The sequence below is a fragment of the Hypomesus transpacificus genome, chromosome 20 (genome assembly GCF_021917145.1).
Source record: "Hypomesus transpacificus isolate Combined female chromosome 20, fHypTra1, whole genome shotgun sequence".
Classification (NCBI taxonomy): domain Eukaryota; kingdom Metazoa; phylum Chordata; class Actinopteri; order Osmeriformes; family Osmeridae; genus Hypomesus; species Hypomesus transpacificus.
The window spans coordinates 3344820-3450184 of NC_061079.1; the positions used below are offsets into that span (position 1 = coordinate 3344820).

General features: G+C 49.6%; 7 protein-coding genes and 283 non-coding genes across 300 annotated transcripts in view; 190 read left to right on the forward strand and 100 right to left on the reverse strand.

Annotated features, from left to right (window-relative positions):
* LOC124482625 (bifunctional heparan sulfate N-deacetylase/N-sulfotransferase 1-like) overlaps positions 1 to 4977 on the forward strand; it is a 33917-nt gene extending 28940 nt beyond the window's left edge. For 3 of the 4 annotated variants that reach the window (XM_047043051.1, XM_047043053.1, XM_047043054.1), the window contains 8 exons: positions 831 to 1013; positions 1297 to 1393; positions 1575 to 1698; positions 1810 to 1984; positions 2253 to 2423; positions 2594 to 2703; positions 3700 to 3802; positions 3930 to 4977. In XM_047043051.1, coding sequence (XP_046899007.1) covers positions 831 to 1013; positions 1297 to 1393; positions 1575 to 1698; positions 1810 to 1984; positions 2253 to 2423; positions 2594 to 2703; positions 3700 to 3802; positions 3930 to 4049 — 1083 coding nt within the window. In that variant the 3' untranslated portion in view covers positions 4050 to 4977. The remainder of the gene's footprint in view (positions 1 to 830; positions 1014 to 1296; positions 1394 to 1574; positions 1699 to 1809; positions 1985 to 2252; positions 2424 to 2593; positions 2704 to 3699; positions 3803 to 3929) is intronic. The other variant, XM_047043055.1, reaches the window with a different exon arrangement.
* Positions 4978 to 8552: 3575 nt separating this feature from the next.
* On the forward strand, positions 8553 to 11457 carry rps14 (ribosomal protein S14). The gene is made up of 5 exons (XM_047043112.1): positions 8553 to 8628; positions 9853 to 10003; positions 10324 to 10485; positions 10888 to 10964; positions 11345 to 11457. Exons 2-5 carry the CDS (start codon positions 9855 to 9857, stop codon positions 11410 to 11412), a joined length of 456 nt encoding a protein of 151 aa, XP_046899068.1. The 5' UTR covers positions 8553 to 8628; positions 9853 to 9854; the 3' UTR covers positions 11413 to 11457.
* Positions 11458 to 12564: 1107 nt separating this feature from the next.
* Positions 12565 to 16976, forward strand: cd74b (CD74 molecule, major histocompatibility complex, class II invariant chain b). Of its 8 annotated transcripts, none has more exons than XM_047043101.1 (7): positions 12565 to 12675; positions 12787 to 12914; positions 14663 to 14850; positions 14971 to 15038; positions 15202 to 15433; positions 15853 to 15879; positions 16645 to 16976. In XM_047043101.1, exons 2-7 carry the CDS (start codon positions 12832 to 12834, stop codon positions 16650 to 16652), a joined length of 606 nt encoding a protein of 201 aa, XP_046899057.1. In that variant the 5' UTR covers positions 12565 to 12675; positions 12787 to 12831; the 3' UTR covers positions 16653 to 16976. The 8 variants fall into 8 exon arrangements, with proteins under 8 accessions (XP_046899057.1, XP_046899062.1, XP_046899060.1 ...); XM_047043106.1 differs by having other exon boundaries at positions 12566 to 12675; positions 14663 to 14841; XM_047043104.1 differs by having other exon boundaries at positions 12568 to 12671.
* A 603-nt stretch (positions 16977 to 17579) lies between these two features.
* On the reverse strand, positions 17580 to 22795 carry LOC124482662 (SLC35A4 upstream open reading frame protein-like). The gene is made up of 3 exons (XM_047043114.1): positions 22140 to 22795; positions 21253 to 21351; positions 17580 to 18977 (listed from the first exon to the last, which is right to left on the reverse strand). Exons 1-3 carry the CDS (start codon positions 22152 to 22154, stop codon positions 18783 to 18785), a joined length of 309 nt encoding a protein of 102 aa, XP_046899070.1. The 5' UTR covers positions 22155 to 22795; the 3' UTR covers positions 17580 to 18782.
* Positions 22796 to 23412: 617 nt separating this feature from the next.
* On the forward strand, positions 23413 to 33890 carry apbb3 (amyloid beta (A4) precursor protein-binding, family B, member 3). The gene is made up of 12 exons (XM_047043067.1): positions 23413 to 23759; positions 28657 to 28838; positions 29257 to 29330; positions 29938 to 29989; positions 30977 to 31123; positions 31305 to 31432; positions 32189 to 32303; positions 32397 to 32484; positions 32708 to 32791; positions 32923 to 33038; positions 33212 to 33391; positions 33663 to 33890. Exons 1-12 carry the CDS (start codon positions 23711 to 23713, stop codon positions 33888 to 33890), a joined length of 1443 nt encoding a protein of 480 aa, XP_046899023.1. The 5' UTR covers positions 23413 to 23710.
* Positions 33891 to 37735: 3845 nt separating this feature from the next.
* On the forward strand, positions 37736 to 41505 carry sra1 (steroid receptor RNA activator 1). Its single transcript, XM_047043095.1, has 5 exons — positions 37736 to 38006; positions 38404 to 38535; positions 38766 to 39037; positions 39154 to 39262; positions 40533 to 41505. The coding sequence occupies exons 1-5, from the start codon at positions 37982 to 37984 to the stop codon at positions 40682 to 40684; spliced, it is 690 nt and encodes a 229-aa protein (XP_046899051.1). The 5' UTR covers positions 37736 to 37981; the 3' UTR covers positions 40685 to 41505.
* A 1545-nt stretch (positions 41506 to 43050) lies between these two features.
* On the reverse strand, positions 43051 to 43140 carry trnay-gua. Its single transcript is given in 2 exon segments — positions 43051 to 43086; positions 43104 to 43140. It is a non-coding gene; the product is annotated as a tRNA-Tyr (tRNA).
* A 488-nt stretch (positions 43141 to 43628) lies between these two features.
* trnak-uuu lies at positions 43629 to 43701 on the reverse strand. The gene has a single exon. It is a non-coding gene; the product is annotated as a tRNA-Lys (tRNA).
* Positions 43702 to 44244: 543 nt separating this feature from the next.
* Positions 44245 to 44316, forward strand: trnaw-cca. The gene has a single exon. It is a non-coding gene; the product is annotated as a tRNA-Trp (tRNA).
* A 332-nt stretch (positions 44317 to 44648) lies between these two features.
* trnan-guu lies at positions 44649 to 44722 on the forward strand. Its single transcript has one exon. It is a non-coding gene; the product is annotated as a tRNA-Asn (tRNA).
* Positions 44723 to 44918: 196 nt separating this feature from the next.
* trnat-agu lies at positions 44919 to 44992 on the forward strand. The gene has a single exon. It is a non-coding gene; the product is annotated as a tRNA-Thr (tRNA).
* Positions 44993 to 45110: 118 nt separating this feature from the next.
* trnae-uuc lies at positions 45111 to 45182 on the forward strand. The gene has a single exon. It is a non-coding gene; the product is annotated as a tRNA-Glu (tRNA).
* An 84-nt stretch (positions 45183 to 45266) lies between these two features.
* trnae-cuc lies at positions 45267 to 45338 on the forward strand. Its single transcript has one exon. It is a non-coding gene; the product is annotated as a tRNA-Glu (tRNA).
* Positions 45339 to 45437: 99 nt separating this feature from the next.
* trnay-gua lies at positions 45438 to 45527 on the reverse strand. The gene is given in 2 exon segments: positions 45438 to 45473; positions 45491 to 45527. It is a non-coding gene; the product is annotated as a tRNA-Tyr (tRNA).
* Positions 45528 to 45636: 109 nt separating this feature from the next.
* Positions 45637 to 45708, forward strand: trnae-uuc. The gene has a single exon. It is a non-coding gene; the product is annotated as a tRNA-Glu (tRNA).
* A 91-nt stretch (positions 45709 to 45799) lies between these two features.
* trnae-cuc lies at positions 45800 to 45871 on the forward strand. The gene has a single exon. It is a non-coding gene; the product is annotated as a tRNA-Glu (tRNA).
* A 99-nt stretch (positions 45872 to 45970) lies between these two features.
* Positions 45971 to 46060, reverse strand: trnay-gua. The gene is given in 2 exon segments: positions 45971 to 46006; positions 46024 to 46060. It is a non-coding gene; the product is annotated as a tRNA-Tyr (tRNA).
* A 109-nt stretch (positions 46061 to 46169) lies between these two features.
* Positions 46170 to 46241, forward strand: trnae-uuc. Its single transcript has one exon. It is a non-coding gene; the product is annotated as a tRNA-Glu (tRNA).
* A 91-nt stretch (positions 46242 to 46332) lies between these two features.
* trnae-cuc lies at positions 46333 to 46404 on the forward strand. The gene has a single exon. It is a non-coding gene; the product is annotated as a tRNA-Glu (tRNA).
* Positions 46405 to 46503: 99 nt separating this feature from the next.
* Positions 46504 to 46593, reverse strand: trnay-gua. Its single transcript is given in 2 exon segments — positions 46504 to 46539; positions 46557 to 46593. It is a non-coding gene; the product is annotated as a tRNA-Tyr (tRNA).
* Positions 46594 to 46702: 109 nt separating this feature from the next.
* Positions 46703 to 46774, forward strand: trnae-uuc. Its single transcript has one exon. It is a non-coding gene; the product is annotated as a tRNA-Glu (tRNA).
* A 91-nt stretch (positions 46775 to 46865) lies between these two features.
* trnae-cuc lies at positions 46866 to 46937 on the forward strand. The gene has a single exon. It is a non-coding gene; the product is annotated as a tRNA-Glu (tRNA).
* Positions 46938 to 47036: 99 nt separating this feature from the next.
* trnay-gua lies at positions 47037 to 47126 on the reverse strand. The gene is given in 2 exon segments: positions 47037 to 47072; positions 47090 to 47126. It is a non-coding gene; the product is annotated as a tRNA-Tyr (tRNA).
* Positions 47127 to 47235: 109 nt separating this feature from the next.
* trnae-uuc lies at positions 47236 to 47307 on the forward strand. Its single transcript has one exon. It is a non-coding gene; the product is annotated as a tRNA-Glu (tRNA).
* A 287-nt stretch (positions 47308 to 47594) lies between these two features.
* trnae-uuc lies at positions 47595 to 47666 on the forward strand. Its single transcript has one exon. It is a non-coding gene; the product is annotated as a tRNA-Glu (tRNA).
* A 90-nt stretch (positions 47667 to 47756) lies between these two features.
* On the forward strand, positions 47757 to 47828 carry trnae-cuc. The gene has a single exon. It is a non-coding gene; the product is annotated as a tRNA-Glu (tRNA).
* Positions 47829 to 47927: 99 nt separating this feature from the next.
* On the reverse strand, positions 47928 to 48017 carry trnay-gua. Its single transcript is given in 2 exon segments — positions 47928 to 47963; positions 47981 to 48017. It is a non-coding gene; the product is annotated as a tRNA-Tyr (tRNA).
* Positions 48018 to 48126: 109 nt separating this feature from the next.
* On the forward strand, positions 48127 to 48198 carry trnae-uuc. The gene has a single exon. It is a non-coding gene; the product is annotated as a tRNA-Glu (tRNA).
* Positions 48199 to 48289: 91 nt separating this feature from the next.
* Positions 48290 to 48361, forward strand: trnae-cuc. The gene has a single exon. It is a non-coding gene; the product is annotated as a tRNA-Glu (tRNA).
* Positions 48362 to 48460: 99 nt separating this feature from the next.
* trnay-gua lies at positions 48461 to 48550 on the reverse strand. Its single transcript is given in 2 exon segments — positions 48461 to 48496; positions 48514 to 48550. It is a non-coding gene; the product is annotated as a tRNA-Tyr (tRNA).
* Positions 48551 to 48659: 109 nt separating this feature from the next.
* On the forward strand, positions 48660 to 48731 carry trnae-uuc. Its single transcript has one exon. It is a non-coding gene; the product is annotated as a tRNA-Glu (tRNA).
* A 91-nt stretch (positions 48732 to 48822) lies between these two features.
* On the forward strand, positions 48823 to 48894 carry trnae-uuc. The gene has a single exon. It is a non-coding gene; the product is annotated as a tRNA-Glu (tRNA).
* Positions 48895 to 48985: 91 nt separating this feature from the next.
* trnae-cuc lies at positions 48986 to 49057 on the forward strand. The gene has a single exon. It is a non-coding gene; the product is annotated as a tRNA-Glu (tRNA).
* A 99-nt stretch (positions 49058 to 49156) lies between these two features.
* trnay-gua lies at positions 49157 to 49246 on the reverse strand. Its single transcript is given in 2 exon segments — positions 49157 to 49192; positions 49210 to 49246. It is a non-coding gene; the product is annotated as a tRNA-Tyr (tRNA).
* A 109-nt stretch (positions 49247 to 49355) lies between these two features.
* Positions 49356 to 49427, forward strand: trnae-cuc. The gene has a single exon. It is a non-coding gene; the product is annotated as a tRNA-Glu (tRNA).
* Positions 49428 to 49526: 99 nt separating this feature from the next.
* On the reverse strand, positions 49527 to 49616 carry trnay-gua. Its single transcript is given in 2 exon segments — positions 49527 to 49562; positions 49580 to 49616. It is a non-coding gene; the product is annotated as a tRNA-Tyr (tRNA).
* Positions 49617 to 49725: 109 nt separating this feature from the next.
* trnae-uuc lies at positions 49726 to 49797 on the forward strand. The gene has a single exon. It is a non-coding gene; the product is annotated as a tRNA-Glu (tRNA).
* Positions 49798 to 49881: 84 nt separating this feature from the next.
* On the forward strand, positions 49882 to 49953 carry trnae-cuc. Its single transcript has one exon. It is a non-coding gene; the product is annotated as a tRNA-Glu (tRNA).
* Positions 49954 to 50052: 99 nt separating this feature from the next.
* On the reverse strand, positions 50053 to 50142 carry trnay-gua. The gene is given in 2 exon segments: positions 50053 to 50088; positions 50106 to 50142. It is a non-coding gene; the product is annotated as a tRNA-Tyr (tRNA).
* Positions 50143 to 50251: 109 nt separating this feature from the next.
* On the forward strand, positions 50252 to 50323 carry trnae-cuc. The gene has a single exon. It is a non-coding gene; the product is annotated as a tRNA-Glu (tRNA).
* A 91-nt stretch (positions 50324 to 50414) lies between these two features.
* Positions 50415 to 50486, forward strand: trnae-cuc. The gene has a single exon. It is a non-coding gene; the product is annotated as a tRNA-Glu (tRNA).
* Positions 50487 to 50585: 99 nt separating this feature from the next.
* Positions 50586 to 50675, reverse strand: trnay-gua. The gene is given in 2 exon segments: positions 50586 to 50621; positions 50639 to 50675. It is a non-coding gene; the product is annotated as a tRNA-Tyr (tRNA).
* A 109-nt stretch (positions 50676 to 50784) lies between these two features.
* Positions 50785 to 50858, forward strand: trnae-uuc. The gene has a single exon. It is a non-coding gene; the product is annotated as a tRNA-Glu (tRNA).
* An 86-nt stretch (positions 50859 to 50944) lies between these two features.
* Positions 50945 to 51016, forward strand: trnae-cuc. The gene has a single exon. It is a non-coding gene; the product is annotated as a tRNA-Glu (tRNA).
* Positions 51017 to 51115: 99 nt separating this feature from the next.
* On the reverse strand, positions 51116 to 51205 carry trnay-gua. The gene is given in 2 exon segments: positions 51116 to 51151; positions 51169 to 51205. It is a non-coding gene; the product is annotated as a tRNA-Tyr (tRNA).
* Positions 51206 to 51314: 109 nt separating this feature from the next.
* On the forward strand, positions 51315 to 51388 carry trnae-uuc. The gene has a single exon. It is a non-coding gene; the product is annotated as a tRNA-Glu (tRNA).
* An 86-nt stretch (positions 51389 to 51474) lies between these two features.
* On the forward strand, positions 51475 to 51546 carry trnae-cuc. Its single transcript has one exon. It is a non-coding gene; the product is annotated as a tRNA-Glu (tRNA).
* A 99-nt stretch (positions 51547 to 51645) lies between these two features.
* On the reverse strand, positions 51646 to 51735 carry trnay-gua. The gene is given in 2 exon segments: positions 51646 to 51681; positions 51699 to 51735. It is a non-coding gene; the product is annotated as a tRNA-Tyr (tRNA).
* A 109-nt stretch (positions 51736 to 51844) lies between these two features.
* On the forward strand, positions 51845 to 51916 carry trnae-uuc. Its single transcript has one exon. It is a non-coding gene; the product is annotated as a tRNA-Glu (tRNA).
* A 91-nt stretch (positions 51917 to 52007) lies between these two features.
* trnae-cuc lies at positions 52008 to 52079 on the forward strand. Its single transcript has one exon. It is a non-coding gene; the product is annotated as a tRNA-Glu (tRNA).
* Positions 52080 to 52333: 254 nt separating this feature from the next.
* On the forward strand, positions 52334 to 52405 carry trnae-cuc. The gene has a single exon. It is a non-coding gene; the product is annotated as a tRNA-Glu (tRNA).
* A 99-nt stretch (positions 52406 to 52504) lies between these two features.
* Positions 52505 to 52594, reverse strand: trnay-gua. Its single transcript is given in 2 exon segments — positions 52505 to 52540; positions 52558 to 52594. It is a non-coding gene; the product is annotated as a tRNA-Tyr (tRNA).
* Positions 52595 to 52865: 271 nt separating this feature from the next.
* Positions 52866 to 52937, forward strand: trnae-cuc. The gene has a single exon. It is a non-coding gene; the product is annotated as a tRNA-Glu (tRNA).
* Positions 52938 to 53036: 99 nt separating this feature from the next.
* trnay-gua lies at positions 53037 to 53126 on the reverse strand. Its single transcript is given in 2 exon segments — positions 53037 to 53072; positions 53090 to 53126. It is a non-coding gene; the product is annotated as a tRNA-Tyr (tRNA).
* A 109-nt stretch (positions 53127 to 53235) lies between these two features.
* Positions 53236 to 53307, forward strand: trnae-uuc. Its single transcript has one exon. It is a non-coding gene; the product is annotated as a tRNA-Glu (tRNA).
* A 91-nt stretch (positions 53308 to 53398) lies between these two features.
* On the forward strand, positions 53399 to 53470 carry trnae-cuc. The gene has a single exon. It is a non-coding gene; the product is annotated as a tRNA-Glu (tRNA).
* A 99-nt stretch (positions 53471 to 53569) lies between these two features.
* trnay-gua lies at positions 53570 to 53659 on the reverse strand. Its single transcript is given in 2 exon segments — positions 53570 to 53605; positions 53623 to 53659. It is a non-coding gene; the product is annotated as a tRNA-Tyr (tRNA).
* A 109-nt stretch (positions 53660 to 53768) lies between these two features.
* trnae-cuc lies at positions 53769 to 53840 on the forward strand. The gene has a single exon. It is a non-coding gene; the product is annotated as a tRNA-Glu (tRNA).
* A 99-nt stretch (positions 53841 to 53939) lies between these two features.
* trnay-gua lies at positions 53940 to 54029 on the reverse strand. Its single transcript is given in 2 exon segments — positions 53940 to 53975; positions 53993 to 54029. It is a non-coding gene; the product is annotated as a tRNA-Tyr (tRNA).
* A 109-nt stretch (positions 54030 to 54138) lies between these two features.
* Positions 54139 to 54210, forward strand: trnae-cuc. Its single transcript has one exon. It is a non-coding gene; the product is annotated as a tRNA-Glu (tRNA).
* A 91-nt stretch (positions 54211 to 54301) lies between these two features.
* Positions 54302 to 54373, forward strand: trnae-cuc. Its single transcript has one exon. It is a non-coding gene; the product is annotated as a tRNA-Glu (tRNA).
* A 99-nt stretch (positions 54374 to 54472) lies between these two features.
* trnay-gua lies at positions 54473 to 54562 on the reverse strand. Its single transcript is given in 2 exon segments — positions 54473 to 54508; positions 54526 to 54562. It is a non-coding gene; the product is annotated as a tRNA-Tyr (tRNA).
* Positions 54563 to 54671: 109 nt separating this feature from the next.
* On the forward strand, positions 54672 to 54743 carry trnae-uuc. The gene has a single exon. It is a non-coding gene; the product is annotated as a tRNA-Glu (tRNA).
* Positions 54744 to 54834: 91 nt separating this feature from the next.
* Positions 54835 to 54906, forward strand: trnae-cuc. The gene has a single exon. It is a non-coding gene; the product is annotated as a tRNA-Glu (tRNA).
* Positions 54907 to 55005: 99 nt separating this feature from the next.
* trnay-gua lies at positions 55006 to 55095 on the reverse strand. The gene is given in 2 exon segments: positions 55006 to 55041; positions 55059 to 55095. It is a non-coding gene; the product is annotated as a tRNA-Tyr (tRNA).
* Positions 55096 to 55204: 109 nt separating this feature from the next.
* On the forward strand, positions 55205 to 55276 carry trnae-cuc. Its single transcript has one exon. It is a non-coding gene; the product is annotated as a tRNA-Glu (tRNA).
* A 99-nt stretch (positions 55277 to 55375) lies between these two features.
* trnay-gua lies at positions 55376 to 55465 on the reverse strand. The gene is given in 2 exon segments: positions 55376 to 55411; positions 55429 to 55465. It is a non-coding gene; the product is annotated as a tRNA-Tyr (tRNA).
* A 109-nt stretch (positions 55466 to 55574) lies between these two features.
* Positions 55575 to 55646, forward strand: trnae-uuc. The gene has a single exon. It is a non-coding gene; the product is annotated as a tRNA-Glu (tRNA).
* A 91-nt stretch (positions 55647 to 55737) lies between these two features.
* trnae-cuc lies at positions 55738 to 55809 on the forward strand. The gene has a single exon. It is a non-coding gene; the product is annotated as a tRNA-Glu (tRNA).
* A 99-nt stretch (positions 55810 to 55908) lies between these two features.
* On the reverse strand, positions 55909 to 55998 carry trnay-gua. The gene is given in 2 exon segments: positions 55909 to 55944; positions 55962 to 55998. It is a non-coding gene; the product is annotated as a tRNA-Tyr (tRNA).
* Positions 55999 to 56107: 109 nt separating this feature from the next.
* On the forward strand, positions 56108 to 56179 carry trnae-uuc. Its single transcript has one exon. It is a non-coding gene; the product is annotated as a tRNA-Glu (tRNA).
* A 91-nt stretch (positions 56180 to 56270) lies between these two features.
* trnae-cuc lies at positions 56271 to 56342 on the forward strand. The gene has a single exon. It is a non-coding gene; the product is annotated as a tRNA-Glu (tRNA).
* Positions 56343 to 56441: 99 nt separating this feature from the next.
* trnay-gua lies at positions 56442 to 56531 on the reverse strand. Its single transcript is given in 2 exon segments — positions 56442 to 56477; positions 56495 to 56531. It is a non-coding gene; the product is annotated as a tRNA-Tyr (tRNA).
* Positions 56532 to 56640: 109 nt separating this feature from the next.
* trnae-uuc lies at positions 56641 to 56712 on the forward strand. Its single transcript has one exon. It is a non-coding gene; the product is annotated as a tRNA-Glu (tRNA).
* A 91-nt stretch (positions 56713 to 56803) lies between these two features.
* trnae-cuc lies at positions 56804 to 56875 on the forward strand. Its single transcript has one exon. It is a non-coding gene; the product is annotated as a tRNA-Glu (tRNA).
* A 99-nt stretch (positions 56876 to 56974) lies between these two features.
* On the reverse strand, positions 56975 to 57064 carry trnay-gua. Its single transcript is given in 2 exon segments — positions 56975 to 57010; positions 57028 to 57064. It is a non-coding gene; the product is annotated as a tRNA-Tyr (tRNA).
* A 109-nt stretch (positions 57065 to 57173) lies between these two features.
* On the forward strand, positions 57174 to 57245 carry trnae-cuc. The gene has a single exon. It is a non-coding gene; the product is annotated as a tRNA-Glu (tRNA).
* A 99-nt stretch (positions 57246 to 57344) lies between these two features.
* Positions 57345 to 57434, reverse strand: trnay-gua. Its single transcript is given in 2 exon segments — positions 57345 to 57380; positions 57398 to 57434. It is a non-coding gene; the product is annotated as a tRNA-Tyr (tRNA).
* A 109-nt stretch (positions 57435 to 57543) lies between these two features.
* On the forward strand, positions 57544 to 57615 carry trnae-uuc. The gene has a single exon. It is a non-coding gene; the product is annotated as a tRNA-Glu (tRNA).
* Positions 57616 to 57706: 91 nt separating this feature from the next.
* On the forward strand, positions 57707 to 57778 carry trnae-cuc. The gene has a single exon. It is a non-coding gene; the product is annotated as a tRNA-Glu (tRNA).
* A 99-nt stretch (positions 57779 to 57877) lies between these two features.
* On the reverse strand, positions 57878 to 57967 carry trnay-gua. Its single transcript is given in 2 exon segments — positions 57878 to 57913; positions 57931 to 57967. It is a non-coding gene; the product is annotated as a tRNA-Tyr (tRNA).
* A 109-nt stretch (positions 57968 to 58076) lies between these two features.
* Positions 58077 to 58148, forward strand: trnae-uuc. Its single transcript has one exon. It is a non-coding gene; the product is annotated as a tRNA-Glu (tRNA).
* Positions 58149 to 58239: 91 nt separating this feature from the next.
* On the forward strand, positions 58240 to 58311 carry trnae-cuc. Its single transcript has one exon. It is a non-coding gene; the product is annotated as a tRNA-Glu (tRNA).
* Positions 58312 to 58410: 99 nt separating this feature from the next.
* Positions 58411 to 58500, reverse strand: trnay-gua. The gene is given in 2 exon segments: positions 58411 to 58446; positions 58464 to 58500. It is a non-coding gene; the product is annotated as a tRNA-Tyr (tRNA).
* A 109-nt stretch (positions 58501 to 58609) lies between these two features.
* Positions 58610 to 58681, forward strand: trnae-uuc. The gene has a single exon. It is a non-coding gene; the product is annotated as a tRNA-Glu (tRNA).
* A 91-nt stretch (positions 58682 to 58772) lies between these two features.
* On the forward strand, positions 58773 to 58844 carry trnae-cuc. Its single transcript has one exon. It is a non-coding gene; the product is annotated as a tRNA-Glu (tRNA).
* A 99-nt stretch (positions 58845 to 58943) lies between these two features.
* Positions 58944 to 59033, reverse strand: trnay-gua. The gene is given in 2 exon segments: positions 58944 to 58979; positions 58997 to 59033. It is a non-coding gene; the product is annotated as a tRNA-Tyr (tRNA).
* Positions 59034 to 59142: 109 nt separating this feature from the next.
* On the forward strand, positions 59143 to 59214 carry trnae-uuc. The gene has a single exon. It is a non-coding gene; the product is annotated as a tRNA-Glu (tRNA).
* Positions 59215 to 59305: 91 nt separating this feature from the next.
* On the forward strand, positions 59306 to 59377 carry trnae-cuc. Its single transcript has one exon. It is a non-coding gene; the product is annotated as a tRNA-Glu (tRNA).
* A 99-nt stretch (positions 59378 to 59476) lies between these two features.
* On the reverse strand, positions 59477 to 59566 carry trnay-gua. Its single transcript is given in 2 exon segments — positions 59477 to 59512; positions 59530 to 59566. It is a non-coding gene; the product is annotated as a tRNA-Tyr (tRNA).
* A 109-nt stretch (positions 59567 to 59675) lies between these two features.
* Positions 59676 to 59747, forward strand: trnae-uuc. Its single transcript has one exon. It is a non-coding gene; the product is annotated as a tRNA-Glu (tRNA).
* Positions 59748 to 59838: 91 nt separating this feature from the next.
* Positions 59839 to 59910, forward strand: trnae-cuc. The gene has a single exon. It is a non-coding gene; the product is annotated as a tRNA-Glu (tRNA).
* Positions 59911 to 60009: 99 nt separating this feature from the next.
* trnay-gua lies at positions 60010 to 60099 on the reverse strand. The gene is given in 2 exon segments: positions 60010 to 60045; positions 60063 to 60099. It is a non-coding gene; the product is annotated as a tRNA-Tyr (tRNA).
* Positions 60100 to 60208: 109 nt separating this feature from the next.
* trnae-uuc lies at positions 60209 to 60280 on the forward strand. The gene has a single exon. It is a non-coding gene; the product is annotated as a tRNA-Glu (tRNA).
* Positions 60281 to 60371: 91 nt separating this feature from the next.
* On the forward strand, positions 60372 to 60443 carry trnae-cuc. Its single transcript has one exon. It is a non-coding gene; the product is annotated as a tRNA-Glu (tRNA).
* Positions 60444 to 60542: 99 nt separating this feature from the next.
* trnay-gua lies at positions 60543 to 60632 on the reverse strand. Its single transcript is given in 2 exon segments — positions 60543 to 60578; positions 60596 to 60632. It is a non-coding gene; the product is annotated as a tRNA-Tyr (tRNA).
* A 109-nt stretch (positions 60633 to 60741) lies between these two features.
* Positions 60742 to 60813, forward strand: trnae-uuc. The gene has a single exon. It is a non-coding gene; the product is annotated as a tRNA-Glu (tRNA).
* Positions 60814 to 60904: 91 nt separating this feature from the next.
* trnae-cuc lies at positions 60905 to 60976 on the forward strand. The gene has a single exon. It is a non-coding gene; the product is annotated as a tRNA-Glu (tRNA).
* A 99-nt stretch (positions 60977 to 61075) lies between these two features.
* Positions 61076 to 61165, reverse strand: trnay-gua. The gene is given in 2 exon segments: positions 61076 to 61111; positions 61129 to 61165. It is a non-coding gene; the product is annotated as a tRNA-Tyr (tRNA).
* Positions 61166 to 61274: 109 nt separating this feature from the next.
* Positions 61275 to 61346, forward strand: trnae-uuc. The gene has a single exon. It is a non-coding gene; the product is annotated as a tRNA-Glu (tRNA).
* A 91-nt stretch (positions 61347 to 61437) lies between these two features.
* On the forward strand, positions 61438 to 61509 carry trnae-cuc. Its single transcript has one exon. It is a non-coding gene; the product is annotated as a tRNA-Glu (tRNA).
* Positions 61510 to 61608: 99 nt separating this feature from the next.
* On the reverse strand, positions 61609 to 61698 carry trnay-gua. Its single transcript is given in 2 exon segments — positions 61609 to 61644; positions 61662 to 61698. It is a non-coding gene; the product is annotated as a tRNA-Tyr (tRNA).
* A 109-nt stretch (positions 61699 to 61807) lies between these two features.
* On the forward strand, positions 61808 to 61879 carry trnae-uuc. Its single transcript has one exon. It is a non-coding gene; the product is annotated as a tRNA-Glu (tRNA).
* A 91-nt stretch (positions 61880 to 61970) lies between these two features.
* trnae-cuc lies at positions 61971 to 62042 on the forward strand. The gene has a single exon. It is a non-coding gene; the product is annotated as a tRNA-Glu (tRNA).
* Positions 62043 to 62141: 99 nt separating this feature from the next.
* On the reverse strand, positions 62142 to 62231 carry trnay-gua. Its single transcript is given in 2 exon segments — positions 62142 to 62177; positions 62195 to 62231. It is a non-coding gene; the product is annotated as a tRNA-Tyr (tRNA).
* A 109-nt stretch (positions 62232 to 62340) lies between these two features.
* trnae-uuc lies at positions 62341 to 62412 on the forward strand. The gene has a single exon. It is a non-coding gene; the product is annotated as a tRNA-Glu (tRNA).
* Positions 62413 to 62503: 91 nt separating this feature from the next.
* On the forward strand, positions 62504 to 62575 carry trnae-cuc. Its single transcript has one exon. It is a non-coding gene; the product is annotated as a tRNA-Glu (tRNA).
* A 99-nt stretch (positions 62576 to 62674) lies between these two features.
* trnay-gua lies at positions 62675 to 62764 on the reverse strand. The gene is given in 2 exon segments: positions 62675 to 62710; positions 62728 to 62764. It is a non-coding gene; the product is annotated as a tRNA-Tyr (tRNA).
* Positions 62765 to 62873: 109 nt separating this feature from the next.
* Positions 62874 to 62945, forward strand: trnae-uuc. The gene has a single exon. It is a non-coding gene; the product is annotated as a tRNA-Glu (tRNA).
* Positions 62946 to 63036: 91 nt separating this feature from the next.
* On the forward strand, positions 63037 to 63108 carry trnae-cuc. The gene has a single exon. It is a non-coding gene; the product is annotated as a tRNA-Glu (tRNA).
* Positions 63109 to 63207: 99 nt separating this feature from the next.
* Positions 63208 to 63297, reverse strand: trnay-gua. Its single transcript is given in 2 exon segments — positions 63208 to 63243; positions 63261 to 63297. It is a non-coding gene; the product is annotated as a tRNA-Tyr (tRNA).
* Positions 63298 to 63406: 109 nt separating this feature from the next.
* On the forward strand, positions 63407 to 63478 carry trnae-uuc. The gene has a single exon. It is a non-coding gene; the product is annotated as a tRNA-Glu (tRNA).
* Positions 63479 to 63569: 91 nt separating this feature from the next.
* On the forward strand, positions 63570 to 63641 carry trnae-cuc. Its single transcript has one exon. It is a non-coding gene; the product is annotated as a tRNA-Glu (tRNA).
* A 99-nt stretch (positions 63642 to 63740) lies between these two features.
* On the reverse strand, positions 63741 to 63830 carry trnay-gua. The gene is given in 2 exon segments: positions 63741 to 63776; positions 63794 to 63830. It is a non-coding gene; the product is annotated as a tRNA-Tyr (tRNA).
* A 109-nt stretch (positions 63831 to 63939) lies between these two features.
* On the forward strand, positions 63940 to 64011 carry trnae-uuc. The gene has a single exon. It is a non-coding gene; the product is annotated as a tRNA-Glu (tRNA).
* A 91-nt stretch (positions 64012 to 64102) lies between these two features.
* Positions 64103 to 64174, forward strand: trnae-cuc. Its single transcript has one exon. It is a non-coding gene; the product is annotated as a tRNA-Glu (tRNA).
* A 99-nt stretch (positions 64175 to 64273) lies between these two features.
* Positions 64274 to 64363, reverse strand: trnay-gua. The gene is given in 2 exon segments: positions 64274 to 64309; positions 64327 to 64363. It is a non-coding gene; the product is annotated as a tRNA-Tyr (tRNA).
* Positions 64364 to 64472: 109 nt separating this feature from the next.
* On the forward strand, positions 64473 to 64544 carry trnae-uuc. Its single transcript has one exon. It is a non-coding gene; the product is annotated as a tRNA-Glu (tRNA).
* Positions 64545 to 64635: 91 nt separating this feature from the next.
* Positions 64636 to 64707, forward strand: trnae-cuc. The gene has a single exon. It is a non-coding gene; the product is annotated as a tRNA-Glu (tRNA).
* A 99-nt stretch (positions 64708 to 64806) lies between these two features.
* trnay-gua lies at positions 64807 to 64896 on the reverse strand. Its single transcript is given in 2 exon segments — positions 64807 to 64842; positions 64860 to 64896. It is a non-coding gene; the product is annotated as a tRNA-Tyr (tRNA).
* Positions 64897 to 65005: 109 nt separating this feature from the next.
* trnae-uuc lies at positions 65006 to 65077 on the forward strand. The gene has a single exon. It is a non-coding gene; the product is annotated as a tRNA-Glu (tRNA).
* A 91-nt stretch (positions 65078 to 65168) lies between these two features.
* Positions 65169 to 65240, forward strand: trnae-cuc. The gene has a single exon. It is a non-coding gene; the product is annotated as a tRNA-Glu (tRNA).
* Positions 65241 to 65339: 99 nt separating this feature from the next.
* Positions 65340 to 65429, reverse strand: trnay-gua. Its single transcript is given in 2 exon segments — positions 65340 to 65375; positions 65393 to 65429. It is a non-coding gene; the product is annotated as a tRNA-Tyr (tRNA).
* Positions 65430 to 65538: 109 nt separating this feature from the next.
* On the forward strand, positions 65539 to 65610 carry trnae-uuc. The gene has a single exon. It is a non-coding gene; the product is annotated as a tRNA-Glu (tRNA).
* A 91-nt stretch (positions 65611 to 65701) lies between these two features.
* Positions 65702 to 65773, forward strand: trnae-cuc. The gene has a single exon. It is a non-coding gene; the product is annotated as a tRNA-Glu (tRNA).
* A 99-nt stretch (positions 65774 to 65872) lies between these two features.
* Positions 65873 to 65962, reverse strand: trnay-gua. The gene is given in 2 exon segments: positions 65873 to 65908; positions 65926 to 65962. It is a non-coding gene; the product is annotated as a tRNA-Tyr (tRNA).
* A 109-nt stretch (positions 65963 to 66071) lies between these two features.
* trnae-uuc lies at positions 66072 to 66143 on the forward strand. The gene has a single exon. It is a non-coding gene; the product is annotated as a tRNA-Glu (tRNA).
* Positions 66144 to 66275: 132 nt separating this feature from the next.
* Positions 66276 to 66347, forward strand: trnae-cuc. The gene has a single exon. It is a non-coding gene; the product is annotated as a tRNA-Glu (tRNA).
* Positions 66348 to 66446: 99 nt separating this feature from the next.
* trnay-gua lies at positions 66447 to 66536 on the reverse strand. The gene is given in 2 exon segments: positions 66447 to 66482; positions 66500 to 66536. It is a non-coding gene; the product is annotated as a tRNA-Tyr (tRNA).
* Positions 66537 to 66645: 109 nt separating this feature from the next.
* Positions 66646 to 66717, forward strand: trnae-uuc. Its single transcript has one exon. It is a non-coding gene; the product is annotated as a tRNA-Glu (tRNA).
* A 91-nt stretch (positions 66718 to 66808) lies between these two features.
* Positions 66809 to 66880, forward strand: trnae-cuc. Its single transcript has one exon. It is a non-coding gene; the product is annotated as a tRNA-Glu (tRNA).
* A 99-nt stretch (positions 66881 to 66979) lies between these two features.
* On the reverse strand, positions 66980 to 67069 carry trnay-gua. Its single transcript is given in 2 exon segments — positions 66980 to 67015; positions 67033 to 67069. It is a non-coding gene; the product is annotated as a tRNA-Tyr (tRNA).
* A 109-nt stretch (positions 67070 to 67178) lies between these two features.
* Positions 67179 to 67250, forward strand: trnae-uuc. The gene has a single exon. It is a non-coding gene; the product is annotated as a tRNA-Glu (tRNA).
* A 91-nt stretch (positions 67251 to 67341) lies between these two features.
* Positions 67342 to 67413, forward strand: trnae-cuc. The gene has a single exon. It is a non-coding gene; the product is annotated as a tRNA-Glu (tRNA).
* Positions 67414 to 67512: 99 nt separating this feature from the next.
* On the reverse strand, positions 67513 to 67602 carry trnay-gua. Its single transcript is given in 2 exon segments — positions 67513 to 67548; positions 67566 to 67602. It is a non-coding gene; the product is annotated as a tRNA-Tyr (tRNA).
* Positions 67603 to 67711: 109 nt separating this feature from the next.
* On the forward strand, positions 67712 to 67783 carry trnae-uuc. Its single transcript has one exon. It is a non-coding gene; the product is annotated as a tRNA-Glu (tRNA).
* A 99-nt stretch (positions 67784 to 67882) lies between these two features.
* trnay-gua lies at positions 67883 to 67972 on the reverse strand. Its single transcript is given in 2 exon segments — positions 67883 to 67918; positions 67936 to 67972. It is a non-coding gene; the product is annotated as a tRNA-Tyr (tRNA).
* A 109-nt stretch (positions 67973 to 68081) lies between these two features.
* trnae-uuc lies at positions 68082 to 68153 on the forward strand. Its single transcript has one exon. It is a non-coding gene; the product is annotated as a tRNA-Glu (tRNA).
* A 91-nt stretch (positions 68154 to 68244) lies between these two features.
* On the forward strand, positions 68245 to 68316 carry trnae-cuc. Its single transcript has one exon. It is a non-coding gene; the product is annotated as a tRNA-Glu (tRNA).
* Positions 68317 to 68415: 99 nt separating this feature from the next.
* Positions 68416 to 68505, reverse strand: trnay-gua. The gene is given in 2 exon segments: positions 68416 to 68451; positions 68469 to 68505. It is a non-coding gene; the product is annotated as a tRNA-Tyr (tRNA).
* Positions 68506 to 68614: 109 nt separating this feature from the next.
* On the forward strand, positions 68615 to 68686 carry trnae-uuc. Its single transcript has one exon. It is a non-coding gene; the product is annotated as a tRNA-Glu (tRNA).
* Positions 68687 to 68783: 97 nt separating this feature from the next.
* On the forward strand, positions 68784 to 68855 carry trnae-uuc. The gene has a single exon. It is a non-coding gene; the product is annotated as a tRNA-Glu (tRNA).
* Positions 68856 to 68954: 99 nt separating this feature from the next.
* Positions 68955 to 69044, reverse strand: trnay-gua. The gene is given in 2 exon segments: positions 68955 to 68990; positions 69008 to 69044. It is a non-coding gene; the product is annotated as a tRNA-Tyr (tRNA).
* A 109-nt stretch (positions 69045 to 69153) lies between these two features.
* On the forward strand, positions 69154 to 69225 carry trnae-uuc. The gene has a single exon. It is a non-coding gene; the product is annotated as a tRNA-Glu (tRNA).
* Positions 69226 to 69316: 91 nt separating this feature from the next.
* trnae-cuc lies at positions 69317 to 69388 on the forward strand. Its single transcript has one exon. It is a non-coding gene; the product is annotated as a tRNA-Glu (tRNA).
* A 99-nt stretch (positions 69389 to 69487) lies between these two features.
* trnay-gua lies at positions 69488 to 69577 on the reverse strand. The gene is given in 2 exon segments: positions 69488 to 69523; positions 69541 to 69577. It is a non-coding gene; the product is annotated as a tRNA-Tyr (tRNA).
* A 109-nt stretch (positions 69578 to 69686) lies between these two features.
* On the forward strand, positions 69687 to 69758 carry trnae-uuc. The gene has a single exon. It is a non-coding gene; the product is annotated as a tRNA-Glu (tRNA).
* A 91-nt stretch (positions 69759 to 69849) lies between these two features.
* Positions 69850 to 69921, forward strand: trnae-cuc. Its single transcript has one exon. It is a non-coding gene; the product is annotated as a tRNA-Glu (tRNA).
* Positions 69922 to 70020: 99 nt separating this feature from the next.
* On the reverse strand, positions 70021 to 70110 carry trnay-gua. The gene is given in 2 exon segments: positions 70021 to 70056; positions 70074 to 70110. It is a non-coding gene; the product is annotated as a tRNA-Tyr (tRNA).
* Positions 70111 to 70219: 109 nt separating this feature from the next.
* trnae-uuc lies at positions 70220 to 70291 on the forward strand. The gene has a single exon. It is a non-coding gene; the product is annotated as a tRNA-Glu (tRNA).
* Positions 70292 to 70390: 99 nt separating this feature from the next.
* trnay-gua lies at positions 70391 to 70480 on the reverse strand. Its single transcript is given in 2 exon segments — positions 70391 to 70426; positions 70444 to 70480. It is a non-coding gene; the product is annotated as a tRNA-Tyr (tRNA).
* A 109-nt stretch (positions 70481 to 70589) lies between these two features.
* Positions 70590 to 70661, forward strand: trnae-uuc. Its single transcript has one exon. It is a non-coding gene; the product is annotated as a tRNA-Glu (tRNA).
* Positions 70662 to 70760: 99 nt separating this feature from the next.
* Positions 70761 to 70850, reverse strand: trnay-gua. Its single transcript is given in 2 exon segments — positions 70761 to 70796; positions 70814 to 70850. It is a non-coding gene; the product is annotated as a tRNA-Tyr (tRNA).
* Positions 70851 to 70959: 109 nt separating this feature from the next.
* On the forward strand, positions 70960 to 71031 carry trnae-uuc. Its single transcript has one exon. It is a non-coding gene; the product is annotated as a tRNA-Glu (tRNA).
* An 84-nt stretch (positions 71032 to 71115) lies between these two features.
* On the forward strand, positions 71116 to 71187 carry trnae-cuc. The gene has a single exon. It is a non-coding gene; the product is annotated as a tRNA-Glu (tRNA).
* Positions 71188 to 71286: 99 nt separating this feature from the next.
* On the reverse strand, positions 71287 to 71376 carry trnay-gua. The gene is given in 2 exon segments: positions 71287 to 71322; positions 71340 to 71376. It is a non-coding gene; the product is annotated as a tRNA-Tyr (tRNA).
* Positions 71377 to 71485: 109 nt separating this feature from the next.
* trnae-uuc lies at positions 71486 to 71557 on the forward strand. The gene has a single exon. It is a non-coding gene; the product is annotated as a tRNA-Glu (tRNA).
* An 84-nt stretch (positions 71558 to 71641) lies between these two features.
* Positions 71642 to 71713, forward strand: trnae-cuc. The gene has a single exon. It is a non-coding gene; the product is annotated as a tRNA-Glu (tRNA).
* A 99-nt stretch (positions 71714 to 71812) lies between these two features.
* Positions 71813 to 71902, reverse strand: trnay-gua. The gene is given in 2 exon segments: positions 71813 to 71848; positions 71866 to 71902. It is a non-coding gene; the product is annotated as a tRNA-Tyr (tRNA).
* Positions 71903 to 72159: 257 nt separating this feature from the next.
* trnae-uuc lies at positions 72160 to 72231 on the forward strand. The gene has a single exon. It is a non-coding gene; the product is annotated as a tRNA-Glu (tRNA).
* Positions 72232 to 72330: 99 nt separating this feature from the next.
* On the reverse strand, positions 72331 to 72420 carry trnay-gua. The gene is given in 2 exon segments: positions 72331 to 72366; positions 72384 to 72420. It is a non-coding gene; the product is annotated as a tRNA-Tyr (tRNA).
* Positions 72421 to 72529: 109 nt separating this feature from the next.
* Positions 72530 to 72601, forward strand: trnae-uuc. The gene has a single exon. It is a non-coding gene; the product is annotated as a tRNA-Glu (tRNA).
* Positions 72602 to 72700: 99 nt separating this feature from the next.
* trnay-gua lies at positions 72701 to 72790 on the reverse strand. Its single transcript is given in 2 exon segments — positions 72701 to 72736; positions 72754 to 72790. It is a non-coding gene; the product is annotated as a tRNA-Tyr (tRNA).
* A 109-nt stretch (positions 72791 to 72899) lies between these two features.
* trnae-uuc lies at positions 72900 to 72971 on the forward strand. The gene has a single exon. It is a non-coding gene; the product is annotated as a tRNA-Glu (tRNA).
* A 91-nt stretch (positions 72972 to 73062) lies between these two features.
* On the forward strand, positions 73063 to 73134 carry trnae-uuc. The gene has a single exon. It is a non-coding gene; the product is annotated as a tRNA-Glu (tRNA).
* Positions 73135 to 73233: 99 nt separating this feature from the next.
* Positions 73234 to 73323, reverse strand: trnay-gua. Its single transcript is given in 2 exon segments — positions 73234 to 73269; positions 73287 to 73323. It is a non-coding gene; the product is annotated as a tRNA-Tyr (tRNA).
* Positions 73324 to 73432: 109 nt separating this feature from the next.
* Positions 73433 to 73504, forward strand: trnae-uuc. Its single transcript has one exon. It is a non-coding gene; the product is annotated as a tRNA-Glu (tRNA).
* Positions 73505 to 73603: 99 nt separating this feature from the next.
* On the reverse strand, positions 73604 to 73693 carry trnay-gua. The gene is given in 2 exon segments: positions 73604 to 73639; positions 73657 to 73693. It is a non-coding gene; the product is annotated as a tRNA-Tyr (tRNA).
* Positions 73694 to 73802: 109 nt separating this feature from the next.
* Positions 73803 to 73874, forward strand: trnae-uuc. Its single transcript has one exon. It is a non-coding gene; the product is annotated as a tRNA-Glu (tRNA).
* Positions 73875 to 73973: 99 nt separating this feature from the next.
* On the reverse strand, positions 73974 to 74063 carry trnay-gua. Its single transcript is given in 2 exon segments — positions 73974 to 74009; positions 74027 to 74063. It is a non-coding gene; the product is annotated as a tRNA-Tyr (tRNA).
* A 109-nt stretch (positions 74064 to 74172) lies between these two features.
* On the forward strand, positions 74173 to 74244 carry trnae-uuc. Its single transcript has one exon. It is a non-coding gene; the product is annotated as a tRNA-Glu (tRNA).
* Positions 74245 to 74335: 91 nt separating this feature from the next.
* trnae-uuc lies at positions 74336 to 74407 on the forward strand. The gene has a single exon. It is a non-coding gene; the product is annotated as a tRNA-Glu (tRNA).
* A 99-nt stretch (positions 74408 to 74506) lies between these two features.
* trnay-gua lies at positions 74507 to 74596 on the reverse strand. The gene is given in 2 exon segments: positions 74507 to 74542; positions 74560 to 74596. It is a non-coding gene; the product is annotated as a tRNA-Tyr (tRNA).
* Positions 74597 to 74705: 109 nt separating this feature from the next.
* Positions 74706 to 74777, forward strand: trnae-uuc. The gene has a single exon. It is a non-coding gene; the product is annotated as a tRNA-Glu (tRNA).
* A 91-nt stretch (positions 74778 to 74868) lies between these two features.
* Positions 74869 to 74940, forward strand: trnae-uuc. Its single transcript has one exon. It is a non-coding gene; the product is annotated as a tRNA-Glu (tRNA).
* Positions 74941 to 75039: 99 nt separating this feature from the next.
* Positions 75040 to 75129, reverse strand: trnay-gua. The gene is given in 2 exon segments: positions 75040 to 75075; positions 75093 to 75129. It is a non-coding gene; the product is annotated as a tRNA-Tyr (tRNA).
* A 109-nt stretch (positions 75130 to 75238) lies between these two features.
* trnae-uuc lies at positions 75239 to 75310 on the forward strand. Its single transcript has one exon. It is a non-coding gene; the product is annotated as a tRNA-Glu (tRNA).
* A 99-nt stretch (positions 75311 to 75409) lies between these two features.
* On the reverse strand, positions 75410 to 75499 carry trnay-gua. Its single transcript is given in 2 exon segments — positions 75410 to 75445; positions 75463 to 75499. It is a non-coding gene; the product is annotated as a tRNA-Tyr (tRNA).
* Positions 75500 to 75608: 109 nt separating this feature from the next.
* trnae-uuc lies at positions 75609 to 75680 on the forward strand. The gene has a single exon. It is a non-coding gene; the product is annotated as a tRNA-Glu (tRNA).
* Positions 75681 to 75779: 99 nt separating this feature from the next.
* Positions 75780 to 75869, reverse strand: trnay-gua. The gene is given in 2 exon segments: positions 75780 to 75815; positions 75833 to 75869. It is a non-coding gene; the product is annotated as a tRNA-Tyr (tRNA).
* Positions 75870 to 75978: 109 nt separating this feature from the next.
* trnae-uuc lies at positions 75979 to 76050 on the forward strand. Its single transcript has one exon. It is a non-coding gene; the product is annotated as a tRNA-Glu (tRNA).
* Positions 76051 to 76141: 91 nt separating this feature from the next.
* Positions 76142 to 76213, forward strand: trnae-uuc. The gene has a single exon. It is a non-coding gene; the product is annotated as a tRNA-Glu (tRNA).
* Positions 76214 to 76312: 99 nt separating this feature from the next.
* Positions 76313 to 76402, reverse strand: trnay-gua. Its single transcript is given in 2 exon segments — positions 76313 to 76348; positions 76366 to 76402. It is a non-coding gene; the product is annotated as a tRNA-Tyr (tRNA).
* A 109-nt stretch (positions 76403 to 76511) lies between these two features.
* On the forward strand, positions 76512 to 76583 carry trnae-uuc. Its single transcript has one exon. It is a non-coding gene; the product is annotated as a tRNA-Glu (tRNA).
* Positions 76584 to 76674: 91 nt separating this feature from the next.
* On the forward strand, positions 76675 to 76746 carry trnae-cuc. The gene has a single exon. It is a non-coding gene; the product is annotated as a tRNA-Glu (tRNA).
* A 99-nt stretch (positions 76747 to 76845) lies between these two features.
* Positions 76846 to 76935, reverse strand: trnay-gua. Its single transcript is given in 2 exon segments — positions 76846 to 76881; positions 76899 to 76935. It is a non-coding gene; the product is annotated as a tRNA-Tyr (tRNA).
* A 109-nt stretch (positions 76936 to 77044) lies between these two features.
* trnae-uuc lies at positions 77045 to 77116 on the forward strand. Its single transcript has one exon. It is a non-coding gene; the product is annotated as a tRNA-Glu (tRNA).
* Positions 77117 to 77200: 84 nt separating this feature from the next.
* Positions 77201 to 77272, forward strand: trnae-cuc. The gene has a single exon. It is a non-coding gene; the product is annotated as a tRNA-Glu (tRNA).
* Positions 77273 to 77371: 99 nt separating this feature from the next.
* trnay-gua lies at positions 77372 to 77461 on the reverse strand. The gene is given in 2 exon segments: positions 77372 to 77407; positions 77425 to 77461. It is a non-coding gene; the product is annotated as a tRNA-Tyr (tRNA).
* Positions 77462 to 77570: 109 nt separating this feature from the next.
* On the forward strand, positions 77571 to 77642 carry trnae-uuc. The gene has a single exon. It is a non-coding gene; the product is annotated as a tRNA-Glu (tRNA).
* Positions 77643 to 77733: 91 nt separating this feature from the next.
* Positions 77734 to 77805, forward strand: trnae-cuc. Its single transcript has one exon. It is a non-coding gene; the product is annotated as a tRNA-Glu (tRNA).
* Positions 77806 to 77904: 99 nt separating this feature from the next.
* trnay-gua lies at positions 77905 to 77994 on the reverse strand. Its single transcript is given in 2 exon segments — positions 77905 to 77940; positions 77958 to 77994. It is a non-coding gene; the product is annotated as a tRNA-Tyr (tRNA).
* A 109-nt stretch (positions 77995 to 78103) lies between these two features.
* On the forward strand, positions 78104 to 78175 carry trnae-uuc. The gene has a single exon. It is a non-coding gene; the product is annotated as a tRNA-Glu (tRNA).
* An 86-nt stretch (positions 78176 to 78261) lies between these two features.
* Positions 78262 to 78333, forward strand: trnae-cuc. Its single transcript has one exon. It is a non-coding gene; the product is annotated as a tRNA-Glu (tRNA).
* Positions 78334 to 78432: 99 nt separating this feature from the next.
* trnay-gua lies at positions 78433 to 78522 on the reverse strand. Its single transcript is given in 2 exon segments — positions 78433 to 78468; positions 78486 to 78522. It is a non-coding gene; the product is annotated as a tRNA-Tyr (tRNA).
* Positions 78523 to 78631: 109 nt separating this feature from the next.
* trnae-uuc lies at positions 78632 to 78703 on the forward strand. The gene has a single exon. It is a non-coding gene; the product is annotated as a tRNA-Glu (tRNA).
* Positions 78704 to 78794: 91 nt separating this feature from the next.
* Positions 78795 to 78866, forward strand: trnae-cuc. Its single transcript has one exon. It is a non-coding gene; the product is annotated as a tRNA-Glu (tRNA).
* Positions 78867 to 78965: 99 nt separating this feature from the next.
* On the reverse strand, positions 78966 to 79055 carry trnay-gua. Its single transcript is given in 2 exon segments — positions 78966 to 79001; positions 79019 to 79055. It is a non-coding gene; the product is annotated as a tRNA-Tyr (tRNA).
* A 109-nt stretch (positions 79056 to 79164) lies between these two features.
* On the forward strand, positions 79165 to 79236 carry trnae-uuc. Its single transcript has one exon. It is a non-coding gene; the product is annotated as a tRNA-Glu (tRNA).
* Positions 79237 to 79327: 91 nt separating this feature from the next.
* On the forward strand, positions 79328 to 79399 carry trnae-cuc. The gene has a single exon. It is a non-coding gene; the product is annotated as a tRNA-Glu (tRNA).
* Positions 79400 to 79498: 99 nt separating this feature from the next.
* On the reverse strand, positions 79499 to 79588 carry trnay-gua. Its single transcript is given in 2 exon segments — positions 79499 to 79534; positions 79552 to 79588. It is a non-coding gene; the product is annotated as a tRNA-Tyr (tRNA).
* Positions 79589 to 79697: 109 nt separating this feature from the next.
* On the forward strand, positions 79698 to 79769 carry trnae-uuc. The gene has a single exon. It is a non-coding gene; the product is annotated as a tRNA-Glu (tRNA).
* An 84-nt stretch (positions 79770 to 79853) lies between these two features.
* On the forward strand, positions 79854 to 79925 carry trnae-cuc. The gene has a single exon. It is a non-coding gene; the product is annotated as a tRNA-Glu (tRNA).
* A 99-nt stretch (positions 79926 to 80024) lies between these two features.
* On the reverse strand, positions 80025 to 80114 carry trnay-gua. Its single transcript is given in 2 exon segments — positions 80025 to 80060; positions 80078 to 80114. It is a non-coding gene; the product is annotated as a tRNA-Tyr (tRNA).
* Positions 80115 to 80223: 109 nt separating this feature from the next.
* trnae-uuc lies at positions 80224 to 80295 on the forward strand. Its single transcript has one exon. It is a non-coding gene; the product is annotated as a tRNA-Glu (tRNA).
* A 91-nt stretch (positions 80296 to 80386) lies between these two features.
* trnae-cuc lies at positions 80387 to 80458 on the forward strand. Its single transcript has one exon. It is a non-coding gene; the product is annotated as a tRNA-Glu (tRNA).
* A 99-nt stretch (positions 80459 to 80557) lies between these two features.
* trnay-gua lies at positions 80558 to 80647 on the reverse strand. Its single transcript is given in 2 exon segments — positions 80558 to 80593; positions 80611 to 80647. It is a non-coding gene; the product is annotated as a tRNA-Tyr (tRNA).
* Positions 80648 to 80756: 109 nt separating this feature from the next.
* On the forward strand, positions 80757 to 80828 carry trnae-uuc. Its single transcript has one exon. It is a non-coding gene; the product is annotated as a tRNA-Glu (tRNA).
* An 83-nt stretch (positions 80829 to 80911) lies between these two features.
* On the forward strand, positions 80912 to 80983 carry trnae-cuc. Its single transcript has one exon. It is a non-coding gene; the product is annotated as a tRNA-Glu (tRNA).
* Positions 80984 to 81084: 101 nt separating this feature from the next.
* Positions 81085 to 81174, reverse strand: trnay-gua. The gene is given in 2 exon segments: positions 81085 to 81120; positions 81138 to 81174. It is a non-coding gene; the product is annotated as a tRNA-Tyr (tRNA).
* Positions 81175 to 81283: 109 nt separating this feature from the next.
* trnae-uuc lies at positions 81284 to 81355 on the forward strand. The gene has a single exon. It is a non-coding gene; the product is annotated as a tRNA-Glu (tRNA).
* Positions 81356 to 81439: 84 nt separating this feature from the next.
* On the forward strand, positions 81440 to 81511 carry trnae-cuc. Its single transcript has one exon. It is a non-coding gene; the product is annotated as a tRNA-Glu (tRNA).
* A 99-nt stretch (positions 81512 to 81610) lies between these two features.
* trnay-gua lies at positions 81611 to 81700 on the reverse strand. Its single transcript is given in 2 exon segments — positions 81611 to 81646; positions 81664 to 81700. It is a non-coding gene; the product is annotated as a tRNA-Tyr (tRNA).
* A 109-nt stretch (positions 81701 to 81809) lies between these two features.
* On the forward strand, positions 81810 to 81881 carry trnae-uuc. Its single transcript has one exon. It is a non-coding gene; the product is annotated as a tRNA-Glu (tRNA).
* Positions 81882 to 81972: 91 nt separating this feature from the next.
* trnae-cuc lies at positions 81973 to 82044 on the forward strand. The gene has a single exon. It is a non-coding gene; the product is annotated as a tRNA-Glu (tRNA).
* Positions 82045 to 82143: 99 nt separating this feature from the next.
* trnay-gua lies at positions 82144 to 82233 on the reverse strand. The gene is given in 2 exon segments: positions 82144 to 82179; positions 82197 to 82233. It is a non-coding gene; the product is annotated as a tRNA-Tyr (tRNA).
* Positions 82234 to 82342: 109 nt separating this feature from the next.
* On the forward strand, positions 82343 to 82414 carry trnae-uuc. Its single transcript has one exon. It is a non-coding gene; the product is annotated as a tRNA-Glu (tRNA).
* A 99-nt stretch (positions 82415 to 82513) lies between these two features.
* On the reverse strand, positions 82514 to 82603 carry trnay-gua. The gene is given in 2 exon segments: positions 82514 to 82549; positions 82567 to 82603. It is a non-coding gene; the product is annotated as a tRNA-Tyr (tRNA).
* A 109-nt stretch (positions 82604 to 82712) lies between these two features.
* Positions 82713 to 82784, forward strand: trnae-uuc. The gene has a single exon. It is a non-coding gene; the product is annotated as a tRNA-Glu (tRNA).
* Positions 82785 to 82875: 91 nt separating this feature from the next.
* On the forward strand, positions 82876 to 82947 carry trnae-cuc. The gene has a single exon. It is a non-coding gene; the product is annotated as a tRNA-Glu (tRNA).
* A 99-nt stretch (positions 82948 to 83046) lies between these two features.
* On the reverse strand, positions 83047 to 83136 carry trnay-gua. The gene is given in 2 exon segments: positions 83047 to 83082; positions 83100 to 83136. It is a non-coding gene; the product is annotated as a tRNA-Tyr (tRNA).
* Positions 83137 to 83245: 109 nt separating this feature from the next.
* On the forward strand, positions 83246 to 83317 carry trnae-uuc. Its single transcript has one exon. It is a non-coding gene; the product is annotated as a tRNA-Glu (tRNA).
* A 99-nt stretch (positions 83318 to 83416) lies between these two features.
* trnay-gua lies at positions 83417 to 83506 on the reverse strand. The gene is given in 2 exon segments: positions 83417 to 83452; positions 83470 to 83506. It is a non-coding gene; the product is annotated as a tRNA-Tyr (tRNA).
* Positions 83507 to 83615: 109 nt separating this feature from the next.
* On the forward strand, positions 83616 to 83687 carry trnae-uuc. The gene has a single exon. It is a non-coding gene; the product is annotated as a tRNA-Glu (tRNA).
* Positions 83688 to 83778: 91 nt separating this feature from the next.
* On the forward strand, positions 83779 to 83850 carry trnae-cuc. Its single transcript has one exon. It is a non-coding gene; the product is annotated as a tRNA-Glu (tRNA).
* Positions 83851 to 83949: 99 nt separating this feature from the next.
* Positions 83950 to 84039, reverse strand: trnay-gua. Its single transcript is given in 2 exon segments — positions 83950 to 83985; positions 84003 to 84039. It is a non-coding gene; the product is annotated as a tRNA-Tyr (tRNA).
* A 109-nt stretch (positions 84040 to 84148) lies between these two features.
* On the forward strand, positions 84149 to 84220 carry trnae-uuc. Its single transcript has one exon. It is a non-coding gene; the product is annotated as a tRNA-Glu (tRNA).
* An 84-nt stretch (positions 84221 to 84304) lies between these two features.
* trnae-cuc lies at positions 84305 to 84376 on the forward strand. Its single transcript has one exon. It is a non-coding gene; the product is annotated as a tRNA-Glu (tRNA).
* A 99-nt stretch (positions 84377 to 84475) lies between these two features.
* On the reverse strand, positions 84476 to 84565 carry trnay-gua. The gene is given in 2 exon segments: positions 84476 to 84511; positions 84529 to 84565. It is a non-coding gene; the product is annotated as a tRNA-Tyr (tRNA).
* A 109-nt stretch (positions 84566 to 84674) lies between these two features.
* On the forward strand, positions 84675 to 84746 carry trnae-cuc. Its single transcript has one exon. It is a non-coding gene; the product is annotated as a tRNA-Glu (tRNA).
* A 99-nt stretch (positions 84747 to 84845) lies between these two features.
* trnay-gua lies at positions 84846 to 84935 on the reverse strand. The gene is given in 2 exon segments: positions 84846 to 84881; positions 84899 to 84935. It is a non-coding gene; the product is annotated as a tRNA-Tyr (tRNA).
* Positions 84936 to 85044: 109 nt separating this feature from the next.
* Positions 85045 to 85116, forward strand: trnae-uuc. Its single transcript has one exon. It is a non-coding gene; the product is annotated as a tRNA-Glu (tRNA).
* A 91-nt stretch (positions 85117 to 85207) lies between these two features.
* On the forward strand, positions 85208 to 85279 carry trnae-cuc. The gene has a single exon. It is a non-coding gene; the product is annotated as a tRNA-Glu (tRNA).
* A 99-nt stretch (positions 85280 to 85378) lies between these two features.
* trnay-gua lies at positions 85379 to 85468 on the reverse strand. Its single transcript is given in 2 exon segments — positions 85379 to 85414; positions 85432 to 85468. It is a non-coding gene; the product is annotated as a tRNA-Tyr (tRNA).
* A 109-nt stretch (positions 85469 to 85577) lies between these two features.
* trnae-uuc lies at positions 85578 to 85649 on the forward strand. The gene has a single exon. It is a non-coding gene; the product is annotated as a tRNA-Glu (tRNA).
* A 91-nt stretch (positions 85650 to 85740) lies between these two features.
* On the forward strand, positions 85741 to 85812 carry trnae-cuc. The gene has a single exon. It is a non-coding gene; the product is annotated as a tRNA-Glu (tRNA).
* Positions 85813 to 85913: 101 nt separating this feature from the next.
* trnay-gua lies at positions 85914 to 86003 on the reverse strand. Its single transcript is given in 2 exon segments — positions 85914 to 85949; positions 85967 to 86003. It is a non-coding gene; the product is annotated as a tRNA-Tyr (tRNA).
* Positions 86004 to 86112: 109 nt separating this feature from the next.
* On the forward strand, positions 86113 to 86184 carry trnae-uuc. The gene has a single exon. It is a non-coding gene; the product is annotated as a tRNA-Glu (tRNA).
* Positions 86185 to 86268: 84 nt separating this feature from the next.
* trnae-cuc lies at positions 86269 to 86340 on the forward strand. Its single transcript has one exon. It is a non-coding gene; the product is annotated as a tRNA-Glu (tRNA).
* A 99-nt stretch (positions 86341 to 86439) lies between these two features.
* trnay-gua lies at positions 86440 to 86529 on the reverse strand. The gene is given in 2 exon segments: positions 86440 to 86475; positions 86493 to 86529. It is a non-coding gene; the product is annotated as a tRNA-Tyr (tRNA).
* A 109-nt stretch (positions 86530 to 86638) lies between these two features.
* trnae-uuc lies at positions 86639 to 86710 on the forward strand. The gene has a single exon. It is a non-coding gene; the product is annotated as a tRNA-Glu (tRNA).
* A 91-nt stretch (positions 86711 to 86801) lies between these two features.
* Positions 86802 to 86873, forward strand: trnae-cuc. The gene has a single exon. It is a non-coding gene; the product is annotated as a tRNA-Glu (tRNA).
* A 99-nt stretch (positions 86874 to 86972) lies between these two features.
* trnay-gua lies at positions 86973 to 87062 on the reverse strand. The gene is given in 2 exon segments: positions 86973 to 87008; positions 87026 to 87062. It is a non-coding gene; the product is annotated as a tRNA-Tyr (tRNA).
* Positions 87063 to 87171: 109 nt separating this feature from the next.
* trnae-uuc lies at positions 87172 to 87243 on the forward strand. Its single transcript has one exon. It is a non-coding gene; the product is annotated as a tRNA-Glu (tRNA).
* Positions 87244 to 87334: 91 nt separating this feature from the next.
* trnae-cuc lies at positions 87335 to 87406 on the forward strand. Its single transcript has one exon. It is a non-coding gene; the product is annotated as a tRNA-Glu (tRNA).
* Positions 87407 to 87505: 99 nt separating this feature from the next.
* Positions 87506 to 87595, reverse strand: trnay-gua. Its single transcript is given in 2 exon segments — positions 87506 to 87541; positions 87559 to 87595. It is a non-coding gene; the product is annotated as a tRNA-Tyr (tRNA).
* Positions 87596 to 87704: 109 nt separating this feature from the next.
* On the forward strand, positions 87705 to 87776 carry trnae-uuc. The gene has a single exon. It is a non-coding gene; the product is annotated as a tRNA-Glu (tRNA).
* Positions 87777 to 87861: 85 nt separating this feature from the next.
* Positions 87862 to 87933, forward strand: trnae-cuc. The gene has a single exon. It is a non-coding gene; the product is annotated as a tRNA-Glu (tRNA).
* Positions 87934 to 88024: 91 nt separating this feature from the next.
* On the forward strand, positions 88025 to 88096 carry trnae-cuc. Its single transcript has one exon. It is a non-coding gene; the product is annotated as a tRNA-Glu (tRNA).
* Positions 88097 to 88195: 99 nt separating this feature from the next.
* On the reverse strand, positions 88196 to 88285 carry trnay-gua. The gene is given in 2 exon segments: positions 88196 to 88231; positions 88249 to 88285. It is a non-coding gene; the product is annotated as a tRNA-Tyr (tRNA).
* A 109-nt stretch (positions 88286 to 88394) lies between these two features.
* trnae-uuc lies at positions 88395 to 88466 on the forward strand. The gene has a single exon. It is a non-coding gene; the product is annotated as a tRNA-Glu (tRNA).
* Positions 88467 to 88557: 91 nt separating this feature from the next.
* Positions 88558 to 88629, forward strand: trnae-cuc. Its single transcript has one exon. It is a non-coding gene; the product is annotated as a tRNA-Glu (tRNA).
* A 99-nt stretch (positions 88630 to 88728) lies between these two features.
* trnay-gua lies at positions 88729 to 88818 on the reverse strand. The gene is given in 2 exon segments: positions 88729 to 88764; positions 88782 to 88818. It is a non-coding gene; the product is annotated as a tRNA-Tyr (tRNA).
* Positions 88819 to 88927: 109 nt separating this feature from the next.
* On the forward strand, positions 88928 to 88999 carry trnae-uuc. Its single transcript has one exon. It is a non-coding gene; the product is annotated as a tRNA-Glu (tRNA).
* A 91-nt stretch (positions 89000 to 89090) lies between these two features.
* On the forward strand, positions 89091 to 89162 carry trnae-cuc. The gene has a single exon. It is a non-coding gene; the product is annotated as a tRNA-Glu (tRNA).
* Positions 89163 to 89261: 99 nt separating this feature from the next.
* trnay-gua lies at positions 89262 to 89351 on the reverse strand. The gene is given in 2 exon segments: positions 89262 to 89297; positions 89315 to 89351. It is a non-coding gene; the product is annotated as a tRNA-Tyr (tRNA).
* Positions 89352 to 89460: 109 nt separating this feature from the next.
* trnae-uuc lies at positions 89461 to 89532 on the forward strand. The gene has a single exon. It is a non-coding gene; the product is annotated as a tRNA-Glu (tRNA).
* A 91-nt stretch (positions 89533 to 89623) lies between these two features.
* trnae-cuc lies at positions 89624 to 89695 on the forward strand. Its single transcript has one exon. It is a non-coding gene; the product is annotated as a tRNA-Glu (tRNA).
* Positions 89696 to 89794: 99 nt separating this feature from the next.
* Positions 89795 to 89884, reverse strand: trnay-gua. Its single transcript is given in 2 exon segments — positions 89795 to 89830; positions 89848 to 89884. It is a non-coding gene; the product is annotated as a tRNA-Tyr (tRNA).
* Positions 89885 to 89993: 109 nt separating this feature from the next.
* On the forward strand, positions 89994 to 90065 carry trnae-uuc. The gene has a single exon. It is a non-coding gene; the product is annotated as a tRNA-Glu (tRNA).
* Positions 90066 to 90156: 91 nt separating this feature from the next.
* On the forward strand, positions 90157 to 90228 carry trnae-cuc. The gene has a single exon. It is a non-coding gene; the product is annotated as a tRNA-Glu (tRNA).
* Positions 90229 to 90327: 99 nt separating this feature from the next.
* trnay-gua lies at positions 90328 to 90417 on the reverse strand. The gene is given in 2 exon segments: positions 90328 to 90363; positions 90381 to 90417. It is a non-coding gene; the product is annotated as a tRNA-Tyr (tRNA).
* Positions 90418 to 90526: 109 nt separating this feature from the next.
* trnae-uuc lies at positions 90527 to 90598 on the forward strand. The gene has a single exon. It is a non-coding gene; the product is annotated as a tRNA-Glu (tRNA).
* A 91-nt stretch (positions 90599 to 90689) lies between these two features.
* Positions 90690 to 90761, forward strand: trnae-cuc. The gene has a single exon. It is a non-coding gene; the product is annotated as a tRNA-Glu (tRNA).
* A 99-nt stretch (positions 90762 to 90860) lies between these two features.
* Positions 90861 to 90950, reverse strand: trnay-gua. The gene is given in 2 exon segments: positions 90861 to 90896; positions 90914 to 90950. It is a non-coding gene; the product is annotated as a tRNA-Tyr (tRNA).
* A 109-nt stretch (positions 90951 to 91059) lies between these two features.
* trnae-uuc lies at positions 91060 to 91131 on the forward strand. The gene has a single exon. It is a non-coding gene; the product is annotated as a tRNA-Glu (tRNA).
* Positions 91132 to 91222: 91 nt separating this feature from the next.
* trnae-cuc lies at positions 91223 to 91294 on the forward strand. The gene has a single exon. It is a non-coding gene; the product is annotated as a tRNA-Glu (tRNA).
* Positions 91295 to 91393: 99 nt separating this feature from the next.
* On the reverse strand, positions 91394 to 91483 carry trnay-gua. Its single transcript is given in 2 exon segments — positions 91394 to 91429; positions 91447 to 91483. It is a non-coding gene; the product is annotated as a tRNA-Tyr (tRNA).
* Positions 91484 to 91592: 109 nt separating this feature from the next.
* trnae-uuc lies at positions 91593 to 91664 on the forward strand. Its single transcript has one exon. It is a non-coding gene; the product is annotated as a tRNA-Glu (tRNA).
* Positions 91665 to 91748: 84 nt separating this feature from the next.
* trnae-cuc lies at positions 91749 to 91820 on the forward strand. Its single transcript has one exon. It is a non-coding gene; the product is annotated as a tRNA-Glu (tRNA).
* Positions 91821 to 91919: 99 nt separating this feature from the next.
* On the reverse strand, positions 91920 to 92009 carry trnay-gua. The gene is given in 2 exon segments: positions 91920 to 91955; positions 91973 to 92009. It is a non-coding gene; the product is annotated as a tRNA-Tyr (tRNA).
* Positions 92010 to 92118: 109 nt separating this feature from the next.
* On the forward strand, positions 92119 to 92190 carry trnae-uuc. Its single transcript has one exon. It is a non-coding gene; the product is annotated as a tRNA-Glu (tRNA).
* Positions 92191 to 92281: 91 nt separating this feature from the next.
* trnae-cuc lies at positions 92282 to 92353 on the forward strand. The gene has a single exon. It is a non-coding gene; the product is annotated as a tRNA-Glu (tRNA).
* Positions 92354 to 92452: 99 nt separating this feature from the next.
* trnay-gua lies at positions 92453 to 92542 on the reverse strand. The gene is given in 2 exon segments: positions 92453 to 92488; positions 92506 to 92542. It is a non-coding gene; the product is annotated as a tRNA-Tyr (tRNA).
* A 109-nt stretch (positions 92543 to 92651) lies between these two features.
* trnae-uuc lies at positions 92652 to 92723 on the forward strand. The gene has a single exon. It is a non-coding gene; the product is annotated as a tRNA-Glu (tRNA).
* A 91-nt stretch (positions 92724 to 92814) lies between these two features.
* Positions 92815 to 92886, forward strand: trnae-cuc. Its single transcript has one exon. It is a non-coding gene; the product is annotated as a tRNA-Glu (tRNA).
* Positions 92887 to 92985: 99 nt separating this feature from the next.
* trnay-gua lies at positions 92986 to 93075 on the reverse strand. The gene is given in 2 exon segments: positions 92986 to 93021; positions 93039 to 93075. It is a non-coding gene; the product is annotated as a tRNA-Tyr (tRNA).
* Positions 93076 to 93184: 109 nt separating this feature from the next.
* Positions 93185 to 93256, forward strand: trnae-uuc. Its single transcript has one exon. It is a non-coding gene; the product is annotated as a tRNA-Glu (tRNA).
* A 91-nt stretch (positions 93257 to 93347) lies between these two features.
* Positions 93348 to 93419, forward strand: trnae-cuc. The gene has a single exon. It is a non-coding gene; the product is annotated as a tRNA-Glu (tRNA).
* A 99-nt stretch (positions 93420 to 93518) lies between these two features.
* trnay-gua lies at positions 93519 to 93608 on the reverse strand. The gene is given in 2 exon segments: positions 93519 to 93554; positions 93572 to 93608. It is a non-coding gene; the product is annotated as a tRNA-Tyr (tRNA).
* Positions 93609 to 93717: 109 nt separating this feature from the next.
* trnae-uuc lies at positions 93718 to 93789 on the forward strand. The gene has a single exon. It is a non-coding gene; the product is annotated as a tRNA-Glu (tRNA).
* Positions 93790 to 93880: 91 nt separating this feature from the next.
* Positions 93881 to 93952, forward strand: trnae-cuc. Its single transcript has one exon. It is a non-coding gene; the product is annotated as a tRNA-Glu (tRNA).
* A 99-nt stretch (positions 93953 to 94051) lies between these two features.
* trnay-gua lies at positions 94052 to 94141 on the reverse strand. The gene is given in 2 exon segments: positions 94052 to 94087; positions 94105 to 94141. It is a non-coding gene; the product is annotated as a tRNA-Tyr (tRNA).
* A 109-nt stretch (positions 94142 to 94250) lies between these two features.
* trnae-uuc lies at positions 94251 to 94322 on the forward strand. Its single transcript has one exon. It is a non-coding gene; the product is annotated as a tRNA-Glu (tRNA).
* Positions 94323 to 94413: 91 nt separating this feature from the next.
* On the forward strand, positions 94414 to 94485 carry trnae-cuc. The gene has a single exon. It is a non-coding gene; the product is annotated as a tRNA-Glu (tRNA).
* Positions 94486 to 94584: 99 nt separating this feature from the next.
* Positions 94585 to 94674, reverse strand: trnay-gua. Its single transcript is given in 2 exon segments — positions 94585 to 94620; positions 94638 to 94674. It is a non-coding gene; the product is annotated as a tRNA-Tyr (tRNA).
* Positions 94675 to 94945: 271 nt separating this feature from the next.
* Positions 94946 to 95017, forward strand: trnae-cuc. The gene has a single exon. It is a non-coding gene; the product is annotated as a tRNA-Glu (tRNA).
* Positions 95018 to 95215: 198 nt separating this feature from the next.
* trnak-uuu lies at positions 95216 to 95288 on the reverse strand. Its single transcript has one exon. It is a non-coding gene; the product is annotated as a tRNA-Lys (tRNA).
* A 332-nt stretch (positions 95289 to 95620) lies between these two features.
* Positions 95621 to 102949, forward strand: LOC124482530 (ladderlectin-like). The gene is made up of 6 exons (XM_047042885.1): positions 95621 to 95659; positions 96222 to 96360; positions 99668 to 100020; positions 101473 to 101607; positions 102399 to 102510; positions 102879 to 102949. Exons 1-6 carry the CDS (start codon positions 95621 to 95623, stop codon positions 102947 to 102949), a joined length of 849 nt encoding a protein of 282 aa, XP_046898841.1.
* trnaw-cca lies at positions 95833 to 95904 on the forward strand. Its single transcript has one exon. It is a non-coding gene; the product is annotated as a tRNA-Trp (tRNA).
* Positions 102950 to 105365: the final 2416 nt, after the last annotated feature.

The window sequence follows — 105365 nt, forward strand, 5'->3', positions numbered from 1 at the left end:
ATCACATTGCCTCCACCATGCTTTACCGACTGCATCAAGCAATCTTCCTGAATCTTAGAAGGCCAGCATCCCCGGAGTCTCCTCTTCACTGTAGACGTTGAGACGTTTTGCGGATACTATTTACCGACACTGCCAGTTGTGAGGCGTCTGTTTTTTAAACTAGACACTCTAATGTACTTCTCCTCTTGCTCAGTTGTGCACCGGGGCCTCCTACTCCTCTTTCTAATCTGGTTAGAGCCAGTTTGCGCTGATCTGTGAAGGCAGTAGTACACAGCTTGTACGAGATCTTCAGTTTCTTGGCAGTAGAATAGCCTACATTTCTCAGAACAAGAATAGACTGACGAGTTTCAGAAGAAAGTTTTTTTGTTTCTGGCAATTTTTTGCCTGTAATCAAACCCCCAAATGCTGATGATCCATATACTCAACTAGTCTGAAGAAGGCCCGTTTCTATTTTTTCTTTAATCAGCACAGCAGTTTCCAGCTCTACTAACATAATTCCAAGGCTTTTCTAATGATTAATTATCCTTTTAAATTGGATTAGATAACACAAAGTGTAATTGGAACACAGGAGTGATGGTTGCTGATAATGGTCCTACACACAATAAAGCTCACCATACACACTCATACACTTAAGCACACATATGCACAGACACAACCACATACATACATAGATACACACATGCTCAAACCATCACTCACACAAACGTCTGTTCCTCCTTGTGTTTCTTAACCCTGTAAACACACACACACACTCTCACAGATGCACAAGCGCACCTACAAAACACACCTGGCCCCAGTGACGGAGGTGTGATCCTCTCTCTGTACTCCAGATCAGCATCTTCATGACACACCTGAGTAACTATGGGAACGACCGTCTGGGGCTGTACACCTTTAAGAAGCTGGTGGCATTCACCCAGACCTGGACACACTTGCGACTACAGACCCTGGCTCCTGTCCAGCTGGCACACAAATATTTCAGCATCTTCCCCCAGGACAAGGATCCCATCTGGCAGGTGTGTGCGGAGGGGTGTTAGGGTGGGAGATGAAGGTGTTAATGTGAGTGAAGGTGTGTGTGTGGGGGGGGGTGTGTGAGGTTCTGTTTGGTAAGGGTGTGTGTGGGGAGGGCGGGGGGGGATGTGAGTGTGTGTGTGTATATTAAACGTTTGTGTGTGGGAGGAGAGGAGGAGGTTATGATGGAAGAAGTAGAGGGATCCGAGTGAAAGAAGTTGAGGGATAGAGAGATAGAAGAACCGGCTACTCCTGTCTGGTAGGTCACCACTTCCTGTTTTGCTACAGGACCCCTGTGAGGACAAAAGGCACAAGGACATCTGGTCCAAGGAAAAGACCTGTGACCGCTTTCCCAAGCTACTTATTATTGGTCCACAGAAGACGGGTGAGAGACAACTGGCCTATCAGCTCTCACTAGCTACAGGAAATGGCCTGGGAGTTTGCTTGACTAACCTGTTGTGTGTGTTTCCGTGCGTGTACAAATGTGTCTGTGTGTGTGTACCTGTGTGTGTGTGTGTGTGTGTGTGTGTGTGTGTGTGTGTGTGTGTACCTGTTTGTGTGTGCAGGCACCACAGCCCTGTACCTGTTCCTAGGCATGCACCCGGACCTCACCAGTAACTACCCCAGCAAAGAGACCTTTGAAGAGATCCAGTTCTTCAGCGGACACAACTACCAGCGAGGCATCGACTGGTGGGTGCACCTCCCCTGACCCACTTGTCCTAACTCTGACCCCTGACCCCACCTCTCTCCCAACCCTGACGCCACTACCCTCTCCTGACCCTGTGTGTGGTGTCTGTCCAGGTACATGGAGTACTTCCCGCTGCCCTCCAACACCAGCTCAGACTACTACTATGAGAAGAGCGCCAACTACTTTGACTCTGAGGTGGCAGCGAGCCGGGCTGCAGCCCTCCTGCCCAAGGCCAAGATCATCACCATCCTCATCAACCCTGCCGACCGTGCTTACTCTTGGTACCAGGTACACATGACCAAGCGCATTTACAGTACATGACGACATTATTTTATTTGTTATTGTTATTATTGTTTTAGCATATATGTGCACAGGAGAACAAGATAACCTCGACTCTGTGAATGTGTTCTCTAATCTCCCATGACGCTGTGTTGTATAGTATGCTAGGTTGTGTAGGATGCTGTGTTGTTTTGTGTGTTGGGTTGTAGTATGCTACATTGTTGTATTAGTATCCTATCTACATAGTATAATAATATGAGCCCCCCTCCCCCTCCAGCACCAACGAGCCCATGATGACCCTGTTGCCCTGAAACACACCTTCGATGATGTCATCACCGCGGGACGCGATGCCCCCATCAAGCTGCGTGTGCTGCAGAGTCGCTGTCTGGTGCCGGGCTGGTATGCCACACACCTGGGCCGCTGGCTCAGCCACTACCACTCCAGCCAGGTAACTACTTCATTACCACACCACTACCACTCCACTACCCCAAGGTTCCCCTTAGCCACCATGCTAACATGCTAGCCTGTGTGTGTTCCTGCTAGTGACCATGTAATATGCTAGCCTGTATGTGTTCCTGCTAGTAGACCATGCTAACATGCTAGCCTGTGTTTTCCCAGATCCTGGTTTTGGATGGGCAGGTTCTAAGGTCGGAGCCAGCTGCTGTGATGGACAAGATCCAGAAGTTTCTGGGTCTGACCAACACACTCAACTACCACAAGATCCTGGCGTGAGTCTCCACAGATTTTTTTACATCACTATTTAACTTCATGACGATGTCACTGTACATGACAACATAACTTTACATCAAAAATGTAACTTTACAGGACAATGCAACTGTACACGACAACACAACTTTACAGTACAATTAGAACTGGGTTTCTGCACCGATTTCCCCATTCGATTCCAATTCACTTTTCTGTTCACGTAATTTGATATTATTGATTAATACAGATATGACAATTTCAGTTTTTAGAAAATTGGATACCATTTGTGGCTAGATTACTTTCTATGTGGCTAGTGTGCATCCCCTTGGTCTGTGAAACGTGAGACACGAGCGTCCAAGCATCACTAATGTGGTGTTTAGTGATGGTTAACATATGAATCCATTTCCCTAAAGGGTCACACCAGCTGTCACGCGTTAAGGCAAGTCTCTCTCCAGACTTGAGAGAAGGTGTGATGCTGTCTTTAACATCAGCATTTAACTTTGGGAATGCCACTTTCCTCAAATGTTTAAGTGTACAACATAACTTGGTTCCAATGCATTTATAAGGATTCAGAAGCCAACATTTTTTTAATGCTCTGAAAATTTTAAAGGAAAGCAACCAAGTAGGAAATCAGACATGGTTTTGGATTTTTTTTGTTACCGCAATATTTCACTTCCAGGTTACACAGCTTACACATGGCTTGTTTTTGTCAAGGTTGTCTTTATCTGCGGGATTCGAGGCACATTACAAATAATGTTAAGCTAATCATTTTCACGCATCCCTGAAAGGAAAAGCCTTGGTTAAAAGATCAATCTTGGGATTGCTCTAACTTATGTTAGATCGTTCGAATGAAGATTGCGATTAATTGTAAGATCTATATTTGTACCTAGTCCTAATTACATCACAACTGCGCATCACAATGTAATTTAAGATTAAATAAAGATATTAAGATAGGATCATATTTGAATTTGGCTTAAACTAAACCAGGTTTTTATCTTGTTTGTGTGGTGTGTGTCCAGTTTCGACCCTAAGAAGGGGTTTTGGTGTCAGCTGATGGATGGGGGGAAGACTAAGTGTCTGGGGAAGAGTAAGGGTCGCAGGTACCCCGACATGGACGCAGATGTAAGTTACACTCTCATGCACACACACACACACATGCTTACACACTCATGGGCAGACACACACACACCTGCGCGCAGACACACGCATACTCACGCATACTCACACCCCCTCCCTCCTCCCCCTGCAGTCGCGCTCCTTCCTGAGGGATCACTACAGAGACCACAACATAGAGCTGTCCAAGCTGCTCTACAAGATGGGACAGCCACTTCCTGTTTGGCTGAGGGAGGAACTGCTGCACAGCAGGTAGCCCAGGCAGGGTGGAGGGCGGCGGGGGGGCCCCAAGACACCCTGAACCAGGGCGGGGGGACACTAGGAAACCCCCAGCCTCGCCCCTCCTCTCCAGGGACCAGACAGAGGTGAGGGCAGATTTGTGGACTGAGGGATCACTGCTGCCAGAGAGCCTCTGCTGCTGCCCGCAACATGGTCTGTGGGAGGGGGGGGGGGGGGTCTCTCTCTGCATCGTGTGAAGGAGAGAGGAATTCATATCTCTGTGCCAGTTATGAGGACACATTAGCCAAACGTGGAGGTACCAGAGGGTAATGTCTCATCTGAAACATCTTAGCTGTTGGATGACCTTGATTGACTCTCGCTCTGCTGGATGTAACTCATCAACTTTGAAAGCCCACGTGGCCTGGGTTCTGGTTCTGGGATGACCATGCATTGTTTACTGATCTTTGAGGCTCACAATGGCCCTGTGCTCCTGTTCCTCCTCTTCCTTTACCTGGAGACACCGGGGAAGCTCTCCCACTCTTTAGTTACCATGGCTAATGCGGGCCACAACTCAGAGGCCTAGATCAGTGTTCATGTTACATCAGAGTTAGCGTTTGCATTAGAGATAACGTTAGCATCAAAGTTAGCGTTAGCATCACAGTTAGCACTAGCTTCAGCATTGGCACCAGAGTTAGCATCAGAGTTACCGTTAGCGGCTGATATGCTCTGTGGAGAACAGGAGTGGTTATAATGTACTGGCTAGAGGGGCAAGCGGGCTTTATCTGAGCCAGTGGAATGTTCTAGGTGCTTGGTGATGCTTGCTACTGCCTTAATGATGTATCCATACCAGTCCCTCCTCCTATGAGCCTCTGTGACAGCTGCCTGCTATGGAGACAAACTGGACAAACACACACACAATAGACACACATTATGTATATTTTTGGGATGCAACATGCATGATTACACAGCCTTAAAGGTGATGACAGCAACTTGGAGGACGCACCTTCATTACCATCACCATCATCATCATCATCCCTGAATCAGTCATGCTGGTTCTGATTCTGTCCTGTTGTCAAAGGGGAGACGTCATAGTAACATCACGACTGTTGCTCCCCTTACCAGGGAGGGATGGAGTGTGAGAGAAAGAAGGATTGGGTGACAGAGAAAGAGGAGAGAGAGAGAGAGAAAGCTATCCGAATGACACTGCAGACTCAAAAACAAGGATTGTGAACATACTTCAACTGGAATGTCAATATGAACTCTGGAATAAGGAGATGACCCTTCATATCCACCTCAGTTCTGGAATATTCTCTGAGAGAGAGAGCACTTTACATTTCTCATCTTTTATTTGTCGAGGCCGGACGATGCTTTTGTATTGACACTGTTTTCCATATCTCTTGTTTTTGTTGCTATGGATACAGGACCCCCACGTCCACATGTAAAGGATGTGGTAATAGCTCATGTTCAATCAATAGGGGCCCTACTCTGCCGGTGTACCGTAAAACCCAGAATACTGCACCATTCTGCTGGTGTACCTACTGGGGAAAAACAACAGATATAAATAAGTATATTGCCATATGATTACTTTCACAGAAACAATGCGAGACATTTTACAACTAATGTTTCTGGCTATTTTTAGGGTGTTATTACATGTACAATACGTCAAATTGTGTGTGTAATACCTCACATATCGTCACACTGGTTCTTGAGCGACACCCTCTGCTCCAGCAACATAGGGCCCCTTGTTCAACCAGAAGCACAATATTTATTTCACCACTAGGGGCACTGTCCCCCTAGACTGCTCAGACCAGTCTTACCAGAAATGGGCTTGGTAAAGGCCAGGGGTGCCGGGGGCAATGTGGGGGGTGGGGGGGGGGGGGGGGGGGGGGGGGGGGGGGTACAGTCTCCAAATAAGCTGTATGGTAAAAGGTACAAGGTCACACACACAGAGGCATGCAAGCATGAACATATTCTTAACATGCTGGCTAGTCTGTCCTGGGAGTCTTAACAGACCAGGTCTTCAGCATTACCAGCTCCCGTTGAGCAATGCAATATTCTTCCCATAAACACCCACACACGTAATAGCAACCAAGCCCCATGTTCCTTCCTCATCACCACACACACACGCACACATACTAACACCCTAGCCTCTTCCACCTTCCTTGTCAACTCCCCCAAACACACACACCCACTGCCAATGCCGTGCTGTTGGATGCAGTCTGATATGATTAGTAGTGACTCTCATCGATTCATGTTATATATTAATCACCATCATCCAAACTGTACAATCAATCTATTGTTGTTAATGCCTTTTTTATTGTTGGTAGCTAATATTTTTGTGATTTTAATTTACAAATAAAGAAACCACTGTCTTTTTAATCACTCTCTGTGTAATGTCTCTCTTGCATATATTATGAATCCTTTTTTTTTATCCCCCAGTATACATTGCATGTAGAAAAATACACAGACCCAAATAGCTGGATTTAGCTTGACACTGTGAGAAATGTTAACCATAGCCACACCTGGGGTGGTGGTGGGGGGGGGGGGGGGGGGGGGTTGTTAGTGTTGTCTGGTGTCCCTGAAGACGTATTAGATAGTACCCAATTGCTCTGAAAGTACCAAGTCAATGAAAGGAATAGTTAAGATGAGTTCAAGACAAGTTCAAGACAAAATCGATGTATTTATTAAACATATTTAAGGTGCAGGTGTCTTTAACACTCAAGTTGAGTATCACAGAAGACTGGACAATGAATACAGGAAATCAAGAGAGTATATGGTATCACAATATGGGAGGATACAAAACGATTAACATAGCCTTTTGCAGGAACTCAAAAAGGACACTGTATGCTAGTTATTTTTTGTTTAGGTCTTTAGATAGAGCTCCTAGAAATGCCCTTGTCGCTCCTATTTTCCTCATTCAAAGTTGCATGACATTATACACTTTGGTGAAATTGTGACATCTGACTTACACCAGCGACACAGGCCTTTCCTAGTCACACCTTACAAAGATCCAACTTATGGCTATGCTGGCATATTAAAACAGTAAAATGACAGTTTATCAACGAAACAAGAAACAAAATTGATAGATATATTTATCTCCTGGACATAAAGGGGTTATGTGCTCATGAGCTTAATATTGCAAGGGATAGATCAAACATTGTTTATTATATTGAGAACATTTCAATTAGTATAGAAATAATAAAGTAATAATTATCTTTAATTGTTGTTAACGGATCAATGGTTGAAGGACAGACCTCTTCATCCCCCAGATCAGCATCATGGCTGGTTGTGTGTTCCTCCATCATCACTGGTGTTCTCCTCTGCCGTGTCTGCTGGAAGGGGAATGAGAGACTACACCCTGGAGCACATTTGTATTGTTTTAGATTTTGACCTCCAGTGTTGATAGTTTCTCTAATGTTACATTTTACCATCAAAGTGATTTCTGCTGGCTTTTTTAGGCTACGTCTTATTTTAATTTGAAAGGGTTTCGCTTCTCTGCAATCAAATAACACCACTGTGTAATATGCATTGAATTAAAGAAATACTAAATACGATTATCATGTGGATAGTTCATTTCACTTGCTTGTACCGGGAAGGCTATATATGTTCTTGCTGATCCTGTGGAAACATTTTGCTGAAAGCCTGATTTATCGCTGGCCCTGTGGCATTACATTTAGTCATTTAGCAGACGCTTTTATCTAGAGTGGCTTACAGTAAGTACAAGGACATTCCCCCTGAGGCAAGTAGGGTGAAGTGTCTTGCCCAAGGACACAACATCATTTTGCACGGCCGGGAATCAATCCAGCAACCTTCTGATTAATAGCCCAATTCCCTAACCGCTCAGCCATCTGACTCCCTGTACGACAGGTCATGTGACAAGTCAGCTGTCAAAATACTGAGTGACTTTTAATCATTCTGTCTCATGTAAAACATTCTATAATCCAAACCCACCATTTACTCAATAAACTCCAGGATTAATCTGTGATTACTGCAGGAGATGACTCATTGCAGCATTGCAGAGTTTCACAGTAACAGCAGTGAGGTTAGACAATGTGATGACAACTGACAAAGAGTTTGACAGCCAATGAGCGAATATACATCCTCCCTAATCTGTGCTACAAGTCTGGAGAGAGAAAATAAAGATGTAGGCCTGTTCTCTCTGTCGATTCAAATAGGGGACAGCAGAGGTGGATAAAGGCTATTAGATATACTGGAATATAAGTATTTTACTTGAGTAAAAGACTTGAAAGTATTTGACATAAATTGTGCAGAAGTAAATAAATAAAAAATAACGTACATGTCGTATTATTAGGCATACATCAAGCTCGCATCTGCACAATAGAATCATATTTGCAGTGGCTAAACTAAACCGAACAGAGAACTGAATGGGAAAACCGGTCCATTTCAGTTTGGAAGTCAAGATATTTTCTGAATAGTTTCATAGTTCATACTCAGATATTATGCTTCGAGAACATTAATACCGGTACACACTCATACAGCTAGGTGGCAGTACAGGCGAAGGCATTGGTCATTTCCGGAGGAAAAACTTGAACTGTGAACCCGGTTGCATTAGTCCTTTCCTTTCCTGTTTCGGCTTTCTAAAGAGACACACATAGGTAAATTATCCCCAATTTTTTATCCGAGTCAATCCAAATTATCTATTACATTTAACTGTCCATGTTTGGTTGTAATGCATATCTGAATGCGTATCTTACAGAGGAAGGCGATATTTGTTGGAATTTGGCTTTTTACATTTGTCTATTTGGCTTCGTTACAGTAGGCAAGCATCCGTAGATGTGACGAACGCAGGCCCCTCTAAATGTCGCTAGCTGAAAGCATGTACTTGAGAACAAGACCGAGTCCGCTTCTATGACTAGCTTTATTTAATGTGTCGTATTAATTGTATGTATTTTACAGTGTGGATGTAAGTTCGGCTAAAGGACCCGGGGGTTTAGGAATATGCTTAGATGGAAATGAAGTTGACTAATGCCACTGTAGCGCAGAGTAATGTTGGCTAGCTAGCCTACCTACTGACCGTAACTGAAGTAGTAACCTAGCTACTAGTGGTCATGATCTTATTGACAAGTAGTTAGACACTTGGGTGTGTAAAGCATTCCTGCACATGTAGCTGGTCAGCCCAACTGCTTACAGTAGGGTTTAGAAACGTAGTGTGGCTATCTAGATTCTTGGTTAGTTAGTTCTAGTTAACCATCGCGTCCGCTAACGGTGCCATGCTTGAATCGAACTACCAAAAAGAGGTGTGAACTGAGGGACCTAACTTGCGGTTTAAGTAGACATTTTTTACGTATTTCATCTGTGTGATTATTTATCTGTTGGCGTAAACGCTGGGATTTTACTGTCCCAGCACGCGTAACTGTACTGTACAGGCGATTTGAGCCTACCTGGACGCACGGTGGTGGTCAAGAACGATGCTCGGATAATGAATTGGCTGTAATCGAAGTACTATTAAATGGATTTTGGTTAACAAAACGGATACTTTCAGTACTGAAACATGACACTTGACACGGTACTGCACCAGTAAGGGTGTTCCAGTTGTAAATTGATGCTCCTGTGGGATTCTGAAATGTTCTGATGGTCTCGCACAGTTCTAGATCCTGATGCTCCATTAACTTCGGATGGGTGCAGACTAGTGATTAGATTTTGAAGGCTCAGTAGGTTTTGCTAGGTTTTGAGGTTCCAGAAGATTCTGTCAGGTGCTGTCTGGTTGATAAGTAGTACTAATAATACCAAATGTTCCGCTAGATACAGTGGTTCCAGCGTGTACTGCTCTGTACTGATGTTCCAGTAGGTTCTGATTGGCTCTGACATTTGTCCTGCAGCAATGGCACCTCGTAAGGGTAAAGAAAAGAAGGAGGAGCAGGTGATCAGCCTGGGACCCCAGGTGGCCGAGGGGGAGAACGTGTTCGGCGTGTGTCACATCTTCGCCTCCTTCAACGACACCTTTGTCCACGTCACCGACCTTTCTGGCAAGTAAGTACCCCTCCGTCCCTCCCCACCTGGAGAATGGTTGGTTGGTTGAGTGTGTTGGTTGAGTGTTATCAGCTACATTAGGACATGTCTAGAAACAGCTAGGCATGTTTCTTCTGCTGTCCTAATACATCTGTTTTGTCTCCGTCTCTCCTCCGTCCCGTCCCCCCCATCTCTTCCCTCACCTCTCCCTCGCTTTTCTTTTCCCTCCGTCTCTTCCACTTCCTGTTGCCCTCCTCTCCCCGTCCCCCCTCCCTCAATCTGTCTTCTCCCCCTCACTCTCTTGTGTCCTTCCTCCCATCTCCCCTTCCGTCCTCCCTCAGGGAAACCATCTGCCGTGTGACCGGGGGGATGAAGGTGAAGGCCGACAGAGACGAGTCGTCCCCCTATGCCGCCATGCTGGCTGCCCAGGACGTGGCCCAGCGCTGCAAGGAGCTGGGAATTACCGCGCTGCACATTAAGCTCCGCGCCACCGGGGGCAACAGGTGAGATGGGGCACAAATGGGGGGGGACTTAATAACAAAGTAGAGTAGAGTTATGAAGACAAGTCCTGCAGATTCCCTTACTGTATGTAATGGTGCAGGCAGTATGCATTTAATCGGGCCATACTACAGTGTCAGAACTGGCGATGGCCTGTTTGTTAGTTGACCCAGTTTCAATGCAATTGACGCTTCTTCAGCTGCTTAAAGTATTGTGGGTCGGAATAGCCAAAAAAGCATGCTGGGATGCATATTGCATAACGTAGCGTTGTGCAGTGCTGGATGTGGTGGGGAAATCCTGGCATTTGGGGGGGGGGGGGGGGGGGGGGGGGGTCACTGAGTAATATCTCCCACTGGCTGCTGGTGTGGTCCACCCTGTCCTGACCCGGCCCCCCTCTCTCCCTCCAGAACCAAGACCCCAGGACCAGGAGCCCAGTCTGCCCTCAGGGCCCTGGCCCGCTCCGGCATGAAGATCGGACGCATCGGTGAGACTGGGAACGCATGCATGCACACAAGCACACTTGTGCATTCATTCAAGCGCATACATGCAACACACACACAGTTTTTAGGAAGTTCTGAGGCCACTTACATCTTGGCCTGTTTCCATGGACACCAGACTGGCAAACTGTAGCTAGTATTATCAAATATCACACACTCCCAAGCCTTCAGGATTGAGATCAGGCGGGTAGTGTTCGTGCCGGGTCGGCCTTCTCTCTGATCACATGGTCTGCAAAGAGCAACAGTTCCTCATTCTTTGCTGGTGTCTGTCACCCAACTAGTTTTCGTGTTCTGTGTGTGTGCGTGTATCCGTTTCCCATGTATGTTCAGCGTGTCTGAATCTCTACATTGTCTCCCCCCCCCTCAGAGGACGTCACACCTATTCCATCAGACAGCACCCGCAGAAAGGGAGGACGCCGCGGCCGACGTCTGTAAATGTGCTTCTGTTGAGCTTTTCACTCAATAAAAGGTTAATCCCAACTGCTGCCTCTGTCTGTTCTGTCCACTCCGATGAGTCGAGTCAGTTGTTGAACAGGTATAACGAGTGAATCCTTGTTAACTTGGATCTTAATTCAAGCGAAACTTTTGGTAAGGTTTGTGATGAAAAGCCCACAGAGATTTGAATGAAGACCACAACCCAAGCTCTACCAATGCACTAACGGGGTGTTTTGTGATTTCTAGTACAGTAGACCAACTTGGCTACAGTGCTGTAACAGGTAATAACTGTGTACTATAATCAACCTTGTTTGTGTTTCTGGAATCATTATCTGGAGATATAACTGGAAGACCACCTTCATCCAATGCATTGTTGAACATCCTAAAGAGCTCTGTTCATAGACATGGGGTGCGTTTCCTGCATCGTAAGCCTAAGTTAATCGTAGAATCCATCGTATGATGAATCTTGTTTCCCGAAGTCGTCGTAGCTGAAGAGGCTGTTGAAAATGCTCGTTGATTATGTCTTACGAGCATGTTTAGTAAACGCATGTAAGAAATAACTACAGTTATTTTGCTTGTCGAAAGCAAAGATCCATTGTTATCGGGGAAACGCAGCCCAGTGTGTCTGCTGGTTCTGTGAAATTAAAATACCTTGAAGAATTCCAGGGAATGGGGGGGTTTCCCTGTAAAGGGGAACAGTCCCTACAAATGGAACCTCTGATGAGGGCTCATCATTCACTGGTCTGCTTTCTCTTTGGCTGAGTGGGTGTTAATCAGGCTCAGATAAGGTCTCAATGAAGTAAACATTTTAATTATGAATGCTACTCCACATTTACATTTATGCATTTAGACGTCTTTATCCAAAGCGACTTCCAAGAGAGTTCTACAAAAGTTCATAGGTCACTGATTATAACGACAAAATAGCCCCAAACATTTTGGGTAGCCAAACATGAGGCATACATTGTGAAACAAGTCTCACCTAATACATATTTGTGAGACGTCCTGGTCAAGTTCAGAATGACATTCAGGCGTCAGTTCCTGAGTGAGCAGTCTGCCCCTGACAACTAGTGATGCTAGTAAGGGACAGCCAATCAGAAAATTCTCTGACAGCCCCAGACCTGATTTACAAGATTCTGGTAAAGGGGAGATTCCGAATTCCCTCCCAGCCTCAGTTCCTCATTTTCACCTACATTACCAATTCTCTCTCTCTGTCCTGTCAGTATCAGCCTAAACCTGACGTGATAACAGACTAGTCCTGCGTTAGTACGTTACATTATATTTTACAATTGTATTAATTGGATTAATTTAGCAGGTGTTTTCATCAATCAAGGACAGGAAGTCCATTGTAACATTATTGTGGTGTTATTTGGACAGCAGGGTGTATTTCTCCATAGCGAGCGTGCAGCAGAGTGAGCGAACATGACTGAGTCGGAGCCTACCAGACCTCTGATTGGAGCGTCCAGCCAGCAGACCATGGTCGACGTGGGAACACCAACTGTAGTGTAAGATATGATGTAGGGAGTTACTGTGGGATATGAGTAAGTGTACTGTGACGGAGTTTGAAATGTTGTGTAACATATGACTGGTGTTTAGAGTAGAGCTGTCAAACGATTAAAATATTTAATCGCGATTAATCGCATTAATGTCATAGTTAACTCGCGATTAATCTCAATTAATCGCACATTTGTATCTATTTTAAATGTCCCTTGATTTCTTTTTCATCCATTCTTTTTTCAAATTGTAATGCTCTTATCGACATGGAAAAGTGGTTCGGATTGCTTCGTGCAAATGTTTTTTTTTTTAATTGAAAACAACATTGCAATCGCCTGGCTTTGACGAGCAGGCGGAGAATTCGCATCAGCTGTGTGCTTGGCTGTGTGCCATCAAAATTATATTTTCGACTCCACGACGTGCTGTGATGATAGCTCATTCCCTCCGGCTCAGTTCACAACGACAGAACACACTGATCACTTTGGTCTTGTCAATGGAACCATTTGGCAACCTTTTAAAAGTAACTTTCCATTCAGAATCTTATTGGCATCCATTTCGGCGTCTGGCGCTGGCAATCAACTCAAAACATAACGTTAGCCTACTACCAGAGAATGTCTAATATCCGTAAACGGGCTCTGCTACGACTATTTAGCCGGCTCGCAAGCCCAAACAAGTGGGTGTGGCGTGCCTGTTGTTTTGTTTCCGGTCTAGCTAGATCCGGTGTGGTATCGTAGTTTTTCTTACGTCAGTGGTTGTTGCAACAGAATGTGAAAAAAACTACAAAGTTTGCTAGGTCAAAAAGAGCGTTAATCGCGCGATAAAAAAAATTGACGCCGTTAATTTGGGTTTGCGTTAACGCCGTTAATAACGCGTTAAACTGACAGCACTAGTTTAGAGTAGTGTAATTACTGAGGTTAAGTGTAGTGTAATACATGACTGGGTAGTGTAACATGCTGGGGTTAATTGTAGTGTAATATATGACTGGTTAAGGTGTAGTACAACATATGACTGGTTTAGGTATAATATATGACGGGTTAAGTGTAGCGTAATGCATGACTTGGAAGTGTAGTGTAATAAAATACTGGGGTTTAATGTCGGATTTATCCCCAGGAGTCACTTAAAGAATGTATAAATGTAAAACAAGTATAACGTAAACAAAGTTGTAGTTCAAAACAACATCAGAAGGATGCTGAGATAACTTTGTGGAAATGGTTGCTGCCTAGCAACCGTTACATCACCACGTTTCCTTCCTCCATATTGGTTGTTTAATTACTGATGCTGTCTGTTGAGATTCATAACACTATCCTCGGTCTACAAGATATGTGGGGAGCATTTTTAAATACTGTTTTAAAAGCTTTCAGATATGTACTTGCTTAAACTCCATACCTCAGAATTCAAACATATCTACTCATTTTTAAATACTGTTTCTCTGGCAATTTTACTATTTGAAGTGATGATTCTAAATAGCCTACTATTTGACAGTTATTTTAAATACTATTTTAAGTGACAATTGTAAAAAAATAAAATAATGACTGACGATTACAAGTAATATTTGAAGTGACAGTTATGTAAACCATTTGAAGTGACAATTCCACAATTTGATATGACGATTATAAATACTTGTGAGGTGACTTATTGTTTCGATAATGTAATATGACAGACATTTTGAATACTATTCGTAGTGTTTCAAAATACTTGTTGATGGCATAATTATCTAGAGTCTAGACTTCTGATCTGCTATGACATCTGTGCCCTCCAGTGGACCCTCCCCCTCCTCCACACGGGCCTATAAGGTGGTAGGATTCACCCTGCTTGCATGTCTGCTGATTGCTGGCCAGGCAGTCACTGCCTACTTCCTCCTCAGACAAGGAAATGACATCTCGGGTCTGGAGAAGCAGACCGACAGCCTGAAGGGTCAGATGACCAACTCCCGCTCCGGTGAGAAGTGTATGCACACGCAAACATGCACTGACACACACAGACATGCACATCCACAACAATGCACAGGCACACACATGTAAAGCACCTGTCTGTTGGTTGCTGTAAGAGCCTTTCTCCCTGCCCCAGCCTCTGTGCCCATGAAGATGCACGTGCCCATGAACCCCATGCCCAAACTAGTCGATCTGGAGGATGAGGTAAGATGGATGGAGCTCTGTTTGACAGCGTGTCTGTCTGATACACTTCCTGTCTGTCTGTCTGCCTGTCTGTGTGACTGACATAATGCCTGCCTGTGTGTCTGACATACTGCCTGTGTATGGCTTTCTGTGTGACTGACATACTGTCTGTCTGCTATCTTAGGACTCCTCCACCGAGCTGCCTGGTCCTAGTCCTGTGGATGGGACCCAGTGCCAGCTGGAGGCCCTGGGTCTGGTCCCTGTGATGCCCGCCTCGTTCAGGCCTGCCTGTGATGAGGAGGGCAACTACGTGCCTCAGCAGTGCTGGAAGGACATGTGCTGGTGCGTGGATGCTTCCGGAAAACAGGTCGAAGGCTCCATTAAGCACGGCAAGGCCTTCTGCGCCGTCTCCTCCGGTACGGTTACACAAACAGTCCCACACACACAGTGTCACACTTGTGCATACTCACTCACACACTAATGCACAGACACACAAGCACGTAGACTCCGACACGGTTACACAGAAGCGCATGCATGTACGCCTTCGCACACACCGATACACACGCTCACACATGCGCACACTCGGACACCTGTATATCATGTCGATATTTCTGCAGGAATAAATCACCAGATTGTGTTGTTTGTCACAGACAACTCATGTATATATCCTGACCTGTAAACAGCATCTGAGTTATAGTGAGGTCCAACCACAGATGTAAATCACAGTTCTATGACCATTTAAATATTTACATAATTAACTTTGTAGCTATCATATGTGGTTACAGTCCTGTATATGTCATCAGCAACTCTAATCATCTCTCTCTCTGCTTCCCAGGAATGAGCCATGGCCTGGTGTTCTCAGGTGAGCATTCGTGACATACGATGTAGTTGTAGACCACCATAACTACAATGCTGGAACAGGTGTAATAGTTACTGGAATAAATCTTATTTGTGCATCAATAGAGTTTGGGTTTTGATTGTTGTTAGAATGTTGTCCCTGCGTCAAATATCAAGTCAGAATTGCGTCATCTATCACAGGTTCCCTTCCAACTTCATGTATTTCTTTTAGGAGTCCTTTTTCATCCTGTTTCACTGATTTAAGCCTGTTATGACGTATAAAACAAGCACTGGCGATTCCTTTGGTGAATCATTTGTTTAAATGTAGCATTGTATAAGCTATTTTAGTTAAGGGTTAGCTACCCTAGCTAATGTCCCTGTACTCTCGATAAGAGCGTCTGTTAAATGACAAAATGTACGTATCTTAACAAGTTGGTTTAGTAGTTTCAACTGATCCTTTTTAATTTAATGGAATAGGGAATGTGTATTTGAACACAGCTTCAGTCATAAAATCACAGACTTTTTCACTTCCTCTTTCCAGCATACTGTTGTATTGTTTTTTTGGGAACTTTCCATGGTTTAAATATCAAATTTTACATACAGTGGGTACGTTGTAGAAGCTTGGGGATGTCCGGACTGAGTCTCTGAGTTTATGTCATCCTATGATGTCACACCTGTCCTTCCTGCTTCCGGTCTCAGAGTATCACTAATCCTGAAAGGGTCCTCTTTCCCCCTCTCTCTATGTCTCTCCCACCTCTCTCTCCCCCATCTCTCCATGTCTCTGTTTCAGACGAGTGATCCTCCAGGCCGATCCAGGATATGAGGCTGTGCTGAGGACTACAGCCAGCTCACCCCACCTCTTTAATTCATAGAGACCTATAATTAGCATGCTCTGCCACCTAGCATAGTTAGCATGCTAGCTCTTTAAGTTTTCGCAGACAGGTGTTTTATCTCATACTATCTCATCAGATGTGTTTCTATACGTGTTCTCTCAACTAACCTGTGCTTGTTCTGAACCAGACACAAACATTTATTCATGTAATTTTGATTTATACCTGGGGATTAATAAAGTTATTCAAATTGTCATCTGTAAGTAACCAATAAAAACATGAGTTGATGTGACTGAGTGTTAAAAGAATCATGTGACAACACATTCAAGTTCTGATCAGTGTTACTGTGTTACCTAGTGTTTCGTTCAGTGTTTCGTTCAGGCCATGCCCACACTCCAAGATCCATATATGAGACACATCCATTAATAACCCATGACCATAATTTAGGGTTCTTTTGCTAAAGGTAACAAGTCAATGCTGATCCAATGAAATCCAAACGTTCATATGTTTTTTGTCTCAGCCTTGATGTATTCAACCTAGCCACCGTTCTAGTCCTGCCTGACTAGACACATATAGTGTCTGTGTGTGAGTGAGAGCAAGAGAGAGAAGGCAGTCTCCTGTGTAGTCAGTCCTGTAAAGAGAACATGGGAACCCCCCTCCTTGCATCTTACTGGGGGACCAGGGGAGGAGTCCTCACGATTCTGAAGTTATCCATCACACCCAAAACCTAAACCATGTCTGCAACACTTACCACCAGGTTGGGGGTGGCAGGTATAGCTCAGTGGTGGAGCATTAGCATCTGAGGTTGCAGATTTGATTCCACATCTGTATGTCACTTTGGATTAAGTTAATCCATTATTATTCAAGTCACATAGATCATTAAATGCCACTTAGCTGTGTTCAAAACACTTTATTCAAGAACCTTGATAGAATTCAAGTTTAATACAGTCTGAGTACCAAAACAAACAAAAACACCTCTTCCAATATAATATAAAGAAACTGAGAAAGAGACTGAGTCTGACAACAAATCAGACAAAGTTTCAGTCGTACAGTAATTGATAGAGCATGCAAATATGCAGGACCAGACACTTCCTCTAATGGAACAGCTACTTCCTGACAGAAGAAGAAGATTCAAGATCATGACAATGATTTTATTCTGTAGGTCTCAATTGAAAACTGACTCATCTGTATTCAAGTTTGCACTCTCACCTAGGCCACATGGCCAGGAACTGTAGACTAACTGTTGTTTTTCTTTGTTCCTTGACTCTGATAACCAAAATACTATTAGAACTATGCACTTCTGACCCTTGATTTTCTAGGTGCACTATTTGTGCATCGCTTTTTGGATCAAAGCATCTGCTAAATGGATTAAATATTATGTATAAAATATAGCTGCAGTAGCGTGCTTTGGCCACCAGATGCCACTGTAATAACGTATACCCCCACTGGCTTAGACTTGTGTGTGACATCATAGACGAAGAGGGCCTCTCAGCATCGCTCCCCCACCCCCTCTGACATCACACACAGCCTCTACCACTGCTAGCGGGGAGGGGGAGGAGGGAAATATCATTGCTGGGTAGGGTATATGGAAATAGTGATGCAGCTTTAATGTTATAATGTATAGTTATTATTGCTAGCTAGCCAGGTGATGTGGAGATGAGACACTGTTTGGATGCATAAAATGTTTAAAATAAAAATGCTTCCTTCCCAAACATCCCGCTTTCCCAAAACAACAATGACAACAACATAATGTCCAGTTGATATACAAAACAAGCGACAGACAAGCCCAGAGGCTATTGCACAGAGAGAGAGAAATGATTGCACAGATGAATGAAGCGATACATTAACCAGCCAGGCACACTCACCTCACAGCTCTCTTTAAAGAGACATTCCACCCAACAATACAAATCACCTTCTCTTACAGTTCAAACCCAACAAGTGCAAGCTTAGAGTCGGAGGGATTGGGGGGTTGGGCAGGGAGTGGAGGCGGGAGTTCCTGGTTCAGAGATTCCAGAGAAGGTCAAGATGGTTCAATGACACACAGTTCCTCCTCCTAGGAGGAGAAGATGCAGCATCTCCTGTCTCCGCCTGCTTGGTCTCACTTCGGTCCTCTCAGCATGCTGGCGTATTCCTTCAGAGTCTGCTCTATGTTCGGCACCTCAAAGTTCTGGGCGGCGAAGATGCCGGTGCAAGTTCCTATGGCGACGCCCAGCACGGCAGAGGAACGTAGCCTGGCTACAATGTAGCCGGCCAGGAAGCCCTTCAGGAAGGGGGACGCCAGCACACTGCCGCCCTGTGGACGGGAGGAGGAACTACAGTGCCCTCCAAAAGTATTGGAACAGTGAGGCCAATTCCTTTATTTTTGCTGTAGACTGAAAACATTTGGGCTTGACATCAAACGATGAATGTGAAACCAGAGATCAACGTTTCAGCTTTTATTTCCAGGTATTTACATCAGGATCTGATGCACAAATTAGAAAATATCACCTTTTTGTTCAAACCCACCCATTTGTCACGTGAGCAAAAGTATTGGAACATATGACTGACAGGTGTGTTTTGTTGCCCAGGTGTGTCCTATTACATACATTATTCAATCAATAAATACCACTGAATGTCTACACTCAGGTTCAGATTGGGTAAGATAGGTTTTGTCTATGCAGACTGTATTCAGAGGTGAAAACAACATGAAAACCGGAGCGCTGTCTTTGGGTGAAAAACAAGCAATTGTGAGTCTTAGAGAAGATGGAAAATCAATCAGAGCCATTGCAGAAACATTGGCCATAGCCAGTACAACCATTTGGAATGTCCTGAAGAAGAAGAAAACTACTGGTGTACTAAGTAACAGACGTCGAACAGGTAGACCAAGGAAAACATCAGCAGTTGATGACAGAAACATTGTGAGAGCTGTAAAGAAAGACCCTAAAACAACTGTTAGTGAGATCAGCAACAACCTCCAGATGGCAGGAGTGAAGGTATCACTATCTACTGTTCGCAGAAGACTTCATGAACAAAAGTACAAGGGCTACACCAGAAGATGCAAACCACTCATTAGCAAGAAGAATAGGAAGGCCAGGCTGGAATTTGCCAAAAAGTACAGAGATGAACCTCAAAAATTCTGGGACAAAGTTTTATGGACTGATGAGACAAAGATTAACTTTTACCAAAGTGATGGAAAGGCTAAAGTTTGGAGAAAGAAAGGAACTGCTCATGATCCCAAACACACAAGCTCATCTGTGAAACACGGTGGAGGTAATGTCATGGCTTGGGCTTGCATGGCTTCTTCTAGGACGGGCTCATTAATCTTCATTGAGGACGTAACACATGATGGCAGCAGCAAAATGAACTCGGAAGTCTACAGAAACATTTTGTCTGCCAATTTAAGGAAAGATGCAACCAAACTGATTGGCAGAGCCTTCATCATGCAGCAAGATAACGACCCAAAACACACTGCCAAAACAACAAAGGAGTTCATCAGGGGCAAGAAATGGAAGGTATTAGACTGGCCAAGTCAATCTCCAGACTTAAACCCTATAGAGCATGCATTTTACCTGCTTAAGAGGAGACTGAAGGGAGGAACCCCACAAAACAAACAACAACTGAAAGAGGCTACAGTGAAAGCCTGGGAAAGCATCAAAAAGGAAGAATGCAAAAGTTTGGTGACGTCAATGGGTCACAGACTTGCTGCAGTTATTGAAAGCAAAGGATTTGCAACTAAATATTAAGTCTTATTCACTTAAATATATTTTAAGTATATCTGTTCCAATACTTTTGCTCACATGACAAATGGGTGGATTCAAACAAAATGTGATATTTTCTTAGTTGTGCATCAGATCCTGATGTAAATACCTGGAAATAAAAGCTGAAACGTTGATCTCTGGTCTCACGTTCATTATTTGATGTCAAGCCCAAATGTTTTCAGTCTACAGCAAAAATAAAGGAATTCGCCTCACTGTTCCAATACTTTTGGAGGGCACTGTATATTGTAATGGGGAGGCCAGACTACAGAGGCTACATTTTAGTCCCTATGTGAAAACTGCAAAGGTTATTGTGAAGGTTATGGGAGCTCTTCTTACTCTTCTTATGTGAGCTCTTTAGAACACAGGGTTTCCCGCAGCACTTCTCAGTTAAGGCGGCCGCCTAAGTAACACACGCCTGCCGCCTTAACTACGTTGTCAAAATAAATAAATATTATTTACTTGAAATATTATAGCAATATCCGCTTGTTTTCTCGCTTGTTTCTATCGCACAAACTAGACACACCCCTCCCCCCACATTAGTCTATCGCACAAACTCGCCGCCCCCCCCCCCAACCATGCTGCTCATGGTTACGTTGACTATCAGATTGTGTGTATGGAACGTGTGTGTGTGTGTAGTAATATCTGCTCTGTCTGTACCCTGGAGTCAGAGTGTGTGCATGTGTGTGGTTTCTATGTGTGTGTATGCTTTGTGTGTTTGAACATGCCTAGAACATGACTGTGCTCTGCCAATACCCCAAGGCCAGGGTGTGTGTGTGGCTCTAAAGATGGGTGTATGCATGTGTGAGTGTGTATAGAGCATTCCAGCAGTACCTGTGGTACCCCAGCCTGCACCTCATCCTCCACCCGTCTCTGGATGTCCTCCAGCTGGTCCTTAAGATCCGCTAGATCCCTCAACTTGTTCAGGGGGTTCTGGCCAATCACAAGCAACCACATTCAGTACACAGGATACACTTCTAGCCAATAAGAAGCAACCATACCAGTACAATCAAAGAGTATAGAAGCTTTTATATTCTTTGCTTCCATACCCTTTGGTACAAAAAACACACTTTTCAAATCCTAACATCACATCCTCAGTCAGTCCACAAGACACATTAAACATGTGCCTGTCAAGTTCCTTGACTATATGTATACACATATGCTCTGAGTATATCAGTAGGCCTTTAAATTCTTAAAAAATATATCAGTAGACGTATACTGATATACGGAGGAGTATGTGCGAACGTAGGAGCATGAAAAAGTCCATGTCTATCCCACAACAATCTGGGATCGATTACTTCAGACATGGCTGGCTAGCTAACGGCTATGAGTCAGTGACTGTACAACCAAGCTCACGGGGAAAAAGTCGCCACACTAATAAATTACCAAACATTACTGCCAGTTGTCTCAAAGGCAGAATACACTAGAATTTCTAAACGACAAAGATAACGCGCCTATCGTTACAGTTATGATCGTTTCGTTGCTGCTGGTTCTAGTTATCGGGCAATGCAAACTTCCCAGGATACCTTACAAGCTAACGCGTTAAATTATGCTAGCAAGAGTTCAGCTAGGTAGGTTAAAGTAAAACTACCGTAAAATAACAGTCACACCCGACAGACAGTTGACCATACCGGATATATAGAGGACAAATACACAGGCGTTCATAGAGTGACTTTAAAGAGTTCATTTGAACTCTTCTCCATCGCCTCTATACCACTAACCTTGTCGTTCGACATGTCTGCGAATCACTGCACATCTGGTCTTGATTAACTTTCCTGCCCGCGGTATGGCTGAAAGGACCGCTTCTCTCCTAGATCTCTCTCGTTTCCTGTTTTATTTAAGCCGTTCTGACTCATGCTCTTCACGTTATAATTTAGGGAAGGTTTCCGAAGAAGGGCTATTTTATGTTGTTGACATGTTTTAACAGTAACTGAAAGCACACATTACTGTACGTACTGCTGCACCTGCACTGTTCAGTTTGTCGTTACCTCGCTTCCAAGCTCATCCTCCTTCTCTGACGCGCGAGCGGGTAGCGGTTGTCAAGGTAACGGAGGGGAAGTGAGGAGGGAGGATGATGCAAGCGGGGAGCAGGCCGGTGGTGGTGGCAATACCGGTGACGGAGCTGGGATTTTGATTAAGGTGGACCTCACAGCTTTACAGACAGCTTTACATACAGGATACCTTCCTATCAAATGTTGGGTCACAGATACATCCACAGCCCTGCATCCACCCCCTGTTCACCCATCCATCCATCTCTCCTGTCTGTTTGCTGTTTGGGATTTTTTTGGGGGATCTCTAAATGTCTAAATCCAGATGTTATATACCTGTGATTTATCATGTTTATGGTCTGTATTAAGTTAAAATATTATGTATCTCTGTCTCTCACGCTCTCTCGCTTCCTCCCAGGACACTGGATGTGTTTGCACACAGAGGTAATAACAAAAAAGGTTCGGCCACACACACACAGACGCACACATACATGCATGGGTGCAAGGCAAATTGAATTAAATCCTATTATCCTTCATTTGCTTACAAACACATACATACACCCACACACACATATACGCACTACAGGTCATTAGTCATGTCTGGGGGGATGGTCTACTTTAGTTCCAGTCTGCATTGGAGGAGACCGCTGTTCTTTGGAGCTTCTCTCCTGTCCTGTTTTCTCCTTGCAAGGGGTGGGTATATGTGTAGGGAGAGAGGGTGGAGCGAGCAGGAGAAGGAGGAGAGAGAGAGGGGTGGAGGCAGAGAGGAGGGGAGAGAGAGCTGCGGGCGTCGTGGAACACAATACGGGCAAAGAGCGGAAAGAGAGACAGCAGCCATAAAACCAGCAGCATCCCTCCAGCTCCGATGGAGAGATAGATCAGAAAAAATAGATAGAAAGAGAAGGGATAGAGTAGAGGGAGGGAGAGAGAGAAAGGCAGAAGGGCTAGAGTGAAGAGAAAGAAAGAACAACAGTGCTGGGACTGCTCAGGGAGAAAGAGAGGAAGGAGGAGAGCGAGATAGAGCGGGAGAGAGGTATTGAGAAAGAGAGTGGAGTAGATTTTAATCCTTTTGGCATGTGAGTGTATGCCTGGCTCTGAGTGCAGTCATTGCGAGCAGCACTACTGTGTGCGTAAGACTGTTTGTGTGTGTGTGTGTGTGTGAGAGAGAGAGAGAGAGAGAGAGAGAGAGAGAGAGAGAGAGAGAGAGAGAAAGAGAGAGAGAGAGGACAGTTGTCTTGGTGACGTGGGAGCTTTGAAGAGTGGAATGTGTCACAGTTAAGCAGGTGGACAGGAGTACCTCTACCATGCTGGGAAAGGATTACATGCTGGCTATCATCATAGTCAACTATGAGGGTGAGTACACATACACACACACACACACATATACACACACAGACAGCACTCAACACACCCTAACCTGGACTCACCTAACCTAGTCCTCCACTCTTCTGCTCCTGGTCACTTGTTTGTTGAGGAGAGGGAGGAGAGAGGGCGGAGAGAGGAGAAAGGGAAGAGAGAGGGAGGCGTTAGTATCTGTCTGCAGGTGTGAGCGCACTGTCTGGTCTGGTCTGTCCACCCCAAATCCCTCCTCCTCCTTCCTTGCCCGTCTCTCTCCCTTCTATCTCACTTCCTTTCGCTTATCTTCTTCATTCTCTACCTTGCTTGCTCTTCATTCCTTCCTCTCTCTCTCTTTCCTGCCATCCTTCTAATGTTAATGCAGTGTTATACTACAGGTGCTGATTCATGGAAGGCCCCCCCCACCACCACCACATTGCTCCTCACATGCCTCAGACACTAGCTAGACTGCATGCTAACAAGCTGGAGGTAGCTTGTTACAAGCCTGCGTGCTAACACAGATAAGTTAGCTTGTAACCTTGTTACACTCCTGCATGCTAACACAGAGAAGTTAGCTTGTTACCTTGTTACACTCCTGCATGCTAACACAAGGGGGTAAGCTTGTTACAAGCCTACATGCTAACATAGAAAAGTTGGTTTGTTACAAGCCTGCATGCTAATATAGGAAAGTTAGCATGTTACACCCCTGCATAATAACTGTGTGGAGTTATTGTGTTACACGGATGCATTTGAACATAGTGAGGTTAGCTTCTTACAAGCATGCGTGCTACTAAAGAAGAGTTAGCTGGTTACATGTCTGCATGCTAATAGTGGAGTAAGATTGTTACAAGCTTGCATGCTAACTTAGGGGAGTTACTTTATTACATGCCTACATGCTAACATAGAAGAGTAAGAAAGCTTGTTACATGCAATGCCAACAGTCTGGAGTTAGCTTGTTACACACATGCATTTGAGCACATTGAGATTAGCTTGTTACAAGCCTGCATGCTAATATAGTAGAGTTACCTTGTTACCTGTGTTTAGAATCAGAATCGGAATTAACTTTATTTTCCATGTAAGTTCACACAAACAAGGAATTTACTGTAGCAGGAAGGTGCATAAGATAAACATATAAGAATCTTAAATATAAAAAGTAGAAAAAGTACAACAATCTAAATAATTCAAAGGTATTGATGGTATTGAGTTTAAAGGTCTTTGTCTGCAGTTATCTCTCTCTCTCTCTTTCTCTGTCTCTTTCTTTTTCAACCCCCCTAGCTGTACTATCCTAGAGACTGGTCCAGCTGTTCTACACTGCATTATCGTTGCCTTCATCTCTGAATGGCCTATGTGAAGGTTACTATCCTAGCCCAGTCTTTGAGTGTGGGCTTGCTGTACTATCCTCGCCCCTCCTCTGAAGGCCACCAGAGTGGTCCTTTGCAGACATGCCAATTATGGGATATGTTTAGCTGGTTGTTGCCACAGGACTGTGTTGTCGTGGTAACTGTTGCCACGTGCAGAGAGAGGGATGCAGACAGTTAACTGGGTTGAGGAAGTCAGGTGGCAAAGCGGTTAGGGAATCGGGCTAGTAATCGGGCTAGTAATCTGAAGGTCGCTAGTTCGATTCCCGGCCGAGCCAAATGACGTTGTGTCCTTGGGCAAAGCATTTCACCCTACTTGCCTCGGGGGAATGTCCCTGTACTTACTGTAAGTCGCTCTGGATGTGAGCGTCTGCCAAATGACTAAATGTAAATGAACACTATGTAGGACACTTGTTTATATCATTTTTTACTGACACAGGTTGAGACTTTAAGACTTAGAATACATCTTTTACAAAAATATTTTAATTTGTTTAATAACCCTTTATTCAGGACACAACATCACTTCACTGGTATCTCTCTCTCTTTAATACACCAGCACATGCACCCCCCCCCCCCCCCAACTCACACACTCACACACACTGGCCTCTGTCTTAACACCCTACGTCACTGCTCCAAAAATAGCTCCCCTCACATAGAGAGAGAAAGAGACGAAGAGAGAAAGAGATGAAGAGAGGGAAAGAGAAAGGGAGAGAGATAGGCAAAGGAAGAGGGGAGCTAACCAATAGAGAGAGAGGGGGGGGGGGCTGAGAAGGATGGGGAGAGAAAGAAAGCAAAAGGGAGAAGGAGAAAAGGTCAGAGAGACAGAGAGAATGATAGAAAGAGAAAGAGAGATGATTACATTACAGGGAATGACCAGGGTCATAAAGACCAGGGTCAAGAAAGTTGTTGTTGTGTAAGGTTGGGGGTTTATCAGTTGATTGTATACTCATGGTGTGTGTCAGTGTGTGTGTGTATATATGTGTGTGTTGTGTTGTGTGTGTGTATGTGGGGTATGTGTGGTGTGTGAGTATGAATGCGTGTGCGGTGTGTAGGTGTGCGTGTATGTATGCGTGTTTGTGTTGTGCACGTGTATGTGGGGTATGTGTGTGTATGTGTGTACATCGGGTATATGTGTGTGTGTTGTGCATGTGTGGGGTATGTGTGTGTGTGGAGTGTGTGTGTGTGTGCTGATCCCTGATTGATGCTGTGATCCTCTCTGGTCAGTAATCCCTCTGGCAGTCTCTGACCTCACTCACCAGATGCAGCATCCTCTCTCTTTCTCTCTTTTCATCACTCCTCTCTATCCCTCGCTCCCTCTATCCCCCAGATCCTCACTGGTATAGCAGAGAGCGATGGAGGGAGATGAGACAGAGAGAAGGAAAGACATACAGAAATAGAAGACAGAACGAGAAATAGAAGGAGAGAGGGAGGGAAAGAGAGACAGAAGAAGAGAGATCTAGAGACACATGTGACAGTAGTTACAGCTGTTAGAAGCCCCCCTCAGCGGCTCATTCTCAGCATCAGCTCTGATTGGTCACCTGGGATTACCTAGGTAACGGTCAGAGTCCCGAGGGGCCAGTCTGCCGCTGATCTGTGTCTAGCATCTGATTGGCTGGAAGGCCTGGCGCTGTGGCGACTGGCGCCATCAGTGCCAGTGAGAGGAGGAGCTGTACGTATACAAACAACACACATACACATACACAGAACAACAGCTTGCACACACGAACAACAACTCGCACGCACGCACACACACACAAATACACACACACATGCACACACACACAAATCACACATTTATACCACATACACAAAAACACTGTGTATGTTCATATGTACTGGAGTTACAGTGGACTGATAAGATTCTTCGTTGAGGCTCATCAATAATTCACTACTTCTCTCCATCCTTCTCCCTCTCCTTCTCTATCTCCCCCTTCTAGCACTCTCTCCCTTGAAAATTGGGAAAACATTGAAATCTGAGCCGTTCTATTGAATATCAGCAGAGTGAGCACTGTGAAGAGAGGAGGTGACGAGAGGATGTGAGGAGAGTAGTGGAGGATTAGAGTTAAGAGGAGGAGGTGAGGAGACAAGGTGAGAAGAGGAGCGGAGCTGAGGAGGTAAGGAGAGGAGGAGAGAAGGTGAGGAGACACGGAGGTGAGGTGAAGAGAGAAGTTGAGGAGAGGAGGTGAGGGGAGATGCAGGAATTCTGTCCGTCTGGCTGGAATATGATACCCTGTATCATCTAACCATTCAATACTGGAAAAGGACAGAGCAGGACAGGACAGGAGAGTAGGGGAGAGGAGAAGTGGGGAGGAGAAGTGAGAACGGTAGAAAAGATGGTAGAACAGGCAGGTATGTGTATGTTTGGAAGAAGACTTTTAAGTCCCGACCCACCCACACACACACCTCCACTCAGAACAACAGAGAAAGAGCTACAGCAAATCTGGCACAAACACATAATGCACACTGGCACTAGTCAGCTGTAAATGACAGCTGACAGTCTGTTCAGCTGTCATTTAAGCAGAAAGTCAGTAAAACAGTCAGCTCAACAGTAGGTAAAACAGTGAGTCAGTCAATAAGACAGTGAGTTAGTAAGAGAGTTAGTCATTCAGACTTTACATTTTTTCAGCCTCCCTCCTCCTTCCCACCATGCAGCCACAATCTTTCATGTGATGCGGGATCTTAACTTTCAGAAAGACACAAACACCCCCTCTCTCACCCTCCTTTCTTTCCGTTCCAACCTACTCCCCCCCTTACTCCCCCTTTCCCGCACTCAATCTCTGACCTCATATTGAGAATGGCACACAAAGTAGGCCTTTCAGGTACACACACTCATGCATTTATTTACACACACTCACACACGCATACACAGACATGCGCTCTTACAGTCCACCCGTGCCCAGACTAGCTGTTGTCACTACTGACCCACTTTTACCACCTTACCTTTATCGCTCTCCTGAAACTCTTTCTCTCTGTTTCTCTGTCTCTAATTTTCTCTCTCCAACTCACTCTAATTCTACCTTTCCTAACTGTGTCTTTCTCCCTCTCTCTTTCCTTCTGCCCTCTCTCTCTCTCTCTTTCTCACCACTCCCTCCAGTTAAGAACATTGTGTTGATGTCACAGAACAGGTTTGCGTGCCCAGCACTCACGAAACGCAACCCTCTCTCCCTCCCCCGCCTCCGGCATCCCCCTCCCTCTGCCCCTCTCACCTCCTCTGCCAAGGAGCTCTTCATAAACTCTTACTCTGCACTTTCAGTTCGGATCATGGTGGACTGTCGTTCTATCCTCCTGAGATCCATCTTATCACTCACAGTATATCCATTGTACTGTACAGGGGTTAATAGGAGATCTGAGAGGTGACAGCTGGCCTATTGAAATGATCTCATCCTCTCCTCTGACTCCAATTTGTGTTACTGTGTGTGTGTGTGTGTGTGTATATGAGTGTGTGTACGTATGTGTGTGTGTGTATATGTGTGTTTGTACTGTTTGTACATATGTGTGTACGTGTGTGTGTGTGTATGTTGGTGTGTACGTGTGTGTCCGTGTGTATGTCTCCACAGACAGCCTGTGGAGTGACCAGAGTGTGGATCTGGACGGTGACTTGCCGTCTGGCTGGCGCACCATCAGAGACAGCCTGGGCACCTACTACTGGCACGTCCCCACTGGCGCCACCCAGTGGCAGCATCCCTCCTACAGTGCTGAGGAGGACAGCACCCTCACCGCCTCACACAGCAAGACCCAGGTCAGCACAGACACCGCATTCACACACACTCACACACTCACACGCACGTTTTTTAATCCTAGTGGGGCCCCACCTGTCACTTCTATTCAATATTGTGTTACCTCTAACCACTAACCTCTAACCCTGACGGTAATTCTAACCCTAAAACCTATAAATCCTCTTTAAAAAATCATTGAAGTTCAAGTTTTTCATGTTTCACCTAACTTGTGAGGATATTTGGTCGCCACTAGGGTGGATGAACAAGACCACACACACAAACACACACACACACACACACACACACACACACACACACACATACACACACACACACACACCCCTACAGCCCCCTCATAGCCTCACACAGCAAGAGCAAGGTCAGCACACACACACACACACCAGCGCACGCATGTACACACACGTGTCCTCTTCTCTCCAGATTGTAGATGTTGATGGAAGACGAGGGTCCAGACCTAGGATAACGGAGAGTCCCTCCACCTCTATCAACAACAGGTACACACACACCCAACACACAAACACACACACACTCGCGTATCAGCACACAAAAACACACACACAGATTTCTAGTCAGGTCCATTTACCATCTGTGGATGACAGTAATCTGAGTCATATCAAGTCAGGTTGAAATGCATTTCAGTTCTGCTGCCCTTGAAGGTCATTTCATTTTGATGAAATCATTTCAGTAATATCAATATGAATCCTAATATATATATATTAGGATATACACATATTGAATGTGTGTGAGTGTATGTGCATTAGTGTGTGTGTACCTGTTTGTGCGCTTGCAAGTGTAGTTGTGTGTGTGTAAGTGTGCTTGTGTGTGTGCGTGGGTGTATGTGCTTGGGTGGGTGTGTGATTCAGCTGAGCTGATCTGGAGGGCGGGAGTTCTGGCTGTTCCTCAAGGGTTGCTGCGTCCTATGGAGCGCCCAGATGTCCCCTACCCGACCTATCAGCTCTCCTCATGTGCGTGTAAAGTATGCGAGTATGTGTGCATGTGCGGGTATGTACACGGGTATGCGTTGGCATGGATTTGTGTGTGTTGAGTGTGTGCGTGTCAGCAGTCCTCTCCTCTAATGACAGTGTTGTCCCTGTGTCCTAGGCTCTCTTGGCAGGATGATTATTTCTCTGCCAACATGGATCCAGATTCCAAGGTACTTACAGATGCACACACACACACACACATACGCACGCACACACGCATACACACACACACACACACACACACTCCAATGTACTGCAGAAACGTCTTGGATGATACAGGATTGACCTCCTGAACTAAACACTGCAGGATATGGGGGGGGAGAGGGGGGATAGAGGGATACAGGATGGAATCAATTGATGAAATCGAATGATATAGAACAGAAATGAATGGCACAACCATGATTTAGATGGATCAGAGCCCAGACCTGCCTATCTCTTCAGAGTTCTCTTTGGGAACAGGAGGTAACCATAGGTAACAGGAGGGCTGTTTCAGCATCCTTGTCTGTCCACCCCCCCCCCCCACCCCCTGCTGGGATGTGCATTAATCTTCCCAGGGGTTAAACCAGAGGGGGTGGGAGTGTAATGGAGACCGCCCTGGTCAACAGGGCTTGTAGTTGTAATGCTCTTTTCAGGGCCAAGACACGCACACATGCCCATGCACACACAGACACACACACAAAGTAGCCTTTACAGGACTCATGCACTCAGGTAAATTTGCTGTCTCCATTCAAGCTGATAGAGCTGTGCACTTAAGTGGGATATGAGGGGGGAGGTACAGGGAGGAGGGGGCGTGGGGTGTGGAGAAGGGGGGGGCAGAGGTAAGGAGCCGGGCAGGCGGTATTGATCTGGCAGGTTAATAGATTGCCGCATGCAGTACTAAGATGCTCCATATATACACTTAATCTCTTGTCTCCCCTCCCCTCCTCTCACCTCCTTCCCCCTTCTCTCCTCTTTTCCTCTCCTCTCCTCTCCTCACCTCACCTCTGCTCTTCTTTTCTCCTTCCCTCTCCTCTCCTTCCCCTACCTCTCTTTTACTTTCCTCTCCTCCTCTCCCCTCCTCTCCTCACCTCATCTTTTCTCCTTCCCTCTCCTCTCCTCTTCCCTCCTCTCCTTCCCCCCACTCCTCTACCCCTGTCTTCATCTCCTCCTCTCCTCAGTGCTTCGCTGTGCGCTCTTTGGGCTGGGTAGAGATTCCAGAGGAAGAACTGACTCCTGGGAAAAGTAGTCTTGCTGTCAACAACTGCATCCAGCAGCTTTCCCACAACAAGGCTGAGGACCACGACGTGCTGGGGGCCTGGGGGGAGGTGAGGAAGGGGGAGGGGAGATGATGAAAGGGGGAGGGGGGAGGTGGGGTGAGAATGGGGAGGGGAGCAGAAGAGATGATATGGAGTAAATCATCCCCATCTGTAAGTCACTATGGCTAAAAATGTCTACTAAACTCATTATTATTATAAACCCTAACAAGAGTTGACCTTTGACCCTCAGGGTCAGGACATGATGATGGTTCTGAAGAAGGACACCTTGAGCCTGATGGACCCCATAGACCACACCCTCATCCACTGCCAGCCAATCATGAGCATCCGTGTTTGGGGCGTGGGCTGCAACAATGGCAGGTCAGCCAATGACATTGCTGCTCATTCATGGTACTCAGCCAGTCAGATTGCGGTTGTCTGTTTGTCTGTGAGAATGCAGTTCATTGCCGGCGTTGCTTTTCTACATCCTGTTTACTTCCTGTTGGTTGTCCGCCCTGTGGAGTAGCTTCCTGTAGATTCTAACTTTTTAACTCTGCTTCTTTTCTCTCCGCCCCTGGTTGCCATAGAGACAGGTAATCTGAATTTTATTGGTGGACTTTCTGTTGCAGTGACGTTTGTGCTTCGTCATCAGCTTGCATCATCATGTAGAATTTCCAGAAGTTTAGTCTGCAATGGGCTGTGTAGCAATATTCTGGACAACTGGCCAGATGGATGGATGAATGGATGGGTGAATGGCTTGATGGATAGATAGATGGATGGAGAGATGGATGGATGGGCTGTTTGGCTTTCTGTATTTCAAAATGACTTGAGTTAGAATGACCAGAACAATCATTATCTGTGACGTGCTTACAGTGTTGTCTGGGATCCTTTAGTCTTGCCTGACTTAATGTCTCCTATTCAAATCATACTGAGATGTGGACTACCTCCTCTCTTCTCCCCACCTCCTCCCCTCCCCTCCCCTCTCCTCTCCTCTCCTCTCCTCTCCTCTCCTCTCCTCTCCTCTCCTCTCCTCTCCTCTCCTCTCCTCTCCCCACCCCTCCCCTCCCCTCCCCTCCCCTTTCCTTTCCTCTCCTCTCCCCACCTCTCCTCTCCCCACTTCTCCTCTCATACTCTCAGGGACTTTGCGTTCGTGGCTAGTGATAAAGACACCTGCATGCTCAAGTGTCATGTGTTCCGTTGCAACGCTCCAGCCAAGGCCATCGCCACCGCACTGCACCAGATGTGCTCAAAGGTGATGCTGACACCCACACCCACGCACAAGCACACACACAATGAGTTTGCTCTATTCATCAATGTGTGTCTGTGTGTGTGTGTGTGTGTGTAGATTATGTCTGAGAAGGCATCACTCCACCCATCCATGGCCCGCTCTGTCACCATGGAGAGCATCTCCCCCGAGGACCTCCCACGCCAAGGTGAGGCTGCCTAACCTCTGAAACAATCCCGTGAGCCCAGTAACACTGAGCCTGGGCCCAGACTTACCTGGGTTACATTGTGGAGGTGGTTTGAGATCCTCCCGGTCTAATGACCAGGGCTGATGGTGTGATTGGTTGTAAGAGTGAAGGTATGATTGTGTGATTGGCTGTGACGGCAATGGCATGGCTGTGTGATTGGCTGACGTGGTGTGCTGTGTTGCAGTGGACTTCCTGGATGCCGTCAGACAGAGGGTGCAGAAGTTTGATGTCCAGTACGTCGGTAACCTGCCTGTCAGCAGGGCCATGGGTGAGTCCTCTCCTCCTCTCTGCTCCTCTCCTCCTCTCTGCTCCTCCCCTTCTCCTGCTCCTCTCCTCCTCCTTTCCAATCCTTTTCTTCTGCCCTTCTACTCCCCTCATCTCCTCCTCCTCTCGGTGTAGGTATGGAGGTTCTGAACAGGGCCATAGAGAGCATCATGAATACCACAGACGGGGATGAGTGGGAGCCCATCGTCCTCCATGTGACTGACAAGGTGCTGTCCCTGTGGAAAGGAGAGGTGAGGAGCACTGCACTGCATACTACACCCTCTCTCCTCCTGCCTCTCTCTCTCTACCTCTCGCTCTGTACCTCTCTTTCTCTACCCCCTCCCTATTTCTTTCTCTCTCTCTGCATCTGTTTGTCTGTCTCTCAGGATAAGGAACCTGTCTGTCTGGCTTGTCTGTTTCTCAGGATAAGGATGAGTCCTTCTGGGAGTCTGAGGTGCGATACCTCACCTTCCTGGGCGTTGGCCATGACACCCACACCTTTGCCGTCATCGTGGACGCTGGCACACAGGGCTTCGAATGCCACGTGTTCTGGTGTGAACCGGACGCCGGCATCATCTCTGAGGCTGTGCAGGCCGCATGCATGGTGGGTCAGGGGTCAGATGGGATGGGTCAAGGGTCATAAGTGAGGGATCATGCTCACTGTGAGTAGCTGTGTGACCTTATTAGTGACAGGAAGGAAGGTGTTAAGGACAGAAGGTGGGATTAAAAGAGGGAGGAGGATGAAGGGAAGGAAGAAAGGAAGAAGGGAAGGCAGGAAAGGAGGAAGTAAGGAAGGAAAGAAGGAAGGAATGGAGGGATGAGGAGAGGCTAGCTAAGGCAGATCTCAGATCTCTAAAACAGATCTCTCCCTATAGGTCCAGTACCAAAAGTGCTTGGTGGCCCAGACTCCACCCCCCAGGTCAAAGATGTGGCGAGCGGGTTCAAAGGTCAAGCGGGCCAACTCCATGGATGGCTCCACCTTCCCGCCACGCCAGCTGGGACAAGGCCCCTCCAAGGCAGGCTCTGCCCCCAGTGTCAAGAAGGGCATGCTGGCGTTCTTCGAAACCTTCCGGAACAAACAGTCAACTGTGTCCGCCCCATAACCGGGGGGGGGGGGGGGGGAGGGAGGGAGGGGTTAAGAGAGGGAGGTGAATGGGGAGAAGGTGGTAGGCAGGAAGGTGAGGCGGGGAGATGGGTAGAGAGAAGGAGTGAGGGAGGGGGGTGATCTAAGCTATGAGAGCAGTTTGACAGGGGAGTCGAAGAGATTCTCCCTAGTTGATGGAAGAGGGTGTGACTGCATCCTCGAGCCTGCATCAAGGATGGCTGTGTGCTGCCATCTAGTTGTGAGGACATGAAACTACAGTTCAGTACAAGCAACTCCACAGAGTTACTGGGCATTCACTCTGGACTCCCAGTTTGATTGAAGTTTAATATCCGGAACATTGTGGAAAAAAATGTTAAACTCTGTGGAAGCTTTGTGTGATAATGAATGTTGACATTTAAGGTCATTCTACTTTTACTTTGAAAGGTAAAAAAAACCCACATCAATTCTTAGAAGGTCACTTCTGAAACTCCAGACCCGAGGGAGAGGAGTGACGTCCTGACTCCATAACCCAGATTACCTTTCACCATACCATGTCCCCTACCAGCCCCCGCTTGTGGCTAAACTGCCCAGCAACAACGACAGCAATAACTGAACCATTTTATCAATGAATTTGATCATCAGCAGAAGACCAGGTCCTTCATGGACCAGGTCCACCAGGACACAGTAGTCTGTATCATGGGCTGCTTCATTTCAAATATACCCATATATTATAATAATGGAGTTTTAGATGTATATCAAGGAGTATGTAATTGAGGTATATTCCTCACAATGTGTCAACCTTATATTCCCATTGAATGACACCAAAAACAATTTTTTTTTGTTGGGTCTGACAACCAGTGTACTAATAGTTAAGTGGAGTTTTTATTGTGTAAAGGCTAGTTGACTCATCAAGCTCTGTGATTGTCTGGAGCCCGAGACTGTCAGCAGGAAACTAGATCAGCGAGCTCTCTGATTGATAGGATCCATAGACTGTCAGCAGGTCAGCTTTGATAGGGTGAGACTACTCAGTATAATAAATACTAAAGGTGAGCTGGCTGATTTCCGACCAGTTTATTTAAAATAAACATAGAGGAAAGCATTACAACATGTTCTAGATTTAACAGAAGTTTGGTGATGCGTTTGTCGGCTCCATCGTCCCAGTCCCGTCCCCCTCTCCAGTCCCCCCCGCTCCCCAGTCGCCCTTCCAGTCCCCACCCCCACTTACCCCCCACCCCTAATCACAGCAGTAAGGCATGCTTGCTAACACGCTTGGCAACTGAATGATGCCACAGGTACCCCACCATCACCGCGATTGGCTCACACACCACCCAGCACCTGTACTTTAGGCCCTAACCCCTAACACAAAGTGACACACTTAACAGGAATGCCCCCGATACACACACACATGGCACGTGCACACACACACACACACATAGCACATGCACACACATTTGCATTGCATTAGCTCTGAATGACCTATATGGTGTGCTTTGATGGGGTACCTGTGCAGGTGACTGGGGTACTGATCTGCTCCAGGACACTAAGCATGAATATTCTCAGAGAGGGATTGCAACCTTCACACAACTCCACGACAGGCCCCACAGCTCCACGATAGGCCTCACAGCTCCTCGATAGGCCTCACAGCTCCATGATATGCCTCACAGCCCCACAATAGGTCTCACAGAGAGGCTATGTACGTATGTATCCATCTATGATCTCTAATACTAATATGCAACAGCCCCTTCCCCTGTATTCTGCATCGTGTACTATGTGAGAACACAACTCAGGTCCCCTTTTAAGTGGTGAGACAAGTGAAGCAGGCTGGGAGGAGATTGAGGCAGGTGAGGCAGGCTGGGAGGAGATTGAGGCAGATGAGGCAGGCTGTGAGGAGGGTGAGGCAGGCTAGGAGGAAGGTGAGGCAGGCTGGGAGGATGGTGAGACAGGTGAGGCTAGCTGGGAAGAGGGTGAGACAGGTGAGGCTAGCTGGGAGGAAGGTGAGGAAGGCTAGGAGGATGGTGAAGGAGGGGAGGAAGGTTGGGAAGAGGGTGAGGCAGGGAGACCAAAATCAGCATTGGGCCAAATACATGATGTGCACTTGATTTAATTTATCCTGTAAAATGAGCCCAGACATTCCTTTAAAGATCTCACTCTGCTGCAAATCAAATGCACCCAAAATGCTGTCTACTGTATCTGATTCAGATCTGAGGGATGTTACAGAGGGAAAGATCATGTAGCACCTTGACAACTGTTTGTTTTGTTTTTGCTATTTATAATTGTAGAATATAAATATGTTTCTCTATCTATATATTTGCAGTAATTAGCACAAAGAGAATAGGATGTCATGTAAATGAAGCTACTTTTTTTAATCAGTGATTGTTTTGGCCCAGTTGTACCAACCTAGAACCCCAGTGATGGTCTCTGCTGGAGTAATAAACAGCTGGTGAATCCTGTGTCGGTCTGCTCTTTCACCTGTGGAGGACGGTTTATAGAAAATCGTGTGTCCGTGTGTGCGCGTAAGAGAGAGGGAGAGAGAGAAAAAAGAAAGTGGGAAACTGGGTATTGAAACAAGCGTTGTTACCTACACAGCAGTGCATTAAAATAAAACGAGAATTTCACATTTTCACATAATATAAGTGGTTGGATGTGGCAAATAAACATATTTTAAGGATTTTAAGGTTTTCTTTTTGTAGTATTAGTGCATCTATAACTTTGTTAACTGAGTATACATTTACATTTACATTTATTCATTTAGCAGACGCTTTTATCCAAAGCGACTTCCAAGAGAGAGCTTCACAAAGTGCATAGGTCACTGATAATAACAACAAGATAGCCCCACAGCATTGCGGGTAGTCAAAAACAAGAAGTACATATTGTGAACAACCAAAAAATAGTGCTAAAGGGAAGAAACCATAAGAGCATGTAGTTAAACAAGTTAAAAATTACACAACATTAATCTCTAAGTGCAGGTGTACCTGTAGGAAAACAATAAAAATAGGATTAACTAAAAAAGAATACAACAGTTTAAATCAGCTACCACTAACCAACAAGAGCAACAGTCTAAGCAAGAGTCATTGTGAACCTTGAGGAAAAAAGCGTTGGGTTCAGCAAACCATTCCTAAGTACCATTGTACTCCCGGAACAAGTGTGTCTTGAGCCTTCTCTTGAAGGTGGAGAGACAGTCCGTGTCTCTGATGGAGGTGGGGAGTTGATTCCACCACTGGGGTGCCAGGCAGGAGAAGAGCTTGTGCTGGGACCGGGCGGTCTTGAGAGGTGGGACCACCAGGCGGTTGTCTGAAGAAGACCGTAGGTGGCGGGTGGGGGTGTAAGGCTGCAGGAGAGACTTGATGTAGTCGGGCGCAGTCCCCTTCACTGCTCGGAAGGTCAGTACCAGGGTCTTGAATCTGATGCGGGCCGTTATGGGTAGCCAGTGGAGGGAGATGAGGAGCGGGGTAACGTGGGAGCGTCTGGGTAGTATACACGCCAATTCCCGGGGTCGTTCACATTCCCAATATGTCCTTTCAATTGGACAAAAGAAATAAATACAAAAAGTTGCACAACCGTCGACATAATTCATTGTACTGTCACAGGGCTGCCCAAAAATACTTTGGCGTGAGATTTGTGCAAGGGGCAAGCTTTCGTTACTTTAACCCCGCCCCCCCCCCCCCCCCCCCCCCCCCCCCCCCCCCCCCCCCACCTACCCCTCAATGTAAATCGCCATGGAGTGGGGGGAGAGACAATGCGAGTTTACACGGCTGTTTGCGCGTCAATGTTGTTTAACTCCGTTCACCTGCGCGTCGTCCGTTACTGTTTACAACGTTAGATTGGCTACTTGTTTGGCGTTGCCTTTTCAGCGTGAGATATACAAGGTGTGGCGTGAGAGCGTAAGAAATGGTTAAAATGCGTGTGTCACACGGCGAAACCGTGAGAGTTGGCAGCTTTGCTGTCAGCTGTATTTTGGGTCTCAGAAATCTAAAGGGCGTCAAGGAAATGCATTACACGAGACCCGTCAGCCAGCCACGTGTCCGGAAATAAACACGTAGCCACAGCCAACACTGCAATCACTACTGATCACAGACTGTTGTTCAGGTTGAGACGAAGTTTGGGACAGCTATGGAGGATCTGTACATAAAACCAGGTATTTGACATTAGATTTCACATTATTATAACGAGCAAAGTGGTCTCAAGTGAACAGAAATGGATTACATGGAAACTACTAGGTTATCGCCAGTTCGCTGGCTACAATTGGACTAGCTGTGTACAGTACAGTATCAAAAGCAAATTCAATTCAGAAACATATTTACTAGCAAACTGAGTATAGAAACAGTGATTTTGAAGTCTTACTGGTTCGTTGTCAACTACTCTGCTTGGGGCATTATGAAAAACAAGTGTTGTACAAACTTTCAGACGATAGACTAGTTTTAATAACGTTGCTCGTTGTTTTTGACAATTGTTTGTCCATTTCTGTATTTACTATCTAGTAACAATAGTGACCGAACTTGCGTTCTGGTGAACATGTCCCCGTTCTCTCCCAGGTAACCAGGAACGAGGCTGGAACGACCCGCCTCAGTTCTCCTATGGACTCCAGGCGGCCCAGGCACAGGGCGGCCCAAAACGAACTCTGCTCAACAAGAGAGTCCCTCCTCCACAACTCACTGGATCTCCTTGTAGGTGTAATGTCTCTGACTCCTCTTTCAACAACACCCTTTCTCCTCCTCTCCCTCTTTCTTGTCTTCTTTCTCCTCTTCTTAATCTCTCTCCTTTCCTCCTCCCTTCCACTTCTGCCTTCGACTCTTCCACCTCTGCTTACTCTCCCTGTCCCTCCCTTTTCTCCTCCTCTTTCCTCTTCCTCCTCCTTTCCTCCATCCGAAAGTCTTCCTGTTTTCTTCTCTCATAGGTCCAGTTCCAGGAATGACACCCCCCACAACAGTGCCACTGACTCCTCCCACCAACCCAATAGCCCCTCCTCCATGCAGTGTGAACACACCCCCTTGTGCCTGCCCCCCAGTCGCCAAGCCCCCCTGTGGACTGGGAACACCCCCTCTTGCTCAGTGTCCAATGGCAGCGCACAGAGGCACTGGCAGCAGCCAATCGGAGAAGGAGCCTGTCATTGACGATGTACTGGCTGGTCTCAACTGGGCGCTGACTGCCTGTCGACACACTGTCAGGGTAAGGGCTAACACCTACACACATACACACACATTCTCTCTGCTATAGTCATTGTGTGTTGTTGGGGTCATGCATGTTGTTGAGGTCATGCGTGTTGTTGGTGTGTCCCCGTACAGAAGCAGGTATGTGATGACGTGGAGAAGCGTGTGAGACTGTTCGAGGACATGTGGAGGTCTGGCAGGCTGTCACTTCCTGTACGACGCAGGATGAGCACCCTGGCACAAGGTGCAGTAGACCTACAGATACACCTACACCCACATACGCTCACGAATACATACACACAGACACATGCTTTTGCTCACAAATACACTCACACACACCATAACACTAGTGTTGTTTTTGGCGGCCTGTTTTAATTTGAGTTTTAGTCTAGTCTTTGTGTCAAGCTGTCATTTTAGTTTTTATTCGTTTTAGTCATGTTCATACTCTTTTTTTAAAGTCTAGTCAAGTTTAGTCAACTAAAAGTCTGAGCATTTTAGTCTGACTTATCCATGACTATTTTAGTCTACTTTTAGTCGATGAAAACTGATGATATTTAGTCCAGTTTAAGTCAATGAAAATTGTATTTTAGTCTTTTTTTAATCAAAACAGAAGTAGTCTAAGCAGTAGTTTCGGGAGGCATGTTAATTCCAAAACCATTTGTTTAATGTATTGATCTACAATAAGGTATTCAAAGTCATATTATTGATGCCAAATTCAGTTCAGTGTGATTGCTATGTGAATGACAAAACTAGCTACAGTATTTGGCCAAAAAGGGATGCTTAGTACACATGCATTCAGTCAGGTAGGAACTAAGAACCCACTTTACACTCTCTCATACAAACAAATACACACGCACACACACACAAGTCACACATGGTAACCCACTTTACACTCTCTCACAAACAAACACATACTGTAGTTACACACGTTTGTCTCAGACTCTGTCGGTTTCAGCTCAGTAGCCAACGTTGAAAGCTAACGTTGAAATGAGACACATTAAGCACAGCCTCATGAGTAAGCTAATGATAATAACGAGACTAAACGACACAAAATTACATTATAACATTTAGTCTTGTTTTTATTTTGTAAACTACATTTTGTCTAGTTTTTATTCGTCAACGATATTGCATTATACATTTAATTATAGTCATCGTCACATGACCAGCATTTACGTTGCGTCTCGTCTCGTTTTCGACACTTGATAAAGGTTTGTTGACGACGATATTTAGTCATAATTTTCGACAAAAGCAACACTACATAACACACATACAACCCCCACCCAATCCTGGCAGTGTAACTCAAACTAAATCAACCCTGGTCTTGATTTAAAAAAAATCGTAGCAAAAGTGTTATTTTGGAATAACAGAACTGCTTGTTTTGCCCCAAGTAGTCCAAGAGTTTTATGAAATGTATGAAATGTGAGGGTCTTCTGACGTATCACTGGTAGGGGGGTGTTACACACGAACACACACACAGCCCCACCCCAACCTGTGTGTGTGTGTGGACTCCTCAGAGCTCTATGGTCGTCGCTGGGACTCTGCAGACGACATCCACCGCTCCCTCATGGTCGACCATGTGACCGAGGTGGGCCAATGGATGGTGGGAGTGAAGCGCCTCATCGCCGAGACCAGGAACTTGACCCCTGACCTCCTGAGCACGGAATAAGACAAGGAGGAACAGGAGGAAAGCAACAACAACACAGACAGCCCAGTTCTTGACTATCCGTAACCTAGCAACCCGAGTGTTGTGTTCTGGGCTGGAGTCAGGGGGCGGGGTGTGGCTCTCTGTGTCTACCTCATAAGCCCGGCTCTGCCCCCAGCTGCCTGTCAGGGATTATTATTAAGGGATGTTACTCCTGAGGTTCTGTCACTGTGATGATCGTTGCGTTCTATTTAGAGGAGGGGGGGGGGGAAATGGGGAGGGGAGGAGGGTATTGGTCCTTCTCACTTGTGTTCTATGCATCCTTGTACTCTATCTAGCTCTCACATCACACTCTGTTTAACCGACTGCCCTGTTACTGTTGACTGTGGTGAAGGTATTCCCTGATGAAGATGATGGTAGTGATGATGATGTTCTAATAATGATGATCTAATGATTTATAATGATTATGGGGATCACGATGATGGTCAATATAATGGTGGTTGTTCGCAATTACACAGTAATGCAAATTTGTTCAAAAGCCACTGACGCATTAACGCAGGTACAGTACTGTAAATCGGATGGTATGGAAAAGTATTAGGGCCACTGTAAAGGAAGTTTTCTGAAGACACTGTATAGTTGGATTTTTGTATTTGCCGGATTAATACAAATTCTTTCTTCGAACATTAAAGCACGAAACAAAGTACTCTGTGACTAGTAGGGCGGGCGACATATATAGAAAATTTATATCTCGATATTGTCAACTTTTTTATGATATTCGATATATATCTCGATATGTTTGCATTTGCTTTTAAATAATAATAAAACATGATTTTCTTTTGCCCCCATTAGAAAACAACACAAACAATTTAGATAGAACAGCTATTGTTACAAAGTACAAAATGTGTAGTGCAAATTTAAGCAGTAAAAAAAAAAAGACCCTCCCCCACCTCAAGTTTCTTGCGTGGGAATACGCGACAAGACAAAAAGGGGACGTAACATTGGACGTTCGACACAATACACACAGTCTTACATAGATTCACAACATCTGGTCATTTCTATACAACAATCAGGACACGAGTCAAATTCTCCTAAGACAATACAGTGACAGTTGAAACAACAAAGCCTCGGAACCTGATGTCTTAAAGCTCCTTCCCCCTAGGTGATAAGAACTCTCATGTTTCATTTTTCTCCAGGAGTTGACCACCCAAATAGTCAACTGTCCTTTGTGGGGTTGTTCCACATACTAGTTTATTAATACAAACAATGACAAAGGTATCAACAGCAAAATGTCATAAATATCAGAAGTCACCCAGACTTCATGTCTCTGGACTTCATATCTGTAGATGACCCCTGGTAAACCGTCCCACAGAGTGGTCAGCCCTTTAGGTCGAACAGACATTCCTCTAAGCCCGGGGTACTCAATAGGTGGACTCCGGTCTGGATCCAGACTCAGACGCAATACGACTTGGACCGAAGCCAAAATCAACATTCTAATTTAGTCATGATCCAAGCGAGTTTTCATTGGTGCGTGATTTCGTACTGTGACATCACCAGGGGACAGGCAGTGGAGGGATTTTACATTCCTAGACAAGAGAGGTAGCAAGATGCCAAAATGGCTGCGGTGGCCCAGACTACATCTCCCAGAATCCCTCACCAATTAGAAGGGTGTAGATGTGTATGTTAGGACTGGAAAATGGGGGGGGGGGACAGAGCAGGAAGAAAAACCAGAGAGACAGAGGGCACATGGCTGGGTAGATTGGACTAGAGAGCAGTAGTTTGAATACTAAGCCCTGTTTGTTGAGCGAAGGACGCCGTTGAAGGGGAAAGTTGTTTGTGTTTAACTTTTGTGGATTTTTGTTGGACTGCGGAGGTTTGGAGGAGGAACCTGCCCGATTTGAATTTTTTGAAGTCTGCTCCTGGAATATAAAGTGCCATCTTCATCTTGAACCTGTGTTTGCGTTGTCCTTCCTGCCCTACACTGCCTCTTGCCTGCCCAAGTTGGCTCTTCTCATGACCTTACAGCGCCTATTGTTTTCCTACTAAATGTGGTTTCTATCTTCAGTGTCCAATACAAAGATCCAATCAGGAACTGTAATAATTGTAATCACCATGACGACTCACAGGTTGTGAGTGTCATTCAAAACAACGCAGGATAATCGATTTGCTAATGGTAGCTACCTGTTTCTTCGCTAGCAAAAATCTCTTTGACGTGTGTCCCTGGTGGTCTAGTGGCTAGGATTCGGCGCTTTCACCGCCGCGGCCCGGGCTTGATTCCCGGTCAGGGAAATCTGTTTTTAGACCTCTCTCAAAATGGGGGTGGGGGGGGGGTTTCGCCTGCTCTGACATTAGCCTTAATGCATTCTGGCCAGATTTCTACGCCAAAACATCCCCCCTTCGAGCCGGATTTGAACCAGCGACCTAAGGATTTCTAACCGTGTTTGACCTACAGTCCTCCACTCTACCAACTGAGCTATCAAAGGGTGAGCAAGTGGGAGGCTTTATCTGCGAGGAAGGCATGCGATCTCCCATCCTCCAGTTCAGACACGAAAGAAAAAAAGCCCTTGCTGACGCAAGCCTCTTTGACATGTGTCCCTGGTGGTCTGGGAACTTAAGGTTCGGTGGAAGTCTTTGCCTTTTGACTGGCTTCATTTTGCAACTTGGTCGTCATGTTTGACAGCGAGCAGAAGAAGCCAAGCTCTCCCTGGTGGTCTAGTGGCTAGGATTCGGCACTCTCACCGCGGCGGCCCGGGTTCCATTCCCGGTCTGGGAACTTTAGGTTCAGCCAAATGCTTGGTGACAGTTGGCTTTTTGCATCCTTTGTCTCAAACGCTGTGTAGTTTGAACACACGGCTCACGCGGCGACACGGAACACTGGACCCTGAGAATAACAGCTTCCACTGTTTCCTCAAAGTGAGATAGGTAACAGAGATTCAAAGGGGAACCGCTCCCACAAGGTTTGAACACACGCTGCCCGAACAGGGTCTTGAACCCTGGACCCTCAGATTAAAAGTCTGATGCTCTGCCGACTGAGGTATCCGGGCTTTGGAAGCACCCGAAACACAGGGTATTTTTTCGTGGAACTTCCGCGTGTAAATCTCCTTGCCCACACAAACCCTCAAGGATCGTATGGCGAATCCCTGGCAAGTGTAGCGGGGTTTGCTGGTTGAAGAATAGAAATACTTTGCCAATGGTCAACATTAGTGAACACGCACGCGTCAAAATAATATCTTTGACAATGAATTTGTTCAAGTAAGGTCAATACGGATGGTATGAGCAAGTTCGATTTTGAACTTGTTATGAGATTGGTTTCAATCAACAGCTGCAGGGGTCACGAGACTGAGTCCGCGTGATCTCAGTCGGGTTGCAATTAGGATGGCGTCTTTTGGGGGCGTCTTCTGTGGAATCCTTCAGGTAGTGTTGCACAGGCACTGATCTCGTTGAATCCCAGGAGAAGCTTAGCGACGTCCATTGGAACGTCATTCCTGATGGCGTTCACGCCACAGTTGCTTCTCTCAGCGCACTTTGCGGCACAGCGTTTGCACCTCAGAGTCCACGTCACAAAGTTGCCTCCTTACCAGCACATAGGCCTCGTGGCGCAATGGTAGCGCGTCTGACTCCAGATCAGAAGGTTGCGTGTTCAAATCACGTCGGGGTCATTGGACATTATGTGTGGCCCTCCATTGGGGAAAAAGCGTCTTTCTTGCGCACGCGGTGAGAGCTCACTCTTTTACAGAAGTGGCAAAATCAAGCTCTGATTGCTTGCTCAAAGCGAGTCGTGCCACCACTTCGAGGCAGGGCAAAGAAAAGCCATTCAAAGGTTGTGGGTCGGAGTCCCACCAGAGTCGTTGCCTTTGTTTCCCAAACTCCCGTTGACAGATCACAGGAAGATTTGTTAGTATGGCCGCTCCTCCTCTTCTTCACGGGGAGTTTTGGCACACGTCTTCCAGCGTTTCCTTCCATTTTTCGGTCCTGGTTGTATGGAGACAGTGTCTCTGTGGCGCAATTGGTTAGCGCGTTCGGCTGTTAACCGAAAGGATGGTGGTTCGAGCCCACCCAGGGACGAGTGTTTTCTCGTTTGCTTCCGTTGCGGGTCCTGCCTGTGTGACAATGAGCTGCACCGCCATCAGAGTCGAAGAAGCTGGAAAATGTCTTCATTCTGGTGCCTTGAGAGGCTTTGCTGCATGCTGGCCATAACCTTAAAGCGCCTACCCGAATAGAGAAAAACAGCACCCTGAGCCCGTCATGGATCCATGAGCAAGGCGCCGTGGCTTAGTTGGTCAAAGCGCCTGTCTAGTAAACAGGAGATCCTGAGTTCGAATCTCAGCGGTGCCTTTTCTGGCGCAAGAGGAAGCCAAGCTCTCCCTGGTGGTAGGTTCACCTGAAAGCTTAGCCTTTGCAACTTGGCCCTCATCCTCGACAGTGAGCAGAGTGAGCAGAGGAAGCAGCGCCCTCCCTGGTGGTCTAGAGGCTAGGATTCGGCGCTTTCACCGCCGCGGCCCGGGTTCGATTCCCGGTCAGGGAACTTAAGGTTCGGTGGAAGTCTTTGACTGGCTTCATTTTGCAACTTGGTCGTCATGTTTGACAGCGAGCAGAAGAAGCCAAGCTCTCCCTGGTGGTCTAGTGGCTAGGATTCGGCGCTCTCACCGCCGCGGCCCGGGTTCGATTCCCGGTCAGGGAAAACTGTTTTTAGACCTCTCTCAAAATGGGGATGGGGGTGTCGCCTGCTCTGACATTAGCCTCAATGCATTCTGGCCAGATTTCTACGCCAAAACATCCCTCCTTCGAGCCGGATTTGAACCAGCGACCTAAGGATTTCTAACCGTGTTTGACCTACAGTCCTCCGCTCTACCAACTGAGCTATCGAAGGGTGAGCAAGTGCGAGGCTTTATCTGCGAGGAAGCCATGCGGTCTCCCATCCTCCAGTTCAGACACGAAAGAAAAAAAGCCCTTGCTGACGCAAGCCTCTTTGACGTGTGTCCCTGGTGGTCTAGTGGCTAGGATTCGGCGCTTTCACCGCCGCGGCACGGGTTCGATTCCCGGTCAGGGAACTTAAGGTTCGGTGGAAGTCTTTGCCTTTTGACTGGCTTCATTTTGCAACTTGGTCGTCATGTTTGACAGCGAGCAGAAGAAGCCAAGCTCTCCCTGGTGGTCTAGTGGCTAGGATTCGGCGCTCTCACCGCCGCGGCCCGGGTTCGATTCCCGGTCAGGGAAAACTGTTTTTAGACCTCTCTCAAAATGGGGATGGGGGTGTCGCCTGCTCTGACATTAGCCTCAATGCATTCTGGCCAGATTTCTACGCCAAAACATCCCTCCTTCGAGCCGGATTTGAACCAGCGACCTAAGGATTTCTAACCGTGTTTGACCTACAGTCCTCCGCTCTACCAACTGAGCTATCGAAGGGTGAGCAAGTGGTAGGCTTTATCTGCGAGGAAGGCATGCGGTCTCCCATCCTCCAGTTCAGACACGAAAGAAACAAAGCCCTTGCTGACGCAAGCCTCTTTGACGTGTGTCCCTGGTGGTCTAGTGGCTAGGATTCGGCGCTTTCACCGCCGCGGCCCGGGTTCGATTCCCGGTCAGGGAACTTAAGGTTCGGTGGAAGTCTTTGCCTTTTGACTGGCTTCATTTTGCAACTTGGTCGTCATGTTTGACAGCGAGCAGAAGAAGCCAAGCTCTCCCTGGTGGTCTAGTGGCTAGGATTCGGCGCTCTCACCGCCGCGGCCCGGGTTCGATTCCCGGTCAGGGAAAACTGTTTTTAGACCTCTCTCAAAATGGGGATGGGGGTGTCGCCTGCTCTGACATTAGCCTCAATGCATTCTGGCCAGATTTCTACGCCAAAACATCCCTCCTTCGAGCCGGATTTGAACCAGCGACCTAAGGATTTCTAACCGTGTTTGACCTACAGTCCTCCGCTCTACCAACTGAGCTATCGAAGGGTGAGCAAGTGGTAGGCTTTATCTGCGAGGAAGGCATGCGGTCTCCCATCCTCCAGTTCAGACACGAAAGAAACAAAGCCCTTGCTGACGCAAGCCTCTTTGACGTGTGTCCCTGGTGGTCTAGTGGCTAGGATTTGCTGCTTTCACCGCCGCGGCCCGGGTTCGATTCCCGGTCAGGGAACATAAGGTTCGGTGGAAGTCTTTGCCTTTTGACTGGCTTCATTTTGCAACTTGGTCGTCATGTTTGACAGCGAGCAGAAGAAGCCAAGCTCTCCCTGGTGGTCTAGTGGCTAGGATTCGGCGCTCTCACCGCCGCGGCCCGGGTTCGATTCCCGGTCAGGGAAAACTGTTTTTAGACCTCTCTCAAAATGGGGATGGGGGTGTCGCCTGCTCTGACATTAGCCTCAATGCATTCTGGCCAGATTTCTACGCCAAAACATCCCTCCTTCGAGCCGGATTTGAACCAGCTACCTAAGGATTTCTAACCGTGTTTGACCTACAGTCCTCCGCTCTACCAACTGAGCTATCGAAGGGTGAGCAAGTGGTAGGCTTTATCTGCGAGGAAGGCATGCGGTCTCCCATCCTCCAGTTCAGACACGAAAGAAACAAAGCCCTTGCTGACGCAAGCCTCTTTGACGTGTGTCCCTGGTGGTCTAGTGGCTAGGATTTGCTGCTTTCACCGCCGCGGCCCGGGTTCGATTCCCGGTCAGGGAAAACTGTTTTTAGACCTCTCTCAAAATGGGGATGGGGGTGTCGCCTGCTCTGACATTAGCCTCAATGCATTCTGGCCAGATTTCTACGCCAAAACATCCCTCCTTCGAGCCAGCGACCTAAGGATTTCTAACCGTGTTTGACCTACAGTCCTCCGCTCTACCAACTGAGCTATCGAAGGGTGAGCAAGTGGGAGGCTTTATCTGCGAGGAAGCCATGCGGTCTCCCATCCTCCAGTTCAGACACGAAAGAAAAAAAGCCCTTGCTGACGCAAGCCTCTTTGATGTGTGTCCCTGGTGGTCTAGTGGCTAGGATTCGGCGCTTTCACCGCCGCGGCCCGGGTTCGATTCCCGGTCAGGGACTTAAGGTTCGGTGGAAGTCTTTGCCTTTTGACTGGCTTCATTTTGCAACTTGGTCGTCATGTTTGACAGCGAGCAGAAGAAGCCAAGCTCTCCCTGGTGGTCTAGTGGCTAGGATTCGGCGCTCTCACCGCCGCGGCCCGGGTTCGATTCCCGGTCAGGGAAAACTGTTTTTAGACCTCTCTCAAAATGGGGATGGGGGTGTCGCCTGCTCTGACATTAGCCTCAATGCATTCTGGCCAGATTTCTACGCCAAAACATCCCTCCTTCGAGCCGGATTTGAACCAGCGACCTAAGGATTTCTAACCGTGTTTGACCTACAGTCCTCCGCTCTACCAACTGAGCTATCGAAGGGTGAGCAAGTGCGAGGCTTTATCTGCGAGGAAGCCATGCGGTCTCCCATCCTCCAGTTCAGACACGAAAGAAAAAAAGCCCTTGCTGACGCAAGCCTCTTTGATGTGTGTCCCTGGTGGTCTAGTGGCTAGGATTCGGCGCTTTCACCGCCGCGGCCCGGGTTCGATTCCCGGTCAGGGAACTTAAGGTTCGGTGGAAGTCTTTGCCTTTTGACTGGCTTCATTTTGCAACTTGGTCGTCATGTTTGACAGCGAGCAGAAGAAGCCAAGCTCTCCCTGGTGGTCTAGTGGCTAGGATTCGGCGCTCTCACCGCCGCGGCCCGGGTTCGATTCCCGGTCAGGGAAAACTGTTTTTAGACCTCTCTCAAAATGGGGATGGGGGTGTCGCCTGCTCTGACATTAGCCTCAATGCATTCTGGCCAGATTTCTACGCCAAAACATCCCTCCTTCGAGCCGGATTTGAACCAGCGACCTAAGGATTTCTAACCGTGTTTGACCTACAGTCCTCCGCTTTACCAACTGAGCTATCGAAGGGTGAGCAAGTGGGAGGCTTTATCTGCGAGGAAGGCATACGGTCTCCCATCCTCCAGTTCAGACACGAAAGAAACAAAGCCCTTGCTGACGCAAGCCTCTTTGACGTGTGTCCCTGGTGGTCTAGTGGCTAGGATTCGGCGCTTTCACCGCCGCGGCCCGGGTTCGATTCCCGGTCAGGGAACTTAAGGTTCGGTGGAAGTCTTTGCCTTTTGACTGGCTTCATTTTGCAACTTGGTCGTCATGTTTGACAGCGAGCAGAAGAAGCCAAGCTCTCCCTGGTGGTCTAGTGGCTAGGATTCGGCGCATTCACCGCCGCGGCCCGGGTTCGATTCCCGGTCAGGGAACTTAAGGTTCGGTGGAAGTCTTTGCCTTTTGACTGGCTTCATTTTGCAACTTGGTCGTCATGTTTGACAGCGAGCAGAAGAAGCCAAGCTCTCCCTGGTGGTCTAGTGGCTAGGATTCGGCGCTCTCACCGCCGCGGCCCGAGTTCGATTCCCGGTCAGGGAAAACTGTTTTTAGACCTCTCTCAAAATGGGGATGGGGGTGTCGCCTGCTCTGACATTAGCCTCAATGCATTCTGGCCAGATTTCTACGCCAAAACATCCCTCCTTCGAGCCGGATTTGAACCAGCGACCTAAGGATTTCTAACCGTGTTTGACCTACAGTCCTCCGCTCTACCAACTGAGCTATCGAAGGGTGAGCAAGTGGGAGGCTTTATCTGCGAGGAAGGCATGCGGTCTCCCATCCTCCAGTTCAGACACGAAAGAAAAAAAGCCCTTGCTGACGCAAGCCTCTTTGACGTGTGTCCCTGGTGGTCTAGTGGCTAGGATTCGGCGCTCTCACCGCCGCGGCCCGGGTTCGATTCCCGGTCAGGGAAAACTGTTTTTAGACCTCTCTCAAAATGGGGATGGGGGTGTCGCCTGCTCTGACATTAGCCTCAATGCATTCTGGCCAGATTTCTACGCCAAAACATCCCTCCTTCGAGCCGGATTTGAACCAGCGACCTAAGGATTTCTAACCGTGTTTGACCTACAGTCCTCCGCTCTACCAACTGAGCTATCGAAGGGTGAGCAAGTGGGAGGCTTTATCTGCGAGGAAGCCATGCGGTCTCCCATCCTCCAGTTCAGACACGAAAGAAAAAAAGCCCTTGCTGACGCAAGCCTCTTTGACGTGTGTCCCTGGTGGTCTAGTGGCTAGGATTCGGCGCTTTCACCGCCGCGGCCCGGGTTCGATTCCCGGTCAGGGAACTTAAGGTTCGGTGGAAGTCTTTGACTGGCTTCATTTTGCAACTTGGTCGTCATGTTTGACAGCGAGCAGAAGAAGCCAAGCTCTCCCTGGTGGTCTAGTGGCTAGGATTCGGCGCTCTCACCGCCGCGGCCCGGGTTCGATTCCCGGTCAGGGAAAACTGTTTTTAGACCTCTCTCAAAATGGGGATGGGGGTGTCGCCTGCTCTGACATTAGCCTCAATGCATTCTGGCCAGATTTCTACGCCAAAACATCCCTCCTTCGAGCCAGATTTGAACCAGCGACCTAAGGATTTCTAACCGTGTTTGACCTACAGTCCTCCGCTCTACCAACTGAGCTATCGAAGGGTGAGCAAGTGGGAGGCTTTATCTGCGAGGAAGGCATGCGGTCTCCCATCCTCCAGTTCAGACACGAAAGAAAAAAAGCCCTTGCTGACGCAAGCCTCTTTGACGTGTGTCCCTGGTGGTCTAGTGGCTAGGATTCGGCGCTCTCACCGCCGCGGCCCGGGTTCGATTCCCGGTCAGGGAACTTAAGGTTCGGTGGAAGTCTTTGCCTTTTGACTGGCTTCATTTTGCAACTTGGTCGTCGTGTTTGACAGCGAGCAGAAGAAGCCAAGCTCTCCCTGGTGGTCTAGTGGCTAGGATTCGGCGCTCTCACCGCCGCGGCCCGGGTTCGATTCCCGGTCAGGGAAAACTGTTTTTAGACCTCTCTCAAAATGGGGATGGGGGTGTCGCCTGCTCTGACATTAGCCTCAATGCATTCTGGCCAGATTTCTACGCCAAAACATCCCTCCTTCGAGCCGGATTTGAACCAGCGACCTAAGGATTTCTAACCGTGTTTGACCTACAGTCCTCCGCTCTACCAACTGAGCTATCGAAGGGTGAGCAAGTGGGAGGCTTTATCTGCGAGGAAGCCATGCGGTCTCCCATCCTCCAGTTCAGACACGAAAGAAAAAAAGCCCTTGCTGACGCAAGCCTCTTTGACGTGTGTCCCTGGTGGTCTAGTGGCTAGGATTCGGCGCTTTCACCGCCGCGGCCCGGGTTCGATTCCCGGTCAGGGTTAAGGTTCGGTGGAATTCTTTGCCTTTTGACTGGCTTCATTTTGCAACTTGGTCGTCGTGTTTGACAGCGAGCAGAAGAAGCCAAGCTCTCCCTGGTGGTCTAGTGGCTAGGATTCGGCGCTCTCACCGCCGCGGCCCGGGTTCGATTCCCGGTCAGGGAAAACTGTTTTTAGACCTCTCTCAAAATGGGGATGGGGGTGTCGCCTGCTCTGACATTAGCCTCAATGCATTCTGGCCAGATTTCTACGCCAAAACACCCCTCCTTCGAACCGGATTTGAACCAGCGACCTAAGGATTTCTAACCGTGTTTGACCTACAGTCCTCCGCTCTACCAACTGAGCTATCGAAGGGTGAGCAAGTGGGAGGCTTTATCTGCGAGGAAGCCATGCGGTCTCCCATCCTCCAGTTCAGACACGAAAGAAAAAAAGCCCTTGCTGACGCAAGCCTCTTTGACGTGTGTCCCTGGTGGTCTAGTGGCTAGGATTCGGCGCTTTCACCGCCGCGGCCCGGGTTCGATTCCCGGTCAGGGTTAAGGTTCGGTGGAAGTCTTTGCCTTTTGACTGGCTTCATTTTGCAACTTGGTCGTCGTGTTTGACAGCGAGCAGAAGAAGCCAAGCTCTCCCTGGTGGTCTAGTGGCTAGGATTCGGCGCTCTCACCGCCGCGGCCCGAGTTCGATTCCCGGTCAGGGAAAACTGTTTTTAGACCTCTCTCAAAATGGGGATGGGGGTGTCGCCTGCTCTGACATTAGCCTCAATGCATTCTGGCCAGATTTCTACGCCAAAACATCCCTCCTTCGAGCCGGATTTGAACCAGCGACCTAAGGATTTCTAACCGTGTTTGACCTACAGTCCTCCGCTCTACCAACTGAGCTATCGAAGGGTGAGCAAGTGGGAGGCTTTATCTGCGAGGAAGGCATGCGGTCTCCCATCCTCCAGTTCAGACACGAAAGAAAAAAAGCCCTTGCTGACGCAAGCCTCTTTGATGTGTGTCCCTGGTGGTCTAGTGGCTAGGATTCGGCGCTTTCACCGCCGCGGCCCGGGTTCGATTCCCGGTCAGGGAACTTAAGGTTAGGTGGAAGTCTTTGCCTTTTGACTGGCTTCATTTTGCAACTTGGTCGTCGTGTTTGACAGCGAGCAGAAGAAGCCAAGCTCTCCCTGGTGGTCTAGTGGCTAGGATTCGGTGCTCTCACCGCCGCGGCCCGGGTTCGATTCCCGGTCAGGGAACTTAAGGTTCGGTGGAAGTCTTTGCCTTTTGACTGGCTTCATTTTGCAACTTGGTCGTCATGTTTGACAGCGAGCAGAAGAAGCCAAGCTCTCCCTGGTGGTCTAGTGGCTAGGATTCGGAGCATTCACCGCCGCGGCCCGGGTTCGATTCCCGGTCAGGGAACTTAAGGTTAGGTGGAAGTCTTTGCCTTTTGACTGGCTTCATTTTGCAACTTGGTCGTCATGTTTGCCAGCGAGCAGAAGAAGCCAAGCTCTCCCTGGTGGTCTAGTGGCTAGGATTCGGCGCTCTCACCGCCGCGGCCCGGGTTCGATTCCCGGTCAGGGAAAACTGTTTTTAGACCTCTCTCAAAATGGGGATGGGGGTGTCGCCTGCTCTGACATTAGCCTCAATGCATTCTGGCCAGATTTCTACGCCAAAACACCCCTCCTTCGAGCCGGATTTGAACCAGCGACCTAAGGATTTCTAACCGTGTTTGACCTACAGTCCTCCGCTCTACCAACTGAGCTACCGAAGGGTGAGCAAGTGGGAGGCTTTATCTGCGAGGAAGCCATGCGGTCTCCCATCCTCCAGTTCAGACACGAACGAAAAAAAGCCCTTGCTGACGCAAGCCTCTTTGACGTGTGTCCCTGTTGGTCTAGTGGCTAGGATTCGGCGCTTTCACCGCCGGGCCCGTGTTCGATTCCCGGTCAGGGAACTTAAGGTTCGGTGGAAGTCTTTGCCTTTTGACTGGCTTCATTTTGCAACTTGGTCGTCATGTTTGACAGCGAGCAGAAGAAGCCAAGCTCTCCCTGGTGGTCTAGTGGCTAGGATTCGGCGCTCTCACCGCCGCGGCCCGGGTTCGATTCCCGGTCAGGGAAAACTGTTTTTAGACCTCTCTCAAAATGGGGATGGGGGTGTCGCCTGCTCTGACATTAGCCTCAATGCATTCTGGCCAGATTTCTACGCCAAAACATCCCTCCTTCGAGCCGGATTTGAACCAGCGACCTAAGGATTTCTAACCGTGTTTGACCTACAGTCCTCCGCTCTACCAACTGAGCTATCGAAGGGTGAGCAAGTGGGAGGCTTTATCTGCGAGGAAGGCATGCGGTCTCCCATCCTCCAGTTCAGACACGAAAGAAAAAAAGCTCTTGCTGATGCAAGCCTCTTTGACGTGTGTCCCTGGTGGTCTAGTGGCTAGGATTCGGCGCTTTCACCGCCGCAGCCCGGGTTCGATTCCCGGTCAGGGAACTTAAGGTTCGGTGGAAGTCTTTGCCTTTTGACTGGCTTCATTTTGCAACTTGGTCGTCATGTTTGACAGCGAGCAGAAGAAGCCAAGCTCTCCCTGGTGGTCTAGTGGCTAGGATTCGGCGCTCTCACCGCCGCGGCCCGAGTTCGATTCCCGGTCAGGGAAAACTGTTTTTAGACCTCTCTCAAAATGGGGATGGGGGTGTCGCCTGCTCTGACATTAGCCTCAATGCATTCTGGCCAGATTTCTACGCCAAAACATCCCTCCTTCGAGCCGGATTTGAACCAGCGACCTAAGGATTTCTAACCGTGTTTGACCTACAGTCCTCCGCTCTACCAACTGAGCTATCGAAGGGTGAGCAAGTGGGAGGCTTTATCTGCGAGGAAGGCATGCGGTCTCCCATCCTCCAGTTCAGACACGAAAGAAAAAAAGCCCTTGCTGACGCAAGCCTCTTTGACGTGTGTCCCTGGTGGTCTAGTGGCTAGGATTCGGCGCTCTCACCGCCGCGGCCCGGGTTCGATTCCCGGTCAGGGAAAACTGTTTTTAGACCTCTCTCAAAATGGGGATGGGGGTGTCGCCTGCTCTGACATTAGCCTCAATGCATTCTGGCCAGATTTCTACGCCAAAACATCCCTCCTTCGAGCCGGATTTGAACCAGCGACCTAAGGATTTCTAACCGTGTTTGACCTACAGTCCTCCGCTCTACCAACTGAGCTATCGAAGGGTGAGCAAGTGGGAGGCTTTATCTGCGAGGAAGGCATGCGGTCTCCCATCCTCCAGTTCAGACACGAAAGAAAAAAAGCCCTTGCTGACGCAAGCCTCTTTGACGTGTGTCCCTGGTGGTCTAGTGGCTAGGATTCGGCGCTCTCACCGCCGCGGCCCGGGTTCGATTCCCGGTCAGGGAACTTAAGGTTCGGTGGAAGTCTTTGCCTTTTGACTGGCTTCATTTTGCAACTTGGTCGTCATGTTTGACAGCGAGCAGAAGAAGCCAAGCTCTCCCTGGTGGTCTAGTGGCTAGGATTCGGCGCTCTCACCGCCGCGGCCCGAGTTCGATTCCCGGTCAGGGAAAACTGTTTTTAGACCTCTCTCAAAATGGGGATGGGGGTGTCGCCTGCTCTGACATTAGCCTCAATGCATTCTGGCCAGATTTCTACGCCAAAACATCCCTCCTTCGAGCCGGATTTGAACCAGCGACCTAAGGATTTCTAACCGTGTTTGACCTACAGTCCTCCGCTCTACCAACTGAGCTATCGAAGGGTGAGCAAGTGGGAGGCTTTATCTGCGAGGAAGCCATGCGGTCTCCCATCCTCCAGTTCAGACACGAAAGAAAAAAAGCCCTTGCTGACGCAAGCCTCTTTGACGTGTGTCCCTGGTGGTCTAGTGGCTAGGATTCGGCGCTTTCACCGCCGCGGCCCGGGTTCGATTCCCGGTCAGGGAACTTAAGGTTCGGTGGAAGTCTTTGCCTTTTGACTGGCTTCATTTTGCAACTTGGTCGTCATGTTTGACAGCGAGCAGAAGAAGCCAAGCTCTCCCTGGTGGTCTAGTGGCTAGGATTCGGCGCTCTCACCGCCGCGGCCCGGGTTCGATTCCCGGTCAGGGAAAACTGTTTTTAGACCTCTCTCAAAATGGGGATGGGGGTGTCGCCTGCTCTGACATTAGCCTCAATGCATTCTGGCCAGATTTCTACGCCAAAACATCCCTCCTTCGAGCCGGATTTGAACCAGCGACCTAAGGATTTCTAACCGTGTTTGACCTACAGTCCTCCGCTCTACCAACTGAGCTATCGAAGGGTGAGCAAGTGGGAGGCTTTATCTGCGAGGAAGCCATGCGGTCTCCCATCCTCCAGTTCAGACACGAAAGAAAAAAAGCCCTTGCTGACGCAAGCCTCTTTGACGTGTGTCCCTGGTGGTCTAGTGGCTAGGATTCGGCGCTCTCACCGCCGCGGCCCGGGTTCGATTCCCGGTCAGGGAAAACTGTTTTTAGACCTCTCTCAAAATGGGGATGGGGGTGTCGCCTGCTCTGACATTAGCCTCAATGCATTCTGGCCAGATTTCTACGCCAAAACATCCCTCCTTCGAGCCGGATTTGAACCAGCGACCTAAGGATTTCTAACCGTGTTTGACCTACAGTCCTCCGCTCTACCAACTGAGCTATCGAAGGGTGAGCAAGTGGGAGGCTTTATCTGCGAGGAAGGCATGCGGTCTCCCATCCTCCAGTTCAGACACGAAAGAAAAAAAGCCCTTGCTGACGCAAGCCTCTTTGACGTGTGTCCCTGGTGGTCTAGTGGCTAGGATTCGGCGCTTTCACCGCCGCGGCCCGGGTTCGATTCCCGGTCAGGGAACTTAAGGTTCGGTGGAAGTCTTTGCCTTTTGACTGGCTTCATTTTGCAACTTGGTCGTCATGTTTGACAGCGAGCAGAAGAAGCCAAGCTCTCCCTGGTGGTCTAGTGGCTAGGATTCGGCGCTCTCACCGCCGCGGCCCGAGTTCGATTCCCGGTCAGGGAAAACTGTTTTTAGACCTCTCTCAAAATGGGGATGGGGGTGTCGCCTGCTCTGACATTAGCCTCAATGCATTCTGGCCAGATTTCTACGCCAAAACATCCCTCCTTCGAGCCGGATTTGAACCAGCGACCTAAGGATTTCTAACCGTGTTTGACCTACAGTCCTCCGCTCTACCAACTGAGCTATCGAAGGGTGAGCAAGTGGGAGGCTTTATCTGCGAGGAAGCCATGCGGTCTCCCATCCTCCAGTTCAGACACGAAAGAAAAAAAGCCCTTGCTGACGCAAGCCTCTTTGACGTGTGTCCCTGGTGGTCTAGTGGCTAGGATTCGGCGCTTTCACCGCCGCGGCCCGGGTTCGATTCCCGGTCAGGGAACTTAAGGTTCGGTGGAAGTCTTTGCCTTTTGACTGGCTTCATTTTGCAACTTGGTCGTCATGTTTGACAGCGAGCAGAAGAAGCCAAGCTCTCCCTGGTGGTCTAGTGGCTAGGATTCGGCGCTCTCACCGCCGCGGCCCGGGTTCGATTCCCGGTCAGGGAAAACTGTTTTTAGACCTCTCTCAAAATGGGGATGGGGGTGTCGCCTGCTCTGACATTAGCCTCAATGCATTCTGGCCAGATTTCTACGCCAAAACATCCCTCCTTCGAGCCGGATTTGAACCAGCGACCTAAGGATTTCTAACCGTGTTTGACCTACAGTCCTCCGCTCTACCAACTGAGCTATCGAAGGGTGAGCAAGTGGGAGGCTTTATCTGCGAGGAAGGCATGCGGTCTCCCATCCTCCAGTTCAGACACGAAAGAAAAAAAGCCCTTGCTGACGCAAGCCTCTTTGACGTGTGTCCCTGGTGGTCTAGTGGCTAGGATTCGGCGCTTTCACCGCCGCGGCCCGGGTTCGATTCCCGGTCAGGGAACTTAAGGTTCGGTGGAAGTCTTTGCCTTTTGACTGGCTTCATTTTGCAACTTGGTCGTCATGTTTGACAGCGAGCAGAAGAAGCCAAGCTCTCCCTGGTGGTCTAGTGGCTAGGATTCGGCGCTCTCACCGCCGCGGCCCGGGTTCGATTCCCGGTCAGGGAAAACTGTTTTTAGACCTCTCTCAAAATGGGGATGGGGGTGTCGCCTGCTCTGACATTAGCCTCAATGCATTCTGGCCAGATTTCTACGCCAAAACATCCCTCCTTCGAGCCGGATTTGAACCAGCGACCTAAGGATTTCTAACCGTGTTTGACCTACAGTCCTCCGCTCTACCAACTGAGCTATCGAAGGGTGAGCAAGTGGGAGGCTTTATCTGCGAGGAAGGCATGCGGTCTCCCATCCTCCAGTTCAGACACGAAAGAAAAAAAGCCCTTGCTGACGCAAGCCTCTTTGACGTGTGTCCCTGGTGGTCTAGTGGCTAGGATTCGGCGCTCTCACCGCCGCGGCCCGGGTTCGATTCCCGGTCAGGGAAAACTGTTTTTAGACCTCTCTCAAAATGGGGATGGGGGTGTCGCCTGCTCTGACATTAGCCTCAATGCATTCTGGCCAGATTTCTACGCCAAAACATCCCTCCTTCGAGCCGGATTTGAACCAGCGACCTAAGGATTTCTAACCGTGTTTGACCTACAGTCCTCCGCTCTACCAACTGAGCTATCGAAGGGTGAGCAAGTGGGAGGCTTTATCTGCGAGGAAGCCATGCGGTCTCCCATCCTCCAGTTCAGACACGAAAGAAAAAAAGCCCTTGCTGACGCAAGCCTCTTTGACGTGTGTCCCTGGTGGTCTAGTGGCTAGGATTCGGCGCTTTCACCGCCGCGGCCCGGGTTCGATTCCCGGTCAGGGAACTTAAGGTTCGGTGGAAGTCTTTGCCTTTTGACTGGCTTCATTTTGCAACTTGGTCGTCATGTTTGACAGCGAGCAGAAGAAGCCAAGCTCTCCCTGGTGGTCTAGTGGCTAGGATTCGGCGCTCTCACCGCCGCGGCCCGGGTTCGATTCCCGGTCAGGGAAAACTGTTTTTAGACCTCTCTCAAAATGGGGATGGGGGTGTCGCCTGCTCTGACATTAGCCTCAATGCATTCTGGCCAGATTTCTACGCCAAAACATCCCTCCTTCGAGCCGGATTTGAACCAGCGACCTAAGGATTTCTAACCGTGTTTGACCTACAGTCCTCCGCTCTACCAACTGAGCTATCGAAGGGTGAGCAAGTGGGAGGCTTTATCTGCGAGGAAGCCATGCGGTCTCCCATCCTCCAGTTCAGACACGAAAGAAAAAAAGCCCTTGCTGACGCAAGCCTCTTTGACGTGTGTCCCTGGTGGTCTAGTGGCTAGGATTCGGCGCTTTCACCGCCGCGGCCCGGGTTCGATTCCCGGTCAGGGAACTTAAGGTTCGGTGGAAGTCTTTGCCTTTTGACTGGCTTCATTTTGCAACTTGGTCGTCATGTTTGACAGCGAGCAGAAGAAGCCAAGCTCTCCCTGGTGGTCTAGTGGCTAGGATTCGGCGCTCTCACCGCCGCGGCCCGGGTTCGATTCCCGGTCAGGGAAAACTGTTTTTAGACCTCTCTCAAAATGGGGATGGGGGTGTCGCCTGCTCTGACATTAGCCTCAATGCATTCTGGCCAGATTTCTACGCCAAAACATCCCTCCTTCGAGCCGGATTTGAACCAGCGACCTAAGGATTTCTAACCGTGTTTGACCTACAGTCCTCCGCTCTACCAACTGAGCTATCGAAGGGTGAGCAAGTGGGAGGCTTTATCTGCGAGGAAGCCATGCGGTCTCCCATCCTCCAGTTCAGACACGAAAGAAAAAAAGCCCTTGCTGACGCAAGCCTCTTTGACGTGTGTCCCTGGTGGTCTAGTGGCTAGGATTCGGCGCTTTCACCGCCGCGGCCCGGGTTCGATTCCCGGTCAGGGAACTTAAGGTTCGGTGGAAGTCTTTGCCTTTTGACTGGCTTCATTTTGCAACTTGGTCGTCATGTTTGACAGCGAGCAGAAGAAGCCAAGCTCTCCCTGGTGGTCTAGTGGCTAGGATTCGGCGCTCTCACCGCCGCGGCCCGGGTTCGATTCCCGGTCAGGGAAAACTGTTTTTAGACCTCTCTCAAAATGGGGATGGGGGTGTCGCCTGCTCTGACATTAGCCTCAATGCATTCTGGCCAGATTTCTACGCCAAAACATCCCTCCTTCGAGCCGGATTTGAACCAGCGACCTAAGGATTTCTAACCGTGTTTGACCTACAGTCCTCCGCTCTACCAACTGAGCTATCGAAGGGTGAGCAAGTGGGAGGCTTTATCTGCGAGGAAGCCATGCGGTCTCCCATCCTCCAGTTCAGACACGAAAGAAAAAAAGCCCTTGCTGACGCAAGCCTCTTTGACGTGTGTCCCTGGTGGTCTAGTGGCTAGGATTCGGCGCTTTCACCGCCGCGGCCCGGGTTCGATTCCCGGTCAGGGAACTTAAGGTTCGGTGGAAGTCTTTGCCTTTTGACTGGCTTCATTTTGCAACTTGGTCGTCGTGTTTGACAGCGAGCAGAAGAAGCCAAGCTCTCCCTGGTGGTCTAGTGGCTAGGATTCGGCGCTCTCACCGCCGCGGCCCGGGTTCGATTCCCGGTCAGGGAAAACTGTTTTTAGACCTCTCTCAAAATGGGGATGGGGGTGTCGCCTGCTCTGACATTAGCCTCAATGCATTCTGGCCAGATTTCTACGCCAAAACATCCCTCCTTCGAGCCGGATTTGAACCAGCGACCTAAGGATTTCTAACCGTGTTTGACCTACAGTCCTCCGCTCTACCAACTGAGCTATCGAAGGGTGAGCAAGTGGGAGGCTTTATCTGCGAGGAAGCCATGCGGTCTCCCATCCTCCAGTTCAGACACGAAAGAAAAAAAGCCCTTGCTGACGCAAGCCTCTTTGACGTGTGTCCCTGGTGGTCTAGTGGCTAGGATTCGGCGCTTTCACCGCCGCGGCCCGGGTTCGATTCCCGGTCAGGGAACTTAAGGTTCGGTGGAAGTCTTTGCCTTTTGACTGGCTTCATTTTGCAACTTGGTCGTCGTGTTTGACAGCGAGCAGAAGAAGCCAAGCTCTCCCTGGTGGTCTAGTGGCTAGGATTCGGCGCTCTCACCGCCGCGGCCCGGGTTCGATTCCCGGTCAGGGAAAACTGTTTTTAGACCTCTCTCAAAATGGGGATGGGGGTGTCGCCTGCTCTGACATTAGCCTCAATGCATTCTGGCCAGATTTCTACGCCAAAACATCCCTCCTTCGAGCCGGATTTGAACCAGCGACCTAAGGATTTCTAACCGTGTTTGACCTACAGTCCTCCGCTCTACCAACTGAGCTATCGAAGGGTGAGCAAGTGGGAGGCTTTATCTGCGAGGAAGCCATGCGGTCTCCCATCCTCCAGTTCAGACACGAAAGAAAAAAAGCCCTTGCTGACGCAAGCCTCTTTGACGTGTGTCCCTGGTGGTCTAGTGGCTAGGATTCGGCGCTTTCACCGCCGCGGCCCGGGTTCGATTCCCGGTCAGGGAACTTAAGGTTCGGTGGAAGTCTTTGCCTTTTGACTGGCTTCATTTTGCAACTTGGTCGTCGTGTTTGACAGCGAGCAGAAGAAGCCAAGCTCTCCCTGGTGGTCTAGTGGCTAGGATTCGGCGCTCTCACCGCCGCGGCCCGGGTTCGATTCCCGGTCAGGGAAAACTGTTTTTAGACCTCTCTCAAAATGGGGATGGGGGTGTCGCCTGCTCTGACATTAGCCTCAATGCATTCTGGCCAGATTTCTACGCCAAAACATCCCTCCTTCGAGCCGGATTTGAACCAGCGACCTAAGGATTTCTAACCGTGTTTGACCTACAGTCCTCCGCTCTACCAACTGAGCTATCGAAGGGTGAGCAAGTGGGAGGCTTTATCTGCGAGGAAGCCATGCGGTCTCCCATCCTCCAGTTCAGACACGAAAGAAAAAAAGCCCTTGCTGACGCAAGCCTCTTTGACGTGTGTCCCTGGTGGTCTAGTGGCTAGGATTCGGCGCTTTCACCGCCGCGGCCCGGGTTCGATTCCCGGTCAGGGAACTTAAGGTTCGGTGGAAGTCTTTGCCTTTTGACTGGCTTCATTTTGCAACTTGGTCGTCGTGTTTGACAGCGAGCAGAAGAAGCCAAGCTCTCCCTGGTGGTCTAGTGGCTAGGATTCGGCGCTCTCACCGCCGCGGCCCGGGTTCGATTCCCGGTCAGGGAAAACTGTTTTTAGACCTCTCTCAAAATGGGGATGGGGGTGTCGCCTGCTCTGACATTAGCCTCAATGCATTCTGGCCAGATTTCTACGCCAAAACATCCCTCCTTCGAGCCGGATTTGAACCAGCGACCTAAGGATTTCTAACCGTGTTTGACCTACAGTCCTCCGCTCTACCAACTGAGCTATCGAAGGGTGAGCAAGTGGGAGGCTTTATCTGCGAGGAAGCCATGCGGTCTCCCATCCTCCAGTTCAGACACGAAAGAAAAAAAGCCCTTGCTGACGCAAGCCTCTTTGACGTGTGTCCCTGGTGGTCTAGTGGCTAGGATTCGGCGCTTTCACCGCCGCGGCCCGGGTTCGATTCCCGGTCAGGGAACTTAAGGTTCGGTGGAAGTCTTTGCCTTTTGACTGGCTTCATTTTGCAACTTGGTCGTCGTGTTTGACAGCGAGCAGAAGAAGCCAAGCTCTCCCTGGTGGTCTAGTGGCTAGGATTCGGCGCTCTCACCGCCGCGGCCCGGGTTCGATTCCCGGTCAGGGAAAACTGTTTTTAGACCTCTCTCAAAATGGGGATGGGGGTGTCGCCTGCTCTGACATTAGCCTCAATGCATTCTGGCCAGATTTCTACGCCAAAACATCCCTCCTTCGAGCCGGATTTGAACCAGCGACCTAAGGATTTCTAACCGTGTTTGACCTACAGTCCTCCGCTCTACCAACTGAGCTATCGAAGGGTGAGCAAGTGGGAGGCTTTATCTGCGAGGAAGCCATGCGGTCTCCCATCCTCCAGTTCAGACACGAAAGAAAAAAAGCCCTTGCTGACGCAAGCCTCTTTGACGTGTGTCCCTGGTGGTCTAGTGGCTAGGATTCGGCGCTTTCACCGCCGCGGCCCGGGTTCGATTCCCGGTCAGGGAACTTAAGGTTCGGTGGAAGTCTTTGCCTTTTGACTGGCTTCATTTTGCAACTTGGTCGTCGTGTTTGACAGCGAGCAGAAGAAGCCAAGCTCTCCCTGGTGGTCTAGTGGCTAGGATTCGGCGCTCTCACCGCCGCGGCCCGGGTTCGATTCCCGGTCAGGGAAAACTGTTTTTAGACCTCTCTCAAAATGGGGATGGGGGTGTCGCCTGCTCTGACATTAGCCTCAATGCATTCTGGCCAGATTTCTACGCCAAAACATCCCTCCTTCGAGCCGGATTTGAACCAGCGACCTAAGGATTTCTAACCGTGTTTGACCTACAGTCCTCCGCTCTACCAACTGAGCTATCGAAGGGTGAGCAAGTGGGAGGCTTTATCTGCGAGGAAGCCATGCGGTCTCCCATCCTCCAGTTCAGACACGAAAGAAAAAAAGCCCTTGCTGACGCAAGCCTCTTTGACGTGTGTCCCTGGTGGTCTAGTGGCTAGGATTCGGCGCTTTCACCGCCGCGGCCCGGGTTCGATTCCCGGTCAGGGAACTTAAGGTTCGGTGGAAGTCTTTGCCTTTTGACTGGCTTCATTTTGCAACTTGGTCGTCGTGTTTGACAGCGAGCAGAAGAAGCCAAGCTCTCCCTGGTGGTCTAGTGGCTAGGATTCGGCGCTCTCACCGCCGCGGCCCGGGTTCGATTCCCGGTCAGGGAAAACTGTTTTTAGACCTCTCTCAAAATGGGGATGGGGGTGTCGCCTGCTCTGACATTAGCCTCAATGCATTCTGGCCAGATTTCTACGCCAAAACATCCCTCCTTCGAGCCGGATTTGAACCAGCGACCTAAGGATTTCTAACCGTGTTTGACCTACAGTCCTCCGCTCTACCAACTGAGCTATCGAAGGGTGAGCAAGTGGGAGGCTTTATCTGCGAGGAAGCCATGCGGTCTCCCATCCTCCAGTTCAGACACGAAAGAAAAAAAGCCCTTGCTGACGCAAGCCTCTTTGACGTGTGTCCCTGGTGGTCTAGTGGCTAGGATTCGGCGCTTTCACCGCCGCGGCCCGGGTTCGATTCCCGGTCAGGGAACTTAAGGTTCGGTGGAAGTCTTTGCCTTTTGACTGGCTTCATTTTGCAACTTGGTCGTCGTGTTTGACAGCGAGCAGAAGAAGCCAAGCTCTCCCTGGTGGTCTAGTGGCTAGGATTCGGCGCTCTCACCGCCGCGGCCCGGGTTCGATTCCCGGTCAGGGAAAACTGTTTTTAGACCTCTCTCAAAATGGGGATGGGGGTGTCGCCTGCTCTGACATTAGCCTCAATGCATTCTGGCCAGATTTCTACGCCAAAACATCCCTCCTTCGAGCCGGATTTGAACCAGCGACCTAAGGATTTCTAACCGTGTTTGACCTACAGTCCTCCGCTCTACCAACTGAGCTATCGAAGGGTGAGCAAGTGGGAGGCTTTATCTGCGAGGAAGCCATGCGGTCTCCCATCCTCCAGTTCAGACACGAAAGAAAAAAAGCCCTTGCTGACGCAAGCCTCTTTGACGTGTGTCCCTGGTGGTCTAGTGGCTAGGATTCGGCGCTTTCACCGCCGCGGCCCGGGTTCGATTCCCGGTCAGGGAACTTAAGGTTCGGTGGAAGTCTTTGCCTTTTGACTGGCTTCATTTTGCAACTTGGTCGTCGTGTTTGACAGCGAGCAGAAGAAGCCAAGCTCTCCCTGGTGGTCTAGTGGCTAGGATTCGGCGCTCTCACCGCCGCGGCCCGGGTTCGATTCCCGGTCAGGGAAAACTGTTTTTAGACCTCTCTCAAAATGGGGATGGGGGTGTCGCCTGCTCTGACATTAGCCTCAATGCATTCTGGCCAGATTTCTACGCCAAAACATCCCTCCTTCGAGCCGGATTTGAACCAGCGACCTAAGGATTTCTAACCGTGTTTGACCTACAGTCCTCCGCTCTACCAACTGAGCTATCGAAGGGTGAGCAAGTGGGAGGCTTTATCTGCGAGGAAGCCATGCGGTCTCCCATCCTCCAGTTCAGACACGAAAGAAAAAAAGCCCTTGCTGACGCAAGCCTCTTTGACGTGTGTCCCTGGTGGTCTAGTGGCTAGGATTCGGCGCTTTCACCGCCGCGGCCCGGGTTCGATTCCCGGTCAGGGAACTTAAGGTTCGGTGGAAGTCTTTGCCTTTTGACTGGCTTCATTTTGCAACTTGGTCGTCGTGTTTGACAGCGAGCAGAAGAAGCCAAGCTCTCCCTGGTGGTCTAGTGGCTAGGATTCGGCGCTCTCACCGCCGCGGCCCGGGTTCGATTCCCGGTCAGGGAAAACTGTTTTTAGACCTCTCTCAAAATGGGGATGGGGGTGTCGCCTGCTCTGACATTAGCCTCAATGCATTCTGGCCAGATTTCTACGCCAAAACATCCCTCCTTCGAGCCGGATTTGAACCAGCGACCTAAGGATTTCTAACCGTGTTTGACCTACAGTCCTCCGCTCTACCAACTGAGCTATCGAAGGGTGAGCAAGTGGGAGGCTTTATCTGCGAGGAAGCCATGCGGTCTCCCATCCTCCAGTTCAGACACGAAAGAAAAAAAGCCCTTGCTGACGCAAGCCTCTTTGACGTGTGTCCCTGGTGGTCTAGTGGCTAGGATTCGGCGCTTTCACCGCCGCGGCCCGGGTTCGATTCCCGGTCAGGGAACTTAAGGTTCGGTGGAAGTCTTTGCCTTTTGACTGGCTTCATTTTGCAACTTGGTCGTCGTGTTTGACAGCGAGCAGAAGAAGCCAAGCTCTCCCTGGTGGTCTAGTGGCTAGGATTCGGCGCTCTCACCGCCGCGGCCCGGGTTCGATTCCCGGTCAGGGAAAACTGTTTTTAGACCTCTCTCAAAATGGGGATGGGGGTGTCGCCTGCTCTGACATTAGCCTCAATGCATTCTGGCCAGATTTCTACGCCAAAACATCCCTCCTTCGAGCCGGATTTGAACCAGCGACCTAAGGATTTCTAACCGTGTTTGACCTACAGTCCTCCGCTCTACCAACTGAGCTATCGAAGGGTGAGCAAGTGGGAGGCTTTATCTGCGAGGAAGCCATGCGGTCTCCCATCCTCCAGTTCAGACACGAAAGAAAAAAAGCCCTTGCTGACGCAAGCCTCTTTGACGTGTGTCCCTGGTGGTCTAGTGGCTAGGATTCGGCGCTTTCACCGCCGCGGCCCGGGTTCGATTCCCGGTCAGGGAACTTAAGGTTCGGTGGAAGTCTTTGCCTTTTGACTGGCTTCATTTTGCAACTTGGTCGTCGTGTTTGACAGCGAGCAGAAGAAGCCAAGCTCTCCCTGGTGGTCTAGTGGCTAGGATTCGGCGCTCTCACCGCCGCGGCCCGGGTTCGATTCCCGGTCAGGGAAAACTGTTTTTAGACCTCTCTCAAAATGGGGATGGGGGTGTCGCCTGCTCTGACATTAGCCTCAATGCATTCTGGCCAGATTTCTACGCCAAAACATCCCTCCTTCGAGCCGGATTTGAACCAGCGACCTAAGGATTTCTAACCGTGTTTGACCTACAGTCCTCCGCTCTACCAACTGAGCTATCGAAGGGTGAGCAAGTGGGAGGCTTTATCTGCGAGGAAGCCATGCGGTCTCCCATCCTCCAGTTCAGACACGAAAGAAAAAAAGCCCTTGCTGACGCAAGCCTCTTTGACGTGTGTCCCTGGTGGTCTAGTGGCTAGGATTCGGCGCTTTCACCGCCGCGGCCCGGGTTCGATTCCCGGTCAGGGAACTTAAGGTTCGGTGGAAGTCTTTGCCTTTTGACTGGCTTCATTTTGCAACTTGGTCGTCGTGTTTGACAGCGAGCAGAAGAAGCCAAGCTCTCCCTGGTGGTCTAGTGGCTAGGATTCGGCGCTCTCACCGCCGCGGCCCGGGTTCGATTCCCGGTCAGGGAAAACTGTTTTTAGACCTCTCTCAAAATGGGGATGGGGGTGTCGCCTGCTCTGACATTAGCCTCAATGCATTCTGGCCAGATTTCTACGCCAAAACATCCCTCCTTCGAGCCGGATTTGAACCAGCGACCTAAGGATTTCTAACCGTGTTTGACCTACAGTCCTCCGCTCTACCAACTGAGCTATCGAAGGGTGAGCAAGTGGGAGGCTTTATCTGCGAGGAAGCCATGCGGTCTCCCATCCTCCAGTTCAGACACGAAAGAAAAAAAGCCCTTGCTGACGCAAGCCTCTTTGACGTGTGTCCCTGGTGGTCTAGTGGCTAGGATTCGGCGCTTTCACCGCCGCGGCCCGGGTTCGATTCCCGGTCAGGGAACTTAAGGTTCGGTGGAAGTCTTTGCCTTTTGACTGGCTTCATTTTGCAACTTGGTCGTCGTGTTTGACAGCGAGCAGAAGAATTTTGCAACTTGGTCGTCATGTTTGACAGCGAGCAGAAGAAGCCAAGCTCTCCCTGGTGGTCTAGTGGCTAGGATTCGGCGCTCTCACCGCCGCGGCCCGGGTTCGATTCCCGGTCAGGGAAAACTGTTTTTAGACCTCTCTCAAAATGGGGATGGGGGTGTCGCCTGCTCTGACATTAGCCTCAATGCATTCTGGCCAGATTTCTACGCCAAAACATCCCTCCTTCGAGCCGGATTTGAACCAGCGACCTAAGGATTTCTAACCGTGTTTGACCTACAGTCCTCCGCTCTACCAACTGAGCTATCGAAGGGTGAGCAAGTGGGAGGCTTTATCTGCGAGGAAGCCATGCGGTCTCCCATCCTCCAGTTCAGACACGAAAGAAAAAAAGCCCTTGCTGACGCAAGCCTCTTTGACGTGTGTCCCTGGTGGTCTAGTGGCTAGGATTCGGCGCTTTCACCGCCGCGGCCCGGGTTCGATTCCCGGTCAGGGAACTTAAGGTTCGGTGGAAGTCTTTGCCTTTTGACTGGCTTCATTTTGCAACTTGGTCGTCGTGTTTGACAGCGAGCAGAAGAAGCCAAGCTCTCCCTGGTGGTCTAGTGGCTAGGATTCGGCGCTCTCACCGCCGCGGCCCGGGTTCGATTCCCGGTCAGGGAAAACTGTTTTTAGACCTCTCTCAAAATGGGGATGGGGGTGTCGCCTGCTCTGACATTAGCCTCAATGCATTCTGGCCAGATTTCTACGCCAAAACATCCCTCCTTCGAGCCGGATTTGAACCAGCGACCTAAGGATTTCTAACCGTGTTTGACCTACAGTCCTCCGCTCTACCAACTGAGCTATCGAAGGGTGAGCAAGTGGGAGGCTTTATCTGCGAGGAAGCCATGCGGTCTCCCATCCTCCAGTTCAGACACGAAAGAAAAAAAGCCCTTGCTGACGCAAGCCTCTTTGACGTGTGTCCCTGGTGGTCTAGTGGCTAGGATTCGGCGCTTTCACCGCCGCGGCCCGGGTTCGATTCCCGGTCAGGGAACTTAAGGTTCGGTGGAAGTCTTTGCCTTTTGACTGGCTTCATTTTGCAACTTGGTCGTCGTGTTTGACAGCGAGCAGAAGAAGCCAAGCTCTCCCTGGTGGTCTAGTGGCTAGGATTCGGCGCTCTCACCGCCGCGGCCCGGGTTCGATTCCCGGTCAGGGAAAACTGTTTTTAGACCTCTCTCAAAATGGGGATGGGGGTGTCGCCTGCTCTGACATTAGCCTCAATGCATTCTGGCCAGATTTCTACGCCAAAACATCCCTCCTTCGAGCCGGATTTGAACCAGCGACCTAAGGATTTCTAACCGTGTTTGACCTACAGTCCTCCGCTCTACCAACTGAGCTATCGAAGGGTGAGCAAGTGGGAGGCTTTATCTGCGAGGAAGCCATGCGGTCTCCCATCCTCCAGTTCAGACACGAAAGAAAAAAAGCCCTTGCTGACGCAAGCCTCTTTGACGTGTGTCCCTGGTGGTCTAGTGGCTAGGATTCGGCGCTTTCACCGCCGCGGCCCGGGTTCGATTCCCGGTCAGGGAAAACTGTTTTTAGACCTCTCTCAAAATGGGGATGGGGGTGTCGCCTGCTCTGACATTAACCTCAATGCATTCTGGCCAGATTTCTACGCCAAAACATCCCTCCTTCGAGCCGGATTTGAACCAGCGACCTAAGGATTTCTAACCGTGTTTGACCTACAGTCCTCCGCTCTACCAACTGAGCTATCGAAGGGTGAGCAAGTGGGAGGCTTTATCTGCGAGGAAGCCATGCGGTCTCCCATCCTCCAGTTCAGACACGAAAGAAAAAAAGCCCTTGCTGACGCAAGCCTCTTTGACGTGTGTCCCTGGTGGTCTAGTGGCTAGGATTCGGCGCTTTCACCGCCGCGGCCCGGGTTCGATTCCCGGTCAGGGAACTTAAGGTTCGGTGGAAGTCTTTGCCTTTTGACTGGCTTCATTTTGCAACTTGGTCGTCATGTTTGACAGCGAGCAGAAGAAGCCAAGCTCTCCCTGGTGGTCTAGTGGCTAGGATTCGGCGCTCTCACCGCCGCGGCCCGGGTTCGATTCCCGGTCAGGGAAAACTGTTTTTAGACCTCTCTCAAAATGGGGATGGGGGTGTCGCCTGCTCTGACATTAGCCTCAATGCATTCTGGCCAGATTTCTACGCCAAAACATCCCTCCTTCGAGCCGGATTTGAACCAGCGACCTAAGGATTTCTAACCGTGTTTGACCTACAGTCCTCCGCTCTACCAACTGAGCTATCGAAGGGTGAGCAAGTGGGAGGCTTTATCTGCGAGGAAGCCATGCGGTCTCCCATCCTCCAGTTCAGACACGAAAGAAAAAAAGCCCTTGCTGACGCAAGCCTCTTTGACGTGTGTCCCTGGTGGTCTAGTGGCTAGGATTCGGCGCTTTCACCGCCGCGGCCCGGGTTCGATTCCCGGTCAGGGAACTTAAGGTTCGGTGGAAGTCTTTGCCTTTTGACTGGCTTCATTTTGCAACTGGTCGGATGGGAGACAGCGAGCAGACGCAAGCCTCTTTGACGTGTGTCCCTGGTGGTCTAGTGGCTAGGATTCGGCGCTTTCACCGCCGCGGCCCGGGTTCGATTCCCGGTCAGGGAAAACTGTTTTTAGACCTCTCTCAAAATGGGGATGGGGGTGTCGCCTGCTCTGACATTAGCCTCAATGCATTCTGGCCAGATTTCTACGCCAAAACATCCCTCCTTCGAGCCGGATTTGAACCAGCGACCTAAGGATTTCTAACCGTGTTTGACCTACAGTCCTCCGCTCTACCAACTGAGCTATCGAAGGGTGAGCAAGTGGGAGGCTTTATCTGCGAGGAAGCCATGCGGTCTCCCATCCTCCAGTTCAGACACGAAAGAAAAAAAGCCCTTGCTGACGCAAGCCTCTTTGACGTGTGTCCCTGGTGGTCTAGTGGCTAGGATTCGGCGCTTTCACCGCCGCGGCCCGGGTCCGATTCCCGGTCAGGGAACTTAAGGTTCGGTGAAAGTCTTTGCCTTTTGACTGGCTTCATTTTGCAACTTGGTCGTCGTGTTTGACAGCGAGCAGTAGAAGCCAAGCTCTCCCTGGTGGTCTAGTGGCTAGGATTCGGCGCTCTCACCGCCGCGGCCCGGGTTCGATTCCCGGTCAGGGAAAACTGTTTTTAGACCTCTCTCAAAATGGGGATGGGGGTGTCGCCTGCTCTGACATTAGCCTCAATGCATTCTGGCCAGATTTCTACGCCAAAACATCCCTCCTTCGAGCCGGATTTGAACCAGCGACCTAAGGATTTCTAACCGTGTTTGACCTACAGTCCTCCGCTCTACCAACTGAGCTATCGAAGGGTGAGCAAGTGGGAGGCTTTATCTGCGAGGAAGCCATGCGGTCTCCCATCCTCCAGTTCAGACACGAAAGAAAAAAAGCCCTTGCTGACGCAAGCCTCTTTGACGTGTGTCCCTGGTGGTCTAGTGGCTAGGATTCGGCGCTTTCACCGCCGCGGCCCGGGTTCGATTCCCGGTCAGGGAACTTAAGGTTCGGTGGAAGTCTTTGCCTTTTGACTGGCTTCATTTTGCAACTTGGTCGTCGTGTTTGACAGCGAGCAGAAGAAGCCAAGCTCTCCCTGGTGGTCTAGTGGCTAGGATTCGGCGCTCTCACCGCCGCGGCCCGGGTTCGATTCCCGGTCAGGGAAAACTGTTTTTAGACCTCTCTCAAAATGGGGATGGGGGTGTCGCCTGCTCTGACATTAGCCTCAATGCATTCTGGCCAGATTTCTACGCCAAAACATCCCTCCTTCGAGCCGGATTTGAACCAGCGACCTAAGGATTTCTAACCGTGTTTGACCTACAGTCCTCCGCTCTACCAACTGAGCTATCGAAGGGTGAGCAAGTGGGAGGCTTTATCTGCGAGGAAGCCATGCGGTCTCCCATCCTCCAGTTCAGACACGAAAGAAAAAAAGCCCTTGCTGACGCAAGCCTCTTTGACGTGTGTCCCTGGTGGTCTAGTGGCTAGGATTCGGCGCTTTCACCGCCGCGGCCCGGGTTCGATTCCCGGTCAGGGAAAACTGTTTTTAGACCTCTCTCAAAATGGGGATGGGGGTGTCGCCTGCTCTGACATTAGCCTCAATGCATTCTGGCCAGATTTCTACGCCAAAACATCCCTCCTTCGAGCCGGATTTGAACCAGCGACCTAAGGATTTCTAACCGTGTTTGACCTACAGTCCTCCGCTCTACCAACTGAGCTATCGAAGGGTGAGCAAGTGGGAGGCTTTATCTGCGAGGAAGCCATGCGGTCTCCCATCCTCCAGTTCAGACACGAAAGAAAAAAAGCCCTTGCTGACGCAAGCCTCTTTGACGTGTGTCCCTGGTGGTCTAGTGGCTAGGATTCGGCGCTTTCACCGCCGCGGCCCGGGTTCGATTCCCGGTCAGGGAAAACTGTTTTTAGACCTCTCTCAAAATGGGGATGGGGGTGTCGCCTGCTCTGACATTAACCTCAATGCATTCTGGCCAGATTTCTACGCCAAAACATCCCTCCTTCGAGCCGGATTTGAACCAGCGACCTAAGGATTTCTAACCGTGTTTGACCTACAGTCCTCCGCTCTACCAACTGAGCTATCGAAGGGTGAGCAAGTGGGAGGCTTTATCTGCGAGGAAGCCATGCGGTCTCCCATCCTCCAGTTCAGACACGAAAGAAAAAAAGCCCTTGCTGACGCAAGCCTCTTTGACGTGTGTCCCTGGTGGTCTAGTGGCTAGGATTCGGCGCTTTCACCGCCGCGGCCCGGGTTCGATTCCCGGTCAGGGAACTTAAGGTTCGGTGGAAGTCTTTGACTGGCTTCATTTTGCAACTTGGTCGTCATGTTTGACAGCGAGCAGAAGAAGCCAAGCTCTCCCTGGTGGTCTAGTGGCTAGGATTTGGCGCTCTCACCGCCGCGGCCCGGGTTCGATTCCCGGTCAGGGAAAACTGTTTTTAGACCTCTCTCAAAATGGGGATGGGGGTGTCGCCTGCTCTGACATTAGCCTCAATGCATTCTGGCCAGATTTCTACGCCAAAACATCCCTCCTTCGAGCCGGATTTGAACCAGCGACCTAAGGATTTCTAACCGTGTTTGACCTACAGTCCTCCGCTCTACCAACTGAGCTATCGAAGGGTGAGCAAGTGGGAGGCTTTATCTGCGAGGAAGCCATGCGGTCTCCCATCCTCCAGTTCAGACACGAAAGAAAAAAAGCCCTTGCTGACGCAAGCCTCTTTGACGTGTGTCCCTGGTGGTCTAGTGGCTAGGATTCGGCGCTTTCACCGCCGCGGCCCGGGTTCGATTCCCGGTCAGGGAACTTAAGGTTCGGTGGAAGTCTTTGACTGGCTTCATTTTGCAACTTGGTCGTCATGTGGGACAGCGAGCAGAAGAAGCCAAGCTCTCCCTGGTGGTCTAGTGGCTAGGATTTGGCGCTCTCACCGCCGCGGCCCGGGTTCGATTCCCGGTCAGGGAAAACTGTTTTTAGACCTCTCTCAAAATGGGGATGGGGGTGTCGCCTGCTCTGACATTAGCCTCAATGCATTCTGGCCAGATTTCTACGCCAAAACACCCCTCCTTCGAGACGGATTTGAACCAGCGACCTAAGGATTTCTAACCGTGTTTGACCTACAGTCCTCCGCTCTACCAACTGAGCTATCGAAGGGTGAGCAAGTGGGAGGCTTTATCTGCGAGGAAGCCATGCGGTCTCCCATCCTCCAGTTCAGACACGAAAGAAAAAAAGCCCTTGCTGACGCAAGCCTCTTTGACGTGTGTCCCTGGTGGTCTAGTGGCTAGGATTCGGCGCTTTCACCGCCGCGGCCCGGGTTCGATTCCCGGTCAGCAAGGGCTTTTTTTCTTTCGTGTCTGAACTGGAGGATGGGAGACCGCATGGCTTCCTCACGCAAGCCTCTTTGACGTGTGTCCCTGGTGGTCTAGTGGCTAGGATTCGGCGCTTTCACCGCCGCGGCCCGGGTTCGATTCCCGGTCAGGGAAAACTGTTTTTAGACCTCTCTCAAAATGGGGATGGGGGTGTCGCCTGCTCTGACATTAGCCTCAATGCATTCTGGCCAGATTTCTACGCCAAAACATCCCTCCTTCGAGCCGGATTTGAACCAGCGACCTAAGGATTTCTAACCGTGTTTGACCTACAGTCCTCCGCTCTACCAACTGAGCTATCGAAGGGTGAGCAAGTGGGAGGCTTTATCTGCGAGGAAGGCATGCGGTCTCCCATCCTCCAGTTCAGACACGAAAGAAAAAAAGCCCTTGCTGACGCAAGCCTCTTTGACGTGTGTCCCTGGTGGTCTAGTGGCTAGGATTCGGCGCTTTCACCGCCGCGGCCCGGGTTCGATTCCCGGTCAGGGAAAACTGTTTTTAGACCTCTCTCAAAATGGGGATGGGGGTGTCGCCTGCTCTGACATTAACCTCAATGCATTCTGGCCAGATTTCTACGCCAAAACATCCCTCCTTCGAGCCGGATTTGAACCAGCGACCTAAGGATTTCTAACCGTGTTTGACCTACAGTCCTCCGCTCTACCAACTGAGCTATCGAAGGGTGAGCAAGTGGGAGGCTTTATCTGCGAGGAAGCCATGCGGTCTCCCATCCTCCAGTTCAGACACGAAAGAAAAAAAGCCCTTGCTGACGCAAGCCTCTTTGACGTGTGTCCCTGGTGGTCTAGTGGCTAGGATTCGGCGCTTTCACCGCCGCGGCCCGGGTTCGATTCCCGGTCAGGGAACTTAAGGTTCGGTGGAAGTCTTTGCCTTTTGACTGGCTTCATTTTGCAACTTGGTCGTCATGTTTGACAGCGAGCAGAAGAAGCCAAGCTCTCCCTGGTGGTCTAGTGGCTAGGATTCGGCGCTTTCACCGCCGCGGCCCGGGTTCGATTCCCGGTCAGGGAAAACTGTTTTTAGACCTCTCTCAAAATGGGGATGGGGGTGTCGCCTGCTCTGACATTAACCTCAATGCATTCTGGCCAGATTTCTACGCCAAAACATCCCTCCTTCGAGCCGGATTTGAACCAGCGACCTAAGGATTTCTAACCGTGTTTGACCTACAGTCCTCCGCTCTACCAACTGAGCTATCGAAGGGTGAGCAAGTGGGAGGCTTCATCTGCGAGGAAGCCATGCGGTCTCCCATCCTCCAGTTCAGACACGAAAGAAAAAAAGCCCTTGCTGACGCAAGCCTCTTTGACGTGTGTCCCTGGTGGTCTAGTGGCTAGGATTCGGCGCTTTCACCGCCGCGGCCCGGGTTCGATTCCCGGTCAGGGAAAACTGTTTTTAGACCTCTCTCAAAATGGGGATGGGGGTGTCGCCTGCTCTGACATTAGCCTCAATGCATTCTGGCCAGATTTCTACGCCAAAACATCCCTCCTTCGAGCCGGATTTGAACCAGCGACCTAAGGATTTCTAACCGTGTTTGACCTACAGTCCTCCGCTCTACCAACTGAGCTATCGAAGGGTGAGCAAGTGGGAGGCTTTATCTGCGAGGAAGGCATGCGGTCTCCCATCCTCCAGTTCAGACACGAAAGAAAAAAAGCCCTTGCTGACGCAAGCCTCTTTGACGTGTGTCCCTGGTGGTCTAGTGGCTAGGATTCGGCGCTTTCACCGCCGCGGCCCGGGTTCGATTCCCGGTCAGGGAAAACTGTTTTTAGACCTCTCTCAAAATGGGGATGGGGGTGTCGCCTGCTCTGACATTAACCTCAATGCATTCTGGCCAGATTTCTACGCCAAAACATCCCTCCTTCGAGCCGGATTTGAACCAGCGACCTAAGGATTTCTAACCGTGTTTGACCTACAGTCCTCCGCTCTACCAACTGAGCTATCGAAGGGTGAGCAAGTGGGAGGCTTTATCTGCGAGGAAGCCATGCGGTCTCCCATCCTCCAGTTCAGACACGAAAGAAAAAAAGCCCTTGCTGACGCAAGCCTCTTTGACGTGTGTCCCTGGTGGTCTAGTGGCTAGGATTCGGCGCTTTCACCGCCGCGGCCCGGGTTCGATTCCCGGTCAGGGAACTTAAGGTTCGGTGGAAGTCTTTGCCTTTTGACTGGCTTCATTTTGCAACTTGGTCGTCATGTTTGACAGCGAGCAGAAGAAGCCAAGCTCTCCCTGGTGGTCTAGTGGCTAGGATTCGGCGCTTTCACCGCCGCGGCCCGGGTTCGATTCCCGGTCAGGGAAAACTGTTTTTAGACCTCTCTCAAAATGGGGATGGGGGTGTCGCCTGCTCTGACATTAACCTCAATGCATTCTGGCCAGATTTCTACGCCAAAACATCCCTCCTTCGAGCCGGATTTGAACCAGCGACCTAAGGATTTCTAACCGTGTTTGACCTACAGTCCTCCGCTCTACCAACTGAGCTATCGAAGGGTGAGCAAGTGGGAGGCTTTATCTGCGAGGAAGCCATGCGGTCTCCCATCCTCCAGTTCAGACACGAAAGAAAAAAAGCCCTTGCTGACGCAAGCCTCTTTGACGTGTGTCCCTGGTGGTCTAGTGGCTAGGATTCGGCGCTTTCACCGCCGCGGCCCGGGTTCGATTCCCGGTCAGGGAACTTAAGGTTCGGTGGAAGTCTTTGCCTTTTGACTGGCTTCATTTTGCAACTTGGTCGTCATGTTTGACAGCGAGCAGAAGAAGCCAAGCTCTCCCTGGTGGTCTAGTGGCTAGGATTCGGCGCTTTCACCGCCGCGGCCCGGGTTCGATTCCCGGTCAGGGAAAACTGTTTTTAGACCTCTCTCAAAATGGGGATGGGGGTGTCGCCTGCTCTGACATTAACCTCAATGCATTCTGGCCAGATTTCTACGCCAAAACATCCCTCCTTCGAGCCGGATTTGAACCAGCGACCTAAGGATTTCTAACCGTGTTTGACCTACAGTCCTCCGCTCTACCAACTGAGCTATCGAAGGGTGAGCAAGTGGGAGGCTTCATCTGCGAGGAAGCCATGCGGTCTCCCATCCTCCAGTTCAGACACGAAAGAAAAAAAGCCCTTGCTGACGCAAGCCTCTTTGACGTGTGTCCCTGGTGGTCTAGTGGCTAGGATTCGGCGCTTTCACCGCCGCGGCCCGGGTTCGATTCCCGGTCAGGGAAAACTGTTTTTAGACCTCTCTCAAAATGGGGATGGGGGTGTCGCCTGCTCTGACATTAGCCTCAATGCATTCTGGCCAGATTTCTACGCCAAAACATCCCTCCTTCGAGCCGGATTTGAACCAGCGACCTAAGGATTTCTAACCGTGTTTGACCTACAGTCCTCCGCTCTACCAACTGAGCTATCGAAGGGTGAGCAAGTGGGAGGCTTTATCTGCGAGGAAGGCATGCGGTCTCCCATCCTCCAGTTCAGACACGAAAGAAAAAAAGCCCTTGCTGACGCAAGCCTCTTTGACGTGTGTCCCTGGTGGTCTAGTGGCTAGGATTCGGCGCTTTCACCGCCGCGGCCCGGGTTCGATTCCCGGTCAGGGAAAACTGTTTTTAGACCTCTCTCAAAATGGGGATGGGGGTGTCGCCTGCTCTGACATTAACCTCAATGCATTCTGGCCAGATTTCTACGCCAAAACATCCCTCCTTCGAGCCGGATTTGAACCAGCGACCTAAGGATTTCTAACCGTGTTTGACCTACAGTCCTCCGCTCTACCAACTGAGCTATCGAAGGGTGAGCAAGTGGGAGGCTTTATCTGCGAGGAAGCCATGCGGTCTCCCATCCTCCAGTTCAGACACGAAAGAAAAAAAGCCCTTGCTGACGCAAGCCTCTTTGACGTGTGTCCCTGGTGGTCTAGTGGCTAGGATTCGGCGCTTTCACCGCCGCGGCCCGGGTTCGATTCCCGGTCAGGGAACTTAAGGTTCGGTGGAAGTCTTTGCCTTTTGACTGGCTTCATTTTGCAACTTGGTCGTCATGTTTGACAGCGAGCAGAAGAAGCCAAGCTCTCCCTGGTGGTCTAGTGGCTAGGATTCGGCGCTTTCACCGCCGCGGCCCGGGTTCGATTCCCGGTCAGGGAAAACTGTTTTTAGACCTCTCTCAAAATGGGGATGGGGGTGTCGCCTGCTCTGACATTAACCTCAATGCATTCTGGCCAGATTTCTACGCCAAAACATCCCTCCTTCGAGCCGGATTTGAACCAGCGACCTAAGGATTTCTAACCGTGTTTGACCTACAGTCCTCCGCTCTACCAACTGAGCTATCGAAGGGTGAGCAAGTGGGAGGCTTTATCTGCGAGGAAGCCATGCGGTCTCCCATCCTCCAGTTCAGACACGAAAGAAAAAAAGCCCTTGCTGACGCAAGCCTCTTTGACGTGTGTCCCTGGTGGTCTAGTGGCTAGGATTCGGCGCTTTCACCGCCGCGGCCCGGGTTCGATTCCCGGTCAGGGAACTTAAGGTTCGGTGGAAGTCTTTGCCTTTTGACTGGCTTCATTTTGCAACTTGGTCGTCATGTTTGACAGCGAGCAGAAGAAGCCAAGCTCTCCCTGGTGGTCTAGTGGCTAGGATTCGGCGCTCTCACCGCCGCGGCCCGGGTTCGATTCCCGGTCAGGGAAAACTGTTTTTAGACCTCTCTCAAAATGGGGATGGGGGTGTCGCCTGCTCTGACATTAGCCTCAATGCATTCTGGCCAGATTTCTACGCCAAAACATCCCTCCTTCGAGCCGGATTTGAACCAGCGACCTAAGGATTTCTAACCGTGTTTGACCTACAGTCCTCCGCTCTACCAACTGAGCTATCGAAGGGTGAGCAAGTGGGAGGCTTTATCTGCGAGGAAGCCATGCGGTCTCCCATCCTCCAGTTCAGACACGAAAGAAAAAAAGCCCTTGCTGACGCAAGCCTCTTTGATGTGTGTCCCTGGTGGTCTAGTGGCTAGGATTCGGCGCTTTCACCGCCGCGGCCCGGGTTCGATTCCCGGTCAGGGAACTTAAGGTTCGGTGGAAGTCTTTGACTGGCTTCATTTTGCAACTTGGTCGTCATGTGGGACAGCGAGCAGAAGAAGCCAAGCTCTCCCTGGTGGTCTAGTGGCTAGGATTCGGCGCTCTCACCGCCGCGGCCCGGGTTCGATTCCCGGTCAGGGAAAACTGTTTTTAGACCTCTCTCAAAATGGGGATGGGGGTGTCGCCTGCTCTGACATTAGCCTCAATGCATTCTGGCCAGATTTCTACGCCAAAACATCCCTCCTTCGAGCCGGATTTGAACCAGCGACCTAAGGATTTCTAACCGTGTTTGACCTACAGTCCTCCGCTCTACCAACTGAGCTATCGAAGGGTGAGCAAGTGGGAGGCTTTATCTGCGAGGAAGGCATGCGGTCTCCCATCCTCCAGTTCAGACACGAAAGAAAAAAAGCCCTTGCTGACGCAAGCCTCTTTGACGTGTGTCCCTGGTGGTCTAGTGGCTAGGATTCGGCGCTTTCACCGCCGCGGCCCGGGTTCGATTCCCGGTCAGGGAACTTAAGGTTCGGTGGAAGTCTTTGCCTTTTGACTGGCTTCATTTTGCAACTTGGTCGTCGTGTTTGACAGCGAGCAGAAGAAGCCAAGCTCTCCCTGGTGGTCTAGTGGCTAGGATTCGGCGCTCTCACCGCCGCGGCCCGGGTTCGATTCCCGGTCAGGGAAAACTGTTTTTAGACCTCTCTCAAAATGGGGATGGGGGTGTCGCCTGCTCTGACATTAGCCTCAATGCATTCTGGCCAGATTTCTACGCCAAAACATCCCTCCTTCGAGCCGGATTTGAACCAGCGACCTAAGGATTTCTAACCGTGTTTGACCTACAGTCCTCCGCTCTACCAACTGAGCTATCGAAGGGTGAGCAAGTGGGAGGCTTTATCTGCGAGGAAGCCATGCGGTCTCCCATCCTCCAGTTCAGACACGAAAGAAAAAAAGCCCTTGCTGACGCAAGCCTCTTTGACGTGTGTCCCTGGTGGTCTAGTGGCTAGGATTCGGCGCTTTCACCGCCGCGGCCCGGGTTCGATTCCCGGTCAGGGAACTTAAGGTTCGGTGGAAGTGCCTTTGACTGGCTTCATTTTGCAACTTGGTCGTCATGTGGGACAGCGAGCAGAAGAAGCCAAGCTCTCCCTGGTGGTCTAGTGGCTAGGATTCGGCGCTCTCACCGCCGCGGCCCGGGTTCGATTCCCGGTCAGGGAAAACTGTTTTTAGACCTCTCTCAAAATGGGGATGGGGGTGTCGCCTGCTCTGACATTAGCCTCAATGCATTCTGGCCAGATTTCTACGCCAAAACATCCCTCCTTCGAGCCGGATTTGAACCAGCGACCTAAGGATTTCTAACCGTGTTTGACCTACAGTCCTCCGCTCTACCAACTGAGCTATCGAAGGGTGAGCAAGTGGGAGGCTTTATCTGCGAGGAAGGCATGCGGTCTCCCATCCTCCAGTTCAGACACGAAAGAAAAAAAGCCCTTGCTGACGCAAGCCTCTTTGACGTGTGTCCCTGGTGGTCTAGTGGCTAGGATTCGGCGCTTTCACCGCCGCGGCCCGGGTTCGATTCCCGGTCAGGGAACTTAAGGTTCGGTGGAAGTCTTTGCCTTTTGACTGGCTTCATTTTGCAACTTGGTCGTCATGTTTGACAGCGAGCAGAAGAAGCCAAGCTCTCCCTGGTGGTCTAGTGGCTAGGATTCGGCGCTCTCACCGCCGCGGCCCGGGTTCGATTCCCGGTCAGGGAAAACTGTTTTTAGACCTCTCTCAAAATGGGGATGGGGGTGTCGCCTGCTCTGACATTAGCCTCAATGCATTCTGGCCAGATTTCTACGCCAAAACATCCCTCCTTCGAGCCGGATTTGAACCAGCGACCTAAGGATTTCTAACCGTGTTTGACCTACAGTCCTCCGCTCTACCAACTGAGCTATCGAAGGGTGAGCAAGTGGGAGGCTTTATCTGCGAGGAAGGCATGCGGTCTCCCATCCTCCAGTTCAGACACGAAAGAAACAAAGCCCTTGCTGACGCAAGCCTCTTTGACGTGTGTCCCTGGTGGTCTAGTGGCTAGGATTCGGCGCTTTCACCGCCGCGGCCCGGGTTCGATTCCCGGTCAGGGAACTTAAGGTTCGGTGGAAGTCTTTGCCTTTTGACTGGCTTCATTTTGCAACTTGGTCGTCATGTTTGACAGCGAGCAGAAGAAGCCAAGCTCTCCCTGGTGGTCTAGTGGCTAGGATTCGGCGCTCTCACCGCCGCGGCCCGGGTTCGATTCCCGGTCAGGGAAAACTGTTTTTAGACCTCTCTCAAAATGGGGATGGGGGTGTCGCCTGCTCTGACATTAGCCTCAATGCATTCTGGCCAGATTTCTACGCCAAAACATCCCTCCTTCGAGCCGGATTTGAACCAGCGACCTAAGGATTTCTAACCGTGTTTGACCTACAGTCCTCCGCTCTACCAACTGAGCTATCGAAGGGTGAGCAAGTGGGAGGCTTTATCTGCGAGGAAGCCATGCGGTCTCCCATCCTCCAGTTCAGACACGAAAGAAAAAAAGCCCTTGCTGACGCAAGCCTCTTTGATGTGTGTCCCTGGTGGTCTAGTGGCTAGGATTCGGCGCTTTCACCGCCGCGGCCCGGGTTCGATTCCCGGTCAGGGAACTTAAGGTTCGGTGGAAGTCTTTGACTGGCTTCATTTTGCAACTTGGTCGTCATGTGGGACAGCGAGCAGAAGAAGCCAAGCTCTCCCTGGTGGTCTAGTGGCTAGGATTCGGCGCTCTCACCGCCGCGGCCCGGGTTCGATTCCCGGTCAGGGAAAACTGTTTTTAGACCTCTCTCAAAATGGGGATGGGGGTGTCGCCTGCTCTGACATTAGCCTCAATGCATTCTGGCCAGATTTCTACGCCAAAACATCCCTCCTTCGAGCCGGATTTGAACCAGCGACCTAAGGATTTCTAACCGTGTTTGACCTACAGTCCTCCGCTCTACCAACTGAGCTATCGAAGGGTGAGCAAGTGGGAGGCTTTATCTGCGAGGAAGCCATGCGGTCTCCCATCCTCCAGTTCAGACACGAAAGAAAAAAAGCCCTTGCTGACGCAAGCCTCTTTGACGTGTGTCCCTGGTGGTCTAGTGGCTAGGATTCGGCGCTTTCACCGCCGCGGCCCGGGTTCGATTCCCGGTCAGGGAACTTAAGGTTCGGTGGAAGTCTTTGCCTTTTGACTGGCTTCATTTTGCAACTTGGTCGTCATGTTTGACAGCGAGCAGAAGAAGCCAAGCTCTCCCTGGTGGTCTAGTGGCTAGGATTCGGCGCTCTCACCGCCGCGGCCCGGGTTCGATTCCCGGTCAGGGAAAACTGTTTTTAGACCTCTCTCAAAATGGGGATGGGGGTGTCGCCTGCTCTGACATTAGCCTCAATGCATTCTGGCCAGATTTCTACGCCAAAACATCCCTCCTTCGAGCCGGATTTGAACCAGCGACCTAAGGATTTCTAACCGTGTTTGACCTACAGTCCTCCGCTCTACCAACTGAGCTATCGAAGGGTGAGCAAGTGGGAGGCTTTATCTGCGAGGAAGGCATGCGGTCTCCCATCCTCCAGTTCAGACACGAAAGAAACAAAGCCCTTGCTGACGCAAGCCTCTTTGACGTGTGTCCCTGGTGGTCTAGTGGCTAGGATTCGGCGCTTTCACCGCCGCGGCCCGGGTTCGATTCCCGGTCAGGGAACTTAAGGTTCGGTGGAAGTCTTTGCCTTTTGACTGGCTTCATTTTGCAACGATGTTTGACAGCGAGCAGAAGAAGCCAAGCTCTCCCTGGTGGTCTAGTGGCTAGGATTCGGCGCTCTCACCGCCGCGGCCCGGGTTCGATTCCCGGTCAGGGAAAAAACTGTTTTTAGACCTCTCTCAAAATGGGGATGGGGGTGTCGCCTGCTCTGACATTAGCCTCAATGCATTCTGGCCAGATTTCTACGCCAAAACATCCCTCCTTCGAGCCGGATTTGAACCAGCGACCTAAGGATTTCTAACCGTGTTTGACCTACAGTCCTCCGCTCTACCAACTGAGCTATCGAAGGGTGAGCAAGTGGGAGGCTTTATCTGCGAGGAAGCCATGCGGTCTCCCATCCTCCAGTTCAGACACGAAAGAAAAAAAGCCCTTGCTGACGCAAGCCTCTTTGATGTGTGTCCCTGGTGGTCTAGTGGCTAGGATTCGGCGCTTTCACCGCCGCGGCCCGGGTTCGATTCCCGGTCAGGGAACTTAAGGTTTGGTGGAAGTCTTTGACTGGCTTCATTTTGCAACTTGGTCGTCATGTGGGACAGCGAGCAGAAGAAGCCAAGCTCTCCCTGGTGGTCTAGTGGCTAGGATTCGGCGCTCTCACCGCCGCGGCCCGGGTTCGATTCCCGGTCAGGGAAAACTGTTTTTAGACCTCTCTCAAAATGGGGATGGGGGTGTCGCCTGCTCTGACATTAGCCTCAATGCATTCTGGACAGATTTCTACGCCAAAACATCCCTCCTTCGAGCCGGATTTGAACCAGCGACCTAAGGATTTCTAACCGTGTTTGACCTACAGTCCTCCGCTCTACCAACTGAGCTATCGAAGGGTGAGCAAGTGGGAGGCTTTATCTGCGAGGAAGGCATGCGGTCTCCCATCCTCCAGTTCAGACACGAAAGAAAAAAAGCCCTTGCTGACGCAAGCCTCTTTGACGTGTGTCCCTGGTGGTCTAGTGGCTAGGATTCGGCGCTTTCACCGCCGCGGCCCGGGTTCGATTCCCGGTCAGGGAACTTAAGGTTCGGTGGAAGTCTTTGCCTTTTGACTGGCTTCATTTTGCAACTTGGTCGTCGTGTTTGACAGCGAGCAGAAGAAGCCAAGCTCTCCCTGGTGGTCTAGTGGCTAGGATTCGGCGCTCTCACCGCCGCGGCCCGGGTTCGATTCCCGGTCAGGGAAAACTGTTTTTAGACCTCTCTCAAAATGGGGATGGGGGTGTCGCCTGCTCTGACATTAGCCTCAATGCATTCTGGCCAGATTTCTACGCCAAAACATCCCTCCTTCGAGCCGGATTTGAACCAGCGACCTAAGGATTTCTAACCGTGTTTGACCTACAGTCCTCCGCTCTACCAACTGAGCTATCGAAGGGTGAGCAAATGGGAGGCTTTATCTGCGAGGAAGCCATGCGGTCTCCCATCCTCCAGTTCAGACACGAAAGAAAAAAAGCCCTTGCTGACGCAAGCCTCTTTGACGTGTGTCCCTGGTGGTCTAGTGGCTAGGATTCGGCGCTTTCACCGCCGCGGCCCGGGTTCGATTCCCGGTCAGGCAAAACTGTTTTTAGACCTCTCTCAAAATGGGGATGGGGGTGTCGCCTGCTCTGACATTAACCTCAATGCATTCTGGCCAGATTTCTACGCCAAAACATCCCTCCTTCGAGCCGGATTTGAACCAGCGACCTAAGGATTTCTAACCGTGTTTGACCTACAGTCCTCCGCTCTACCAACTGAGCTATCGAAGGGTGAGCAAGTGGGAGGCTTTATCTGCGAGGAAGCCATGCGGTCTCCCATCCTCCAGTTCAGACACGAAAGAAAAAAAGCCTTTGCTGACGCAAGCCTCTTTGACGTGTGTCCCTGGTGGTCTAGTGGCTAGGATTCGGCGCTTTCACCGCCGCGGCCCGGGTTCGATTCCCGGTCAGGGAACTTAAGGTTCGGTGGAAGTCTTTGCCTTTTGACTGGCTTCATTTTGCAACTTGGTCGTCATGTTTGACAGCGAGCAGAAGAAGCCAAGCTCTCCCTGGTGGTCTAGTGGCTAGGATTCGGCGCTCTCACCGCCGCGGCCCGGGTTCGATTCCCGGTCAGGGAAAACTGTTTTTAGACCTCTCTCAAAATGGGGATGGGGGTGTCGCCTGCTCTGACATTAGCCTCAATGCATTCTGGCCAGATTTCTACGCCATAACATCCCTCCTTCGAGCCGGATTTGAACCAGCGACCTAAGGATTTCTAACCGTGTTTGACCTACAGTCCTCCGCTCTACCAACTGAGCTATCGAAGGGTGAGCAAGTGGGAGGCTTTATCTGCGAGGAAGCCATGCGGTCTCCCATCCTCCAGTTCAGACACGAAAGAAAAAAAGCCCTTGCTGACGCAAGCCTCTTTGACGTGTGTCCCTGGTGGTCTAGTGGCTAGGATTCGGCGCTTTCACCGCCGCGGCCCGGGTTCGATTCCCGGTCAGGGAAAACTGTTTTTAGACCTCTCTCAAAATGGGGATGGGGGTGTCGCCTGCTCTGACATTAACCTCAATGCATTCTGGCCAGATTTCTACGCCAAAACATCCCTCCTTCGAGCCGGATTTGAACCAGCGACCTAAGGATTTCTAACCGTGTTTGACCTACAGTCCTCCGCTCTACCAACTGAGCTATCGAAGGGTGAGCAAGTGGGAGGCTTTATCTGCGAGGAAGCCATGCGGTCTCCCATCCTCCAGTTCAGACACGAAAGAAAAAAAGCCCTTGCTGACGCAAGCCTCTTTGACGTGTGTCCCTGGTGGTCTAGTGGCTAGGATTCGGCGCTTTCACCGCCGCGGCCCGGGTTCGATTCCCGGTCAGGGAACTTAAGGTTCGGTCGAAGTCTTTGCCTTTTGACTGGCTTCATTTTGGTACTTGGTCGTCATGTTTGACAGCGAGCAGAAGAAGCCAAGCTCTCCCTGGTGGTCTAGTGGCTAGGATTCGGCGCTCTCACCGCCGCGGCCCGGGTTCGATTCCCGGTCAGGGAAAACTGTTTTTAGACCTCTCTCAAAATGGGGATGGGGGTGTCGCCTGCTCTGACATTAGCCTCAATGCATTCTGGCCAGATTTCTACGCCATAACATCCCTCCTTCGAGCCGGATTTGAACCAGCGACCTAAGGATTTCTAACCGTGTTTGACCTACAGTCCTCCGCTCTACCAACTGAGCTATCGAAGGGTGAGCAAGTGGGAGGCTTTATCTGCGAGGAAGCCATGCGGTCTCCCATCCTCCAGTTCAGACACGAAAGAAAAAAAGCCCTTGCTGACGCAAGCCTCTTTGACGTGTGTCCCTGGTGGTCTAGTGGCTAGGATTCGGCGCTTTCACCGCCGCGGCCCGGGTTCGATTCCCGGTCAGGGAACTTAAGGTTCGGTGGAAGTCTTTGACTGGCTTCATTTTGCAACTTGGTCGTCATGTGGGACAGCGAGCAGAAGAAGCCAAGCTCTCCCTGGTGGTCTAGTGGCTAGGATTTGGCGCTCTCACCGCCGCGGCCCGGGTTCGATTCCCGGTCAGGGAAAACTGTTTTTAGACCTCTCTCAAAATGGGGATGGGGGTGTCGCCTGCTCTGACATTAGCCTCAATGCATTCTGGCCAGATTTCTACGCCAAAACATCCCTCCTTCGAGCCGGATTTGAACCAGCGACCTAAGGATTTCTAACCGTGTTTGACCTACAGTCCTCCGCTCTACCAACTGAGCTATCGAAGGGTGAACAAGTGGGAGGCTTTATCTGTGAGGAAGGCATGCGGTCTCCCATCCTCCAGTTCAGACACGAAAGAAAAAAAGCCCTTGCTGACTTAAGCCTCTTTGACGTGTGTCCCTGGTGGTCTAGTGGCTAGGATTCGGCGCTCTCACCGCCGCGGCCCGGGTTCGATTCCCGGTCAGGGAAAACTGTTTTTAGACCTCTCTCAAAATGGGGATGGGGGTGTCGCCTGCTCTGACATTAGCCTCAATGCATTCTGGCCAGATTTCTACGCCATAACATCCCTCCTTCGAGCCGGATTTGAACCAGCGACCTAAGGATTTCTAACCGTGTTTGACCTACAGTCCTCCGCTCTACCAACTGAGCTATCGAAGGGTGAGCAATTGGGAGGCTTTATCTGCGAGGAAGCCATGCGGTCTCCCATCCTCCAGTTCAGACACGAAAGAAAAAAAGCCCTTGCTGACGCAAGCCTCTTTGACGTGTGTCCCTGGTGGTCTAGTGGCTAGGATTCGGCGCTTTCACCGCCGCGGCCCGGGTTCGATTCCCGGTCAGGGAACTTAAGGTTCGGTGGAAGTCTTTGCCTTTTGACTGGCTTCATTTTGCAACTTGGTCGTCATGTTTGACAGCGAGCAGAAGAAGCCAAGCTCTCCCTGGTGGTCTAGTGGCTAGGATTCGGCGCTCTCACCGCCGCGGCCCGGGTTCGATTCCCGGTCAGGGAAAACTGTTTTTAGACCTCTCTCAAAATGGGGATGGGGGTGTCGCCTGCTCTGACATTAGCCTCAATGCATTCTGGCCAGATCTCTACGCCAAAACATCCCTCCTTCGAGCCGGATTTGAACCAGCGACCTAAGGATTTCTAACCGTGTTTGACCTACAGTCCTCCGCTCTACCAACTGAGCTATCGAAGGGTGAGCAAGTGGGAGGCTTTATCTGCGAGGAAGGCATGCGGTCTCCCATCCTCCAGTTCAGACACGAAAGAAACAAAGCCCTTGCTGACGCAAGCCTCTTTGACGTGTGTCCCTGGTGGTCTAGTGGCTAGGATTCGGCGCTTTCACCGCCGCGGCCCGGGTTCGATTCCCGGTCAGGGAACTTAAGGTTCGGTGGAAGTCTTTGCCTTTTGACTGGCTTCATTTTGCAACTTGGTCGTCATGTTTGACAGCGAGCAGAAGAAGCCAAGCTCTCCCTGGTGGTCTAGTGGCTAGGATTCGGCGCTCTCACCGCCGCGGCCCGGGTTCGATTCCCGGTCAGGGAAAAAACTGTTTTTAGACCTCTCTCAAAATGGGGATGGGGGTGTCGCCTGCTCTGACATTAGCCTCAATGCATTCTGGCCAGATTTCTACGCCAAAACATCCCTCCTTCGAGCCGGATTTGAACCAGCGACCTAAGGATTTCTAACCGTGTTTGACCTACAGTCCTCCGCTCTACCAACTGAGCTATCGAAGGGTGAGCAAGTGGGAGGCTTTATCTGCGAGGAAGCCATGCGGTCTCCCATCCTCCAGTTCAGACACGAAAGAAAAAAAGCCCTTGCTGACGCAAGCCTCTTTGATGTGTGTCCCTGGTGGTCTAGTGGCTAGGATTCGGCGCTTTCACCGCCGCGGCCCGGGTTCGATTCCCGGTCAGGGAACTTAAGGTTCGGTGGAAGTCTTTGACTGGCTTCATTTTGCAACTTGGTCGTCATGTTTGACAGCGAGCAGAAGAAGCCAAGCTCTCCCTGGTGGTCTAGTGGCTAGGATTCGGCGCTCTCACCGCCGCGGCCCGGGTTCGATTCCCGGTCAGGGAAAACTGTTTTTAGACCTCTCTCAAAATGGGGATGGGGGTGTCGCCTGCTCTGACATTAGCCTCAATGCATTCTGGCCAGATTTCTACGCCAAAACATCCCTCCTTCGAGCCGGATTTGAACCAGCGACCTAAGGATTTCTAACCGTGTTTGACCTACAGTCCTCCGCTCTACCAACTGAGCTATCGAAGGGTGAGCTAGTGGGAGGCTTTATCTGCGAGGAAGCCATGCGGTCTCCCATCCTCCAGTTCAGACACGAAAGAAAAAAAGCCCTTGCTGACGCAAGCCTCTTTGACGTGTGTCCCTGGTGGTCTAGTGGCTAGGATTCGGCGCTTTCACCGCCGCGGCCCGGGTCCGATTCCCGGTCAGGGAACTTAAGGTTCGGTGAAAGTCTTTGCCTTTTGACTGGCTTCATTTTGCAACTTGGTCGTCGTGTTTGACAGCGAGCAGTAGAAGCCAAGCTCTCCCTGGTGGTCTAGTGGCTAGGATTCGGCGCTCTCACCGCCGCGGCCCGGGTTCGATTCCCGGTCAGGGAAAACTGTTTTTAGACCTCTCTCAAAATGGGGATGGGGGTGTCGCCTGCTCTGACATTAGCCTCAATGCATTCTGGCCAGATTTCTACGCCAAAACATCCCTCCTTCGAGCCGGATTTGAACCAGCGACCTAAGGATTTCTAACCGTGTTTGACCTACAGTCCTCCGCTCTACCAACTGAGCTATCGAAGGGTGAGCAAGTGGGAGGCTTTATCTGCGAGGAAGGCATGCGGTCTCCCATCCTCCAGTTCAGACACGAAAGAAAAAAAGCCCTTGCTGACGCAAGCCTCTTTGACGTGTGTCCCTGGTGGTCTAGTGGCTAGGATTCGGCGCTTTCACCGCCGCGGCCCGGGTTCGATTCCCGGTCAGGGAACTTAAGGTTCGGTGGAAGTCTTTGCCTTTTGACTGGCTTCATTTTGCAACTTGGTCGTCATGTTTGACAGCGAGCAGAAGAAGCCAAGCTCTCCCTGGTGGTCTAGTGGCTAGGATTCGGCGCTCTCACCGCCGCGGCCCGGGTTCGATTCCCGGTCAGGGAAAACTGTTTTTAGACCTCTCTCAAAATGGGGATGGGGGTGTCGCCTGCTCTGACATTAGCCTCAATGCATTCTGGCCAGATTTCTACGCCAAAACATCCCTCCTTCGAGCCGGATTTGAACCAGCGACCTAAGGATTTCTAACCGTGTTTGACCTACAGTCCTCCGCTCTACCAACTGAGCTATCGAAGGGTGAGCAAGTGGGAGGCTTTATCTGCGAGGAAGCCATGCGGTCTCCCATCCTCCAGTTCAGACACGAAAGAAAAAAAGCCCTTGCTGACGCAAGCCTCTTTGACGTGTGTCCCTGGTGGTCTAGTGGCTAGGATTCGGCGCTTTCACCGCCGCGGCCCGGGTTCGATTCCCGGTCAGGGAACTTAAGGTTCGGTGGAAGTCTTTGACTGGCTTCATTTTGCAACTTGGTCGTCATGTGGGGACAGCGAGCAGAAGAAGCCAAGCTCTCCCTGGTGGTCTAGTGGCTAGGATTCGGCGCTCTCACCGCCGCGGCCCGGGTTCGATTCCCGGTCAGGGAACTTAAGGTTCGGTGAAAGTCTTTGCCTTTTGACTGGCTTCATTTTGCAACTTGGTCGTCGTGTTTGACAGCGAGCAGTAGAAGCCAAGCTCTCCCTGGTGGTCTAGTGGCTAGGATTCGGCGCTCTCACCGCCGCGGCCCGGGTTCGATTCCCGGTCAGGGAAAACTGTTTTTAGACCTCTCTCAAAATGGGGATGGGGGTGTCGCCTGCTCTGACATTAGCCTCAATGCATTCTGGCCAGATTTCTACGCCAAAACATCCCTCCTTCGAGCCGGATTTGAACCAGCGACCTAAGGATTTCTAACCGTGTTTGACCTACAGTCCTCCGCTCTACCAACTGAGCTATCGAAGGGTGAGCAAGTGGGAGGCTTTATCTGCGAGGAAGCCATGCGGTCTCCCATCCTCCAGTTCAGACACGAAAGAAAAAAAGCCCTTGCTGACGCAAGCCTCTTTGACGTGTGTCCCTGGTGGTCTAGTGGCTAGGATTCGGCGCTTTCACCGCCGCGGCCCGGGTTCGATTCCCGGTCAGGGAACTTAAGGTTCGGTGGAAGTCTTTGCCTTTTGACTGGCTTCATTTTGCAACTTGGTCGTCGTGTTTGACAGCGAGCAGAAGAAGCCAAGCTCTCCCTGGTGGTCTAGTGGCTAGGATTCGGCGCTCTCACCGCCGCGGCCCGGGTTCGATTCCCGGTCAGGGAAAACTGTTTTTAGACCTCTCTCAAAATGGGGATGGGGGTGTCGCCTGCTCTGACATTAGCCTCAATGCATTCTGGCCAGATTTCTACGCCAAAACATCCCTCCTTCGAGCCGGATTTGAACCAGCGACCTAAGGATTTCTAACCGTGTTTGACCTACAGTCCTCCGCTCTACCAACTGAGCTATCGAAGGGTGAGCAAGTGGGAGGCTTTATCTGCGAGGAAGCCATGCGGTCTCCCATCCTCCAGTTCAGACACGAAAGAAAAAAAGCCCTTGCTGACGCAAGCCTCTTTGACGTGTGTCCCTGGTGGTCTAGTGGCTAGGATTCGGCGCTTTCACCGCCGCGGCCCGGGTTCGATTCCCGGTCAGGGAACTTAAGGTTCGGTGGAAGTCTTTGCCTTTTGACTGGCTTCATTTTGCAACTTGGTCGTCGTGTTTGACAGCGAGCAGAAGAAGCCAAGCTCTCCCTGGTGGTCTAGTGGCTAGGATTCGGCGCTCTCACCGCCGCGGCCCGGGTTCGATTCCCGGTCAGGGAAAACTGTTTTTAGACCTCTCTCAAAATGGGGATGGGGGTGTCGCCTGCTCTGACATTAGCCTCAATGCATTCTGGCCAGATTTCTACGCCAAAACATCCCTCCTTCGAGCCGGATTTGAACCAGCGACCTAAGGATTTCTAACCGTGTTTGACCTACAGTCCTCCGCTCTACCAACTGAGCTATCGAAGGGTGAGCAAGTGGGAGGCTTTATCTGCGAGGAAGCCATGCGGTCTCCCATCCTCCAGTTCAGACACGAAAGAAAAAAAGCCCTTGCTGACGCAAGCCTCTTTGACGTGTGTCCCTGGTGGTCTAGTGGCTAGGATTCGGCGCTTTCACCGCCGCGGCCCGGGTCCGATTCCCGGTCAGGGAACTTAAGGTTCGGTGGAAGTCTTTGCCTTTTGACTGGCTTCATTTTGCAACTTGGTCGTCGTGTTTGACAGCGAGCAGAAGAAGCCAAGCTCTCCCTGGTGGTCTAGTGGCTAGGATTCGGCGCTCTCACCGCCGCGGCCCGGGTTCGATTCCCGGTCAGGGAAAACTGTTTTTAGACCTCTCTCAAAATGGGGATGGGGGTGTCGCCTGCTCTGACATTAGCCTCAATGCATTCTGGCCAGATTTCTACGCCAAAACATCCCTCCTTCGAGCCGGATTTGAACCAGCGACCTAAGGATTTCTAACCGTGTTTGACCTACAGTCCTCCGCTCTACCAACTGAGCTATCGAAGGGTGAGCAAGTGGGAGGCTTTATCTGCGAGGAAGCCATGCGGTCTCCCATCCTCCAGTTCAGACACGAAAGAAAAAAAGCCCTTGCTGACGCAAGCCTCTTTGACGTGTGTCCCTGGTGGTCTAGTGGCTAGGATTCGGCGCTTTCACCGCCGCGGCCCGGGTCCGATTCCCGGTCAGGGAACTTAAGGTTCGGTGGAAGTCTTTGCCTTTTGACTGGCTTCATTTTGCAACTTGGTCGTCGTGTTTGACAGCGAGCAGAAGAAGCCAAGCTCTCCCTGGTGGTCTAGTGGCTAGGATTCGGCGCTCTCACCGCCGCGGCCCGGGTTCGATTCCCGGTCAGGGAAAACTGTTTTTAGACCTCTCTCAAAATGGGGATGGGGGTGTCGCCTGCTCTGACATTAGCCTCAATGCATTCTGGCCAGATTTCTACGCCAAAACATCCCTCCTTCGAGCCGGATTTGAACCAGCGACCTAAGGATTTCTAACCGTGTTTGACCTACAGTCCTCCGCTCTACCAACTGAGCTATCGAAGGGTGAGCAAGTGGGAGGCTTTATCTGCGAGGAAGCCATGCGGTCTCCCATCCTCCAGTTCAGACACGAAAGAAAAAAAGCCCTTGCTGACGCAAGCCTCTTTGACGTGTGTCCCTGGTGGTCTAGTGGCTAGGATTCGGCGCTTTCACCGCCGCGGCCCGGGTTCGATTCCCGGTCAGGGAACTTAAGGTTCGGTGGAAGTCTTTGCCTTTTGACTGGCTTCATTTTGCAACTTGGTCGTCGTGTTTGACAGCGAGCAGAAGAAGCCAAGCTCTCCCTGGTGGTCTAGTGGCTAGGATTCGGCGCTCTCACCGCCGCGGCCCGGGTTCGATTCCCGGTCAGGGAAAACTGTTTTTAGACCTCTCTCAAAATGGGGATGGGGGTGTCGCCTGCTCTGACATTAGCCTCAATGCATTCTGGCCAGATTTCTACGCCAAAACATCCCTCCTTCGAGCCGGATTTGAACCAGCGACCTAAGGATTTCTAACCGTGTTTGACCTACAGTCCTCCGCTCTACCAACTGAGCTATCGAAGGGTGAGCAAGTGGGAGGCTTTATCTGCGAGGAAGCCATGCGGTCTCCCATCCTCCAGTTCAGACACGAAAGAAAAAAAGCCCTTGCTGACGCAAGCCTCTTTGACGTGTGTCCCTGGTGGTCTAGTGGCTAGGATTCGGCGCTTTCACCGCCGCGGCCCGGGTTCGATTCCCGGTCAGGGAACTTAAGGTTCGGTGGAAGTCTTTGCCTTTTGACTGGCTTCATTTTGCAACTTGGTCGTCGTGTTTGACAGCGAGCAGAAGAAGCCAAGCTCTCCCTGGTGGTCTAGTGGCTAGGATTCGGCGCTCTCACCGCCGCGGCCCGGGTTCGATTCCCGGTCAGGGAAAACTGTTTTTAGACCTCTCTCAAAATGGGGATGGGGGTGTCGCCTGCTCTGACATTAGCCTCAATGCATTCTGGCCAGATTTCTACGCCATAACATCCCTCCTTCGAGCCGGATTTGAACCAGCGACCTAAGGATTTCTAACCGTGTTTGACCTACAGTCCTCCGCTCTACCAACTGAGCTATCGAAGGGTGAGCAAGTGGGAGGCTTTATCTGCGAGGAAGCCATGCGGTCTCCCATCCTCCAGTTCAGACACGAAAGAAAAAAAGCCCTTGCTGACGCAAGCCTCTTTGACGTGTGTCCCTGGTGGTCTAGTGGCTAGGATTCGGCGCTTTCACCGCCGCGGCCCGGGTTCGATTCCCGGTCAGGGAACTTAAGGTTCGGTGGAAGTCTTTGACTGGCTTCATTTTGCAACTTGGTCGTCATGTGGGACAGCGAGCAGAAGAAGCCAAGCTCTCCCTGGTGGTCTAGTGGCTAGGATTCGGCGCTCTCACCGCCGCGGCCCGGGTTCGATTCCCGGTCAGGGAAAACTGTTTTTAGACCTCTCTCAAAATGGGGATGGGGGTGTCGCCTGCTCTGACATTAGCCTCAATGCATTCTGGCCAGATTTCTACGCCAAAACATCCCTCCTTCGAGCCGGATTTGAACCAGCGACCTAAGGATTTCTAACCGTGTTTGACCTACAGTCCTCCGCTCTACCAACTGAGCTATCGAAGGGTGAGCAAGTGGGAGGCTTTATCTGCGAGGAAGCCATGCGGTCTCCCATCCTCCAGTTCAGACACGAAAGAAAAAAAGCCCTTGCTGACGCAAGCCTCTTTGACGTGTGTCCCTGGTGGTCTAGTGGCTAGGATTCGGCGCTTTCACCGCCGCGGCCCGGGTTCGATTCCCGGTCAGGGAACTTAAGGTTCGGTGGAAGTCTTTGCCTTTTGACTGGCTTCATTTTGCAACTTGGTCGTCGTGTTTGACAGCGAGCAGAAGAAGCCAAGCTCTCCCTGGTGGTCTAGTGGCTAGGATTCGGCGCTCTCACCGCCGCGGCCCGGGTTCGATTCCCGGTCAGGGAAAACTGTTTTTAGACCTCTCTCAAAATGGGGATGGGGGTGTCGCCTGCTCTGACATTAGCCTCAATGCATTCTGGCCAGATTTCTACGCCAAAACATCCCTCCTTCGAGCCGGATTTGAACCAGCGACCTAAGGATTTCTAACCGTGTTTGACCTACAGTCCTCCGCTCTACCAACTGAGCTATCGAAGGGTGAGCAAGTGGGAGGCTTTATCTGCGAGGAAGCCATGCGGTCTCCCATCCTCCAGTTCAGACACGAAAGAAAAAAAGCCCTTGCTGACGCAAGCCTCTTTGACGTGTGTCCCTGGTGGTCTAGTGGCTAGGATTCGGCGCTTTCACCGCCGCGGCCCGGGTTCGATTCCCGGTCAGGGAACTTAAGGTTCGGTGGAAGTCTTTGCCTTTTGACTGGCTTCATTTTGCAACTTGGTCGTCGTGTTTGACAGCGAGCAGAAGAAGCCAAGCTCTCCCTGGTGGTCTAGTGGCTAGGATTCGGCGCTCTCACCGCCGCGGCCCGGGTTCGATTCCCGGTCAGGGAAAACTGTTTTTAGACCTCTCTCAAAATGGGGATGGGGGTGTCGCCTGCTCTGACATTAGCCTCAATGCATTCTGGCCAGATTTCTACGCCAAAACATCCCTCCTTCGAGCCGGATTTGAACCAGCGACCTAAGGATTTCTAACCGTGTTTGACCTACAGTCCTCCGCTCTACCAACTGAGCTATCGAAGGGTGAGCAAGTGGGAGGCTTTATCTGCGAGGAAGCCATGCGGTCTCCCATCCTCCAGTTCAGACACGAAAGAAAAAAAGCCCTTGCTGACGCAAGCCTCTTTGACGTGTGTCCCTGGTGGTCTAGTGGCTAGGATTCGGCGCTTTCAGCGCCGCGGCCCGGGTTCGATTCCCGGTCAGGGAACTTAAGGTTCGGTGGAAGTCTTTGCCTTTTGACTGGCTTCATTTTGCAACTTGGTCGTCGTGTTTGACAGCGAGCAGAAGAAGCCAAGCTCTCCCTGGTGGTCTAGTGGCTAGGATTCGGCGCTCTCACCGCCGCGGCCCGGGTTCGATTCCCGGTCAGGGAAAACTGTTTTTAGACCTCTCTCAAAATGGGGATGGGGGTGTCGCCTGCTCTGACATTAGCCACAATGCATTCTGGCCAGATTTCTACGCCAAAACATCCCTCCTTCGAGCCGGATTTGAACCAGCGACCTAAGGATTTCTAACCGTGTTTGACCTACAGTCCTCCGCTCTACCAACTGAGCTATCGAAGGGTGAGCAAGTGGGAGGCTTTATCTGCGAGGAAGCCATGCGGTCTCCCATCCTCCAGTTCAGACACGAAAGAAAAAAAGCCCTTGCTGACGCAAGCCTCTTTGACGTGTGTCCCTGGTGGTCTAGTGGCTAGGATTCGGCGCTTTCACCGCCGCGGCCCGGGTTCGATTCCCGGTCAGGGAACTTAAGGTTCGGTGGAAGTCTTTGCCTTTTGACTGGCTTCATTTTGCAACTTGGTCGTCGTGTTTGACAGCGAGCAGAAGAAGCCAAGCTCTCCCTGGTGGTCTAGTGGCTAGGATTCGGCACTCTCACCGCCGCGGCCCGGGTTCGATTCCCGGTCAGGGAAAACTGTTTTTAGACCTCTCTCAAAATGGGGATGGGGGTGTCGCCTGCTCTGACATTAGCCTCAATGCATTCTGGCCAGATTTCTACGCCAAAACCTCCCTCCTTCGAGCCGGATTTGAACCAGCGACCTAAGGATTTCTAACCGTGTTTGACCTACAGTCCTCCGCTCTACCAACTGAGCTATCGAAGGGTGAGCAAGTGGGAGGATTTATCTGCGAGGAAGCCATGCGGTCTCCCATCCTCCAGTTCAGACACGAAAGAAAAAAAGCCCTTGCTGACGCAAGCCTCTTTGACGTGTGTCCCTGGTGGTCTAGTGGCTAGGATTCGGCGCTTTCACCGCCGCGGCCCGGGTTCGATTCCCGGTCAGGGAACTTAAGGTTCGGTGGAAGTCTTTGCCTTTTGACTGGCTTCATTTTGCAACTTGGTCGTCGTGTTTGACAGCGAGCAGAAGAAGCCAAGCTCTCCCTGGTGGTCTAGTGGCTAGGATTCGGCGCTCTCACCGCCGCGGCCCGGGTTCGATTCCCGGTCAGGGAAAACTGTTTTTAGACCTCTCTCAAAATGGGGATGGGGGTGTCGCCTGCTCTGACATTAGCCTCAATGCATTCTGGCCAGATTTCTACGCCAAAACATCCCTCCTTCGATCCGGATTTGAACCAGCGACCTAAGGATTTCTAACCGTGTTTGACCTACAGTCCTCCACTCTACCAACTGAGCTATCGAAGGGTGAGCAAGTGGGAGGCTTTATCTGCGAGGAAGCCATGCGGTCTCCCATCCTCCAGTTCAGACACGAAAGAAAAAAAGCCCTTGCTGACGCAAGCCTCTTTGATGTGTGTCCCTGGTGGTCTAGTGGCTAGGATTCGGCGCTTTCACCGCCGCGGCCCGGGTTCGATTCCCGGTCAGTAACTTAAGGTTCGGTGGAAGTCTTTGCCTTTTGACTGGCTTCATTTTGCAACTTGGTCGTCGTGTTTGACAGCGAGCAGAAGAAGCCAAGCTCTCCCTGGTGGTCTAGTGGCTAGGATTCGGCGCTCTCACCGCCGCGGCCCGGGCTCGATTCCCGGTCAGGGAACTTTAGGTTCAGCCAAACGCTTGGTGACAGCAGGCTTTTTGCATCCTTTGTCTCAAACGCTGTGTAGTTTGAACACACGGCTCACGCGGCGACACGGAACACTAGACCCTGAGATTAAAAGCTTCCACTGTTTCCTCAAAGTGAGATAGGTAACAGAGGTTCAAAGGGGGACCGCTCCCACAAGGTTTGAACACACGCCACCCAAAAAGGGACTTGAACCCTGGACCCTCAGATTAAAAGTCTGATGCTCTGCCGACTAAGCTATCCGGGCTCTGGAAGCACCCGAAACACAGGGCATTTTTTTCGTGGAACTTCCGCGTGTAAATCTCCTTGCCCACGCGAACCCTCAAGGATCGTATGGCGAATCCCTGGCAAGTGTAGCGGGGTTTGCTGGTTGAAGAATAGAAATACTTTGCCAATGGTCAACATTAGTGAACACGCACGCGTCAAAATAATATCTTTGACAATGAATTTGTTCAAGTAAGGTCAATACGGATGGTATGAGCAAGTTCGATTTTGAACTTGTTATGAGATTGGTTTCAATCAACAGCTGCAGGGGTCACGAGACTGAGTCCGCGTGATCTCAGTCGGGTTGCAATTAGGATGGCGTCTTTTGGGGGCGTCTTCTGTGGAATCCTTCAGGTAGTGTTGCACAGGCACTGATCTCGTTGAATCCCAGGAGAAGCTTGGCGACGTCCATTGGAACGTCATTCCTGATGGCGTTCACGCCACAGTTAGTACTCTCAGCGCACTTTGCGGCACAGCGTTTGCACCTCAGAGTCCACGTCACAAAGTTGCCTCCTTGCCTGCACATAGGCCTCGTGGCGCAATGGTAGCGCGTCTGATTCCAGATCAGAAGGTTGCGTGTTCAAATCCCGTCGGGGTCAGCGGACATTATGTGTGGCCCTCCATTGGGGAAAAAGCGTCTTTCTTGCGCACGCGGTGAGAGCTCACTCTTTTACAGAACTGGCAAAATCAAGCTCTGATTGCTTCCTCAAAGTGAGTCATGCCACCACTTCGAAGCAGGGCAAAGACAAGCCATTCAAAGGTTGTGGGTCAGAGTCCCACCAGAGTCGTTGCCTTTGTTTCCCAAACTCCCGTTGACAGATCACAGGAAGATTTGTTAGTATGGCCGCTCCTCCTCCTCTTCTTCTTCACGGGGAGTTTAGGCACACGTCTCCCAGCGTTCCTTTCTATTTTTCAGTCCTGGTTCTGTGGAGACTTCCAGACAACGGAGCGGAACGAGGAGAAAGGAGAGGAATCGGCTGGCGAGAAGGAGGAGGTCCGGATGTTGGAGCAGGTCGGAGAGGGAGAGAGCGATGTAGAGGAGGACGTGGAGCATGGTGGGGAAACTGCATGAGGTGGAGGTGTCTCCCTGGTGCTTTAGTGGCTAAGATTTGGTGCTTTCACTGCTGCAGCCCAGGTTCGACTCCTGGTCAGGGTCTTAGAAATCACTGACTTTGACTGGCTTCATTTTGCAACTTGGTCCTCATCCTTGACAGCGAGCAAAGGAAGCCAAGCTTTCCCTGGTGGTCTAGTGACTCGGATTTGGCGCTCTTACCGCCGCGACCTGGGTTTGATTCCCGGTCAGGAATATTTAGAACTCATGCGTCCAAAGGTAAATGCAATTACTTACTTATTCGTTTTTGAAGTATGTTACACAACGGCATGCTCGCCTATACTCGTGCATTGCCTGGTATCATTGTTCCCGTATCAAGTGCGGCCTATATTCCATTGCGGTTTATACTTGAATTTACAAAGATTTCCAGCACTGACAAAAAACACTTACATTTAACTTACAGTTGTTGAAAGCTTTGATCTGTGCAATAAGACAAATGCAATTATCTTATTTATAGTGTGGGACATTATTAATTCCGTTTACGTGTATGCCAAATTTTTCGGAAAACAAGCCGCATTTTCAATAACCCGCACCCCTCCAGAATGGGAGCTTTGTGTTTGTAAATCTGATTTTAACCCGCACTGAAACATATTCCGCACTTGATACGGAACAATGATAGAGCTACCAAGCATTGCACGAGTAGACTATAGGCGATATTACAGCAGCCGTAACACACTTCGGTTGTGGATAGTATGTCCATGCATGGCAAAATCCATTGTTATGTCTACAAATGATTTTAGATATAGGCTGTTCATCAATCAGTAGAATGCTAAGAAAGCAAATACAATCTTTTGAAGAATGTTCTTTCAAGCGTCCTTGCGAGAATGGTCTTGCAAGACCACAAGGACAGAGAATGAATTGATATGCGTGTTTTCTTGGCTTTTGCGCAATACCCTGGACTCGTTAGCTAGGTTAACGAAAAGTCAGAACAAATTTACAAAGGAGCTGTTTCATCAATAAAATAAACCAATTTTCAGAGACTACACTACCTATTTTTCAACACATTTTAATTCAGATACTGATTTTCACGTACCGTTTAGCTGGATTATTAATAGTTAAAACTTTATTTAGTTTTTACTTTAAAACTTTATTACGTTTATTTAGGCTCTTTCTCCAGAGGGGCAGATTAGCTAATCAGGGCAAATGGGCTGTTGCCAGGGCAACAATAGCCCGTACCTGTGCAAGTCCCTGTATAAAGTGTGGGAGAGAGCAGGACCATGCAGGTAAATGCTTTACTTACTTAGTTTGACTCGGTAAAAAGTGACAAAAGCATTAGCGTCCGCTGTACACTGCGTGGGAAGAAAACTTTTACCTACAGCAAAAAATTCCGCCTCAAATCAATATGCATTAAGTTAAAAGATTGAAACTGATAAAACACATTTTGAAAAAGAGACTGTTTCATTTGATTGCATTTTGGAATATGCAGAAAGAATAGAATTAGTCCGAAAGGTCTATTGCTTTACAGCGTATTCAGGTTGTGCATCATGTTTTTGAAAACTAAGTAAAGTAATTATTAAAGTAACTATTTACTTTTGAAAATAAGTAGTCAGTAAAGTAACTGGATTACTTTCTTGGAGAAGTAGTCTGTAATCAGTAACTAATTACTATTTCCAAGTAACTTGACCAACACTGATTAACTCTCTGTTACTTTTTCTTGGTGTATACATGCGTAGCGCCCCTCATGCCTCGGTTTTGACATTTTGACATATTGACATTAAATATTTACAATATATATCAATGGCCCGAAATTGATATTTTTACTTTTTTCGACAGCTCACCAATTTAATGTATAATATGGTCACCTATTTGGTAACACATCCTACTTACTTAGCTTTAATATCCTGAAGTTTTACAAGGAGCAACCCTTAAATCAAAACTCGACACACACAAACTCGGATCTGCTCTCCAACATCTTCTTCCCCCTTCTGTTTCCATTACTCCCCTTCTGTTTCCAATAAACATCCCCACAACAACAGGTCAAGGGGTCAAAACACTGATCAATCAATAAGCTTACAAAAACGGAATTCCAATTATTAACGGTCAAGGTCTGAGTCTTTCTCACACACACCCACAGACATCCCAAGCTGAGACTCATTTCCGGGAGGTGGCTCCCCCCCGGGACGCAATCCGCACGCATGATGTACCCCCTCAACCAGTACGTAACACCACCCCCCCCTTCCCCGGGACGCAATCAGGACGCGCGAAAATACTTGTTTCGACCATAAATGGTCATTGCACAGTCTCGTGCTCGCTCTAAATACAAAATCCCCGAAATCGGGGAGATTGTATAGTATTTGCGGGTGTCCGGGAGCCGCTATTGAAATGCGGGAGACTCCCGGAACTTCAGGGAGACTTGGGATGTCTGCACTCACACACCCACAAACATACACTGATAACACCTTCCCTGTATTCCTCAAGTGAACTCCTCTGTAATCTTTACTTCCCCTTTATCTGCTCTTTAAGGCCCTGTTTACCCTGCTCCTCCTAACCCTGCTCCTCTTATTTCTGCACCTCCCAACCCTACTCCTCTTAACTCTGCTCCTCCTAACTGCTCCTCCTAACTCTGCTCCTTTTACCTTTGTTCCTCCTAATTCTTCTCACCTCCTAGAAAATTACACTCACAAAGCTAACTTTATTCCAGCCAAGTATGTTATGTCCACAGTATTGATGTTATAGTCGAGGGATCAACTGTACTAAGAATGTTAATCAATCAGATCAACTTTCAGAATGTTATGTAATCGATTACTGTTTTTCCATCTTTGTGATGGATGCAATAGTATTGTAATATGAATTCACTATGAAATGTTAACTGTCAGTTGTTGTACATCATATGATGCTGATTCTTCCTCAGCTATAGAACATAATGTGTATTTTATTTTTTATTGTTTCTTTATTTTTGTGTAATAAAAATCCATCAACATATTTGTGTGGTGTTTACAATTAAGATAATTGCTTCCTTGTTCAGTGTTCCAGTAACATCGATTTGATGCCCTGTAACCTGTATTACTTTATCATCTAGCTTTCTTTGGAAGCTAGATAAGGACATGAGTCAGTATTTTGACCATCTCAATAAACTCCAATAACAAACAAAAAAAAAAAAAAAAAAAAAGTGCTTCTCAACAACATTGCCTACCCTGCCGTAAATGATGGAATGGTAGGAACACCTGACAACCTTAATGATGTGATGCAGAGCTTGATCTGCTGGTAAGTTGACCTGACTCTGACAACCCTCCATCTCTCTGCTTCTCCAGGTCAGATGGGCGAGGAGGGACACTCACTGTCTCTCGAGATGGACGGAGAGAAGGACCTTAGGGGGGTGGAGGTGCAGGAGGGGGGGTTGGTAGGGGAGGCACAGGTGCAAGAGGTGGTGGTGGAGGAAAGACTAAAGGAGGAGGTGGGGGTAAAGGTGGAGCAGGAGGGCTTGGTAGGGGAGTCACAAGTGCAAGAGGAAATGCAGGAGGAGAGACTAGAGGAGGAGGAAACAGGTGAGGTCAGGGTGTCAGATGGAGCAGACAGCAGGAGCAGCTGTCCCTCAGGATGGACGAGATATGGATCTCGCTGTTATCTTTTCGTCCGCTCTACAAGAACATGGGCTGCGGCCGAGGTACCTATCTTCTCTTCACTCCTCTCAGATAGATGCACTCTGTAGATCCATTCACAATACTCAGTACACAAACAGCTTTTTATCTGCAGGAAACATGAAAGGGTTCTGTCTGAAATTAATTGGTTCTGGAAGCACATGGAACGCGTTTCAGAGGATGCCCTACTAGCATGCTATATAATCTCTTAGGAAAAGGGTGCCTGAAACCTGAAATTCTGACAAAAATGTGTGTAGCTCAGGACCTGAACCAATGAATTTGATACAGTTGAAAGGAAACTATAGCAGTCGTTCTCAAAGTGTGGTCCGCGGACCGCCACTGCCCCCGTTGTGGTCCGCGACGGCCACAAGTAAATTATTGTGACTTTTCTCAAATACAACTCAGAATGAAGAGAACACAGTCAGCAGTAGCCTAATCTATTTAAGTAGGCTACACACGTTCCGCATTCTGACACCGCAGCCTCTGCACGGGTTGTCCCATGTGAGGGAGTTCTCCCCTCCCAAATAGAGTTGTTTGGGTCCATGACCCCTTTTCCAAAACCTTTTCTCAGATAGGCTACTGATTGCTGAGCCGGGTGGTACAACCGTAACGATACGTGTCAGGGAGGATGGATAGGAGCAAGGCCGGAGTGATGGCATCACTAGACAAGGTTTTACCAATTGAAAAAACGCTAATTATCTCATTATATATGCGTACATAAACTCTTGAAGCTAAAGATTTTCGGAGGTGATCACAATGTTCACTATGACCCTGATTATAAGGTCATTATTATAAGGTCAAGGGAGTCAGGCTAGTAATCAGAAGATTACCGGATTGATTCCCCGCCGTGTCAAATGATGTTGTGTCCTTGGACAAGGCACTTCACCCTACTTGTCTCGGGGGGAATGTCCCTGTACTTACTGTATGTCGCTCTGGATAAGAGCGTCTGCTAAAATGACAAAATGTAAAATGTGTTAGAAAATCATGTGCTGCTAACAATTGTATGGTGCCAGGTCTGGGTAGGAGCGGAGGCTTGTTGTTCCGGGGATATACTATTTAGTTAAATGGTCCGCAAGTGGTCCTTGGTCTGAAAAAGTTTGAAAAACACTGCTCTATAGTGTATGAAGGTGTCTTGTTTTTTATATAGAAGGTTGAAGTTTTTCAAAGCCTTGTTATGTTTGATTACTGGAACCATGAGGAAATATAGCAAGCAAGATTTTTGACGGTGGTCATATTTTGCCTTCTATACAATAAACTGTATTACGTATGTCGACAACTATTGTGTGGAATGGTACTCCCCTCTAAGAAATATGTTGTATTCTATAAGTCATGCATGTTTTAAAATGTTGAGTGGAGATAGTAGCAAGAAAAGAGCATGTAACATGATCGTTCTCACTCTCAAACATTTCTCACGTTCCCAAATATGTGATTCCTTTCTCTTCCTTCCTTCCATCCTTCCTTCCTTCCTTCCTGTGTAGCGTTACTGTGTCCACTTTGGGGCCAACTTGGCCTCGGTGCACAGTTCTGGGGAGTATCACTTCCTTCAGGAAGTGGTCATAAGGGAGACTGGTGACTTCCCACCTGTTTGGCTTGGAGGTTTTGATGCTGTTGAGGTGAGCCTGAAGAGAGATATACTACATCTGTGTAAAATAGCCAATTGTATTTTTAATATTGATAAAATATCCATCTGACACATTGACTTGATTTAGATCATTATCTCTGTGAATCAAAATAAATCTACATTTATTTATCAAAGATACAGGATGATTTTGAAAATGAAATAATTGCTTTGTAGCTTCAGCGCAATGAACATTAAACAAGTAGGAAAAACACAACACACAATGAACATAAGTAAAATAGTAAAACAAGTGTGTGATGTGGAGTGCCCAAAGTCCCAGTATTTTTTGGGGCAGATGACACTATGTAGTGTAGTGTGTTTGGGGCAGCTAGCAGTATGTAGTTTAGTGTGTTTGGAGCAGATACCAGTAAATTGTACATATGTAGTCCAATTTATTGTGCTAATAAACAGCACCTAGGCAACTGGGGGTGATCTTTTAGATGTCTGATGACTTGAAGGTTAGAAATGTTTGTGAACCTGCTGGTCTTGAAGGTTTTCTACAGGGGATCACATGCAGCAACTTAGTAATGGGAGGGTTGAACGACCATGGGTTGACAGTTTACTGCGAATATTTGTTCTTCAACAAATAATTATGTTGTCATCTTTTAACAGACATTTTTATCCAGAGCAACATACAGCACAGGGGGGGGGGGGGGGGGGGGGGGGGGGGGTTGAACCTGAATCCTCCAGTCAAACACTCTAACCACTGAGCTATAGCTGGCAAATCTGAACAGGGTTGCTAAGGCATTTTTCCTTGACATTAAAACTATCTTTCATCCCCCTCAGAACCAGGTGTGGTTCTGGAGTGATGGGTCCAGGTTTGATTACCAGAACTGGGCCAGAACGGAGCCCAATAATTATGGGGGCAACGAGGAATGTATGATGATGAACCATGGAGGTAGAGTACATTGTATTATATTTCTTTCTCTTTTTCTGTGTATCTATGTAAATAGTTGTATATATATGCCTCAATGTATTTGTCTTTCTCTCTGAGTCTGTCCGAGTCTCTCTGAGTCTGTCTCTCTGTAGCCGGTGTGAATAGGTTAAACTCACTCCTCAGGTATGTAATGGGCCACCCGCGTCAACCATCAGCTATTTTTTCTTTGGCGTAGCTGGTAGTGGTCGCGCTTGGCAAGTCAGAGGTGGTGAGTTCGACTCCTGGTCGGTGCGGCCAGATACCTCTGACGGAGTTTGCTTGCAAGACCACGTCCGTTACATACCAGTCACACACACACACTCTAATGACACCCTTCCTTCATTCCTCAGGTGAATACCGCTGGAATGATGCAGTATGTGGAAATCGTTTACCCTTCATCTGCTCTTTAAAGCTCTTTTAACTCTGCCCCTCCTCACCCCGCTCCTCCTAACTCTGCTCCCCCTAATTCTTCTCACCTCCTGGAAGTTTACACTCATTAAGCTAACTTTATTCCAGAAAAGTATGTTATGCCCACTGTATTGATGTTATCAATCAGATCAACCGTTAGAATGTTAATTGGTTACTGTTTTGCAATCTTTGTGATAGTATTGTAATATAATTTAACTATGAAATCTTAACTGTTAGTCGTTGGACATCGTATGCTGCTGCTTCTTCATCAGATTTAGAATGTCTATTAAATGTTTTATTGTTTCTGGATTGTGTTTCATAAAAATCCATCAACATAGTGTGATGTTTACGGTAAAGATAATGGCGTCCTTGTTTATTGTTCCAGTAACATCGACTTGATGCCCTGTCATTTTTTAAATTTGGCATCTATCTTTCTTTGGAAGCTAGATTAGGACATTAGTCCAATGTTTTTACCATCTCAATAAATTCCATTAACAGCAAAGACATAAGTTAACTGTACAGTCACCTATCAGTGGAGTTGGAATCTTTTGATGATCAAAAGGAGTTGTTTGATTTGACCTATCTTTGCCAAGTGAATAAGGAATTTCCACAAAAAGGTACACATTCGGAGTTCAATGGAATACCTCTCTGTTATTTTGTGCTTTGGGTAATACGTAACATTGTGGTAATCTTGATAGTGTATTTTTATTCATATAGCAGACACTTTTATCCAAAGCAACATACAAATAGTGCATGAGAAAGTACAGCAAAAGATCCAGGATAATAATAACAATAATAATTTAAATTGAAATAACATATAACTCATCTGCCCCCTATTGCAGTGTCTTTCAAAGTCTGGGTCGCGACGAAAATCTGGTCGGCAAATATGTTTTCATAATTATTTTGTCATAGACAGTGCTGAAAGTGGGCCGGTACTCACTGGTACGCAGTACCGGCACTTCAACATTTGACTCTTAAGCGTACTGGCACTTTTGCTTGCGTACTGCTACTTCTCGCATTTAGCCGGCCCGGTACTCTACAACTGACAGAGAAAGCATCAGCGTCAAAGAGATTGACAATGACCCTATCACTACGTGACCTACCTCAGATCTTGACGAATCACGTTAAGTCAAGCAGTCGGCCCACCCTATCAGAAGTTTGCTTCTCCACGGACGCTAGTTCGGAAAAGCTGTCTGATGCCTGCGTAAGTGCGTAACAGATTTTTCACTGCTGAAAACCTAGAAACTAAAAAGGTATGTCGAGTTTCGGAGTTTGTAAGTCGTTATAATAGCCTGGCTTCAGAAAGGTACTAAAATAACGCGTGTGCCAGAGCCAGACATGTCAACAGAGGTCCAAGTTCAACCAGAAACATTGGGTACGAATCATGAGCTTAAAACTAAGGGTGCTGAGGGTGCTGCAGCATCATTCTAATGAGGCCTAATTCATAATTAGTCTTAATTTGGCCTTTATTTGAGCGCAAAATAGTGTAGGCCTAAAATGTACAATAAATAGCAGTTTTTCAATTGGTAAAACCTTGTCTAGTGAAGGTGATGTCTTTTTGTCTCTTAATTTTCCAGCCCCACCCTTACGTTTCTTAGCCTGGTTTTCCAAAATATGAACATTTAAAACTGAAAGCATGCAGCCAAGGAGCTCTCCACATTTACTACTCATTTAAGAACGATTTGATAAATAAACGCATCATAGAATGTAAAGTAAATGCTAGCTGGCGTCAGTCACTTCTAAAATGCATAGATAATGTTTAACAGTAAAATCTCAATTTAGCTTACACCTAACATATTTGAGTGTGCTAACATTAGCAATAACGTCAGCTAGTTTGAGGTGTATCCATAGGCTAACCATTAAATTAGCAGCACATTTCCCATATTTAACAACGATTAAACATGGACTTACCTGAAAGTGATGCACGGGCATCATGTAGCAGTTTCTTTCTCTTTCTTATTTCTGCCCTTGACTCCTGTTGTCTTTTTGAGGCCATTTTCGAAAAGTTGACCTAGCCTACTGTCAAAGTTTGTCAGGCCACTGAGATAGGACAGGGCACCAACAGCGAGCTTGGGAAGTTGAGGGTGTATTCGTTTTTTGGGGCGGGCACCATCGTAACTTTTTTGGAGCAATTAAATATATCTCTTGTTCTGCCTGTTTTGTGATATACATGCCTAGAAGGTGCCTAATATTTCTATACTGAAATAATATCGGCATTATAATTATTATAAACATGATGATTTTTCAGTTGGCATTTTTTTGGTGCCCCCTCAGGACTTGGTGCCCTACACACAGCGCGTAGTGCGCGTTATGGGAGTGGTGGCACTGGGACTGGCCATCGGGAGCACCGGGAGAAGAATAACGATGGAAAACCAGGCAAAGAAACGTAAGGGTGGGGCTGAAAAATGTGGACAAAAAGACATCACCTT

Coding starts and splice junctions, on each gene's coding strand:
- rps14 (XM_047043112.1), top strand. CDS start 9,855: ATGGCACCTCGTAAGGGTAAAGAAAAGAAGGAGGAGCAGGTGATCAGC. Junction 10,486..10,887: donor CGCGCCACCGGGGGCAACAG/GTGAGATGGGGC, acceptor CTCTCCCTCCAG/AACCAAGACCCCAGGACCAG. Junction 10,965..11,344: donor CATGAAGATCGGACGCATCG/GTGAGACTGGGA, acceptor CCCCCCCCTCAG/AGGACGTCACACCTATTCCA.
- cd74b (XM_047043101.1), top strand. CDS start 12,832: ATGACTGAGTCGGAGCCTACCAGACCTCTGATTGGAGCGTCCAGCCAG. Junction 14,851..14,970: donor CTCCCGCTCCGGTGAGAAGT/GTATGCACACGC, acceptor TCCCTGCCCCAG/CCTCTGTGCCCATGAAGATG. Junction 15,434..15,852: donor CTTCTGCGCCGTCTCCTCCG/GTACGGTTACAC, acceptor TCTGCTTCCCAG/GAATGAGCCATGGCCTGGTG.
- LOC124482662 (XM_047043114.1), bottom strand. Junction 18,978..21,252: donor TGCAGGCTGGGGTACCACAG/GTACTGCTGGAA, acceptor TCCCGTCCACAG/GGCGGCAGTGTGCTGGCGTC.
- apbb3 (XM_047043067.1), top strand. CDS start 23,711: ATGCTGGGAAAGGATTACATGCTGGCTATCATCATAGTCAACTATGAG. Junction 29,331..29,937: donor TCCACCTCTATCAACAACAG/GTACACACACAC, acceptor CCTGTGTCCTAG/GCTCTCTTGGCAGGATGATT. Junction 29,990..30,976: donor ACATGGATCCAGATTCCAAG/GTACTTACAGAT, acceptor TCCTCTCCTCAG/TGCTTCGCTGTGCGCTCTTT.
- sra1 (XM_047043095.1), top strand. CDS start 37,982: ATGGAGGATCTGTACATAAAACCAG. Junction 38,536..38,765: donor ACAACTCACTGGATCTCCTT/GTAGGTGTAATG, acceptor CTTCTCTCATAG/GTCCAGTTCCAGGAATGACA. Junction 39,038..39,153: donor CCTGTCGACACACTGTCAGG/GTAAGGGCTAAC, acceptor GTCCCCGTACAG/AAGCAGGTATGTGATGACGT.
- LOC124482530 (XM_047042885.1), top strand. CDS start 95,621: ATGGCGTCTTTTGGGGGCGTCTTCTGTGGAATCCTTCAG. Junction 96,361..99,667: donor AGAGGAGGACGTGGAGCATG/GTGGGGAAACTG, acceptor CTGCTTCTCCAG/GTCAGATGGGCGAGGAGGGA. Junction 102,511..102,878: donor TATGATGATGAACCATGGAG/GTAGAGTACATT, acceptor TTCATTCCTCAG/GTGAATACCGCTGGAATGAT.